Source organism: Cupressus sempervirens, chromosome 5 (genome assembly GCF_028749045.1).
Source record: "Cupressus sempervirens isolate cs-2001-9-10 chromosome 5, ASM2874904v1, whole genome shotgun sequence".
NCBI classification, from domain to species: domain Eukaryota; kingdom Viridiplantae; phylum Streptophyta; class Pinopsida; order Cupressales; family Cupressaceae; genus Cupressus; species Cupressus sempervirens.
The window spans coordinates 324026385-324170563 of record NC_143122.1 but is presented as its reverse complement, the minus strand read 5'-3'; the positions used below and the strand labels follow the sequence as shown (position 1 = coordinate 324170563).

At 35.9% G+C, this 144179-nt stretch overlaps 2 protein-coding genes across 3 annotated transcripts; both read left to right on the top strand.

The window, feature by feature from the left end:
• The first annotated feature begins 48461 nt into the window (after window positions 1–48461).
• LOC149555971 (lipase 1) lies at window positions 48462–115576 on the top strand. 2 transcript variants are annotated; one of them, XM_089830097.1, is made up of 9 exons: window positions 48462–48907; window positions 63475–63594; window positions 106686–106826; window positions 106956–107066; window positions 107193–107336; window positions 107437–107477; window positions 107592–107671; window positions 112147–112242; window positions 114644–115576. In XM_089830097.1, the coding sequence occupies exons 1-9, from the start codon at window positions 48755–48757 to the stop codon at window positions 114967–114969; spliced, it is 1212 nt and encodes a 403-aa protein (XP_089686223.1). In that variant the 5' UTR covers window positions 48462–48754; the 3' UTR covers window positions 114970–115576. The 2 variants fall into 2 exon arrangements, with proteins under 2 accessions (XP_089686223.1, XP_089686224.1); XM_089830098.1 differs by lacking the exon at window positions 112147–112242 and having other exon boundaries at window positions 114644–115192.
• Window positions 90054–91271, top strand: LOC149555972 (uncharacterized). The gene is made up of 3 exons (XM_089833711.1): window positions 90054–90309; window positions 90419–90852; window positions 90981–91271. The coding sequence occupies exons 1-3, from the start codon at window positions 90248–90250 to the stop codon at window positions 91001–91003; spliced, it is 519 nt and encodes a 172-aa protein (XP_089689837.1). The 5' UTR covers window positions 90054–90247; the 3' UTR covers window positions 91004–91271.
• Window positions 115577–144179: the final 28603 nt, after the last annotated feature.

Below are 144179 nucleotides of genomic sequence, written 5' to 3'. Positions count from 1 at the left end.
TTACCCTTAACAATTCCCTCACCCTTGCTCTTCCTAGAGTGGGTATCAGTGGAAGAACCATTCTTTTTATGAACCGAAGGAGAAGAAACAATGGCCATATTTTTACGATGACCTTCAATGAGAAGAATCAACCCTTCATGCAATATAGGACACGACTCCTTTTTCCTATGAGCTTGTAAGCTTTGAAGAAGAGAGAATCTCAAATAAAATGGAAAGGAAAGTCTATCCTTATGCCTAAAATGATTAAGGAAGACAAAATGAAACTTATGCACTTGTTTATTTCTACCATCCAGGATAAAATACTCATGCGTACATGAAAGCACATCCTGCCATATGGGCTTGATCTGGTCCAGTTCATAGAAATCCCCATTTTTCTCTAGGTTTTTCTCCTCTACTTCCATCTTAGGAAATTTCTTGAACATGACATTTGAGATGCTCATTTTTTTGCTAAACTTAATGCCTTCCATGGGTAAACCCGTGATCTCCGCAATGAAGTTCTCCATCAATTGCATAGTGACACCATGCAGAGTAACCCTGTCCTCTGTCCAATTTTTGAAGAAAGCCATGGTAACATGGGGATTAAACCCATGAAGGCACTCCAAAAAATTAGTCACTTTCCCCTTTTGCAAAATCTTCCAAACATCCTCTTTATCCTTCCGAGCTTTGCAATTTGGGGGTTCCTATTTTCGTGGCTCTCCTCCCATTTTCAAAGATTTCAAAATGCTATACCTAACCAAGTTCAACAGAAGGCAGAAAGCATATGGTTTAAGCATGCAAAGATTGTTCATTAAAACAAATAAAACCCACTTTACTCCAGATATGTGCAATGCCAGGATTGCAATCACATAAATGTACTTCCTCGGGGAAGGAATTCTAACAACTGTATGCCCATTTCCAAAAAATCATTAATTTGCTAATCTTGGCATATCTTTCCCACCATCACGTGAGTAGCGTCATAATTAATGAGGGCTTTAAGATCCATGTTTTTGCTAAGATCTTTGTTCCACATCATCTTCTGACCAATTTGAACTACATAGTTGGCAACCCAGTCTGCCACCCCATTGCCTTTGCGGTAAGTGTGGGTTATAATCACTTTTTCAAACTTATTTAATAAAGTTTTAATCTCCATCACACTTGCCTCAATTGACCAAGTGATTGAGTTCTTATTATTGAGCATATTTATAATGTTTAATGAATCACCTTCTAACAAGAGGTAAAGATAACCAGTTTTAGCTACTAGCCTTATAGTATATAGAGCAGCAGTAGCTTCTGCTATGTGGCTAGTAGAATTATCTATAGGAATAGCAATGACATCAATTATATTACCAGAATGGTCTCTTAAGACTCCTCCACACCCTGCTCTACCTGGATTACCCTTTGCAGCACCATCAAATTTTCCTTTGATCCAACCAATAGGAGGAGTCATCCATTTGGTAGTCAATCTTGGGTTATCTTTTTTCAAATGAGAGCTTTGTGATCACATCAGATTATCAATTTGGAAGGTTTGATTGCTTTTCCTCTGAGACTTGAAATTTTCCTTTATGGCTCTAACAATATTCTGTCCAAGCACCCATCCTGACAAATCTTTATTTCTAAAGATTCTGTTATTTCTTTCATTCCAGATGCCCCGCCAGAGATGGGGGAGAGTAATTTTCCAAAGAAAATCCACATCAAGATCCTTTGAAGGACACCTCCAAACTTTAAAACAAAGTTCAACATTACTTTGATGGACCCAAGTTATGTTCCAATAAGTGAGAACAATATTCCACACTTGTTGACTATAAGAGTAATTAAAGAATAAGTGATTTCTGTCTTTGAATCCATCTTTACATAGAATGCATCTATTCACTACATTAATACCTCTTTTTTGCAAATTATCTTGAGTGAGGATTTTATTTTGAAGTAAAGTCCAGTAGAAGATATTTATTTTAGGAATAAGACCCTTTATCCAGGCTTGAGACCATAGAGGTTGGATACCTTTCTCTTGTGAAGAAAACAAAGATGAGACTTTAAACTGACCACTAGGATCAGCTTTCCATATCATCTCATCCTCATGGTTAGGATATTGAAAAAAAAGCATTCAGACTGAGCTATATATTATTAAAAATTTGGTCAACATCAATCAAGTTCACCCAAGTATTATCATGCCAATAATGTCCCACTAAAATATCAAACCTTTGCTTACATCTGTCTACTTGAATGGTATCTTGAAAGTCATCAATCAGAGGATGATCCAGCAACCAAACATCTTCCCAAAATCTTACTTTTTGCCCATTTCCAATTTTCCAAGGACAACCCTTACCAAGAATATTCTTTGTTCCCTGAACACCTCCCCATATAGCAGATGGAGAAAGAACATCTGGAGTTGAAAGGAAATCAGCTAAAGAATTAGCATTAAAAAAGTATTTATGCTTCCATTTAGTGCTCCATTCCTTATCATCAAGATAAGTTCTCCAACCTTGTTTTGCTAGAAGAGCTCTCTTCATGCTTCTTATAGATCTTATCCCCAATCCACCATCTCTGATAGGTTTGCAAATTTAATCCCAAGCGATTAGAGCCATTCTCTTTTTTTCCTCAGTGCTAGTCCATAAGAAATTTCTCTGAATTTTATCAATAGTATCTGCAAATTTGACTGGGATTCTAAAAAGACTCAAAGCATAAGTAGGAATACTTTGAGGACATGCTTTAAGAAGAGTAATTTTACCTACTTGGCTCAAAAGATTTCCTTTCCAGCCCGCCAACTTCTTATTAAACTTCATAATGAGATCTTCCCAGAAGGAATCAGGAACCTTCAGACCAAGAGGAAGACCCCAAATAAATAGAGGGAAAAGATCCTATAGAGCATACAAGAATTTTGGTAATTTTGTATTGTCTGAGGATAGGAGTATTAATAAAAAAATGCAACACTTTTATTCCAGTTAATCAATTGACCCAAGGCTGAGGAGTACAAATTAAGGGCTTGTTTGAGGTTCCTTGCTTCAATAATTTCAGACTTACCCATAAAAATAGTATCATCTACAAATTGACCATGAGAACAAGTAAGGGGATGAGAGGAAGGCTAAAGGCCTTTAATAACTCCTTTATGAACCAAGTCCCCTATATATCTCCCTAGACAATCAGCCATAATAACAAAGAGAATGAGGGATAAAGGGTCACCCTATTTCAAACCTCTAGAAGGATTGAAAAAATGGGAAGAGCTACCAGTGACCAAGATAGCAATGGATGAAGTAGAGATCAATTGATAAATAGCTCCAACAACCTTATGATCAAAACTGAAGGCATGTAAAATTTTGGCAAGGAAGGCCCATTCAACTCTATCATATGCTTTCGCAATATCAACTTTCATAATAAACCCCTGATTATTAGAACAAGACAAAGAATGAATATTCTCATGGGCCACAATAACTGAATTTAGAATTTTCCTACCTAGGATGAAGCCATTTTGTTGGACAACAATAAGAGAAGGAAGCACCAAGAGTAGCCTAGAAGTAAGGAACTTAGAAATAATTTTGTAAAAGGAGTTACACAAACTAATCGGTCTAAACTGGTTTGGAGAGTCAACCCCAATCTTTTAGGGAATTAGACAGAGGAATGTGGAATTGATTTCCTTTAGCATTTGTTTTGCTCCAAAAAATTCCTTCATAGCATCACACACATCTTTTCCAACCAGTTTCCATGACCTCTGGAAAAAGAACATGAGAAAACCATCTGGACCAAGTGCTTTATCTCCTCCTAAAGAACACACAGCTTTAAGGATTTCTTCTTCCTTTGTAATAGAACATAACAATTTATTCTACTTGTTTGTAACTAAAGGTGGGATCACTTTTAAAAGCTCAGCCTAGTGAAGAGGATTAATATTAGGATCAGCAGTCATTAGGGAAGAGAAAAAGGAAACCATTTCTTCCATAATATTCTTACCCTTAGAAATCTTCAAATCACCCTTTTTAATGTATGAAATACGGGTTTTGGCTCTGTGCTTCAAAGTAGAAAGATGGAAAAATCTAGTATTTTTATCTCCTTCATTCACCCATGTCAATCTGGACCTTTGCGTCTAATAGATTTCTTCTTTAGTGATTATGTCATGATATTGGGCCAATTTCTCATTTTCCTTAATAACAAGTTCAGGGGTATATCTTTCCTTCTGTATATCATCTTGAATAGTTTGAAGTTCTTCCTTTATACCTATTTTATTCTTGAAAATGTTACCAAAATAATTTTTATTCCATATTTTAACCATCTTTTTAACATTTCTAAGCTTGGAGGCAACTTTGTAAAGAGATGTGCCTTCAAAATCTATGTTCCACCATTCAACTAGTTTACTTTCAAACTGTGGATGTTGCATCCACATTTTTTCAAATCTGAAAGGGAAATTTTTCTTAATATTAATCTTTGTAGCAGTAAAGATCAGAGGGAAATGATCTGATCCAATTTTTTGAAATGCTTCCAACTTACAAGTGAACTCTTTAGTCCAATCAGGTGAAATAAGAGCTCTATCAAGACGAGCCTAAGTACAATCAATTCTAATTTCATTATTGCTCCAGGTAAAGTAAATTCCATGAAGATCCATATCCATTAAACCCTCCTTATTAATAAAATCCATGAGATCCAATTGACCTTCCAACTGACTCGCATTACCTATAAAGAGGAACATTAAAATCTCCCATAATGATCCATTGCCCAAAATAGTCATTACTTTTAATATGTGAGAGAGTATCCCAAACCTTTTTCCTAAGGTTCTTAGTATTGGGAGCATACATATTAACAACATACCACTCCTTCTTGTGATCAATACTAGTAATTTTAACAACCATTAGATGTTTACTAGCATTCAAAAAAATTCCTGAGTAATAATTCTTTTTCCATAACATCAAGGTACCCCCTAAAGCTCCTTCTAAACTACTAGCTTTTAAATAGTAATCTTTGAAAGATTTAATTTGTTAAGCTTTCTCTTTTTCCATCTTTGTTTCTTGCAAAAGAAGAAAATCCGACTTCTACTCTCTAACAAAATTCCTAACAACATCAAGTTTGTGCATACTATTCAAACCCCTAATATTCTAAGTAATAATTTTCATTTCTATCTTCTAGAAGTAAAATCCAAAATAGTTGCTTGTCTACCATCAACAATATTTTGCATACTTTCCATTTCCCTAGTTTTCCTAGAGGATCTTCTTCTAGGTTTATCTAGAGTACCAACATTTGGTTTAACCTTATCTTGTTGGTCCACTTTACTGCTCCTTGTCTCCACTCCATTGGGGGTTGTATTAGTCTTATTTTCAACTTTTTTCCTTTGATTTGGTTTATGTTTCGGATCTTTCCCTTCATCCTTCATTTCTTCTATATCAAGATCATTCCTAAAGGGAACAATATTTTTACAATCAGACCTCTCCTGAGGCATTGAGTTTGGTTCCTAATAATCAGTCACATGGGTATTTTGGGGTTCTCCCTTCTCCATCAGATTTCCAGAGTCATATTGAATTTCCCGTTCCTCTAGAAAATCCATCTCAACTAGATCTTCCCATCTTTCATCCTTCTTTTGATAAATAACCAATTGTTTCTTTAAATCTGTCGTATCATCTATAATCTGCTCAGACATCACAGGATCCCCTTTTTTTTCCATATTCTCACTTTCTTTTATAGATACTTCATCTTGAGAAACCAACTCTAGTTTCCCCTATTTCTCTTTGTGAGCGACTTTAGGTTTCCACATTTTCTTCTAAACTTTAGTCTTCTTGACTTCCTTTTTAATGTTTGGATGGTTCTTACTTTTATAAGGACAATTTTTGACCAAGTGACCATACTTTTTACAGGCATAGCAGGAATTTGGAAGACCTGGGATAAAGATTTGAAACTCACCTTTCTCCCAGCATGATTTAGAAGTCACCGGTGGAAAGGAATATTTTCCACCAAGTTTTTTTCCAAACAAGGGAGACTATGTCCTTTGATTTGAAAACCCTAATTTTGACCCTTATGTATCCTTCTCAATATTAGCATCCATAGTAACCAAGGGATTCTTTTCCTTTTCAAATACCTGCCCATGCACGTGAAATGCAGAAGAAGAATCCAAGGAGGGGTCTCAGACCCCACAACTAGTGGTACTTGCTTCAGACAAAGTTTTTCCAGATTCTGCATTATCCAAAAAAATGCTTTCTATCCCATCAACTTTTTCCAGATTCTTCTCTAAACACTCTGTTGTTCCTCCAAGATTAGTACCTCCTGCCAAATTCTCTCCTACCAGTTTCCTGCCTAGCTGAGAACCAGCTAATTCAAAAACACTAAGAGCGCTCATCGCATTCTTAGAATTAGCTAAGAGGAATTTCTCAATGGAGAAGAGAAGTGTTGAAGAGGAAGAATTTGTTAGTTTTATGAAGTCTTTGCATGATGAAGTGAAGCTGAGATTGGAACAAAGTAATTAGTAATACAAGGAAAATATAGATAGGTCTATGACACATCATGTTTTTGAAGTTGGTGATGAGGTGATGGTTCATTTGAAGAAGGGCAGATTTCCTATTGGAACGCATAGTAAGTTGAGGATGAAGAAGTTTGGTCCTTGTAAGATCTTGAGGAAGTTTGACATTGGAAATGTTTATGAAGTTGAGTTACTTGATGACCTGGATATATCTTCTATATTCAATGTTGTTGATTTACATAAGTATCATGAGTCAAATGATGAAGTTCTTGTACTAGATGATTGCCCTAAGAATTAGATTGAAGAGGTTGAAAAAAAATTGGATTAGAGAGTTGATAAAAGCACAAGATGAAAATATTACTATGAATATTTGGTGAAGTGGAATAACATACTAGTTGAAGATGCTACATGGATTTCTCAATTTGATTTGGATTCATCTCAGGTTGTGACATCTCAATGATTCAAGAGAATCATTTCTTTCAACCTCGATTGTCTGATGTAGGAGCATCCTAGGCTGCCTTGTAATCCTACTCATCTTAGTTCATTATGCATGTTAGTGTCGAGTCCCAGTAGTTGCGAAGTTGCAGTTGTTGTTGAATTGTTCCATATTGGTTGAGTTCTTCAGTATTGGCCAAGTTGTCTAGTATTGATCGAGTGCTTTGGTGTCCAAGTGTTCCTTCATAGGCCAAGTGAACTTGATCTTTGCTTGTGCTCAATTCCTTCTTTGATTGAGTATGCTTGTGATTGGTCCCTAGTGTGAGAAAACTTTTGTATTTAATTTGGATCATGAATTTAATGTAAGGATCTTGTCTTGGGATGTGTGCAAACCATTTTAAGGTTAGCCCTTTTATCATGTAATAATATAGAATCTTGTGCAATTCATTTTGGAAAGTATAAATGGGGGTGTTTAAGTTTATGTTAGGAAGGACTTAGAGAATTTGGAGCAAATGATCCTATAATAGAGCTCATGGATCTTGTAGTTGAATCCATGTATTGGTCGTAAACTAGAAGGCCTATTATATGGGCATGTATGTAGATAATTGGATGAATCAATAATTATTTGTTGTTCCTTCTCCCCTTGGTGTTGTTTGCTTCTATTGTGTTTACTCGACAAGGTGATTAAATAGTTAGGTGTGACTGTGGCCCTAGCTTTTCTTCCAGCATTGTGTCACATCAGGATTCATGCTAACAAGAGCTTCTCCCCGTAAAGATTTGGTACCCACGACTCTCCCCTCTACTTCAAAGGACAAGGTTGCAAACATCCAAATTGATTCAAAAGTATAGAAGATTTTGGTTCAAACTCTAGGGATTTTTTCATGAAATGGGGAAGAGGTTGGCATGCTTTTCCCAAAATTTGGAAGTGGGTTGGAAATTCCTAGGGAGATCATGTGGTATCAAAAAACCCTACCAAATGACATTTATCTAATAATCATGGCGAACTCTTAGGAGAAAACTTGAGTTTTATTCAAAGGCCCTTATTTGATGGACAAAGTTGATTTCTACATAGAGGATTTGTTAGAAAGTAAAGTCCACCAAGATAATTGGGGGGGGAGGGGGGGGGGGGGGGGGGGGGGGGGGGGGCGGGGGTGGGTGGGGACCAGACATCTAATTAAAACAACTCTTGTTAACCTTATCAAATCTCAAACATGTAATCAACAAGTGAAATAACTACAAGAAGATAACCATACACAATAACACCATAGTTGTTAACTAGGGAAACCCTTCATTAGAGGGAAAACCCCTGTGGGGATGGTACCCACAAAATGATGTACTAATATATATATAAGTTCATTGTAAGAGGATGGACCCTGTTAAGAGTTAATGAAATACTTTCATTACATATTAGTCCCTATTAGGACACATTGAATCCCTATGAGGAGATTCCAACCTTGTTAGGAGTTGTGGGAGGTAGAAAGACCCACTATCCAAATAGCTTTAGGGGAAAGACCACCAAACTCACTATCCAATTGGCCTTAGTAGTATTCATTTCAGAATAATACCAACTAATCAACTATCCACTAACACTCTCTATCAAATATAATCACTTCGCTCTCACTGTGCCTTTGCTGCACCAAAATATTTCTTTGATCTCAATAGCATATTTGCATAATTGCATCACATAAAATCCCTTAGATCGCTTACTCACTTATAATTCATAATCCACACTTACAATCTCCAATTACTTACCACTTGTACTTATTTTAGTCACAAGGAAAACAAATTTCTTTTATACCAAGTCCTCAAACTAATTATTGAGTCATCCTTGAGGCTTTCTCAATTCACAATTACAATAGGACCTCATTAAGATAATATAATACATGTTACATTATATCTTTTCATAAGTACATAAAATTGTTGGCTTGTAGTCTTCAAAAATCTTTGCATGTGCAACCTCAAACTTAGCGCAATCAACCATGACATCATCATCATGTCTTCTACCTTTTTCTAATTGTGCTTAACTAAATTCTATCTATGTTAGGAGATATGATCCAATTACCAGAAATTGCTTCTCAGGAACTCTGCCATAACTCTGTCTTCAATAAATCTTGAATAACTATCAATTTCACGTCATCTTGACACTCTATAGAACATGTCCTCAAATGCACTCATCCTTATCTTTAATCCTCGAACCTCATGATATCAATCTATGTTTGCTGCTCTATTAGTCTTTACATATTAACTAGTACGTTGCCATCAATGACAAACACTGCCATGAATGCAACATATAATCATGCTAACAATCTCCTCAATGATCTAGCAATGCTATGATACTCTCCCATAAAAATATCATCATCATTCATGCTAACATGACTAGATTCCTAATTTCAACCCTAAATAAGCCAAAATTGATGAAGTCCTAATCTAGATTCATCTTTACAACCTTTCCCATGAATATTGGAATGAGAAAACTTTCAAGGCAATTGGAGATAAATTAGGCAAATTCATAGAATCAAATGAGGCAATTTCTAAGAAAGATTTCAACATTTATGTTTGTCTTTGCATTCTTTGAAATAATATACCCCTTTTTTCAAAGGTTATTGAGATCTTATCAACAAAGAGAATCTAGTGGTAGGACATTCAAGTTGAGGAAATCATAGAACATTGTAAAGGCTGCAAGCATTGGATTCATTCAAAGGATGAGTGTTTACTCTCAAAAAAGGGAAAGGAAAGGATGATACAACCCTGGAAGAAAAATTCATGTACACAACAACATAGAATAATCAAGATGGTTCTATATTCCCTGAAGCAAAAGATCCCCTTCCTCATCTGGTAGATGTAATGGAGAATTTGAGTGCTAGCCCAAATTCTAGTAAGCCCAATCCTAGCCACATGGTTTTCTGTGATGATGAGATTCTCCCTAAAATCGAGCCATGCAATACGAATCAAGCTATAGAGATTTATTATTAAAACCAAAGGGCTTGATTTGCATCCTTAACTATCAACAATAACAAGGACTTGTTGGATGCCACAAAGTCAAATCCAGGAGTGGATCCTATCAAGTTGATCCACACTCCTATCAACACTCAGGTTTAGGACACTAATGTGGGATTCCTATTTACCCCAACACATAATTTGGTATCATTGAAAAGGGAAAAAGGAAATTGCAATGATTTCAGTAGTGAGGAAGATCTGTTAAGGAGATCTAAAGAGGTTGGCATTGAGGAGATTCATACAGTTTTGTAATCAAAAGTCAAAACTAGAGGCCCAAAATCCAAAGGTAGAAAATCAATTCAAAAATTGTCGAAAGATGCAAGTAACATGAAGGGACAAAAGTAACATAAAAAATAATTTGAAAGCATGGAATAGGTTGCACTTGGGAGATATTTTTGAAGAAAAGGAGATAAATGGCTACCTAGAAATTTTGAACAAAAAAGTCCTTGAGGAAGGATTGAATGAGGTAGATTTTTAGACTAAGAAAGATCTCCTAAGTTAGTATGGAGAAATTATGCAGAGAGAAGAAATCCACTAGAAGTAGAAGTCAAGGGAGACCTGGTTAAGAGAGGGAAATTGTAACACAAAAAAATTTCACCGCTCACTGAAAATAGCAGAGGAGTATTAACCAAATTCTCTTGATTAATTATACATATGAGACTATAATTGATGACCATGAGGCTATCAATCAGGAGGCAATTTATTTCTTCTCTTCCCTTTGAAGCATTGATTTGGTTGACAGACAACTTGCAAATGCAAACATTTTAGGGGTCATCCCAAGATTAGTGACATAAGAGGCTAACCAGTCATTGATGAAGTCAGTCTCCTCAAGTGAAAAAAATGCCAGATTTGGTTTGGAAGGGGACCGAGCCCCAAAGCCAAATGGATGAGCTACTTGGTTTGGTAGAAGAATCCCAGATAAAATGCTTCATCTTGAAAGACTTTAATAACTCTTTAGTATCCCTGATACCAAAGTGGAGATAAGGCAGTCGAGCTTCAATCAAGCATTGAAGAAAAGAGTGATGAAGGAAAAGGAAAAGAAATTATACCCTCAGTAGCTACCAAGGTCAAAGTTAAGGGAAAGATTGTTGATGACACTGACCTAGATGAAGAGATTGTGATTCCAAATTGGGACCAATCTAATTTGTCTGCTGATCAAATGGACATTTTGGGAGAACTGTGGAAGAAAAGAGCCAAGTAGTAGATGCCAAGAGCATAAAGGGATAGAAGAAAATCTTTGGAGGACATCAACAAATATTTTTGGATGCACTATCTATAGAGGTAAAAGAAAAAGTTCCTATCATTGAAAAAATATTTGAAATTGTACATAACTTGAATGAAGATGTAGATGGACAAGACAAATTTCTAGAAAAGGTTGAAAGGAAGTTTGAAAGAAAAGTTTTGGAAAACGTAGCATAGAAAATTACTATTGACCAAGTAGAGCTATCTACTCTTGTGGCTACATTGGAAAATGTTGTAAATAATGTTGTATCTTTATTTGTAAATTTGAGTGATTCAACAATTTTCACCAAAGGAATCAAGGATAAATTAGCTAAGATTGATATGGACTTGAAGGCTAATGCTAATTAGTTAGCACTTAACTCGAGTTCTAGTTTAACTCATTTTGCAAAAATTAGATTTTTGATAGATCTTCAAGCAAAATTATTAAGAGAAGAAGCCAGAATAAGAGCAACTTTGATAGACATTCAGGGAATGGTTCTTCCCCATATGGATATTATGCAGAGAGAATGGAACATGCAAAAACATTAGCCAAAGACACAAACCTTTCAGTGGCAGAGCACATGATGGATTTATTAGCCGAGCTTCAAATTGATCTAGACATCTTGAAGGTACTACAAGATAACTAGGATAAGACCATGTCTTTAATTTTTAAGGTACATCATGATTTTCTCTCTCATTTTGACATAACCTTGTAAATTTTGGCATTCGTAACAAAAACAAGGGGGGAAGTATGCATATATGCATATAAAGGAAAACATGTAGATACGAGGAAATATGTATAGCAAAGGAACTATATATAAACATGTAAAAAGAAGATAAACAAAAACAAATTTTGGAAAATCAAAAATAAAGTTTTTAGTTCAAAACGAGTTGCAGAGTTCTCAGTACAAATCAAGCTATAGAACAAAGCACATACATAGGGGGAGTTTGAGTGAAAGATTTTGATTAACAATTTTGAGCATGACAAGTGTTTTTGTCAGTAATGCCAAAGGGGGAGATCGTTGACCCTATGGCAAGACATATTGCCAATTAGTGCCAAAACACTTAAGTCATCATGGAAGGCAAGCTAGGCTTAACCAGCACACACTAAGCTTTGATTGCTTAGGTGGTTGGTGTGTGCCCATCCAACATTATGTCCCTATTTTGTTTCCCGTTACAGATCTTTTTAACTCTCATGAGTGATAGGGATAGCTGCGGTTAGACGATGATAGGGACAGCTACAGTTAGATTTGAGTTTCATTTTTGAATTTGCACTCCCGCCTATGAGAAGGGGTTATTAATTTGCCCGCTCATTTCCACTCTAGTCAGACCATTTGGTAATGAATGGACAATGATCAAAAAATGGGGAGTTCTGAGTTACTCACTGGAGCTATAATTCTAAAATACTCACATATCTTAATTTCACTTTCCTTGCAGCCCACCGTTTCCTTTGATTATGCGTAGATATCCCGAAAAGAAGAATGTTTGTTTCAAGGCTATATTCTCTGTTTTCAAGCAAGATTACTTTACTTGAGACTTTGTTTCTAATGTAATTGATCGTTGGGTTCTTCAAGCACAAAATGGCTCACTTTTACAATCATGAACACCATAAGAGAGGGTTCCTTGAGCTTGTAAACATTAAAATTAACATGCTATCAGCCACATGCTTAATTCTTTATTTAACTATTCATATTCTTATTGTAATCATCCAAACACATTGCAATAAGAATAAGTGAAAACATTTGTAACAACATTAATTACTATATAACTATATATATATATAATATTTATAAAAAGTTGAGAGATATCAAAGCTTTAATTTTTCAATGTGGCATATTTTTTTAAGTAAATAAAAGCCTCGATAGCTGTAGTATTTTTCTGTAATATATATATATATATATATATATATATATATATATATATATATATATATATATATATATATATATATATATATATATATATATATATATATATATATATATATATATATATATATATATATACATACACATATATAGCTAGTGGGAGACAACGTTGTAAGTAATAATCCAATTAACTTTCAAAAATTTGATCAGATTGTATGTATGGAAGATTAGACTTATGTTTTAAAACTTCATTCTTGCCATTAGTAGAAGGTTTTAAATGTTAAACATAAAAAATATATATTCTTAAAAAAATTTTACTGAACTGATAATTTATGTCTACTAATGATTAAAAAAAATGAATTCAGTTTTTTAATTTATTACACATTTTAAAATTTGTTTTAGAAATATTATATATTATATCACATGTTTAGTTTAAAATTCAATAAGGTTTAATTTAAAGAAATATTAAAAATTTGTAATGGATCATAAAATGATGTATGGCCTGAAATGTTATTTATGATCATTTTAAATACATTTAAATAAATACACAAATTATGAATTTGGTCCGCAATCAAAGCTAACCTCCAACTAGCAACTTTAGGAAGCTACTTCTTTTAGGCATGCTTTGGATGTGTATCTTGCAGCTTCTGGACAAAAAGTTAATAATAAAAAATCCTCCATTTTTTTCTTCAATACTCTCTAGGCTATTCATAGGCGTATTGTTGATATTTTGAGGTTTCAGATTGGGTCTCTTCCCTTTGTTCATTTGGGTATTCCTCTTACTATTGGTAGACATCCTAGATATTCTTGATATGACAAAAGGTTAATCATTGGCCTCATCTATGACTATCAACTCCTGCTTGCACGACTCTATTAAAATCGGCTATTCAAACCCTTCCTATTTACAGGTGTTTTGTTCAAGCTGCTCCTATGTATTTTCTTCGAGAATTTGATGCTCTATCCTATCAATTCCTTTGGAGTGGGAACCTTTCAACTTATAATGGAGTCTGGTTAAATGGGAAACAATGTGTAGACCTCAGAAGAAAAGTGGCCTTGGCTTACGATCAACTATTTTAAATGGACAGGTTCTTGCTGCAAAACTTTATTAGCATTGGTGTACTAACCAACATCATCTTTGGGATCGTATTCTCACCCATAAGTATTTTCTAGATATCGATGTGGTTGAAGTTCACCACTTTCCTCTGGAAGGGAGAGATCCATGATTTGGAATACGCTAAAGTTTGGAGCTCAATTGGTTAAAGATGGTCTCTTTTGGATTTGTCAATCGGGATCACAAGCTTTATTTTGGCTTGGCTCTTGGGATGGGCACCCTCCTATTCTTACCACTCATCCTTAGTTACATGCCCTCTATCAAACTTTTAGTGCTGTTGGCTGGGACACAATTGATTTTTATAAGATAGGGTGTGTTAGGGGGTTGTCTCCTTCCTTTTGTTGGAAACACCCCTTTGAATGGCTTCTAAGAGGATTTGAGGAGGATAGGAAGGAGTTTTTTCATATTTTGTAGTCTTGTGAGTGTACTACTTTGGTTGGTAATGATGTTATTTCTTGGGATAGTGAAGATTTGTCTGGAAAATTTTCAGTGTCTGTAAGATATGTTGAGCTTCTTTGGCAGACATCAGGGGACATTCAGATGCATTAGTCGAAGCAAGTCTAGTACAAGTTTTCTTGGCCCAAATGTAATTTTTTTATGTGGTTGGTGGTCCATAGCCGATGTGTTACACAAGATAATTTATGCAAGCATGGCTTCCAAGAACCCTCAATGTGTATTCTATGCCGGACTAGTGAAGAAAATATCTCTCATCTCTTTTTCCAATGCTCTTTCACTAGACATATTTGGCACTCTTGGTGGAATGTGTGGAACCAATTCTATTAGCATGTTTCCTCACTGGTAGAATTCTTTGCTCACTGGGGTAAGGCTCTTGTCAAGACTTCATTTATTCAAGTTGTTTAGACTCTTGGACCCTCCTTTATTATTTGGCATATCTGGTTGGAAAGGAACTGTCATATCTTTAAGGATGAGTTTTTAGAGGTTCCTCACTTATGGTGGAAAATTCTCCATGCTTTGGGGGAAATTGTTTATGCAAAATGTGACACCTCTAAGGCCATGGAACTAGGAGAGCATATTTTCAATAATCATTTGAATATTCCCTCCTCACATGGAAAACTGCTAAGAAAGATGTGTAGACATCCCTTGCGAAAGATAAATAGGGTGTGGAAGTGGAGTACCCCTTCACAGGGTATTCTTTTAAAATCTACACAGATGGGTCTTCCAAGGGAAATCTAGGCCCTGCTAGCATTGGTGGTGTTGGTAGAGATAGTAAAGGGGATGTCTAGTTTGTGTTTTCTATTTATAAAGGTCATCACAATAACAACCTGATGGAGGGCATAGCTATTTTGTATGCTGTGAAGAATGCTTGTGACCTTGGTTGGAGAAGACTTATCCATGAATCTGACTCACAAGTGGTGATATGTTTATTGAATCAACAACAAAATGAAGTTGCTAGTTGGAGGTTATCTTTTATTGCAGACCAGATTCATAATTTGTGTACTTATTTGGAGTATGTTACTTTCACTCATATTCCTAGGGAATGGAATAATGTTGTTGATTGCTTGGCAAAGTGGGCTTTTGACCATATGTGTAATTGAAACATTGTTGATAAGACTCAACTTTTGATGGGCTTGTCCCATCAACTTGATCACTTGGTTGATCTCAATAGGGTTGTCTAATGTCCTTTCTCTATTTGTCCTTGTTTCTCTTTTAGCTTGAATAAATTTTCACCCCTCCTTTATTTCCATAAGTTTAATATAATCAATATTTTAAAATATAGAATAGTGATATATTACAATATTGTCCAAAATATAATAATCTCATTTTCATATAATTTGATGAACTTATAGTTTATTTCTTTGCAAAAACATAAATTTATTAAGAATTAGAAAAAATAACTCAAATTTTCATAAAAATAAATTAAAAAGTTAGATAACATTTTCTTGAATTTCTTACATAACTGTTGGATAAGAAAACTATAAAAAGTAATCTCTTAGATATTCAAATAGATTGAAACTATTAATTATTTATGTAATCAATAGATTAAACTAAAAAACTATTTTTTCTAACCCACCTTTTTAACCATTTGATTGCTTATTTGCCATAAGCATAAAATTAGTGAAAATTCATAGAAACAAATCTCAAAAATTGCTTTAGTTTAGTAAGAAAGTATAGGAATGTCAACTTGAAATTATTGATTCATCATAAAATAAACAATACTAGCAATTGCACATTTTTGTATGTGTAATGATAAGCCGATAGGATTGATATATTTGAAAAGGATGAAAATGTGACATAATGAATAATATGTGTTTGATCAAAGAATAGAGTTCAACATGACATTAAATATAATAGTTTGAATTTTAAATAATCAAAATAAAAAAATAATAAAACTTTGAGAATGCATGACTTAAATTGAATTATAATGTTAACCCAACACACATGTTTAGATCTTGTTTGGATATTATTTCTAAAGACATTTGTAAAAAATTTATTTTAGATTGATTGTTAAAAAATATCATGAAAATTTGAGAGAAATTTATTATTGAAAATTAACATATTATTGATAATCTAAAATTTGCATATCCGTGCAAATTCTCAGGTACTCTTATTGTCATTTTGTAAGATGATCTATATATGTATACATATGTAAATTTTGTTGAGTTTGACTCATTTTTAGATCCTTTGCCTCTTCCTACACACACATGAATTCAACATATTTAGCCCCAACTTACCGAATAAAGTATCTATAAAGTTGGTGGCTTATTTGATATATTTTATTAGCCAGGTTAAATTAATGGCAATGATCTTAGATGGTGGTAGAAGACATGTTCATAAGGTATGTTCATGATAGAAAGGCTTAGAGATCATTCTAGATTGGTCACTAGTGTGAAACATGTACTATGTTTTAGTAGCAGCCAACTAGGTTGAGGAAATGTATTGATTTTCATTATAAAATATATTAATTATATTGTAACATGTGGGAACCCTAATGTAATCATTGTAAGGATGCTGAGGAAGGCATGCATTCCTTAGTGTAGTCATATTTTATTCAATGTACATTAGGGAAGCTTTAATAGACTAACCTAATTAGTTATTTGTGAGGTTATAGAGAAAATATGTTTTCCTTGGTTGTAACATATCACAATCATCATTGATATTTTGATAGATATAAAACATATAATTGAAGAAATAAAAGTTATTGCCCACAATTTCATATATCGCATGACTTTAGAGAAAAAAACCCCATAATGGACAAATTAGCCCACATTGGAACTATAAGTAACGAAATGATTACTTCACATAGTATGAGTAATATGGATGGAGGAGTTTAGATTAAAACAAAAATAAGTTTGAAGGGACTTGAAACCCTTTGCAAAAGCTAAATATAAACAAGATACATCACTAGGTTTTACGAGGACCTGAAACTTGAAGTTTACCACAAAACATCAAAAAACTAGGTTTTACAAGGACCTAAAACCGCTAGCGTAAAAACAAACAACAACAAACCCAAGTTTTACAAGGACCTGGAACCTAAAGTTTAAAACAAAAAGTTGGAAACAAAAAAAAAAAGAACTAGCAAAACAACACAGACCAAAAACCAGCACACCATAACCCAATCAAAACCTAAAGAAGCTCTTTAATGATCTTCGCTACCTCCTTGCCTACCTGGTAGTACTCTGGATGATATCAACTGTAGCAGACCAAGGAACCTCAGGAGCCTCAATAACCTTTTTCTTCATGTTCTTCCTAGTTCTCTTACTTGGACCTCCTGGACTCTTAGCTTCAACAGTTTTAAGAGATAGAATCTCCTCATTGCTTTTCTTACCTAAACTAGCTGCAACAACACATAAACTGGAAGTAATATGGATGGAGGAGTTATCAATATTATAAATGAGAAATAGATTAATCTTTGAGCAGGGATTATTTTTAATACTGATGGAAATGACAACATATTGTGAAATTATTACATTTGATACAAATGCAACTAAAAAGACAATCCTCATGATTGGTGGGTTAATTACCCATGTTTTATGGGTTTTTTTATTCTAGGCCTCTACAAATTCATTCTATGATTTCTGGAAATTTGTTACATTTGTTAACATATGTGGAGTGTTGAACTACATGGAGTCGAGGAAGTGTAAATGGAAGAAAAATAAGAGAATCTGGGCTATCTTGGAGAAGGGTAGCATCATGAGTTTTCTTGAGAAAATGAAAGGAGCTACCAATGAAATTATCCAAAATTTTGTTGGCAATTGAAGCAATGGAAGAGTCATCCTACACAACAAAAAGGTACATAATGGTGGCCCTAAATGCTAAGGTGACTGAGATCAAGAACACGGGTAAGAAAGTCTTTAAAGACATCAAGTACTCTAAGGAGGTTGTTAAAATCTTCCCAAAAAGTAAGAGTGAAAAAGGAAAATTAGTGAAGAAAAATACCAATTTTTTTGAAATGGATCAAATTAATAAAAAAATGGAGAAAAGTGTTGAGATGTATTATGGAATATATCATTCTTGATGGTAGATTCACTAGGGTTAGGAGATACCTCTTTGTTCTTCTCAATCACTTTATGCATGACAAGAGAATCTCGATTCCTTTTTATTTACATAGCTCTCTAGTTGATAACCTCAACAAACATTGTAATGATCTAGCTAATCCTATCCTTCGTGAGTGTCTAAAGTGACTCATATCCAACTATTGTGGGAAGCATAAGGTAGGGAAAATCATGGACCCCAAAGATCAAGAGAAAGAAAATAAAGAAACCCAAAAGACAAAAAAAAAACGTGAAAATATTTAGCCCAATGAAATCGAAAAGAAAGTTAGAGATGAGGAAGAGATCGAGGATTCCTTCGATAATTATTTATAAGATTTGGAGGTAGGGAATTATAAATTTATGAAAAAAGACTGCAAAAGGATGAAGATTTCTGAGTCTAGAGAAAGCACAAAAAGTGATAATGAAAGTGAAAGTGAGGAAGCGATTAGCTCGGTGGAGGATAGAGATATGGAGGAAGGTGAGGACGATCAAGAGGAAACAAAGGAAAATGAAGAAGGGGAAGCTAAGGAAGAGGAGGATGAGAAGGAAGGTAGCGAAGGGGAACAAGAAAATGTCATTACTACCAAGGAAAAGATGATTGTTGCTATTCTTCGTGAGATTGGTGAAAACATGGCTCCTAAGATCAACGAGGAAAGAGAGATTCTTGAACCAAAGAAAAAAGATACCAACAAAATTTACGGGCAAGAATCTAATCCTACAGATATCCCTCTCTCTAGTGTCCTGGAAGAAAACCCCTTTCTTCATCCTGGAGAAAAAGGTAAAATGGAAACTTTTCAAAACTAGAACCTTAACAACGATAAAGTTGACCGTGATAACTCTATAGACATTGTTCAATATGTTAAGGCCATGTACATGTATTCCTACAAATTTGACAAATAGATGGTGGAAGAAATCAAGAAGCTTAGTAACAGAATGCAGAATCTTCACAAAAGAAGGGATGAAGAAGGGAAGAGCCATCCAACAAAGAGAATCAAACAGAGACAGATAATGAATATAAGACAATTATGGAGGTTCGGCTACAACATATCAATGAGAGAATTGAAAAAAAATGAAGCAATATTCAGAAGTATTCTCCTCCATAACCATGAAGCTCTCAAGCCTTCAATGATCAATCTCAAAGGCATGAATGCTTTTCTGCAAAGCTTGAAGGTTAAAGAGATCATTAATGTGGACAAGGATGAAGGGACTTACAACTAGGATTAAAGAATGACCTGGTAATAGAGCACAATAAGCACTAGAAAAGAAAAAAAAGATGGAGAGCAAGGAAAGGGAAACTACTAAAGAGCAGATTGATATTACTGAGTCCTTGCAAAATCTTAAGAAACTAGAAAAGAAAATAGAGACTCTCCTTATGTAGATGGTGTAGTTGAGAGGACATGGCCCTTGTTGTTTTGGTCTTAGGTTGGACTCTTTTCATTTTTTGTTGTTTTTTGTGTTGGGTCTACAACTCTATTTTGTCTACTAGTTGTTGTTGGTAATTGCTTTTGTCTGATGTTTTCATGTTATCTTTTTGTGGGTAACTATTGTTGAAAGTGTTCTCATTGAATATCCATCTTTAAGAGATTGTAAAGGGTTTTGGAATCCCTTCAAAACCTATGTTTACCATTAATTGAAAACATATCACAATCATTTTATGTAATGTATGTGGTCAGTTGATGCAAGCTTGAAGATTGGATTATCAAAGCATAATAGAGAAGGATTTGCTTGATTGTGTTGGGCTTCAAAGGTACTGTTTTGGCAAGTAAGTTGCATATCAATCAATTAACTTGATCTGGATATGGTATTCTAAAGTTTGATCTTTATAGTTGCTAAAGCAATTTAGATAGTGGGTCAAGTTGTTTCTCTAATAACCTCTTACAATGTTAGAACCTTTTAACAAGGATTCAAGGCCTCCTAAAAGGGGTATTTCCTCTAACAAGGACTGTGACTCCTAACAAAGTCACATCATTTCACAAGAAACATATATATTAGTACATTGTCTTGTCGGTGTTAACCTTCGAGGTTTTCCCTATGATCAAAGATTTCCCTAGTCAACAAATCATTGTATTATGGTGCATGGATTTCTCTTATTTTGCATCATTGTTTTAATTGTTGGAACTTAGATTTTTAAGTTTGAATTGCTCACAAGTGATTCACAAATTCATAAACATGAATTCGTGACTTGTTAATTGTGCCTTTTTTGTTACCCTACCTCAGAGGTTTTGGTCTTGATTTGGAAATGAGACCTAATTTATTTCTAATAATATTTTAAAACAATTTCAGGAATAAAAAATGAGCACACATAAATAAATTCCTAATCTATTTATTTAATGAATTAAAACTTTAAAACATTTAAATATATTTATTATTCATACAAATATATATAATTTAATATTTATACTTACAATAAAAAATAAATGTAAGAATTTAAATTATTTTTTAAAAATACAATATGTTATAATAGTAGAAATACATCCATCTCATAGAGGAACCGCCCAAAACAATGGAGGCAGCGTCTATCTAGCCCACTAGATTTGCTACTTTAATGATTTTATAATTAATTTAGAAATTACATTATCATACTTTTCCTTTCTTTCATTCAATTAAAAAATTTGAAAATAAATAATCCAGTCGGCTAGTTATAGCCACTAGCAATGGAACTATCGCAACAGTGTTATCACTGGGTTTTGACATTAATTTCTCAAAAATATCTAAAATATTAATACTAAGTCAGTGAAGCTCTCAATGTTAGCACTCGTATGAAATTTAATGCTCTTCGTTGGCACGCTTCTTTTGACTGGAGAATAATAATTGGACATTTATTTCGTCTATCGAAACTAGATAGGCAGTAATCTACATATTTTAAAACTTTGCCAGTCACTTTACCCCCTTCTAGATTTTGTTTATAAGGTTTCTAAATGTATCTATTGAATAAATTGAAGAAAGCACAATTAAAAGGCTGCATTTATCATCAGATCTAGGGACTTTATATAATGCTTCTAAATTTATCTGTAAAAATAAATAAAGAATGACAATTGAAAGTTGTGTAACACTTCTAAATTTATCTGTGCGATAAGGTAGAAAGACTATATTTATTATCAGATCAAAGTCCTCCTAAATTTATCTGTAAGAAGAAAATGCAGGGTTCAAGATTTCATTTACCATGCAATGGAAGACTCTGTATAATGCTTCTACTTTATAAGAAAAGGCGAAGTTAAAGGGCTCTAAACCACTTCTAAATTATCTCAAAAAAGAATTCACGGTTGAAGGCTAACTTTTAGCATAATCTGTATAATGCTTTAAATTTATCCTTTAAAAATGAAAGAATGCATCGTTCAAGGCTACCTTTAGCATCAAATCAAGTCCTCTGTATAACGGTTTAAAATCATCTTTTAAAATACAGAAGGAGGCACAATAGAAGGTTTCTTTAACAGATCAAGGATTTTGTATAACGCTTCAAATTATCTTTTGATAAACAAAGGATGCTCAGTAGAAGGATGCCATTGACATGATCAAATGAAATATTCTGTAGAATGCTTCTTAATTTATCTGTAAAAGATTAAAAAAGAGAATTCACAGTATAAAGCTGCCTTTAACAAAGTGCTTCTATATTTATGTAGGAACTTAAGGCGGATCTGTATAACATTCTGAGAATGAAAAAAAAGATTGAGCGCCACAGGCAGCAGGCAACCTCTTAAAATACGAGTACATGAGGAGATTATTTGTGTAAGCAAAAATTGAATGTATGGAAAGATGAGAAAATAGAAAAGATGGAGTGAATATTCATTCAGGCTTGTAAGATTTGAGCAGCGCTCTGCAGGAAGGGCAAACAATGGTGTGCCATGTCCTAGAATAGAGCGAAATGAGGAGAAACAGCCTGCACTGAGTGTGAACATCCACAACGCAGGCATGTCCTCCGCAGGTAGAACACATCCTGGCCGCTGCCTTCGCATTCTTCACCCTCCTCTTCTCTGACCACACCAAGGCCATCCCCATTTTGTTCTTCGCTCCCTCTCTGCTTCCCCCTTCTCTTCTCTACCTAGTTCTATGTTGGAAATGTGCAAGCAAAGTAATAATCCCTTTTCATAGGTGGGATTGCAAACTTAAAAATGAAATTCAAATTAACTGCAGCTATCAGTGTCACTCACTAACTGCAGCTGTCACTATCCTCGGGGAGAGTTAAAACAAGCAGAATAGAAAATGGAAAAGAGATAGAATGCTAGATGGGCCCACACCAACCACCTAAGCAGTCAAAGCTTAGTGTGTGATGGTTAAGCTAGGCTTGGAAGGCAGTATAGCCTAAGCTACCAAACAGAACAGTGTTAATTGAGCTCTAGTGTAAGCCAAGCTAACAGTGGTAATCGAGCTCTAGTGTTAACCAAGTTAGTTTTGCATTCTAGTTTCAGAATGAGAACCGAGCAGGCAGAGCAATATGAACCAAGCCAACTGAGTTTGTCGAGTGATCAATATGAATTGAGCATCCAGAGTTAGCCAAGTTGATAGTGTTGCCTGAGTATCTCCATATCACTCGAGTGAGCTACTAGACCCAAGTTTCAACATTGAGCCGACTTGGTAATTATTTTTGAAACTATTGTATTGATGCTCTAGCTGATCTAATGCAAAGCTACTATTTGGATTAATATATAAGGAAGACACTTTCTTTCATCTAAATATTAAATATAGAGTAACATTTTCTTATCATAAGAGAATGGATGGAAGAGTAGGTTGATTAAGAGGCTATCATACAATACAAGAAAGGTAGAGACTCATCTACCACAACTAGGTGATCAGATCACATCAAAGGATCTTATTCAACAAACCAAGTTGCACAAGAAAGATCAATCCACTGATTCATCCTAACAAGTGCATTAGTCAAATCCTCTAACTAGGTGGACCTAATGGTCCTTGCAAAATCTCTTAACCGAGTACATACTTTATTGTAATGTATAAATCCTTTCAAAAGGTGAACCTAACAATCCTTCTTACTCTTAACTAAGTAGATCACTAGAAGTGATCAATTGTAAGCCTTAACATGCCAAATTTATTACTACAACGGTGAAGCATTGTGGGTGTCATCCCTACCCCAATTTTACCTTCTACTTGGAGTGTTTCTAGGTTACCAATTATTGTGTCAAAATGTTATGATGTTATTAGTTTATTGCATTATGTTCCATGCATGCAATTAGATTATATAATCTAATAAAGTGGGATTAAGTGAAAGAAGTTTTAAAGTGGTTCCTAATTCACCCCCTTGCCCTCTTAGTCACCCGTTCATCATTACATTTCCAACAAACTCTACATTAAGATAGCTTTTATTGAAAATAAAAACTAGATAATATTTTTGAGTGATGCAAAATTTTCCTTGCAGCTAGGATGCTCCTAGATAATAAAAAGACTTGAGGGGAGAGAGAGAGAGAGAGAGAGAGAGAGAGAGAGAGAGAGAGAGAGAGAGAGAGAGAGAGAGAGAGAGAGAGAGAGAGAGAGAGGACCTATAGGGAATAATAAAAATAGAAAGGCCCTGAAATGCCTAAGTAGAGAGAGGGAGAGAGAAAGACCCTGAGAATATTTGAGGGGGGTAGTAAGAGAGGTTTTAGAAATTCTTAAGGGGAAAGAGAGAGAGAACCTAAAGAATTATAGTTTGAGAGATAGTTAATGATAGAAAGAAGACAATTGCGGACAGGAAGGAAAAATCTAGAGAGCAACTTGGAGAGAAAAAGTAAACATTCATACTTGTTTTATTTTTATGATATCTTGTCAATGCTTGTTCATGGTTTCTTTGTTCTATATTAGATGACCACTTTTGCAAATCTTATTTTCCCTTATCCTTGTCTTTCCCATCTCCTGTGAAAGCATGCCCTTGAAAATTTCACACCATCAAAATTTACTTCAAAATACATTCTTTATTAAAAAATGCAAACTATTTTCCTATTTTGTTTTTCTAAAAAATGTTAATATCCAAATGTTTATTGAAAAGAAAAGAAACCTGGTCAAGTAGGGGTTCTAGTGAATGTTGGCAATTTATAGGACATGGTTGTTACATTATTTTTTGTATCACATATGTTCAATAGATCCCTTACATGCTAGATCAAACTCTTTTTGATCAAACATATGCTTTATTAAACATTTTTCCTATCCATCTTTCTTCCAATCTCTTCAATTTTTCGTAAATTTCTAACCTTCAAAGCTTTAGTTGAAGGCTCAAATGGAACAAACTTGAAAAACATATATGTGGGAAAATAATACTTAGAGTGAGTTTTCTAATGACTATAATGTTAACATATATTGAGTTTATTATAAATTTATTTCTTAATTTAACCGAACATGAATTTTCCACCAAATATCAACTTGCTTGTTCAACACTTAATGAAAATAAGTATAATTGTTAAATAAATTCTAAAAATCATTCACACATTAGGTACTAATGTACTCTTTCCAACTAAGTAAATAAATAAATTTCAATACATGCATAATAAGTTATGAGTTCCTAAAGGATTTAAGCAATACAAATCCATAAAACTTGAAGAACAACTACATGCAAGTGTAGACACCTAAAAAACCTTTAGAAAATAAAGTATTTTTATTTTCTAAAAAATTCCTGATGACATCATCATTAATTAATTAATTAATTATTTAATTAATTAATTTATTTTTATGCCATTAAATCCCTTTATCTTAATTAAAAATATTTAATTAAGAAATCCCTCCCAAAAATGTTTAAATCTTATTTAACCATTATTTCCTTATTTATTAATTATTTAATTAATAAATTGACAAAAAATCTCAAAATAAATAATTTATTTATTTTTTTCCCAAAAGTTGGCCAATTTCCTTAAGACCAATAACCTCTTCCAAAATCTTCTAATCCTTCTTTAATTTCGATTAAAGGCTAATCTCGTCATTTTCTAACTCTAATCCCAACTCAAAATATTTAATCAAGATTAAATATTAATCCTCATGTTTATTAAAAATATTTTAATAAATATCTCCTCAACCCAAACCCTTGAAATAAATAAAACTTTATTTATTTCATAAAATCTTATCCTAGGAAGTTCTAGACTCTTCTAGAAAGTCTTCATCCTCATCCAAAGCCTAGACTCTTCTAGAAGATGTCTTTAACCCTAATCCTAATCCCCTCCTAACCTTGTCACATTCCCTAAACATGGGTTAAGACTTGCTAACTCAAGCCAAAGTTAACAAATATCTCCTCCTTCACCCACCCTCATTAATTGCAATCCACTTGCCATCCACTTGCCTAGTCCCAAGCCATCTCTAACCCTTCCTCTAATCATTTTTAGAACCCTAAGCAAGCTTAAAACCTCCCTAAACCCTCAAATTCGAATTTCATGGTATCTCTCACAAATATCTTCAACCACAAAACTTTATAAAGCCCACAAAGTCATAAATGTTCTTACAAAGCACTTATGAAGGGTCTTTATGAAGATTTTATCCCTTGAGCCTCCTTTGTTGACTCATCCTTCCCCTTTCCTCCATCCTCTCACCATGTGACATGTGTCACTCTTTGATTGGTTGTAAGGAAGCACAATCCATGTGCTCTCCTCTCATGCAATCTAAGCCCTCCATGAGCTTTTTCCCATCCTTGCATCTTAGCTCCCAATCCCTCAAGCCTCTTGCCTATAAATTGGATCCTTCCCCTTTGCAAAATAACACAATCCATGAAGTAAAGTTATAATGCTATTTTGAGAGCCAAATCCATACTAAAGCCATCTATCCACACCAAAAATCCACCATCATCCATTGAAGCCTTTGGAAGCATATTGAGCATACATCCTATCCATTTAGATAAAGCCACTCAACAAGAGAGCTTCTCATTGAGAGAGCCCATTAATGGCTCATATTTTCAATTGAGAGCTCATCTTAGTCTATCTTGAAGTTTATGAATTTTGTTTAGTTTGTAGAAGTTTTATTTAAATTTGGTTTATATTAGCATACTAACATTGCTCATATACATTTTGGCACGCCCAATGGGACCCCGCATGGGTCATCTTCATTAGCTTTTTTAGTCAAGTTTTGTATGTCATTTTCTGATTTTGGCTAATTTTGATTGTTTTTGTGATTGGTAGGATTGTATAAATTGGTTTTGTAGGTCCACATGAGCATGAAGAAGACAAAGGAACTCATAGTCTATCTCACAGTATTCACAGATTTTTCAAACTTATAGGTGGACAAAGCACTTGGAATTCTTCTCCCTCTTCTTGTTTATATTCTTCTTATTCCATCTTCTTCTTCTTCTTCTTCTTGTGGGAGATCTTGGCCATTTTTTTTTAAGGAAGCAAAATCATACACACTTCTTTTTAGTGCTTAAAATGAACCCCCAAATCATACTTAAATCCATTAAAAAATTAAAAATTTGCAAAAAAGAAAAAATCTTTTAACAAGTGAAACTAAACCAATCTAATCATTTGCATCCTTGCAACATCAAGGTTTTAGATGCATTCATGCAAAGTTAGGAACACTTCATTTTTGGGAATTTAAAAAGAACTTCAAGTTTCCATTTCAAAAGGTTCAAAATCAACACTAAGTGCACACTAAAATCTAAATCAAACTCAAAGCATCAATCAAGGATAAAATGAACCTCATTTGAAAATATTTTAAAGTTCTTTTAAAAAATCTCATGAAAACTAAGAGTCCTAAAACTTTTGTTATTTGTTCCAAACAAATGTCTTGTTGCAAAATCTTGAATGTTTCTTAGGTTTTTTATGCATCTAAACAATATAGGAATATCATTTTTGGGCTTAAAACATGCAAACTAGAACACAAAATCTTGAATGAAAAGCAAAGTCCAAAGAGTCATTTTCACTTTTGAGTCCAAAAACAATCTTGAATGATCTAAGGTTAAAACAAAGCACTTCAAAGTTCTTAAAACAACACACAAAATCTCAATCTTGAATGCTCAAAGGAAAAAACTTGAATGCTTAATCACTTGTCTTTGAATGCATGTTGCCAAAATCACTCTTGAGTGCCATGGATTAAAATCAAAGTTTGTTTTTTTATGAATGCATGATTAAAACAACAAATCCAATCTTGAATGCCATAGATCAAATAATCATCTTTTGGAGCATAAAAAGAATCTACATTTTTGTAATCTTTTAAGTTATAAAAACAAATAAAAATGCTTTGAGTGAGTTTGTTGTTGGACTCACCCTCTTTAATCACCCATCAATTTAACCATTGGTTGCAATCTCAGTGCCATCTATGGGGATGGGTCCACCTAAGAGGGTGTTAAGTGCTCCACACAAATCAAACTCCACTCACTTGGGTTTTTAGTGGTTTTTCTAAGTTAGAAAATTCCTTGAATGCGCATTAATTTGCTCACACTTCATTTGGGCATAAAAATTGGACAAATCTTGACGTGGAGGGCCTCCGGGCGCGCGCTTGAAATTGAATCTCACACACCTTTGTTTTGGGCTTAAAATAAACTCACACTCAATCTTGAATGCCTTAAATAAAAATCAATCGATACTTGATGTGGAGGGCATCCGGGCGTACGGGTTTACCTTCTTGTTGACCCTAACTCTTCTTCTTGTTCGCATTCTTCGATCAATTTTATTTTTGTCGATGCTTCAAAGTTGGAATAAACATTGTATCTTAAACATGAGTGCTTGCAAAGTCTAGATCATAAAACTTAAGCGTCAGTTGGTAAAAGAACAAGCGTGTTTTTTAGCCCAAAATCATCCAAGTCTTCTCTCCCCTTGTCGTCTTTCGAGGCTATCTTGGGTGTATAAGATTAGGATCCAAAATATTGTCTTAGCTTTTTAGGAGGCCTGCTTGGGGATTTCATCACCCCTTGGGACGACCTCAACTCCAGTGTTCCGGCGGAGTATAAAGATCGGGAGGTGAATCCAAAGACACCTCTCTTGGGATCAAAATTTTGTCACTCGGGCTAAGCCTCAAGGAACTTTATACCCTTGAGAAGTGAAAGAGGAGAAGTGGGTTACCGCTCCTCTCGGCTGTGTGACATCTTTTTGGTTTCATCTACAGATTTGGGCCTCACGTACCTTGTGTATATCGAGGACTCCCTAGATAAACCAAATTTCATCCTTGTAGAAAGCTTCCTAAGATGTTGGTGTGTTTGACATGCTTGCTCAAAAATTTTGTCTGCTTGTTTGTTCATAGCTTTTGAATGAATGTTTGCCAATTTTGGTCGAAATCCCAGAAAAGCAGAAATCTCCCAACTCAAGGCATACTTAGCGTAGTCACTGCCTTATCAGAAAATCATCCAAGCTCCCCCGCTGCAACCAAATCTATCTAGTTCCTTGCTTTAGAACAATCCCAAATCCAAAGTCTCTCCAAATCATCCCCCCCTAGCTAGCTAGAAACCCAATCCAAAATCACACCCAAGCCTTTAGAGAGTTGTTGTCATTCTGCTAGAATTTGTTATCCAATCAATCCGACCAATCCACCAGCCTCACCACGGTTATCCTTTTGACAGAGCTTTGTCTAGGGTAATCTAGCTTTGTCACCTGTTATCCCTCATCACCTTGAGCTAAAGGTTGGGATCCACAAGTGATCAATCTTGTGTCATGCCCATGGGATCATTAGTCTATTCTTAGGTTGACACAATCTCCACCAATCCAGTGCATAGGAAAGCAAAACTCTCACTTTTTGACAGCATGCCCTTGAAGTCTTCCTTCCACAGGAAAGCCAAAAATCTCCAGCCAATCCTCCTTAGGTCTGTCATGCAACTTTGACTCTCCCTAGGAAATCTTTCATCAGCCAATCCAAAATCTGTGCTTAACCCAAATCCAACCATGAGCTTTCGTGTTCATCCATACGCAAGACCCCATCCCCATCAAACTCATCATCAAAGCATTAAGTACCAATCCTATCATGATGTGTTTGGTCGCATTGTCCTTGCTCCCGCCACCTCCTATTCCAATGATGATGAAAATCTTGTTGACTATGACGGGTATATTGAAAGCCTTAGAAACATTCCCCCAAGCATCCCCCAAAATCCAAGAGTTATTCCAAACTATCTAGTCATGCCATCTGATATTCTAGCTTCCCCTCCATCACCCCATCAACCAAGCTTCCAATCTTCCACCCCCATCACACTAGCTATTCCTGTCAATCCACCTCCACCTTCGACACACGAGTCTCCAAGGAATCTCCTAGAGGAAATACAAGAAAAGTTGCCTCCAATAGTCGATAAGCCATGTCATCTAATCCAACCATGTGAAGTAGTCAGTGATGAAGCTTCCCCATCTATAATATCACCTCCATCTCCCATAGCTATCATCCCCATACCATCCATCAAATTGCTTAAAATCCTTCCACCACCCGCAAGCATCAAAATCCCACCACCTGTGGCCCTCCACGGTGGCCCTCTCTCAGCAGAAGAATTAAGAAAAGTATCTCCCCATTGCAATACACCTAATAAATCACTTCTACCATTTTTTGCAAGCAAAAATTTTCCTCAGCTTGTTCAAATGCTCAATCGATGGCATTATCAAGGTCAAGGTTTAGGACCACAAGAGAAAGGAATCAGAGAGCCTATTATTGCACAAAAAAATCTAGGATTTCATGGTCTTGGATATGTATCCAAAGGCTCACCATCTAAAGGTGTTGGTACACCACACCCCCAAACCAAGCCTATCTCCAAGCCTACCATGCCAACCTCCCATCACTCCTTCAAGAAATCTTATGTCATCCCCCCTCTACCATCTTTGCAACCCAAAACAACCTACCATATCCCCCCTTCATCCGCTAAATCCATTTTGGGTCCCTATGTCCCAAAATCTACCATCCTCCATCCTCCTATCAGCTATCATAAAAATCCTATTCCATCCATTTCTATGCAAGATCAACAAAGGCACATATCAGGGCACATCATCCATCATCATCCCCCTACATGCTCTTTCATATCCTCTCCATCTCACAAAGCTTCTCCTAACCATCTTCCCAAAGCTTACCACAACAATGTGAATGCCAACTTCAAAATGCATAAAGCTAAAAATCCACATCCTAGGCAATCATATGTCTATTCTAAAAGACATACTCCAAAAAGCCAAAATCCAATCAAAGAATGCAAAACAATGCAAAAGCCTATGAAAAGAAAATCCAAAACCATGTGGATCCCCAAGAAAAAAGTTGAAACCCAATGCATAATGGCATCCACCATTGCTAATCCCCCATCTAGTGACTCATGTCCCCCATCTCCTAACTCCATCTTGGGTGCCTATATCCCCAAGCACGCTTCCACAAATCCTCCATCACACCCGCATCTACCATCTATCCCCCATATGCTTTTTGCACACCTGTTCCAACATGTGCCAATGTTGCTCTTGCAAGCATCCCCATCTCATGCTCCTTTTCAGCATTTTCATCCCTCCATCTCCTACCATCAATCCCATCTAATCCGATCTATTGCATAAATCACACATCCGGTGTACCAACAGCTAGCAACAAAATTGAACATTCCAACAGCCAGTGAAAATTCCCAAAAAAGCCAAAATAACTGAAGAAAGCCAAAATCATTCTAGCTAAGTCCAAAGTTAAAAAGTCAAAAAAGAAAAGAAAAATAAAGCGTCCACTGGTGAAAACTTGGCAATTCAAGCGCCTTGGACAAGTACCATGATGAAAACTTGGCAAACAAGCGTCATGCGTAATCCCGCCATCCCCAGCTTAGCCTATCACCCTCATGCTTTTGGTCATCTCTTGACATCCAACTCCATCTTCCAATCTATCCACCTATCCTCCATCCTCCAGCTTCCATCTCACACCATCCACTAATCTTATGCAGCTTCAGCCAATCATCTCAGCTATCATCCATCTCCCTAGCCCCTTCAGCTTTTTCCATCCTAGCTTCAATCCTATCACATCCATCATAAGACCTCCTTCCGCATGTTATCTTCTGATTGGGGGCACTATATTCCTTGGAGATCTTGTCTTGTCCATCCTCCCTTGTCATTGGTATCTAGCTCTAGGCTATCCTCATGCAAACCCAATGTCATCTCTTTATATCCATCATAATCCTAGCTATCTACCATCCTATCCAGCCATCTCATCTTGCTCCTCTAGCTATCCTTGGTCACAAAATCTCTCATCATCATTGGATGCATCCTACCAAATCCATATCTTTCGCTATCACCCCACCCTTAGCTTTCGCATCTTGCACAACATCGAACCATCCCGCTATCCTATCATCCTGAGCTTTTGCCTGCTTGTAACTATCTTGGTCCGTTAGCTTGTACCATATCTTGATTAGCTCACTTGTAAATATCTTGGTCTGTCAGCTTGTACATCCTCTTTAGCTTAGTACCATTGCATCTATCCAGCGTTCGTGTCAGTTCGTCCTTGATCAACATCTTGCACCCATCGCACATCTTGGTTAGCTATTCCAATGCATCCTTTAGCTAGATTTCCTATCACCAAAGTGTTATCTTTCTTAGTTCAGCTTGCCAGACGCATCACTCATCCAAATCCACCAGCTTAGGTGCTCTCCGATAGGTCCTTGCAGGATATAGCTTTCCTCATGTCTGATCTTGGTCTGTTAGTACCTCGTCCTACCCATCTCATTGGCAAACGGTTCTCTTTTGGATTTTCGCTTTCTTTTGATTTGGACTCTTCCCTATTGGGTCTTGAAATATCTTTTCCAAGCAATCTCCTTGTTCCCTCCTCAAGGTTGCCACAATCTTCCATATCATGGTATACTGTGAATGGGGTAATCAGAGCGTAAGGTCTTGATCATGTCTTTTGCTTGTTTTTTTTTTCGCTTGTGGGTTACCCAGTGTCGTTTCCACACAGCTTCCTCTGGGATTCATGTGTGATACTGGGGCAATCCTTGCGTGTTTGTTTTGAGTCGGTTCATCAGTCCTCTGGATAGTTGGTGAAAAGGCCTTGATGTTCTTGGTAACCTTGGCAATTAACCAATAGTCCTATAGCAAATCTAGTGCGCAACTACATGGTGGTACTTCTCTTTGAAGTATCTCCCCGCTCAAAAAGCTTCAATAGTTTTCCTCCATCTCCATTATCCCCCATCCATATCCAGCATCCGTCTCTCCTACCCCAACTTATGCATCAGTATCTCTTTGAATCACTCCTCACATTTAGCTTTAGGGATCCACAATCCTAGTCTTAGGGATCCACCAATCCAAATCAATCCACCAAGCCTCATCTTTCGAGATCCACAATCCTAGTCCTAGGGATCTCCGAAACCCATCTTCCGCCAATCTGACTCTTTGAAATCCTGTTGCATCAGCTTTTTTAATCCTCTCATCCATCTCCCCATCCTAGATTCCTTTTATAGCGCTTCGCTCCTTCATCCTTTGCAATCCCTGAGATCTTAAGCTTGCTTCCTCTTGTGCCTCTGATTCTCCCTTTATCATTCTCCCGTAGTGAGAGTTTGAGCTAACCAAACCTCTTCTCTTAAGAAAATCTGAGTCTTCTTGCTCATCTCAGATTCTTGTACTTTTCAAGAAGTCGTCGAGCCTCGCTTTCTCTCCCCATCGCCTTCTTGAGGGAGCATCTCACAGTCCATTCTCTCCTCTTCTACTCTAGCCTTGGGCACCTTATTTTCTTATCTTTGATGTCATGCCACTTGCGGCATCACATCAAAGAGGGGCAAAATGTAGACACCTAAAAAACCTTTAGAAAATAAAGTATTTTTATTTTCTAAAAAATTCCTGATGACATCATCATTTATTAATTAATTAATTATTTAATTAATTAATTTATTTTTATGCCATTAAATCCCTTTATCTTAATTAAAAATATTTAATTAAGAAATCCCTCCCAAAAATGTTTAAATCTTATTTAAACATTATTTCCTTATTTATTAATTATTTAATTAATAAATTGACAAAAAATTCCAAAATAAATAATTTATTTTTATTTTTTCCAAAAGTTGGCCAATTTCCTTAAGACCAATAACCTCTTCCAAAATCTTCTAATCCTTCTTTAATTTCGATTAAAGGCTAATCTCATCATTTCCTACCCCTAATCCCAACTCAAAATATTTAATCAAGATTAAATATTAATCCTCATGTTTATTAAAAATATTTTAATAAATATCTCCTCAACCCAAACCCTTGAAATAAATAAAACTTTATTTATTTCATAAAATCTTATCCTAGGAAGTTCTAGACTCTTCTAGAAAGTCTTCATCCTCATCCAAAGCCTAGACTCTTCTAGAAGATGTCTTTAACCCTAATCCTAATCCCCTCCTAACCTTGTCACATTCCCTAAACATGGGTTTAAGACTTGCTAACTCAAGTCAAAGTTAACAAATATCTCCTCCTTCACCCACCCTCATTAATTGCAATCCACCTGCCATCCACTTGCCTAGTCCTAAGCCATCTCTAACCCTTCCTCTAATCATTTTTACAACCCTAAGCAAGCTTAAAACCTCCCTAAACCCTCAAATTCGAATTTCATGGTATCTCTCACAAATATCTTCAACCACAAAACTTTATAAAGCCCAAAAATTCATAAATGTTCTTACAAAGCACTTATGAAGGGTCTTTATGAAGATTTTATCCCTTGAGCCTCCTTTGTTGACTCATCCTTCCCCTTTCCTCCATCCTCTCACCATGTGACATGTGTCACTCTTTGATTGGTTGTAAGGAAGCACAATCCATGTGCTCTCCTCTCATGCAATCTAAGCCCTCCATGAGCTTTTTCCCATCCTTGCATCTTAGCCCTCAATCCCTCAAGCCTCTTACCTATAAATTGGATCCTTCCCCTTTGCAAAATAACACAATCCATGAAGTAAAGTTATAATGCTATTTTGAGAGCCAAATCCATACTAAAGCCATCTATCCACACCAAAAATCCACCATCATCCATTGAAGCCTTTGGAAGCATATTGAGCATACATCCTATCCATTTAGATAAAGCAACTCAACAAGAGAGCTTCTCATTGAGAGAGCCCATTAATGGCTCATATTTTCAATTGAGAGCTCATCTTAGTCTATCTTGAAGTTTATGAATTTTGTTTAGTTTGTAGAAGCTTTATTTAAATTTGGTTTCTATTAGCATACTAACATTGCTCATATACAGCAAGAACCTATCATAGAGAAGAAAAGACAAAGAAGAGCCAAGGGTTTTGTTTTGAGAATATGAAAAATTATGTTATCAGATTGAAAGAATGAATGAAATTTACAATTGATCAATCCTTATAGAAGCAGATCATAAAACCTAAATGGGAAACCCTAAGAGGTAAATGACATTTAATAATTAATATTTAATTATTAAATGGAAATGTAAGTGCATAAAGGGAAATCTTAGGAAGGGAGTAAAGATAATTTAATAAATGAAATGAAATTAACCCTTTACTCTAACACCCCCACTTAAGATGATACAGCTACAAACAATGCATGAAAAAGCAAGGAAACTACAATGTTGAAAGCAAACTTAGGTCCTGGCAAAAAGGCCTGATAAAGTACCCAATCACAAACAAATCTCTATGAAACATAGAAATAGGGAAAACCGTGTGGGAAAAATCCTACTCCAAAAAGATATAGAAGAAGCTAGAAAGCAAGAAAAGAAGGAAGGAATGACTCATCATTGAGACCCCCCAAGGATAACTTCCTTCACCCCAAGCATATAATGCAACTGAAGATATCACAGGGATGCAAGAGGTTCGGTGAAGATGTCTAAAACCTGCTTAGTAGTGGGAATGTACTACAAGCTAAGAGAGACATCTTGAATTAGATGTTTGGTGAAGTGCATGTGAAGCTCAATGTGCTTGGTCCTCTGATGCTCAACTAGGTTGCAATAAATGTGTATAGCACTATGATTGTCACACCAAAGAAAGGTAGAACTATCAAGAGGAAATCTAAACTCTTTCATCAACTATCGAAGCCATAAAACCTCCTGACTAGCTAGCACATTTGCCCTATACTCTAACTTTGTAGACAATAATGCATGAGCATGCTGCTTCTTGCAAGACCATGTGATAGGACCAGAACCAGGACAAAAAACAAATCCAAAAGTAGACTTGCGATCATCAATATTACCAACCCAATATGAGTTTGTGTAATCAACAATGTTAGGATCCCTTGATGTGTAATGAATGTTATAACATATAGTACCCTAGATGTACCTCAAGATATGCTTGGAAGCTTGCCAATGAATCTCATGTGAGAATGTAGAGACAAGTCCAAGCACGAAGGAAATATTAGGACATGTGTGTGTGTTAGGTACAACAAACTACCCACAAGCCATCTATATAAAGTGGAATCCACTATAGGAGTAGAGAAAGTGGTAGATAAAACAACACCCAACTGAAAAGGTGTGGGAGTAGGCTTGTAATCAAGCATTCTCTAAAGTATATCAAGAGCATACTTTTGTTAAAGTATGACTATCCCATCCGAAGATTGAATAACCTATAGACCCAAAAAATAATACAAAATTCCAAGGTCTGTCATCTCAAACTACTCTCTCAAAGCTTGTTGAACACTCTGAAGTAGGGAGGATAAGCTACCTGTAATTGAGATCATCTACATAAAGCACAACTATCAATAAGTCATCTTCATGATGTTGAATGTATACAACAGGATTGAAATGACACTGAGTGAATTGTGAAGCAAGCAAGAAGGAATCCATCTTCTCATACCAAACCCGAGGGGTACCAACTTTCTTCCTTTTAGAAGAGGACAAAGATCTCATGTTTGGTTCTTTAAGAAAGAAGAGTACTCCTCCTCCATATCCCTATCACACTCTATGTGTCCTATTGCATGTGAAAAAATATGTAGATCATCTGAAATGGCATGACTCAATAGTCCAGTACCAGAAGTCTAAGCATGAGTGCGACGAGAATTTGAAGGATCACTTGTCATAGGTCTTGCTCCATCAATAATATCATGAGCCCACTTAGGGACTCATTGAATAACTGGTGGAGGTGGTGAAGGGGGATCAATATCAAGATCTTCCTCAAAGGATGCATAATCCTGTGGAGGAGTAGAGGAAGTACTAAGTAGTGAGGGAAAAATTGGTGATGGAGGCTTTATCTGAGGATAATGCTCATCAAACTGGACATCTCTCCAAAACAAGACATCTCTAGAATTAGGATCAAACAACCTGTTTACTTTTACATCCTCACAGTAGCCAACAAAGATGAGTGATTGGCTCTTCTTCTCCATGGCTTTTTGTTGGGCATCTAGAATAAATGCTTAAGCCTCACTACCAAAAATGTGGAATGTAGAAACACCGGGCTTGACATGAGTCCAAGCCTCCTCAGGAGTCAAATGTGAGGCATCTGATTATGTATATAGTTGGCACAATTGATAGCCTCCACCAAAAATAAAGAACACATAGCTCGATATTGTATCATACAATTGGTCATCTCTTGTAATGTCCTATTCTTTCTCTCTACAACCCCATTCTACTAAGGGGTATGGGGAAAGAGTGATTCACATATTCCCTACCATTGTTAGTGCGTATACGCCTGATAGAAAGACCAGACTACTTCTCTAAAAATGTCTTAAAGATTCAAAATGAATCAAAAACATCAGACTTGTACTTCAAAAAGTACAACCATGTGTGTCTAGAGAAGTCATCTATGAAGGTAAGCACATATTGAGCACCTAAAAAGGATGGAGTGGGGAATGAGATAGAAACTATATATCAACTCCAAAGGTGCCTTAGCACATGTGGTTCTATGATGTAGGAGCATCTAGAGGTATAAGGGCAACCCTGTGTCACGCAAAAATATATACCTAGACTTAGTTTCTATTTCATGTGTTTTCATTTCTAGATACCCATTTGGTTCAAATAAAGGTTCCAACTCTCACAATTCCACTATTAGTGTTTTGGGTTAGAGTTTTAAAGCACTTTGGGATGTGTAAATGTCAAAAAAATAGGACTATGTAATTGAGCCATAATTATGGTGAGTTAGAAGTTTTAAATTGGAGGGATGATTAAAATTGTAATTTAGAACATTCCAGAAAAAGAATCAGGTCAAAAGGCTACACGGTTTGAAAGTTATCATAGTTTTTCAATTTTTGGAGACCTCCTAAGAATGCTTCAAAGTTAGGTTCGAGGCACAAAATGACCTCATATAGGCTTGGAAAATGGGGGATGAGTGAAGCTGGTCCATAAGGCTATTCAACACTCTGAGAGATTTTCAAAGATGTAAACGATTTGTCAATCGGAGCTACGGTTCAAAAGTTATGCCTCCCGAGAGTTCGACTACTATTTCTAGATTCTTCTAATTTTGCACCGACTTCTAAAGCGACTTCTGGAGCCTTCCATTTTGGCAGCAGATGCCAACTAGCACTTTCTAGAATGTATTCCTAATCCTTAACCCTTTGGGGTCTATTTAAGAACATTTATGGCATTGTAAAAGGCAGTTCAGAGTGGAGTTTGAGAGAAGGTACTGGGAGAAGAAATTATCTCCAGATTTATACTATTGTAAGCCCATAGGGCATGTTTTGGAGTCTGTTTTCTCTGCACTAAGTGTATTGGCATATTTTCATAGTTAATAAATTTTTCCCTTTCTTGTTGTGTCCATTCTATACTTGGGTTGTGTCTCCATCAAGTGGTATCAATGCAGGTTTTCCTGAGTGTGTAGACAGAGCGTTGACTATGAGGCAGTTTGCACCAGGACTGTGTGGTTGTGGGTTTGAGTTAAGAAGATGCCTCTACGAAGAGAGCGTGGTGGAAGGGTTAGAGCCATTAATCTTAAGGAGGTTAGGGCCCTCCAAAGGTAGGTTCAAGCGCTACAGGAGGAGCTCCGTAGAGGAACAAATGTTGCCGCAGGCGATGAAAGTGAGGACGACAATGAAGAAGAAGACATTGGACACAAAGGGGAAGTTGAAGGGGAAGTTCTGAATCAGGCATAAGAGAGGCTTTTTAGGGCCATTACTAAATTTTGAAAAAGACCTACAATTGATGTGGGTGTATTTTCAGGAAATCTGAAACCAGATGAGTTGATCGACTGGATCAATGAACTAGAGGAGTACTTTGAGTATGAGGATATCAAGGACCCAAATAGGGTTAAGTTTGCAAAGGCCAAACTGAAAGGCCATGCCAAAATCTAGTGGCAAGAGGTTCAATTGGAAAGAAATAGAAGAGGAAAGGAGAAGATCACAAGGTGGGATCGCATGGTGGACAAACTAAAGAAGCAATTCATTCCTGTTGACTACGAGCTTGATTTGTTTAAGAAGATGCATGGGTTAAAGCAAGCAGGAAAATCAGTCCAGGAATATATGGAGGAGTTTTACTGACTTCTGATTAGAGTAGGGCATGCAGAAGAAAATAAGGAGAAGGTTGCTCGTTATATCAGTGAGTTGCGACCTAGCATCTAGGAGGAATTAAGTCTGGTAAGAATGACCAGTGTTGAAGAGGCATACCCGTTTGCCGTATGAGTTGAAGAGAAGCTAAATAAAAGGTTTGAAGGGAGACAAAGAGGGCATAGTCAAGGAGGAAGGGGTAGTGGTAGGTCATCTGGAGGCCGAAATGAGACCCAAAAGAAAAATGAAGATGTGGGTACTAGCAGGAACTAGAGGAACGAGGATTTCAACCGCTCCCATGATCAAAACTTTGGAGATTAGAGAGGAAGAGGTAGAGGACATGGACAAGGTTCAGGAAGAGTAGGTTTTTGTGGTACCTATTTCCATTGCAATGAAGAAGGTCATCATGCCTTTGAATGCCCTCAACAACAAGGAAGGACAGATAGGAGAGTTGAGGGCCAAGCTAGGGTTGCTCATGTGGATGAGGATGCATAGTCATCACATTCAGAGGATGTAGAAAGAGGAGAGACTTTAGTAAATGAAATGGTCCTAATAAGTGGTGAGATTGAACTAGGACAAAGGAGGAGTCTATTTCGTACCAGGTGCAAGTGTGAGGATAAATGTTGCGATGTGATTATTGATGGTGGTAGCACTGACAACTTGGTGTCAGAGGAGATGGTCTCTAAGCTGAAGCTCAAGAGGGAGAAACACCCCCAACCCTATCGGATCACTCGAGTGAAGGATGATCATAAGGTCCTGGTAAGTGAACAATTTTTAGTGAAGTTCAAAATTGGGAGTTACCATGATGAAGCTCGCTGTGATATTATTCTAATGGATGTCTGCCATCTATTGTTGGGAAGACCGTGGCAGTTTGATAGGCATGCAATACATGATGGTCATGCAAACACATACTCTCTAACAAAGGATGGAGTTCGCCACAAACTAAAGTCCATGACAAAGGAAGGCAAAAAGGTATGCAACAGTGCTAGGATCTGTCTTGTTGATGGAAGAAAGTTTTTGGATGGCATGAAACATCAGCGTATGTGTTATGCTTTGATTCCTAGAAAAGATAAGGAAGGTAGTAATGAAATACCACTTGAAGTTTTAGATTTATTAAGTGAGTTTAGAGATATCATCTCTGATAATGTTCCAGAAGGATTGCCACCAGTAAGGCAAATCAGTCATCAGATAGATTTAATCCCTAGAGCTAGTTTGCCTAACAAGGCTACCCATAGGATGACTCCTACTGAAACTGAGGAGCTAAACAAACAGGTTTAGGAGCTATTGAGGAAGGGTTTGATTTGAGAGAGCCTGAGTCCATGTGCAGTACCCACAATACTGGCACCAAAGAAGGATGGGGAGTGGAGAATGTGTACAGACTCTCGAGCTATAAACAAGATAACCATCAAGTATTAGTTTCCTTTTCCAAGAATGGATGATCTTATGGACTGCTTGAGTGGAGCTCAGTACTTCAGAAAGATAGATCTCAAGAGTGGCTATCACCAGATATGGATATGAGAAGGAGATGAGTGGAAAACTGCCTTCAAGACCAAGGATGGTCTTTATGAGTGGCTAGTCATGCCCTTTGGATTGACAAATGCCCCAAGCACCTTCATGTGGCTTATGAATGAGGTACTTAAGAAGTTCTTGGGAAAATTTGTTATTGTCTATTTGGATGATATCTTAATTTTCAGCAAGACCTTGGAAGAACATTTATTGCATATTCGTAGTGTCCTTGAAAGGTTGAGGGCAGAGAAACTATTGTAGCTTTGCTAAAAAAGAGTTAGTCTACCTAGGGTTTGTTGTATCACCTGAAGGTCTCAAAATGGATCCAGAGAAGGTAAAAGACATCTTGGAATGGCCTACTCCAAGGTCTGCTACTGAGGTGAGATCATTTCATAGTCTGGTTAGTTTTTATAGGAAGTTCATTAAGAATTTCAGTGGCATATGTACACCCTTGACTGACACAATAAGAGGGGATAGAAAAAAGTTCAAATGGACTGCAGCAGCTGTGAGAAGTTTTGAATTGCTAAAAAAGAAGGTGACAGAACAACTTGTGTTGGCACTTCCTGATTTTAGTAAGGTGTTCCAGGTGGATTGTGATGCTAGTGGCAGTGCTATTGGGGCTATATTGAGCCAAGAAGGTAAGCCTATTGCATATTTTAGTGAAAAATTAAATGATGCGAAGAAGAAGTATTCTGTTTATGATCAAGAGTTCTATGCAATAGTTCAGGCCTTAAAGAAATGGAGGCATTAGTTATTGCCAAAGGAATTTGTTTTATATACTGATCACCAGGCATTACAGTACCTAAATAGTCAAGGTAAATTGAACCAGAGGCATATGAAGTGGGTAGAGTTCTTGCAGAGCTATACATTTGTGTTGAAACATAGAAGTGGAAAGTCTAATAGGGTTGCAGATGCATTGAGTAGGAGGCAATTGTTGCTTACAGTAATGCAAGTTGAAGTAGTTGGGTTTGATGAACTCAAGAATCTATACCATGAGGATCCTGATTTTGTTGAAGCGTGGAAAGCTTGTAAATAACTTGTTGTTGTAGATAGAACCAAGTGGCTAGAATATTTGATTCAGGATGGTATGTTGTTTAAGGGCAGTCAATTGTGCATTCCAAGGAGTTCCATGAGGGAAAATTTGATCAAGAAGAAACACAGTGGAGGGAGTGCAGGACATTTTGGTCTAGATAAGACCATTTCCATTCTTAGAGAACATTATTTTTGGCCTCAAATGTCATAGGAAGTGAAGAAGTTTGTACAAAGTTGTCAAGTTTGTCAAGTGGCCAAGGGATTTAGTCACAATATTGGACTATATCAACTATTGCCCGTTCCATCAAATCCATGGGAGGACATAAGTATGGATTTTGTTCTTGGATTGCCAAGGACACAAAGGGGTAACGACTCATCATTTTTTGTGGTTGATAGGTTCTCCAAAATGGCACATTTCATTCCATGCCACAAAACTCATGATGTCGTCCATATTGCAGACTTGTTTTTTAGAGAGGTGGTGAGACTACATGGTCTCCCAAGGAGTATAGTTTCTGACAGAGATACTAAATTTGTGGGGTATTTCTAGAGAACATTGTGGAAGAAGTTGAGAATGGATTTGAAGTTCAGTTCTACACATCACCTGCAGACTGACGGATAGACAAAAGTGGTAAATAGAAGTCTAGGCAATTTGCTGAGATGTTTAGTTGGGGATAAGCCTAAGGGATGGGATTTGATTCTACCACAAGCGAAATTTGCTTATAATAACTCTATAAATAGGAGTACTGGTAGATCACCATTCCAAATTGTATATGGAAGTAGCCCAAGGATTGCACCAGAATTGAGGAAGATGGAGCAAGGGGAGAGGACAAGTGCTGAAGCAGAAGAATTTGCTGAACATATCAAGCACCTACATGAGGAGGTCTAGGCACACATTATCAAGATGAATCAACAATATAAATCTAGGGCTGATCAAAGGAGAAGACATAAGGAGTTCTAAGTAGGGGATCTAGTCATGGTACACTTAAGAAAGGAAAGATTTCTAGTAGGTACTTACAATAAGCTGAAGATGAAGAAATTTGGACCCTGCAAAATTCTGAAGAAACATGACTCATGAAATGCATATGAGGTGGAGTTGCCAGATGGAATTCACATTTCTCCTATCTTCAACATTACAGACTTAATAGAGTATCATGATGATGGTGTAGATGAGGAGTTGATGCTGGAGCCATGTGCAATTCCTACTTCTAAGAAGGAGGAGATAGAAGAGATTTTGGACAGTCATGTGGGTAGGAGTACTAGAAATAGGAAGTATGAAGAGTACCTGGTTAAGTGGAAAGGACGATCGATAGAGGACTCAACTTGGATATCAGCCGTTGAGGTTTCCCATTTGGGATTTCCTCTACCATCCATAAAGTGACAGGGTCACTTTTCAATCTACCTTGGGTGTCTGATGCAGGGGCATCCAAAGGTATAAGGGCAATCCTGTGTCACCCAAAAAAAAAAAACCTAGACTTAGTTTCTGTTTCATGTGTTTTCATTTTTGGATACCCATTTGGTTCAAATAAAGGTTCCAACTCTCATAGTTCCACTATTAGTGTTTTGGGTTAGAGGTGTAAAGCACCTTGGGATACGTGTAAATGTCAAAAAAATAGGACTATGTAATTGAGCAATAATTATGGTGAGTTATAAGGTGTAAATTGGAGGGATGATTAAAATTGTAATTTAGAACATTCCAGAAAAAGAATCAGGTCAAAAGGCAGCATGGTTTGAAAGTTATCACAATTTTTCAGTTTCTGGAGACCTCTTAAGAATGCTTCAAAGTTAGGTTTGAGGCACAAAATGACCTCATACAGGCCTAAAAAATGGGGGACAAGAAAAGCTGGTCCATGGGGCTATAGAACACTCTGAGAGCTTTTTGAAAATGTAAACAGTTTGTCAATCAGAGCTACAGTTCAAAAGTTATGCCTCCCGGGAGTTTAGCTACCATTTCTGGATTCTTCTAATTTTGCATTGACTTCTAAAGTGACTTCTGGAGCCTTCCATTTTGGTGGTGGATGCCAACTAGCACTTTCTAGAATGTATTCCTAATCTTTAACCATTTGGGGTCTATTTAAGAACATTTCTAGCATTGTAAAAGGTAGTTCAGAGTGGAGTTTGAGAGAAGGTACTGGGAGAAGAAATTATCTCCAGATTTATACCATTGTAAGCCCATAGGGCATGTTTTGGAGTTTTTTTTCTCTGCACTAAGTGTATTGGCATATTTTCATAGTTAATAAAGTTTTCCCTTTCTTGTTGTGTCCATTCTGTACTTGGGTTGTGTCTCCATCATTCTACCTGCCAAAAATGGATCTTTGTGATGTTTTCCAAGTGCACAACCTTGACAAACACCATTAATACAAGATATATGAGTAGCCCAATCACTAGCTCCTATGTAGTCATTTGTTGTAGATATCTATAGTTGACATGGCTAAAAAGCTCATGCCAAAGCTTGCTCACTGTGTCTACATGAGCAATAAGAGAAATACTTGTAGAATTAGAGCTCTCAAAGCCATCAAACTGATATAAATGAGATTGAAGATCAACACTCCTAGTAGAAACAACCAAGTCAAGATCATGAAGGTTTTGAATAACCACATCATGTGGTGAGAACTCAACTATCTTATGAAAATGACAAATTTGAAAGACAAACAAGAGGTTCACAAAAATGGCAAGAACTAAGAGAACATCCTTTAGTGAACTACCCTCTAAAGAGATAGTGCCTGAACCTGAAACTAAAAGCTGTATAGAGTCACCAACTATAATTTGTGTAGTAACATTCTGAGTAAGTGAGGTAACCAAATCAGGTGAATGTGTCATATGGTGAGAAGCACTTGGATCAAGAATCCAAGTAGCTATAGAAGACAATGCTCATGCATAAAGAGCATGTCCTTTTCTTGAAGGAGGATGTGGTGGCTTTAGAGAAGTAATACTATGTTGTTGCATGGCCTCCTCTAAAGATTCAAGATGTTTCCAACACCTAGAAACTAGATGTCCTTCCTTGCCACAAAAATTGCAAGGATCACTTGTAAACTTCTTAGTCTCAGAGGAAGACTACTAGACTTAGAAGATTTACCCTTCAGAGTTGATTTTTGAGCATTTGATTTAGGAGTAGGCTTGAAGGAAATTTCATTGCCTGTTGAGCTATCTTGGGCTTTGGCTTCCCTATAGATGTCTTAGCAACCAATGCATGTGTCTTTGAACTTGTGATAATATCCAACTATGTAAGCTTGGACTGCTCTCTAGTCAATCGATCACAAAAAACCTCAAAAGTGGGCATGGTAAATCCAGGACCCAAAGCATCCATAGTGGAATGGAAGGTAGAAGAGAAAATCTGAAAATTCCCTTGAAGTTTTGATAGAATCATATAGATGCACTCCTTATCTATCTTCTCCTTTCTGCACCCTCGTAACAAGGTTATCTGCTTTTTGAACCTCATAAGAAAGTCCTCAATAGAGAGAAAAAAATCTGGTATAAGTGAAGTAAGCTCTACCTCAATCTGAAGTGCTCTAAACTCATTGATGATACCAAACAAGTCCTTGAACTTGTCCCACATTTCTTGAGGAGTGGAACACTCATCAAGATGAAATTGCAAGATGTTTGAAACACTCAAAGAAATTAGACCCATGGTTTCATCCATCTTATTCCTATGCTGCAAAGTTTGATATTGACTCTAAAAAATTGGTTGCATTGTATCTAAACAAGACCACAAACCCTTTGAACTAAGAAGTCATTGCATATCTATTTTCCATGTGTGATAGCTATGTAGGTTTAGAAGAACTAGAAAATAAGAGGTCTCAATAATTGTTTTAAGAAAGTGTTTTGAAGTTTTCTGATATACTTGTATTATAACAAAAAATAATGGAAAAAATACCACCTATAATGCGAAAAATTGAACCCCAGATGCTAGAAGGAATGTGTGTACAAGAAAAGAGAAATAAAGCTTCAATTGAGTATAAAAAATACATGCTAAAAAATACTGGTGAAATGATAGAGAATCTGAAAAGTGCTCAAGAAGAGCTTTCCAATGCTTTTTTCAGATTGGAAAACAAAGCTAAAACAAGCAAGTTATGCCCTCAAAAGATAGAAAGCATCATCTGATTTCAAGTGAAAAAATTAGTACCAATGTGTACAAAATTCCAAAAATACCTTCTCCATCATTTCCATCTCAGAATCAATTTTTCGATGATATTTTGTTTTCCAAAAAATGCCCATGTATGCTCAAGTTAGAGTCAAAAAACCGAAAGGTACCCTTTATTTGCAACAAAAAAAAAAAATTGAGCCCAAAAATTACCTAGGGGATAAAATTCAAGCCCCTCGAGCCTTTCCATATGACCATAGGCTAGCAAAGGAAGGTGAGCGACTTCACAATGGTGCTTCCAGACGGAGTGTAGCAACGAGGTTGAGTGATGCCGCAGTGGCATTCCAGCGACACATTTTATTAAAATACAAATTTTTATCAAAAAATTCCACCTTAGAATGTATGCTGAGGGTCATACAACGGTAGCAGGCAAATTGTTTTACCTCAAATTTTCCCAATGTCCAAAATCGACAAATTTTAAATGAACATAGAGGTTTTGACGTCTTCTGAACCCAACCATGAGGTCTGTTTGGCCTCAAAGTGCTCCAAAATTTAGAGACCCCACTATTTTCACAAAAAATACCCAAAAACAATCAGATCTTTTTTGTCAAACCCTCATTCCTCCTTTTCTACAAATAAGAACAAGCTACAATAGGTCAAACTCTAATACCATGAAAGATTTGAGCAATATACATCCACAAAACCCAAAGAACACCTGGATGCAAGAACTTGTCAATTATAAAAGACAAAGAAGAGGCAAGGGTTTTGCTTTGAGAATATGAAAAATTATATTATCAGTTTGAAAGAATGAATGGAATTTATAATTTACAATCCTTATAGAAGGAGATCGTAAAACCTAAAAGGGAAACCCTAAGAGGTAAATGACATTTAATAATTAATATTTAATTATTAAATAGAAATGCAAGTGCATAAAGGGAAATCTTAAGAAGGGAGTAAAGGTAATTTAATAAATGAAATTAAATTAACCCTTTACTCTAATAGTTCTAAATTAAACTTGTGTCTAAATTATAATTAACTCGCCTTTAGAACGTAATAACATAAATAAATATTCAATATAATGATATGAAACTAATTGCAATCACTAGATATGAATCTTACAAACCTAATTTCAAAAGAATCACATTTTCATTCCTTTTAGAAAAAAAGTCATGGATCATGAAAATAATATCACTCTTTAAAAATGAACTTTACGGTTAAAAACTAGTTTTTGAAGGAGGTGCAAACAATGGATACAATATTTTTTTCAAAAATTTCAAAAATAATATTTAAATTTTATAGAGAAAATGTCACAATTCACTAGTCAACATCAACTTCAAATTATTAATAATTTAGCAACAATAGGTATTCGAATGTGAAATTATTTTTCCCAAAATGTTTATTTTAGGGATAAAGTTGGCTAACAAGTTTAATGAATTGAAGAGCTATTCCATAATGGAATTGAATGGATAGATTTACATGATGACATTAACCAAGCTACACTAGATGTGCACAAATTTCAAATTTACTTCTATTATTCAACAACATTAATAATGGAAATGAAAACATTTCACGGAGAGAAGAATCCATGACCCCACTTTGAATTGAACTAGTAATTTATTATTTTTCATATCTAATTCAACACAGATATAAAATGATATATAGTTAAAAGTTCAGGACAAATATAAAATAGTAGAATAAATCTACCACGAGAAGATCCATATGATAATCTAAATTACCCATTGTTGTTCTTTGGTCTATACACTAGTTTTTGATTGATTTTTAAAAAAGTTTTATTGTATTGATTAACTATAATCTAATTTTTTTAGATGGCTTGCATGTTACATAACATTCTTTATAATACCTTTTGATCGATTTGTTCTTTGATTTTTTTGGGATTAATTAACAAAAATATAAATGATTTAAATGACTGACAAATGATTAGGAAAATACTTAAGTTGATCATTTTTTTTTGAAGTCGATAATTGAAGATTGAAAACCCACTCTTAATATGACTCAAAATCTTTACATTAGAAAATACATATTCTTGATAAGTTAGAGATTTTTTTCACAAGTAGTCAAATTAAGATATTGTTATCACGATTCAATAGTGTAGTTTATGAGTCAAACTCACTGACCCATCAATGATATCAAATTTCCACAATCCATAAGATTATTGCACAAGATTTTAGGGTAGATTGTGTTGAATTATTTTCATTAGCATTTTGGATTGCAATTTGTAATCCATCATCAAGTTGATACCAAAGAGCAAAAGGAACCGACGTCTCATTAAAATGAATGGTAAACTTAGCACTCATTGCATTTAGGTGATGTTCATAGAGGTAAATCATTGAGCCTTCCTAAAGGGTCACCCATCCTTGCACTACTCCAACTCAAACATGCTTAACCATAAAGTTTTCCCCAAGGTTAAATTCTATAAGTTTGCTACACCATTTGCAAAACCTTCAACAAGTCTTGTATCTTATGAACAATTCATAATATAGCCCCTTTAGCTAATCAATTCTTCAATAGGAGGTCTTTCCCACATCTTTTTTCATGAGAATTGGTTCAATAGAATCTGTCTCCCATGAGAATGAATAATACAAGTAACACATGTTGCATATAGGTAATGTCACAAAGGGGAAAAACATTGGACCCTGAAAGGATACTTATTCCATTACTACAACTCAAATACAATTAGAGTGTTTCCTCTAAAATTAAGATCACTTAACTTACTACCCATTCACAAAAACTTAACAAATATTATTAATAGTTTAATAACTATTTTCATTTATTTGAATGGTTTTTCCTAATAATCAAGTAAGCTTTTGCAATACCTAGTAGTGGTTATAGCTAACTTCGTGTGCATACTTCAAAATTTATTTATTTATTTTGTCATTATTAATTTATTATTCTTGATTTTCTTATTGTTATTGGTTTAATATACAACTTCAATATTTAAAACTAAGATTTCAACTTGTCACTGATAATGATAACAATGCATTCGACATAAGACACTATTCACAAAAGAATCAAAAAGTAGTTCACCAATCACTTATAATGATGTGCAGATGAACCAATCAATAAAAAATATTTCTTAAGTAGGATCCGCAAGTAACCCAACAACCTTAACATCCAAGCGCGTAATACATTTTCGCTCAGGTGGCCGCCTCCTGAGGCAATGTCTATAAATTTTTTTTTAGTCTCTCTCGTTTTCAGAGTACATTCGGAACGAAATTAGTTCAATGCAACTGTAATATCTGGAGATCATCCTCTCTCTTCTACTTGTATGACATATTACACTAATTTCTTGTATGACTATTGTAATCCGTTAAAATTTAAGCTCATCTCTTAAGCATGGTCTGACGAGAATATAAACAGAGGCTCCGCGGTTCAATTAAAATAGGAGGGCCTGAAAATGGAGAAATGGGCTAAAAAATATTCAGCCCTTTTAATATTCGTACGCCTCATTCAGACACTGAGTTGGGTTCAGGCACTTCTTAAAGATGATGACGTGGGCCTGTGTTACCACTTGATCCAACCATTGGGTTACCCCTGCATCGAACACACGGTACAACTGATACTCTTTCCTTTATTTGTTTCTTTTTAAGCTAGTTAATCTGTAAATTACAATGTAAATAAAATTATTTCTGAAAACTGGGAATCATGAGTCTGGATTTTAGTTTGGAGATGGATGCCTTCTGTTTTCTGGCGTGATCAGGTTTTTATAGAAAAATCTCAATTGTTGGTTTAATTTTAATGTACAATTCATCTGCAATTGGATTTTTGTTGGTTCCCACTAAATTCCTAACTCGAGATCTGTTATTGAATTGTCTTTGTAGTTTTCGGCCGGGAAATTTTAGGTGAGATTATGGACGTGTCATTCTTAAGCTACCCTCTAATTATTTCACAGTAACCTCGCCACAATTAAAAGCTACAGCCTATACTCGTTGCTCCAGAAATAACAATATTGTCACGTCTGTTGGAATTAGAAACTGCCCTATTTATAGTGAGGAGATGTGAACCCGGGTCGTGCCTGAGCACCACTAGCTTACCACATGTTCCAATGTACCATATAATTATTATATTGCAACCTCATCATATGTCCGCTGGTGCCGTGTACTTCCCAATTTTACTGAGTGGGATTCGAACATATCACGCTCTCGACATGCTGGTGCCGTGTGCTTCCCTGTTTTAGAGAGTGGTCACGCTGATACACCACAATCTCGACATGTCTTTTCAAGCAATGGGTTGATTTATTTGAGCAAGGGATTCGAGCCCATGGCACGCTCTTGCCACTGCCTCCGAATTGGCATTAATATCTATTGACCATTGGGTTGCCAATAAAATGAAATGATTTTAATAAGTCCAACAAGCCAAATAGTCTGTCACTTGCAAAGTTTGGTCAATTCCATTGCCTCGGAGCAACGGTTATTCTTTTCTTCATGGTTAGGCCATCTTGGACAGGTTGCTTTTCCATTACACTCTATATAATTTTCACTATACTACAGGACTCATAATACCAGTCCATTAATAGAGAGATCAATAAACGTCGACAGGGCTTCTGGGCTTGAACCTGGGTTATGATCGCAAACTGTAATAACTACTCCATATTACTGTTAGAAACATAGATCACAGCTTATCAGACTCAAGTTACTTGATATTGACTATTGAGAGTTTTGGATTGCGTTTTGAGATTGTTAGCCTTGGTTGAGGTTATGTGTTGTCTTATCCAGCACCAAAGACATTCTTAAGATTTGTAAACTTGGCCATGCTGGCTTCTATCCGATAGTACATTGCAGCCTTGCCACACGCTGAGGAGACTTTTGGGCCGCCTTATTGTGGATAGTGGGATTTGCCTGGGCCATGTATCATTATGAACAAATTCATCATCAGTGCACTATCACTCTCTGGACTATGAGAACTCGGATTCTTAAAATTAATTTTTATCTAAAAAGAAGGAACACACAATCTTATTCCAGCACCAAAACTACTACTACTATGGATTGTGGAAACACACTTACAATTAAAAATGTTATTGTTCAAATAGAATACTCGGGATCCTTGATTACTAACCTAGATGTGTAAAAATTTGTGTGAATCTTCATTGTGGGTTGGCACTGTTGCTTTTAGAATGTTTGAGTACAACTGGTTAAAAGGGCCATTGGGTTAAAATGTTGAAAGAAAGTATTTGGAAGGAATATTACATGTCATAGGCATTGTGTTCTCAATTTGTTTTAGACAACACCCATCTTTGAGCCAAATCCAATGAATAACTGCCATATAGAGTTTAGACTTTTGGGATTTTACTGTATATAGCATTGGATTAGTTCCTCTTGTTAATAGGCGTAACCTCCACATCACCACAATCACCTTGCCTGTGATGATTATGATGAATCATACTGGAGAGTTTATCTGCAGCCGACCTTGGAGCTCGGGTGACCTCATAAGTGTGGGTTACTATTTGAGTTGATATTCTACCAGATTTGAAAAAAATGACCATTAGATGAAAGAAATGGAGGGTCTCTTACAATGCGTAGTGATTACAATTCATTTTGGATTAAGTGAAAATGTCAAATTTTCAAGTCTCGCTCTTGAAAAGTAGATTAATGTCACAGAAGCTCTCATAAAGGTCTGTTCAGAGTTTCTGCTCTGCATATTGTCAGTAATTCACTAATTCATTAATGTGAAATTGCTTAAGGTCAAGCAATTAGGGGATGGGAGGACTGTGATGAACCTGTGAAATGGGGCTATCTGGCCTGTATGGCAGTGTTGGCTGCCAACTGTGTACTCTTGTCCTTTAGAAGAAATATTAGATTTTGCTGAGATGCTTCTGGGAATGATTGTGTATAAGTTTTTAACCATCAATGTTTCGGATCATACTCCATGATCCATCATTAGGATGAAAGAAGCATTTTGGTATTGTAATGGATTGTGGAAACTTGCTATCATTGAGATTAGATTTTGTTTTGTGCTGACAACTGATCAGATTTTGTTTCGTAGAGAAAACCAACTTCTTGAAGATTCTTGAAGAAAATCGGATTTTGTTTTGTGTCTTCTACCAACTTCTATGAAGAGGATGCATTAGACTGTTTACTTGTTTTTCACTGCAAGTTAATGAACTGCCCCAGGTGGGTGTAACATAAGGATTTTTCTAAACAAGTTTTAATCTTGAATCAAACTGGTTTCCTATTTCATTTCACATGACTATGATTTCCATCACCTGTTTAATCTGAAATAAAAACTCCTTTCAATATATACATTACATATTCTACCGATTTCCATCAACTGTTTAATCTGAAATAAAAACTCCTTTCAATATATACATTACATATTCTACCGAGTTTCTGAGAATACAAAATGAGATATTAATGTTTTGTTAACATATAACTTCATTTTCAGCTGAAAGTAAATAACAGAAATATCTAAAACACAAAATGAGATATTATGTATTGCAATCATTTAACTACTACTAAAAATTCAACTGAAAGATGTTCTTGAAATGAAATATCTATCAAATTACAAATTGAAATAATTGCGAACATTTAACTTCTTCTTCTAATTAAAATAATAGCTATTTGTAAATAAACGACTTTCATCTTGAAATGAAATAACTAAACATTCAGAGGTTTAAAGAACATATAGTATAATTTGAGGAACTTCTTTTATTTGTTGTCCAAGCCCTGGCATTAGTGAGAGGAGAAGCATTGACATAGGCTTAACCTCCCAACCGCGAACCATTATTTATCCCCACTTATTTTAATTTAATAGAACGGCCCTCCCTACCTCAGGATCGGGCTTGGGATGTTCTTAAATGCAGCCATCAGAGTATTCAGGTGGGTTGAAGTCCCAACAGTTATTCGCCAAAATAACTGAAGTGTCTGGACAATCAACAAAGATCACTTGTTCGACAAATCTGCCTAATTCCACCCTGGCCAAGGATTTCAAAATTTGGGTCGACAAACCCGATCTCCACCAACTCGACTTGGCAACATCTTACATAAGTGGAACATGCATGAGCTAAAGTAATGTTTAATATGTTATTTTTATTAATATTGATGTCAACCTTATTTTGTAGATTGTCTCCAAGCCGGTGATTCCCAGGTGCTATCATACTATAATTGCAGTAGAACATTTTACCTACTTCACCATATTCTGGCATCATTGCCTGGTGAATTCATTGGTGTTCTGATTTTGAGATATTCTATTCACCATTATGAAATATGATTGGAAGTATTTGGATTTAAACATATTTGTCAGACTACATGGCAAGATTTCCATTATATCAAGCATAAAACAAATGTATGTATGTATATATATATATATATATATATTTCTACCAATAATCCTTTGCATTCGAATGGAACTATCAGATATCTTGACATGGAATTGGTATTACAATCTCCTTACTACTGTTGTTACAATATGAAAAGGAAAACTGTGAACCTGCGAGACTTAGAGCATATAAATAAACTTGGTTTGCTGTGCATTGAACTTGACAATTAAAGAAAGCAAAACAAGATGTGACAGGTGCCTTATGTGACTCCTCTAAATGATTTTGAAAGGCTTGCGCTTGGTTGAATCCTTGATTTCTGATCTGTGATCTGCGGCAAGTGTGATAAGGAAAGTTCAGGCAAAAATGAATTCAATTTCTGAGCTCTGTAACTTTCGGGTTACTGGCGGCAATGGGCTTGAAAGGCTGAATGAAAATAATCGAATGCCTGATGTGATTATGGGAATCAAAGAAATAAACAAGAGCTTGACTCTACGACTTCCATCTGTTACAAGAAATCACTCAAAACCATTCAAATTGACTTTAAAGATAAAAAGAGAGGAGGAGGGAAAAGAAAGAAAGAAAGAAAGAAGATGAAAAGTTTTAAGAGTTATTATTATTTTATTATTATTATATTTTATCATGTACACTTATGTGTACGTAATGATAAGGTGGCATCATTGGATTATTATTTATAATGTATTGGTGTCATCTTATTATTATTTACATATGTTCGTATTTGAGAATGTAAAATAATAGTTAAATAATAATATTTGATAAGTCTTTTAAAGGTAAGAATTTATGTTTATTTTACTTTATTTATTATAATGTTCTTCTTATAGCTCATGTAGTTCCACCATGAAATATGTTGCCAAGTCCTAGTAACCTTGCCAAGATAGTTTTAGGTCAAACCTATCGATTCTGATCACTGAACTATTCGACCATCCCCTTCCGATGACCCCGTTTAGCAATGCTTCCCCTCTCTCTTCAGTCTTCTTCTTGTAATCATTCAAAACAACATTCTCGCCAAGACATCAATTCAAGATTTTATAAATTGCTAATTCAAAATCATCAAGTGACCATTAGGGATTTCATCAATGTCAAAATAACTAACTCTACATGTTCATCGTATATACAACGACTATTGTTGGTGTAAATAAGTATTTTACTATTTACACTTACTTAAGTTTACTTAGGTTAATGCATTATTTAATTATTTTGCATTATTTTATTATTTATTTAGGTGAGACACTTAGGAGTTTGTGTACTCTCACAGAAGTACGCAACTCTAATTATGCACATGGTGTCTACAACACTGGAGTTTGCATCATTCACTGAGTTGTCATGTTGACAACACAGTTATTCGCACTCCTAATTTAGCACATGTTGTCTACACCACTAATTTGCGTGCTACACCATTGTAAGCTTATCCTCACATCATTGCACTTAATTCCATGCTTAATGGAGGATAACCCATATCTGATGGACATATGCCTGGTTGTATGACTTATCATGGTGCCGACTTCTATGCATTCTAGAAGTTCTCCAGAGGCCTTTATATACAGGCACTCCTAGTGTACTTGCATATGGCTGATATGGCGTATTGAATGAATATCGTCATTCTGATCATACTCTCTCTCTTTGGTCTATTGTTGTGCTTGTGTTTGAGTTCCTTGGTCTTAGGTGAATTCTGGCCTAAGCCAAATTCTTATAGAATGATCATGAATAAATTGATACAACGGCTATAACTAACTAACTCATTTTCATATGATAAATAAATCGATACAACCGCTATAATTAACTAACTCAATTTCACACGATCATGAAGAAATAAACAACTATAATTAACTCAATTTCACATGATATGAAGAAATGAACAACGACTATAATTAACTAACTCAATTTCACATGATATTGTTTCGTTAAATCAATGGCTATGTTCAACTTAAAATATAGGGCAAAATTTGGGATGTAACATACCCACCCCCTTAGATTTTTCATCGTCCTTGATGAAAATAATAACATATTGTACTTAATCAGTTAAAATAAAAGAAATAAAGTATTTAGTTTTCAACTTCAGAGAAAAGATAGGGATATCTTTGAAAAATATCATGATAATCTTCCCAGGTGGCATTATCTTCCGTATACTGGTCCCACTAGACCTTGCACTGTGTTACTTCTCGATTTCATAAGCGTAGCTTACATACCTCGGGTATTTTGAGTGGTTTTACCTCTACCACTCCTGGCTCTCGCACCTGCAATAATTTCCACTCAATCATATGCTCATGGTGGGTAATATACTTTTTAAGGTAAGACACATGGAAGACGTTATGCATCCTGGCAAGGGCTGGTGGTAAAGCAATCCTGTAAGCTACTGGGTTGACAATCTCCAAAACCTCAAAAGGTCCTACATATCTAGGGGCTAACTTCGCATTCTTGCCAAACTTGATAGTACTCTTTTGAAGTTTAACTCTTAGTAACACCTTGTCCCCTATTGAGAATTCTTTGGGTGTTCTTTGAGCATCAGCATAACTCTTTTGTCTGTCGTTCGCATCCTTCAACCTCTGACGAATCTGGAGTACTTGTTTTTCCATCTCCTGTAGCATTTCAGACCCAACAATAACCCTGTCCTCCAATCGATTCCAACTTATTGGAGTTCTGCACTTACGACCATACAAAGCCTCAAAAGGAGCCATTTTAATTGAAGACTGATAAGAGTTATTAAATGCAAATTCAACCAGAGGTAAGTATGTTTCCCATTGATATTGTCGATCCATACAATATACCCTTAGGAGATCCTCTAATACTTGATTTACTCGCTCGATCTGACCATTTGTCTCAGGATGATAGGCTGAACTTATATTCAATTTGGTGCCCAAGGTTGTAAATAATGTTTGACAAAATCTGGAAGTTATCCTAGCATCCCTATCTGAAATAATCTTCTTTGGAATCTCGTGTAACTTGAAATTTTCTTTTATGAACTTATGAGCAATTTCAGGTGATCCATCAGATAAATTTCCTAGTATGAAACGAGTAACTTTAGTCAATCTATCAACCACGACCAAGATAGTGTTGTGTCGATTTCGAGTCATAGGTAATCCTTGTTCAAAATCCATAGAGAGTACTTGCCACTTTCACTCGGGTACCTCGTTTGGATGCAACAAACCTGCTAGGTACCGATGTTCTGCCTTCACTCTCTGACATTCTAAACAACTTGTTACAAATTTGATTATTTCCCTGTTCATTCCCTTCCAGAAATATAAAGGTTTTATATTAGATAACATTTTCATTACTCCTAGATGTCTTGAGTACGGAGCTGAGTGATGTTCACCTAAAATCAATCTTTGGAGTTCAGGGTTATTTGGCACATAGATTCTGTGGCGATACCTTAACAATCCATCTTCTTCTAGGCTAAACTCTGAATACTTGGGATCTTGCGGGTCTCTAATAAGTGCCATGTTAATTTCTGTATAAAACTCATCATGTTCCAAATGTCGTATAATTTGGTCTCTCAACCTGAAATTTACCATAGTCATTTCTGCGATGTGTCTTCTCCGGCTTAAGGCATCAACCACCTTCTTTTCCTTTCCCTTAATGTAGTTTATGTAGAACTCATAATCTGCTAAAAATTCCAATCATCTCCTTTGTCTAGCATTAAGATTCTGTTGGGTGAAAATATATTTTAAACTTTGGTGATCGGATCTAAGCTCAAAAGGTTTTCCAATTAAATAATGTCTTCACATTTGCAAGGCATGCACTATTGTTGCTAATTCAAGATCATGGGGTGCATAATTTTGTTCGTAATTTTTCAGTTTCCTAGACTCATAAGCAATGACTTGTTCTTCCTGCATTAATACACCCCCTAAACCTTCACCTGATGCATCAGTGATAACTACAAACTGTTTTTGTGGATCGGGTACCCTCAAAATAGGTGCAGTAGTCAATTTTTCTTTCAAAAACTCGAAAGCTGATCGACACTTTTCCATTTCTTTCCCTTTCTCTAGAGTGAAGTGATTGGATAGGCTATTCTTGAGAAATCTCTGACAAATTTTCTGTAGAGTCCAGCTAAACCCATGAAGCTCTTGACTTCAGATACGTTTCTAGGTATGGGCCACTCTTTAATTGCTTTAATCTTAGATGGATCTATTGCTATACCCTGTGTTGAAATAATATGCCCTAGGTACTGAATTTCCTTCTGGTAAAAAGCACACTTAGATAATTTCCCATATAACTTTTGTTCTCTTAGTCTTTGCAGAACTATCTCTAAGTGTCTCTGATGTTCCTCTTCATTTTTGGAGTATATTGAAATGTCATCTATAAAGACCAATACAAATTTGTCCAAACAATCCTAAAATGTACTATTCATTAAATTCATGAAAGCTGCGGGGGCATTAGTCAATCCAAATGACAATACTGTAAACTCATAATGTCCATACCTAGTTCTGAAAGCAGTTTTATGTATACCTCATCCTTAATTCACAGTTGATGGTATCCTGATCTTAGATCAATTTTTGAAAATATAGTCGCCCCCTTCATTTGGTCAAGAAGATCGTCTATCCTTGGCAATGGGTACCGATTTTTGATGGTGACTTTATTAAGTATCCTGTAATCTATACATAGTCTCATGGTTCCATCCTTCTTTCTTACAAATAACACTGGGGCTCCCCATGGTGAGACACTAGGTTGGATCATCTTCTTATTCAACATATCCTGTAGTTGAATTTGTAACTCCATTAACTCTGTGGTGGTCATTCTATATAAGGCCCTGGATATGGGTTCTGCTCCTGGTATCAAGTCTATGGTAAAATCAAATGCCCGGGAAGGGGGTAATCTAGGAAGTTCCTCAGGAAACACATCTTGATAATTCTTCAAATAGGGGTATTTTTCTTCAAAGGATTCTTTTAATTTTTGCCTGATTTCCCCATCTTCATAAATGTAGTCATCCCCATACATAGTTGTTTTAGGCTCTCTTGTATCTTCAATCTTAATTGCAAAAATTTCACAGCCTTTTCTCCCATATCTCTTAAGTTGCATTGCAGAAATCTGTTTTGGTCTAATTTCATGTTTAATCCCTAAAACGCTTGTGGGTTTGCCTTGATCATCCACACAGTTTACAGTTTTGGCAAGACAATCTACCTTAGCCTTATGTTCATTGAGCCAATTAATTTCAATGATAATGTCATATGACCCTAGCGGAGCTACATATAAGTTCAATTTTGTAGAAAAATTCGAAAAATCAACCTGAGCTTCAAACAGGCATTGCTCTACCTTGGCCCTTAACTGGTTTGCATACTTGACTGTCCATGGTTTTGCCATAAAACTAGATCTTTTCGGAAATCTATTTAACAACCTAGGTGATATAAAACATTCAATTGCTCCAGTATCAATTAATATGGATACAGGGTTTCCGTAATTCTTACTTGGGGTTTCAATGGGGCCTATCTGCTGCTCTGCTTGCCTATTATCCAAGGCTGCATGAATCCTCTACTGAAAGACTTGTTGCTGTTGCGGCAAAGGTGGACGCTGTGACTGACTAATGTTAGGGCATTGCTTCTTATAATGATTTCCTCTGCAGATAAAACATCCTCCCGGTGGTCCCTTCTTCTCATTATTTCTGTTGTTTTTGTTCATATAAAAATTACCTTTGATAGCTCTTGTTCCACCGCTTTTAATTTCAGGTTTGTTATTCTTATAATCCTTAAATTGTTTTTTCAGTGGTCCAAAATCAGCGCCTTCTAAATTCCAAGTAGTCTTTCTTTTGTTGTCTCAGATGGAGTCATCCTTTCTAATCTTATGCTCTTGTCGGACAACCTTTTCTAGAGCCTCTTCCATGGTCCGAGGTGCAAGAACATCAACAACTCCAATCTTGTTATTGAATCCCATGATAAACTTTCTCACCTTCAGGTTGGTGTCTTGCTGGTAAGGTGGTACATATTTAAGCAACCGTGTGAACTTCTCCCAGTACATATGCACTGACAAGTCTCCTTGTTTTAAGTTCTGAAAATCCAAGAGTTTCTAATCATAAAAGGTCTGAGGTAGCCAACGTCTCCGAAATATGCCCACAAATTTCTCCCAGGTGATATCAGTAGTTCTAATGTTTTGCTCGACTTTAGTGTTTCCCCACCAAGTTGCAGTTTCCCCAGTGAAATGATATATACCCCATACAGCCTTTGAGGTCTCAGAGAAGTTCCTAATCTCGAAATACTGCTCCATTTCGGTCAACCATGCTTCTACTTCTTCTCTGACTCAGAACCAGAAAACTTAGGTGGTTTTATTTTCTCTGTCTGCTAATAAATCAGCCACTATTTCTTTCTTTTTTTGCATTTCTGATCGTTTGGGAGAGGGGGTTTTGTTATGTTCAAAGACTTCTATCTCTGCTCTAAAAGTGGGTGTGGTTTGCACTTTCTCATGGTCTGGCCCCATTCGGGCTGCCATTTCACTCATCCTTCTTTCCATGGTTTCTAGTTTTAATTGCGTTTCTTGCAAAATTTGGAGTAGTAGTTCATTGGAAGATGGAGGATTTTTGCATATTATATCTTGATTTTTTGCATTCCCGTTGTTATTCATTTTTATATTTTAGATTTCCCACCTGTTAATTTACCATTTTTTTATTACGCGGAAAGAAGAATTTCAAAGAAAAAAAATATAGATAGAGTCTAATAACACATATTTCCAATAACTTAATTTTATTTCCATTGCTCAACTAAGCAATTTTATTTACAAAATTTTCCTCTACTAAGGACGTTTACATAACATTTTAATCTTGCTTTACAACATTACATTTTGGTTCAGACTGGTACATATCTCGTACCATCCAGGATCTATGAAACTGTAATAGGGGGCTGCTCTACTGAGCATTCCAACTTTGTATCAGCTTGTTTCTATAAGCAGCCTTTTTGGCAAGAGTCCACTTGACTCTTTCCTTCTTCATCCGCTGAATTGCTTGATTTAGGGTTTTATTATCTCGAGGTTCAGAACAACAAGAGTAGTCATACTTAGTCATGTTTCTAATAAGACAGGGAAAGATTGGATACCGAGTTTTCTTGCGAGGTGTTTTACGTACTAACATCCTGTAGTCATTTCAGATCTCCATTAAGTTTTTAAGAAGGTAGTGTGCCCTAAGTTCAGTGTCGAACCCAATGCTCTAATACCATATGTAACATAAGGATTTTCCTAAACAAGTTTTAATCTTGAATCAAACTGGTTTCCTATTTCATTTCACATGACTATGATTTCCATCAACTGTTTAATCTGAAATAAAAAAACTCCTTTCAATATATACATTACATATTCTACTGAGTTTCTGAGAATACAAAATGAGATATTAATGTTTTGTTAACATATAACTTCATTTTCAGCTGAAAGTAAATAACAGAAATATCTAAAACACAAAATGAGATATTATGTATTGCAATCATTTAACTACTACTAAATATTCAACTGAAAGATGTTCTTGAAATGAAATATCTATCAAATTACAAATTGAAATAATTGCGAACATTTAACTTCTTCTAATTAAAGTAATAGCTATTTGTAAATAAATGACTTTCATCTTGAAATGAAATAACTAAACATTTAGAGGTTTAAAGAACGTATAGTATAATTTGAGAAACTTCTTTTATTTGTTGTCCAAGCCCCGACATTAGTAAGAGGAGAAGCATTGACATAGGCTTAACCTCCCAACCGTGGACTATTACTTATCCCCACTTATTCTAATTTAATAGAACGACCCTCCCTACCTCGGGATCGGGCTTGGGATGTTCATAAGTCCAGCCATCAGATTATTCAAGTGGGTTCAAGTCCCAATAGTTATTCGCGAAAATAACTAAAGCGTTTGGACAATCAACAAAGATCACTTGTTCGGCAAATCTGCCTAATTCCACCCTAGCCAAGGATTTCAAAATTTGGGTCGACAAACCCAATCTCCACCAACTCGACTTGGTAACATCTTACATGAGTGGAACATGCATGAGCTAAAGTAATGTTTAATATGTTATTTTTATTAATACTAATGACAACCTTATTTTGCAGATTCTCTACACCTGCTCACCTTGTTCAGGTCTCCAAGCCAGTGATTCCTAGGTGCTATCATACTATAATTGTAGCAGAACGTTTCACCTTTTTCACCATATTCTGGCATCCTTGTCTGGTGAATTCATTGGTGTTTTGATTTTGAGATATTCTATTCACCATTATGAAATATGATTGGAAGTATTTGGATTTAAACATATTTGTCAGATTACATGGCAAGGTTTCCATTATATGAAGCAGAAAACAAATGTATATATATATATATATATATATATATATATATATATATATATATATATATATATATATATATATATCTATTTCTACCTATCATCCTTTGCATTCGAATGGAACTATCAGATATCATGACATGGAATCGGTATTACAATCTCCTTACTACTGTTGTTACAATATGAAAAGGAAAACTGTGAACCGGCGGGACTTAGAGCATATAAATAAACTTGGTTTGCTGTGCATTGAACTTGACAATTAAAGAAAGCAAAACAAGATGCGACAGGTGCCTTACGTGACTCCTCTAAATGATTTTGAAAGGCTTGCGCTTGGTTGAATCCTTGATTTTTGATCTATGATCCGCGGCAAGTGTGATAAGGAAAGTTCAGGCAAAAATGAATTCAATTTCTGAGCTTTGTTACTTTTGGGTTACCAGTGGCAATGGGCTCGAAAGGCTGAAGGAAAATAATTGAATGCTTGATACTATTATGGGAATCAAAGAAATAAACAAGAGCCTGACTCTGCGGCTTCCATCTGTTAAAAGAAATCATTCGAAACCATTCAAATCGACTTAAAGGATAAAAAGAAACGAGGGAGAAGAAAGAAAGAAGATGAAAAGTTTTAAAAGTTATTATTATTTTATCATTATTATGTTTTCTCATCTACGCTTATGTGTATGTAATGATAAGGTGGCATCATTGGATTATTATTTATAATGTATTGGTGTCATCTTATTATTTACATATGTTCGTATTTGAGAATGTAAAATAATAGTTAAATAATAATATTTGATAAGTCTTTTAAAAGTAAAAATTTATGTTTATTTTACTTTATTTATTATAATGTTCTTCTTATAGCTCATGCGGTTCCACCATGAAATATGTTGCCAAGTCCTAGTAACCTTGCCAAGATAGTTTTAGGTCGAACTTGTCGATTCTGATGACTAAACTATTCGACCATCCCCTTCCGATGACCCTGGTTAGCAATGCTTCCCCTCTCTCTTCAGTCTTCTTCCTGTAATCATTCAAAACAACATTCTCACCAAGACATCAATTCAAGATTTTATAAATTGCTAATTCAAAATCATCAAGTGACCGTTAGGGATTTCATCAATGTCAGAATAACTAACTCTACATGTTCATCGTATATACAACGGCTATAATTAACTTACCTTCACATGATCATGAATAAATTGATACAACGGCTATAATTAACTAACTCACTTTCATATGATAAATAAATCGATACAACGGCTATAATTAACCAACTCAATTTCACACGATCATGAAGAAATAAACAACGGCTATAATTAACTAACTCAATTTCACATGATATTATTTCGTTAAATCAACGGCTATGTTCAACTTAAAATTTAGGGCAAAATTTGGGATGTAACAGTGGGTATATATAGAAGACTGCTATGTTTTCTGGTATGCTGAATAATTTAGTTTGCCTTTGTGCATGATTCGAGTCTCGGGACAGAACCCCCAAGAGTTCACCTCTGCTCCTGTGTGTTGTTGTTTGAGCTCTATATGATCTTGGGGCGAAACCCTCAAGAGTTATCCTCTGCTGTGTGTCACTGTTCAAACTCTATGTCAAGTTGTGTATCTGAAAGCTTAAATTGCTGTTGTGAAGAAATTCTAAATTGGTTTCAATAACATATATATTCCCGAATTTGCAGATACTGGGTAAAACTCTTTATTTGATGCTCTGAATCTGCATAACCATTATCAAATATTTCTTTTTATGGATCAATATTTAGTAATCAGTCTTTGTTATTCTGGGTTTAAATAGTTCAGAAAAACAAAGTCTAGATCATACAGACCTTAAGGTCTTTATAATATCATATCTATAATCTAAAGACCATATTAAATCCAGTATACACTATGCCCTTAACATCAAACTTCCATAACTAAATACGAATATGATGAAACAATATTAGCCGTTTGGCTTGGTTTATCCTTTACCTTTCACAAGAGTTGAATTGGGCCATAATCCATACAAGGAAATCGGCAATAAGGAAATTATCACATGCATCAAAGTTCATTTATAAACCAAACTGTCATTAGAATGTGGAACTGCCCACATTAGAGAAGATAATTGTCAGGATAAACTTACTAAAAGATTGATTTACAAAGTTCCACTTTCAAGTGGACTTACAAAGTTGTCACTTTATGGCCTATATTCAGAGCATGGGCACATATTTATATGAGAAAGCTCACATTCTCAGATAATACGAGTCTTTCCATTGTAATTCAGTGAATTTTCTTATGGGTCAATGTTGATACACGCTTGAAAAATAGAGGCTTAGCTAGTAAAGCAACAATATAATTCTTTAAGTGCGCAAGTAGTGATCATTGCACTATCATTAAGTTCTACTTGAAAATATGATGTGCAATGTTCGAAATCTTATATATTCATTTTGTCACCTTGTGAGTTTGCAGTAAAGTACATTATCTGACCTTATGCTTTGTTTCTTGTGTATCGATATAGGAGATGGAAAGTATGTTAAATATATAGTTGTTCCAGGGCATGCAGTGGCAAAATGCTAAATTTTTACAATGTTTCCTAATGTCAATTGTTTGATTTTATGATTTTTGTAGGTAGTTACAGAGGATGGTTTTGTATTAGGAATTCAAAATATTCCATATGGGATACATGATGAGGGCACTTTAGCAATTGATTCACGGCCTCCTGTGTTTTTACAACACGGACTATTTCAGGTGATTCCTCAAGATTCAAATCATTGTATATATTCCAATTTACTTTGCTTTCTCTTTCTTCCTTGTTGAATTTTTTTTTATACAGCTAAAAAGCTTAATCAACTAGGTCTGGGTAGCTGAATTTTTAAGTCAAAGTAATTGCGAACTTTAAAGAACAAACTATATGGAAATCTCAATCGTTATTTCAAGATGAGTTTTCAATCCAAAGTGCTACCAAGGTTCCAAGAGAATTATGGCTATGAGATACAGGAGGGGAGTTATTTCCATATCAAGTAGAATCATGGGATCTGAAGTCACTGAAGTGTGGAGTCAAGAATTTGAACTGTGAGAAGTCTGATTTTATATTGTGAGACATCACTTATCTAATTTAGTTGTATTTTGCATAGTACATTGTATACTTGATTTCTTTATACTTCAACGTAATTCTTTTATATGATCAAGAAGATGCCAATGTGGCTGCTAAAAAAATAAATAATAAGGTCAATGTCCTTCATGATATATCAAGCTATTGAATTTGGATCCTAATGCATGTGGGCATAAAAAATGTTATTTGTTTCTAAATGAAAATGATTTGTTCTAATCCCAATTGTATCATTTTTGATAAATCATAAACTATCCATAAGTCAATTGAACGGCAGTGTTCTTAGTTTTAACCATGTTATCAAAATCTTAAATAACAACTTACAATCTATCTGAAAAGCTTAATTGGAAAATTTAAAAGAAAACTTGGATATTCTGTTTTACATAAAAAGAAACGAATACTGGATTATTACAAAGGTTTTGAATAACTTGAAGATTTGTGATTAATTAGATTTTTTTGTAAGTCTGGGTTTGATAAGTACGCACATCTTAAATTGTCAGGGTTATGCAAAAACTATATTATCAACTTCATTGCACAAGTATAAGGTAATAATTCAACCATGCATGTTAGGCACCCCTTAAAAAGTGATACATGTTAAAGTAAATAGGAAAGAGGTAAAGTGAGAACCCCCACTGCAAATTGCTATAAGGTTAACTGTGATGGGGTATCTTGTGGCAATTGTGGATAGCTGAAGTATGATGTCTGTTGAGGGATGCAAAGTGAGCATTTCTGAGGCCCTTCCTTACCATTGATGCTATAAGGTATGGATAACGAGGTAGAGGCAATTTCTCTCATGTAGGATTTGAAGCAAGCCATCTCATTTGGTAAGAAATATATTGTTGTGGAAATTGACTCAGATGATAATTAATGCTGTAGCTGAAGGGGCAATAATCAGCTAGAAATTCGAGACCATTCTTAAAGAAACTTGGATCATGGTGCCTTATTTTCAAGATATAAACTGCAAATTTGGGTTCAGAGAAGATAACAAATGAATAAGCTTGTTTTCTGATGTTGGAATGAAGTAGATGGGTTGGCAGAATCTACTCGCCAAAGAGAGCTGCTGAACGTGATGAACCTTTTCAAGGTATCCATGTGAACAAATCATGTGTACTGTTGTTTAAAAAAACTACCTTCTCTCATATGCTATATTAGATAGTTGTTATGTACCCTTGGATTACAACGACTATTATACACCTAAAATAGAAACAGAATTGATATGACATTTCAAGCCCAAACAGCTGTCCAGCCTTGCATAATAACTGTCAGATGACTCTGCTTCTCTCATGTAGATTATATACACATGCCATTTCAACAGAGTTGTCTCAATAGGAGATTGAGGAATTGCTTTTGGTTAAGGTAAATGGGTATTTTGAAAGTGGCTTGACCCTTGTTTAGAAAGTAGGGTTAAGCATTCAAGCTCATTTAAACTACAAAGAAAAACCACAAGAAACCAGTAAAGAAACAGCAACAACACAACTAAAAACAATTGAACAATGGGGCATCATGATTCCCAATAGATGAGCAGTCTAGAGCTATGATTATTTGGAGCCAAATTGGTCCAATAGTTTTTGCTTAGCTACGACCTTCTTATACATACTCTTATTGCTAAAATCATTCTGCAATCTGCACTAATCTCCTTTTTTTGGAACAAGAAAGATCCACATAGTCACAAATAGTTCCGTTATTTGAAATTTTAATCTCAATTCTCTACTTAGAAAAGTGGGTATCCATTATAGTATAGTCTATAGGAGCTTTTCTTCCACTCTCTTCCTTTTGTGCAATGGTGGTATTGCAATCCTCAAGAACTGATGCTTGCTCCCTTTTCCTGCAAATGGAATGCTATTTCTTGTTGCTTAGGCAAGTAGCAACAACATTGCTCACTTTGGAGCGACGATGGAAAATAACCAAAGGTTTGGATTTCAATTGTTGCACCCAATCACCTAGTTTAGATGATAAGATAAGCTTTTAAGGGAAGACCTTTGATTCTTTTGCAAGAACACAAACTCTAGCAAATAGCTAACGCTTCTTGAATTTCATGACTGCATTTGCTGCAATGTATTGCTCAAGTGTCCACAAAATATCTTAATCCTAGTATTCTAATGGAATCCTTTGTGATCTAACCCAAACTAGAAACTTGATGATGCTACCTTTCATTGGATTAAAGCCCAAAGACCAATTTTCAAGAAGCCATTTTACCCTTGAAACCAAGAACCTTTTAAAAGCATCTTTGAACAATCATTTGGATTAATAATTGAACATAAGAAATTCAATAGAGAAACCACCTTAACCTAACCTCTTAGTTTTCATTCCCAATCTCTGACAACATCAATGTTACGACAATTATCGTACTCGCCCAATAAGTGATTTTCGAGCCAATCAACAACCTATCAATGAGCGAGTCAAGAATTACAATTTTTTGTAGTTGTCCCTTGACCACGACCTATGTAGGAGCATCTATACTAGACAATAACATGGTGGGGGTGCTTTAAGGAGAAACATATTTTGGCAAAGAGGAAGAGAGATACTCCATCATAACCTAAGCAATAGGTCCACATATATTAGACAATGGACAAGCCCTTGGGGATTGGCCCTTGATTACACTTCCTGTTTGGATAACTGCCTAGAAATTAAGATTAACAGTAATAAGGAATAGCCAAAATAGATACAAGAGACACATGAAATTACCTTGGGAAAACCCTTCCAAAATTGAAGGGAAAAACCCAGCAACACAACAAAATATCACTTTATTGATCATAAAATGTTCTAGTGTACAATGCTTTTCGCTTGATGGGATTTATATAACAAGTTAGATAGACCCTTCACATTACAACCAAAGGCCTTTTGAAGATTCCCATGACTTCATTTTCAAATGTGCAACTCTTCGAATTTCCATGCCTTAATGCATGTCAAATGACAAATGTCTTTATATTTAACATTACACTTATTACCATAAAGGTCCTCTTCAGCTGAAGGTGACCATAACGATAATAATGTCCATATTTCTAGAGATAAAGATCTCTATCGCAACTATAATTTCCAACACTTCCTAGATCCACTTTGTAGGCATTAGAATTTTGAAAACTCGAACCTTTTGCATCTTTGAACATCCTAGCCACTAGATTAGTTAGACATCATTCCTTCATCTCACAAAGATTAATTACAACCTGTTTCAAAGCCTCTACACCTGGAATAAAGTAGTTTCTGAGAGAAGGCAGCAAAATGTCCATCAAAAGAGCACTCTCACAATCAGTAGACATTAAACTAGATGAATCTAGCAACTTGTTGGACGATCATGCTTGGACGCAAACCTTTGTACTCTCAACTAGAAAAAAATTGTATCATCTTTTTTAAAGAGAAACACCACTCATCCATGTTTGGCTCATCATCAACATCTTAATTGGCATCTTCATCCTCTCCAAATTTTCTCCTCTGCATCTAGTTCAACACGTTTTTCCTACTTCCACTTTTCACCAATGCAATGTTTGTTCCATTTTTCTCAATTTTGAGGAGTTGTTTGCATTGAGGCTATGATTTGTTTAGTGCTTAACAAGAATGGAACTAGTGACAATGGTGGGATATGCAGTGGAGTAGGTAAATAGAAGATGAGTTTTTGAAGTAGGTGGTGGGTCTTAGACTTAAAGATTTTTTTTAATGTGTTCTAGTGAGTGTTATGAGGATTAAGGAAATTTTGATCTTGGTTGATGATGTTGGAGAGTATGAGGCAAGAAAAGAGAATGGTTGGGTTAAAGAATATGATTCGAGTCATCTTACAAGAAAAACAATGCAAGGATGGATTAGTAGAAAGGAAGGCTATATCTTGAGGAAGAAGTGAATAAGAAGTAACATAAGGTTTTTCCACTGAAGGAGGTGGAGGAATGGTAGACAAATAAATATGAAGAGAATACTCATTGTTTAATGTAGTGGGAATGTTCAATGCTATATATTCATGCTCATTATGCTCCTTAGAACTAGGTTTTTATATTAATGAAAGAAAGCCATAAAAGGATAAAAATGTAGAATATCATGAAAGGCATTGTTAGTGGTGGGAAGCTCATGGATAAATAGTCATTAGAAGGAATTTGAGTCGCATCATCACTAGATGCTAGATAGTTAAAGGTTTTAAAAGAGAGACTATCAATGTAAGTACACGAGTCATATGGAAAGGAAGCATCGTGAATTGTGAGAAGGGGATTGTTAGGGGTAGGAAGGGAAGAGGATAATGCCCCACCATCTCTTGAGATATCTATAGGTTGTAAACACGCTCTAAGAGAATTAAGAGAAAATACCATCCTCATATGGTAGAATTGGTGGTACTGGGAGAAGGATAAGGTAGGGAGGAGGAGTATGGAAAATGGGAAAGATAATTAAGAAGAGAAATATCCATAGTTTTATTCTCAAATAAAGAGGTATGATGAATATTAATAGAAAATAGAATAAAGGAGAAGCATTGTAGTTTTTATGTATAAAGTGAATAAGGGAAGAAAATGGAGGAATATCAAGAAAAACATGCCTAATTCCATCATTAATTAGATCACTGCGATGAACAATGAAGGTAGAAAGAGGTGAAACAAAGGGGGATGAAGAAGTGTAGGGACTAGCAATGGGAGCTATGGTAATGACATGAGGATGTTTGAACAATGAGGATAAATGCTAGGAAAGTGGACAAATGTAAGGTAGTAAGTGAGGTGGTTCATGAGAGTGTTAAGTGAAAAGGAAAATTCTCATAAGCCAAGAAGCACATGTTGAAGGAACTCTATGTGGTTGTGGAAGAGTTTGCAACAAACACAAAGATCAAGAAATAGGCACCAAGAGAGTTGAGAAGCCATGGGGAAGAAAAAGAAATTCCAAGGATGGGTGGTAGGGAAAAGTAGGAAAGAAAAGTCTGTATAAACCTAGGAAAAGTGAATAGGTGTTGAGTGGTCTAAGTAAGTGTTGGTTAGATGAAAGAGGTTTGGAAAAATGTTTTGTTTAGGTTGAACAAAAGTGAGAGGAGAAAAAGTTAGATGAAGGTAATTGAGTAATAGATAAAGGTCAATGTGTTTCTTTATAATTGATGTAAGATGGGGTTTGGGGTAGTACCTTGAAAAAAATATTTTTGGAAGTCTTTTTTTTGAACTTGTCTAAAGAAGAAAGAAGAGAGGGAGTGGTTATAAGAACTTGGTGTAGTGAGATGGTCAATTTGACCAAAATGTAGGTTAGCATTTTGGTACCTTAAGAAAAGAAAAGATAATTTAACCTACTCACTATGCATTCTCTTAGAAAACTAAGTTCATTTCATCTATTGTAATCATTGATGCAAATAAGAGTAAACAATACTTAACAATACAACATAGATAGGAATGCAAAGTGCTATTGCTATTGCATAAGGAAAATGGTTAGAAAAGGCATCATTGATTCAATGGCCAAAGAAAGCATTGAGGGGTGAGAAGCCATGAGGAATGCCAAGGATGTGTGGTTGGGAAAAGTAAGTTAGGAAAGGTGGTATGAACTTAGGAAGATTGAATATGTATTGAGGGGTCTAGAGTAAGTGTTGGTTAGAGGAATAAGGTATATAAAAATGTGATGAATTTTGGATCAAGTATTTGAAGTGTTCTCATTTTTGGGTTGAACCAAAGGGAAAGGAGAATAAGCTAGTTGAAGGTTGCCAAATACTAGCCAAAGGTTGATATTTTTCTTTGTAGTTGACTTGAGGTCTGGTTTAGTATAGTGCCTTGCAAAAGAAAGAACTAGGAAGGCTTTTGTTTTCGACTGGTCTTGGGAAGAAAGAAGTTAAGAAAGGTAGCGGTGTTACAATATTTGTAGTGTAAGAGGGTTCACCAAAATGTAGGTTAACATTTTGGTACCTTTATAAAAAATGTTTTACATACTTATTGTGTATTTTATTAGAGAACTAAGTTCATTTCATGTATTGCATTTATTGATGCAAATAATAGTAAAGAATATTCAACAAATATGAAAGAGATAGGAGTGTAAAGTGCTATTGCTATTACATAAGTAAAAGAGTGTGAAAAGGCCTCCTTGGTTCAATAGTTGAAGAAAGCATGATTAGCGGTGATAATTGATTAGAAAGGAAAGGAAATACCAAGGATGGGTGGTATGAACTTAGGAAGATTGATTAGGTGTTGAGGCGTCTAGAGTAAGTGTTGCTTAAATAAAAGAGGTATAGGAAAATGTTGTGAAGTTTGGATAAATTGTTTAGAATGTTGTTTTCTTTTAGGTTTAACCAAAGGGAGAGGAGAATAAATTAGATGAAGGCTGCCAAATATTAGCCAAAGGTCAACGTATTTCTTTGAAATTGACATTAAGAAAAAATTCGGAAGGTTTTTGTTTTTGAGTTTTTGTGAAGAAAGAAAAAAGAAAAGGGAGTTGTTTCAGAAGAATAGTAGTGTAAGAGGATCAAGTTCATCAAAATGTAGGTAATCGTTTTGGTTCCTTTAGCAAAAAAGAATGTTTTGCATACGTTTTATGTATTTTCTTATAAAACTAAGTTCATTTCATCTATTGCATTTATTGATGCAAATAATAGTAAACGGTACTTAAAAAATACATAATAGATAGGAACGTAAAGTGCTATTGCTATTCCATAAGGAAAAAAGTGGGGAACAACCTCCATGATTCAATAGTTGAAGAAAGAAAATGCTGAAGAAATTTGAGAAAGTGGATTAAGAAAGAGTTCATTTAATTGGTTTCAGGAAACTAACCCTTCCTTTCTAAACTTGAATTAATAACTTTGAGAAATGCGATAGAGACCCCTTTGGGTCTTGTGGATGTGAATCTTGTTCCACAGCATGCAGAATCAAACACTCAATTTTCGAGATGAAACACCAAATATCCAATCCTCTCTTCAATAAAGTCACTTATTATGTTAAGATTCCAAAAAAAGATCACAAGGTGACGTCAAGGTTCCTTCTATTGTGGACACTTGCTTAGTTGAAATGAAGTGATTTGCTAGATCACCAAGAGGACTTAAACTTAAAATTGATAACTTCTACTACTATTACTTCTAACTATGGATGTAAGGAAGTATGAATCAACTTGGACTCCAGTAGATGCAATCTTGTTAGTGACTCCACCCACCGAGTGCAAGCTTCTAAGGTATATACAAATGATTTTTGAATCAATACCTCCTCTCTAATCCCATCAATGGATGCAAACTAAAGATAGAGTATCAATTAAAGTCGAGTACATTCAACTACTAGCTATCTAGGCACGACATGCAATCAACAAGAGGCTACTGGCCTAGTCTATATTCGAGTCTAGCAAGTAAATATTCACAATTTCTCTTATCCACCCAAGTTACTTAAAGAAAACTCTATTCTATCTTAACAACTTGAGATTAAATTTATTATAAGTGAGGATGCAGATCACCATGCAATAATTCAAACTTGATCACAACAAATTACCATGTGAAACACAACAATAAAGTGGTAGAGAGAACTTGGCATTATTTTAGGCTTTAGCAATGACTCTCCAATATATCTTTGCAAATGAGGAGAACAAGCCTTATATAGGGAGTTCAAGTTCAATGATCAACAAAGATTAAATCAAAATCAATTAACTCCTATAATCCTTAATTGGCGTTTTAACCCTAACAACCAATGGGATTCAAGCACCCAAAAATGGACTGATAGCAAAATTACAGAATAGTGACAACCAACCAAATGGGACCAAAATGTGGGCCAATCAGAATTAACCACCTAATCTAACAATCAATGAGAAAATTGTTTGCCACATAGGCTTACATCAAACTATCCTTCAGAATATGTTTTCCTTTGTTTCTCTCTTTTTGCCACTTCAATGAGCCTGGACAAGATATTGTTGAGCTCATTTATTAGAAACATGAGTGCCTTCAGCATTTTCCAATCTGGTAAGTCCATCTCAGTTTTGCTTGCAAAAATAATCTTCTCCCATTGGTGTGTTGTCCTTAACTGAAGTCATGAGAACTATGAGGGATGCAAATCTTCTCAAATGCTCTCTTCTGATTGTGCCATTATCCTCAATGTTATAAGTTCTCAACCTTTCCTTAAAAATTTCCAAGTTCATGTTTTCTTCTTTTCTCTCACAAAGCTAAAATGTCACTGCCATTGCTTCCTTAGTTTCTTCACTCATATTTTGGATGTAGGAACCAAGATAACAACTATTGTTTCTTATTTTCCCTATGTATCTTGCCTATGGATCAAGGCAAAATACCATTCAATTACATCTTTCATTCCACCTGTTTCAATCACTTTGCTTTTTTCTAATAAGAGCTTAGCAAACTTCGTTATTGCTTGCAATTGAAGCATGGTTCTATCTTTAATTGGCTGAAACTCTTCCTAAAGTGTATCCAAGGCTTGAAATATTGCTCTAAGCTCTGTGAGTGCTTGATATTGCTAAAAGAATATCAGAAGAAAGGCAATTCCCTTTTGTGAAACTTCCTCAATGCAACCCATGTCTTTGGGACTGATATCCTTGAACTCTCAACATCATCTATTGATTCCCTCTCCAGGGTGAGAGGTGGTGCAAATGTTTGGTCTCTCTGCTGGATTGGGTTGAAGACATGCTTGAAGTATTCTCTATATCTTTGTGTTTCCTCCTTGTACTTCTTTGCAACGTCCTTGTTCACTTCATCTTGGAAGACTCAAAGAGCATCTTGGGCTTCTTCAAATTCTTTCTTCTTTTTAGTAGCCCTCATTTCATGTTTAAGTATTTGCAATCTTGAGGCTGAGTGTTGTTTCTTGTCTTATCCGCCTTAGGATTGGCAATTTGGACTTTGCCAGTCCCTGAATCATCTCTAATTACCTTGACCAATCTTCTTGCAGGCCGACTCTCTTTTTCCTCTCCAAGATTTTGCACAAAATCCTCAACGTTCTCATTTGGTTCTGGTTCCACAATCTTTTTTTCTTTTATTATATCTCTCAATCACGCAAGTGTTGTACATTCCCCTAATCCAAAGTTGGGTTCCTCCCTGTTTTGCTCTTCAGTTGGAATGATGGTTGTGTCTTCACTTTGGCCTTTATTTGGAGTTGGGATTTGACCAGCCTTAGGAGAATCTTCAATATCAATCATCTCATCCTTATTTTCCTTTTGTGGAGGAAGATTTGCTGCTATCTCACTTGGACTCAAGGGAGAATATTTTGAAGAACTTTGGTTAACACTATCTTCTGATTCAGAGAAAACCTTTTGATTCATCTCCATTCCTTTGGGTTGCATGGTCTTTCCTTACTTTGAAGTGACACTTTCCTTGGACGGAGGAGCAACTTGTTTTTTACTTTTTGAGTTGCAGCTCCTCAATCCTTATCCCTTATACTTGGAATTCTTATTTGGTTGAGCTTTACCAATACTCTTCCTCTTCTTGCTAACCTTATTTTGTTGTCCACTTGGTGTTTGAAGCTGCTCAGATGACTTTTTCTCAACTTGTTCTAGCTCTTTCATCTTCTCATATGTCAAAGGGATTCCTCTTATCACCAAACTTGCCATCTTCCTATCTAGCCACTCTCGAGTGAAAAAAGCAACTGTAGTCGCTAAAATTTCCAGGTTAACCTCCTTATCATCATGCCAATCTATCATCTCCAACTCATGATTTGTAGTGATTTTGAAATCTCCTCTAGTGATATTATTGTCATCTTCTAACTGATCAGGAACTTGGATTTGCTTCCATTTGTATTTTCTAATCCTATCTACTGTTAGCTTTGAGAACATCCTTCTCGTGATTTTCAAATCATCCTCCACATCTCGAAAATAATATTCTATGTGTGGAATGTGGAGATATCTATTTTGAAATGCTGTCTTGGTCTGCTTCTCAGGATTGAAGATTTCTCTTGCTTCGTAATATCCTAGCCCATAAATTTCAAATTCTTCCTCTGCTGTTTCAGCTGCTATTTGTGACAGACAAGTTTCACTTCCAAGATTGAAGTGAAATCCAACTCCTAACTTTTGTTTTGTGCTATAGAATCTTGTCATAGGCAATTAGTCGTCTCCATCTCCATGATCACCATCTTGTTTGAAGGATAAGTTGGGAGATTCCTAGGATAAACTATGCTTCCCAATACTCAAATGTATATGAATTTGGGGTATTGGATGTACCATGACCCATGCTTCTTGATCAAATTCTTAGCCTCTTTGGATAGTCTCACATGTGGAGCCTCTTATAGCTCTCCCACAACCATTATGACAAATGCATCATTGAAAATCTTGAAGTTCTTGTTGTTGTGAAGGTGTAGTTGTGGGTTGCATTAATGTTATGTTATGTTAGTTGTTTAAGGCTTGCTCCTTTGTGAGATAGGCTCCGACCTTGTGATATGGTATGTTGAAAGTCTATAGAAATTCCTTTTCTGATAGGAGAGTCAAAATCTTCTTGTCCTTCGCATATTGGATTGCCTTTGTTTGGGGATTGTGATGCATTGCACACTCGAGGACTAACATAGCGTGCTGCATGGTAGGAGGAAAAGAAGCTGCTTGCACTATTCCATTTTGACCATTCTCCTAGCCATCTATCTTAGAAGGATTGTCTCTATACAACCTGTTTCTCACTTGAAACATATTGACAGGACCATGATTGGTATCCCCAATCTTCTTGTTCTTCGTAGTGAATCTAGACTTTGGCATCATATCTTGGGTGTATTTTTTCACTTGGACTTGTTTATCCCTCTTCAAATTTCCAGCTTTAGCTCCTGACATGCTTACCCCTGCCATCACAATTTCACTACTTATCTTGAATTTTAATCTTGGATCAGTAGATTAGGTTTTAGATTTTGAAGTTTGATTAAATTTCTCTCACTTTAAAAATCTTCTATCTTAAGTAATTCAATCAAGTCTAAATCAATTAGAATTTCACCTTATGCATTCCTAACTTTCTTTCCTTATGATATTTTGATTAGTTTTTGGGTATGCGAAAATCAGGAATCTAATTGCTTATAATTCATGTTTTATTTCATTAACCTTGAACTTTGAAATGAACTTGAAATGAAGTCTTGTCGAAACCTGGAAAAAAAACAATTTTCTAATATATCATTTCCAGGTTTTTTTTCCTACCACCTTCTAACCTTTGATTTTTGAAAGAAATCTTATATAATGTTCAAATTGCTGCTCCTTCAAGTTTCAGAGTTGTTGAAATTACTGCTCCCTCAAGATGATTTAGCTCTCCTTCAATGTAATCTGCTTCCTTGATGATGAAGTCGCTGCTCTTCCAAGATGATTTTGCTGCCTTATATTAGGAGAAATTGCTGTTTTTGGCAGAGATATATCTGCTCTGGTTTGGTGTCAAAATAATTTCTCATCACCCCCTTTATATAGATGATCCACATCTTGAAAGGATATGTATCATGCAAGGGCCAACTTGACTGTTTTGACGAATCAAATATTTTTATATAATCATTTTTTACCTCCTTAAGATGACGGCTTGATCTGATAGTGGATTGAAGGCATGTTATTCATGACTAATTAAGTCTTCACCCTTTCCTCTTTTCATTGTGTAAGTTCAATTAGGGTGTGAAATTTAGATGTTATAGAGGATAAATGATTCCTTGGAGGGTGGCAGAATCTGTCACCCTTAAAGGAATTTTCCTTGATTTTTGGTCAATCTCAAACTCAATTCCCATGTTTATATGCTTTTTCTCGTTGTTTCTCTTGCCATCCACAAGGAGGAATTTAAAGGGTCAAGAGGATATTTAATTCTTTGCTCTAGACTCAATCTTTACTTTGTACAATTTTCCACCTTGGTAAGGCTGAATTCAAGGCTCTTTGAGGATTATCTATCCTTTTATCTATTCTCTAATTCCAATTTCGGCCTTCTAATTCCTATGATTCATTTCCATTTACTCATTGTTCACAATGAGGACACATCAATCCAAGGTGGAAATTAAAGTCAAGGGAGGGTTTTAGAATCCTGAAGGGTAGGTGGATTCTGCCCTGCCTTGAGGATTTTCCTCCTTGCTTTGCAATTATTCAAACACATAGCTTTCCTCATTGAACTTGGCTTAATTGGCCTCAATTCTCCATATTCGGATTTGCTGTCATCGTGCTTTCATGTTATGCAAGCCAGTCTACAGTTCCAACTTCCTTATATAAGGGCAGAATTTGGGGCATGGAGAGGATTTTGGAATCCTCAAGGGCAGGTGTATCCTGCCCTGCATTGATGATTTTTTCCTTCATTTATTACCTTCGCTTCATCAAATTCTCCTTTAAGACTCTCCATTTTAGAACTTCTTTTCCCCAATGCAGATTGGGGGGAGGGGGAGGGCTTAATTGAGTTTTCCTCCTCTTCTACAAGGCGGAAATTCAACTCTACAGAGGATTTTGGAATTCTGTAAGGCAGGCAGATTCTCCACCCTGCCTAGAGGATTTTCCTCTTTCACATGCCATCTTCTTTGCTTCACCTTAAAATATCAATTTTGTTTTCTTGACTCCTTAAAATCCCTTTGCATAGCAATTTCTCACTTTGCTTAAATACAAACAAGCCTTCAATCTGTTTTGGGCTTAATCAGGTCTGATTTCATACTCATCCTCCATCTTTTAGTTCTGATTGTAAAACGTCTCTTTGAGATTTTACCTCCAAACATGTCTTATTTGTTCATCCAATTACCTTAATGACTTGCCCATAGGTGGAGATGAAGGGAGTGCAAGATTTTAGGCCACAAGGAGAGGACACAAATTAAGGTTGGAGAGGATTTTTGAATCCTCAGAGGCGGGCGGAATCCGCCATACCTAGAGGGGTTTCCTCTTTGTAGCTGTTGTCCACACTTAACTTATTTTTTCCCTTTCTCCCAAGCCTTTCAAGTTAAATTTGGAAAGGGTGGGTTGTCCAATAGTTATACTTGGTTGACTTGAGTGGTAATGCCCCCATCTATCCATCCTAATTATGCACTTGCTGAAATTCGAACTTAAGGGACTTACTGATTTCAATCTTTCACTCCCTGACTTTACCTTTAAAATTCTCCTCACTTGACCAAGAAAGACCTGCCAAACTAGCTCCCTACACCCAAGCTACAAGAGCAAAAGCAAAAATAGGGGGTCCCAACTTGTAATGGGATGGTGTGAAATTCCCAAAACATCTAGCAACTCCACTGAAGAAATGTTCCTTAATGTTTCAATTGTAAAATTCACTTAGAATCAAGAACCTTTTTTTAATTCCCTTTTCACCCATTGAATGATCGCGAATTTCATCACAAATGGGAGGAATCAGAAATTGAGCTAATAATTTTAATCCTTAATTTGTACACGTGTGCAAATGTATTTATTCCTTGCTCAACAGGTACCTGGAAAGCTTCTTAGCTCCATTGGACTTAGCTATTTTGTTATCCTTACTCCAAAAAATTATGGATGGAGCCTCATTGCTAGTTAGGTGCCCATAGTCTTGACAAATTTATCAATATGGCTCACCACAAAAATGGTTATGGTAAATCAATATTGTTGTAGACGTATTAAACAAAGGAGATGAAAGCTCCTTATATAGATTTACATAGACGATGTTTCTTTTCTAAAAGAAACAATCGTGAACCAAAGATAGAAATGGAAACTACCTGATAAACTAAAGCTAACTAAGATGACCATTAAAGAAATATTATAATACCCTCCCTTAATGGTCATTGTCTAACTGTTGTCTTTTGGTCACAAATTCTTCAAAACATTTTACTGTTGCTGGAAACCCTCCCTAGATCCGCAAAATGCCAATAACCAAGAATCCAAAATTATCCCTTTCTTGAGAATGCTTTGCAACAAGAGACAAGAGCCTGCTACTGACTCTGCCACCGAGATAAGTCTACCACTAACCCTCCCAAAATCAGCAAAACATTTGACTAGAAATCATCACAAAACATCCAACCAGATGTTGGATAATGAAGCTGCCTTACCTGGAGATAGAGACAAACACTGGAAATAGCTAGCATGATTTTGAGGAAAACTTGGCAAACCCTCCAATCTTTACAAATGAGCATGATGCTCCAAAACAAATTGCAAAAAACTACGATTTTTGAGGAGAAAAACTGACAAAAACCCAACACAATTTTTGAGGTGAAGAATTGATCAAAACCCAACATGATTTTTGAGGCGAAAAATCAATCAAAATCAAACAGAATCTGAGACATGGATAAGAGAACACAAAACTTCATTTTTAGGAAATACAATAAAACCCAATAGATAATTTTTGAAGAAAAAAATATTAACCCACAAAGGAATCCCATGCAGCTTTGCAAAGTACAAAATCATAATTTTTTTGAGGGAACAAATTATGGAAACCCCTCGGAAATTTTTTAAGGGAAAAATTTATGAAAACCCATCAACTTCTTCAATCCTTCCAATGTGAGTGGTGCCAATGAACTTGCTGCTTGAGCTAAGGCATTTGCTACTTTATTACAAGATCTATATCCAAACTTGTTACCAAATGCATCAAAGCTCTCTATCAAATCTAATACCTTGTTTCGATATCTCTTTAATCTCTTATAGTGGCATGCATATCTCTTTTGAATTCAGCACACTGCTCTGTTTATTGTGCATAATAGGCTCAAGAGTAGAGCTTCATATTCAACCTTTTTTATTTATGCAAGGAAATTATAGTCTATGTTCTACCAAATATGTTTATCTCATTGGATTGGTCAATCCATATCCAACCCTTGATCCTTTCTTTGTTTTGGAACCATTAAATCTCTGAGTCCAAACATGGCTTTGGAACCATTAAATCTCTTAGTCCAAACATGGCTATTTTCTTGGTGTCCTTTTGGGGTTCTTTTGTTCCCTTTGAAGGTTGTTCAACAAGACATTATAGAAGTCTTAGATCCTTTGTATAATCGAGATAAGATATACGATCGATCATGAATGCAAAATTGATAGAGAAGAAAATGTGGATATTAATTACAGGGCAAGGCATATCATCCAGTTGACCAAGAAATGGATCAAGAAGCCATTCAAGTTGGATCCGGTTCTTGAAACAGTAGTCTTACAGGCCACAACCCACCCAGTAAAGGGAAGAGGGGCGAAAGTTACAGTACCAACATTCACAACCCAATCTCCAATTAGGCCGGAAACGGTGTATCAACATGATAGGGAAGTTGGATACTTCAAGGCACAGAAAGGCAAGGATAAAAGGAAAAGAGTTTCTTTGCAGTGAGCTAAGCCCGATGTTGAAGGGACTCAAGCCTAGGAGGCAACTCAAGCTCAAGAAGCCACTTGAGCTCAAGATAATCCACAAGTACCACCACCGCAACAAGGGCAAGGACCTGAAGAGGAAGCACAAGAAGTGTCCCTATAGGTTCAAGAGGAAGAAGCCTCTTCATCAACTCCTAAGTTATTTTTAAAATGTCAGATTTTGACTTCATGCTTGTAGGTATTGAACTCATAGGCGACAAGATAAGGGATACACCAACGAATCGGCCTTTGGGAGAAGATTGGAGTCAATCGCCACCTTCTCCACAAGGACCTCTAGGTGCCCCGCTATCCCTAGGTCAAAATTTATCTTTCTTGGATAAAGGTTTAGCCACTCCTCTCCCTCTTGTTAATGAAGAGCAAGTACAAACTGTGCAGGAAGAGGAGCCACAACAAAGACCCGCCGATGAAGTATCATAAGAGGGGCAAATATATGAAGAACCTCAACAAACTTCTCAAGATACAGAGGTAAGGATTGTGGTCTCAGCAGACATAGGGATGCCTAATTTAGATCCCTCATAGAAAGAAAAGATTCTAGAGAGGAGCGATAAGGGAAAGGGTCTAGCAAAACAAACCCCCTCTTCATCTAAGTATATGTCTCTGATGGAAACTACTCCAAGATGGTTGAATAAAGAGGTGATGGTTAGGCATAAAAGACAGTTGTATTGTAGTGAGGATGAGGGAATGAAAGAATTAGTTGAAGCCCTCAAGAAACCTGAGTTACCTAAGGGTGATGCGCGTACATTGGCCTTTATTATGAAGAACTAAAATCAGGACTTGTTCTCTCATATTGTCATCCCTCCTCTACATGCAGATACTGAAGAGCTAACCTTGAAAGATTATCAGATTAAAGAGGTCTTGTTGGGAAAGCCCACTATGGACACTGATAAATCAATGGTTACTACAGGAATTAAAGAAGTGTTTAACTACTTGGAACAAGATGAGGCCAAATTGCTAAGGCTCCGGAAACAAAATGAGCTTCTAAGAGGCTATTTGCATGAAGTGGTTGGTCCTTTGGACCTTTATCATCCTAAGGCAACTCTAGGTGAGGCACTTGATGGAAGGGAGAATGCAGGTGTACAAGTGGATCCATTTTTGAAGGCGTGACAACAATGGTGAGAAAGTTTTGAGGAAAAAGGTGTGTAGATAATACAGGGAAACCTTAAACTATTGCACTATATGTAGATAGGCTGGTTGCTATACTGAACCAGGATTTTGGATTGATGGATGAAGTACATACATGGGGTAAAGACCTGCAAGCATTACGGTCAATAAAGGATCAGAGGTATTGTATGCTTGTGGATGTATATACAGGGGATGAATTAGATAAAATAGATGATTGGATTGAGAAGATTGCTACTAGTAATAAAGTGATGGAGACATTACATGCGGATATTTATAAGCTCAAGGATCAAACCCAAGAGCAGATTTTGGAAGCTGAGAAGTATTACAGCGATGCTTGCCTTGATATTTTTGAAAATGAGTCAAGAGATAAATTCATGTCTATGCAAGCAGTTGTTGAACAGTTTCGGAAGACTTTTGAAGAAGCTTCGACTAATGAGGACATTAGACAAGCATTTAAGACAGAGGAGGCGTTGCTAGAATTGGATGTAAAACTGAGAGACTTTACGGAGACTCGCATAGAAGTGGACAACTATCGACAAATAGTAAAGGATAAGTATGATGCTTTGGATTTGCCAAATGCAACCCAAGTGATGGAGATCATAGAGAAATTCAAGAGCAAACATCCAGACATAGCTTTGGTATGAAGGGGAAGAAAACCTAGAAGCTAGATTTTCAGTTTTGACACTTGGAAATTTTTCCATTTTTTAAATCTACAATTAAGGTGCGCTTCTTCAAAGGTGTGCAAGGTGCGCTTCTCCAAAGGTGCGCCGAATTTTTTTGAAGAAGTCGGAGGTGCGCCAACAGTTAACTGCCAATTCTAAATTTAGAGCTTTCCATGCATCAGAAACACATTTTGACAACAACTTAATTCTTACAAACATCCAAAGAAGATTGAGCTTCTATTTTTGGCATCTCCAGAGACTCCTACATCTTCTGATGACTTCCTTCTCTTTTTCTCATGCTTTCAGTGTTTTAAAGTCATGTAAAGGCTCATACACCCATTAATTGATATAAACAAGGGTGGAGTCCTACTTAGCACCATTTAGAGAGTCAGTTTGTATATAATTAGACTTGTTTTATTAAGTTTTAAGCATATATTTGCATGAAGGAATCTCTCGCTCTCAACACATTGAGGAGACAATTTCTTATAAATTTAGGAATGTAACATGTATTCCAGGCCGATAATATATGTTTTTGGTGCTCTCATTCTGAGTGTAGTTATTCTTGCTGGAATGTGTTATTTTTGTGGATTCTTGTTCATGATAATAATGGAGCCAATAGTTTTGTTGTGTTGATTTGATTGTGCGATATTTTAGTTCTGGTGTTTGTCGCGTGTTGACGAATTCCGTTGATGTATAGAGTTGGAGAAGAGATCACCCTTTTTTTGTTCCTACATAGCTTCTCGTCTCGCTTGAGCGCACTTTCCGTGGCCTTGCGATTTGGTAAGAAGTGAAACATCTTTTGGTTTTACTAAGTTTCCATCGACAATTGCATCAGTGGATTTGAGGAAGTGCTGCTCCTACTTTCATTGGTTTCCTACCCGATCTTTTCAACGATTTAACTCGCAGACTTGTTGTTATCGTGGTTTATGTCCGTTAGGAATTTCCCATTATGTTATTTACTTTCATCTCTCGTTACCTTATCTTTGTTATTTGCTTTGCTAACCCTTGGTTAAATTAGGAATTCATATAGTTGCATTGTTAGATTGCATTCATTAAAAAACAAAAAATACCAAAAACATCTCTTTTTGTGTGGTTAATTTTGAAATAGCAAGCAGATTTATCATCTTATCCGAAATTGGTACTAACCAGCAAAGGCCTCTTTGTGAACAAATACATTTATCTTCAATTGAGCGGATTCTAGTAGGTTGCAAGATCGCCCAGAACCTTGGAGTTGATCCCAGATCAGCTTTTCAAGAGAGGAGTTCGAAAGGATTCTTGTCGTTAAGCATCGTGCAAAACGACAACTCAATAGCTCCATCTCATGGATTTGCAAGAAGTCCTTGAGTGCTTCTTGACTGATTTGCCTCCACCTTGCACTCTTCCTTCTTGCTTAATGCACTCCACACCAATCCCCTAACTTCCTCCTATTTTCTTACTGGGTATGAGGTGTGCGCCAAGTTTTTCCATTTCCAACATTGGTTTCATCTGGAAGCACCACTCCTTGCAAACAAATTCTTGCATCACCCACATGGTTTCCTCTTTGGTACCCAACTCCAATGCACATACCACAGAGGCCAAGGTGATATTGATTTTTCTCGGTATTGAGGCTTAGGGTGCACAAATTCTTTTGCTAGGATGATATCAATAATTTTCCAAAAATTTGGCTCATCAACCTTAAGACCCTTTTTAAATGTTTCTTAGAAATGCAACCAAGGAAGCATAGTTGTTGCTTCTAGGTAAGGAGGGTGGAATTGACTTCCATGAGGGTCACCACACTATCTCATTCCCCTATAAACGTTTCTCATAAATGCAACCAAGGAAGCATAGTTGTTGCTTCTAGGTAAGGAGGGTGAAATTGGCCTCCATGAGGCTCACCTCACTACCACTTTCCTTGCACGTAGTGTAACATAAATAGAAACCAACATTAATACTAACCAATTTGATGGTATTTTAAACTCCTATCACACAACCGCCACATACACCATCCATTACATTTTATTATTGCTCCGTCCCCGCAGTGCTGTACAGGGTGTCTAAAGAATCGATCCCAAGGCCTGAATAATCCTTTGCTAGCTCCCCATTTGGATTTGCAATTGTTCATTACATTTTATTATTGTCCCACCCCCAAAGGGTGTCTAAGACTAAAGAATCAAGCCCAAGATCTCAATAATCCTTTTCTAGCTCCCCATTTGCATTTGCAATCAACAAATCAACAACTCTTGAAAGTACATCTGCCATTGTGTTGTCACCTCGTTTGATATGTGTAACTGTGTAATTATCAAATGTGAAGAGTAGGATTTTGACTTTTTTAGTCCCCACCTGTATAGGCGAGGACTAATGTTTTTGTCTTCATTAAAGCCAATTAATCATACTTCAAGAATCGTGCCAACCGATATATGCAACTTATATTCTAAAGTTTGAGTATGTTCAAAAAATTTAATCTAATTTTTGTTATTTTCCTAATTTATTTGATTGGTCAATATGTATTTTTATGGGGTTTTTAACTCTTTATATTACAAAATTTAGAAAAGAAAAATTTAAACCAATGAAAAAAGCGCTAGTGAATTATTTTTCTAATGTTTAATCCTTTTGGGAAAGTACGCGGGCATGTGCCGTAGGAACACGACCTAGTTTTGCACACCCAATATTTAGGTACCTTGACTCTAATCATATTATTATTTAAATAGATTTTATTTCTTTTCTATAATTTTCTAAACTTTTTCTTCTATTTTAATAATTTAATTATTTATTTGTTTTAAATAAATACATATTTTAATAATTTATTTTTAATGCTTATAAAAAATTTAATTATTAATATGTTTAAATATTTAATAATTTAAAATTAATTCATGTAAATCACAAATAATTGTCATTAATAAATCTAGTTCTTACATTTTGTGATTTTTGTATTCTCAATGATATTATTCAATTTGTATTTTAATATAAGCATAGCCTTTTGATGTAGGAGCATTCTGGGTGTAAGAGCAATCTTGCATCAACCAAAAATATTTCATTTCAATTCTTTGAGTAAGGGTTGTCTTAATTTACAGTTGTTGTCTATGGAGGCTTACTACATAGAAAGTCAGTCATATGAGCTCAGAATGTCTTAATTTCAGAGGTGGATATTCATCTTGGATATATCAGCCTACCGGTTGAGACTTAGTGCCATATCATGCATATTTGTGGATTTATTACGGATTTTTGGTTTGCAATTTTGGTATATAAAATTTAGGCTCACCGTTGAAGGCCTAAAAGTGCTCAGATGAGGCCCGAAAACTCGATGGATGGGTGCTTATGCAAATTTGAGCTTGTAGATTAGAAAGTGAGGTTCCTGAAAAGTGGTTATAATAGCCAATCAGAGCAACGGTTTGAGACTTATGGCCTTCCAAAGTTGGGACAACCAAAATTTTCAAAATAAATGTCAAAAGTGTATTTGGCTAACTCTATACGTATTGTTAGGGTCTCTCAGCCCTAGGTATTAAGTTTGAGTATCTAGAACCTTCCCGGGCAGCATAAACTTGCTTATTTAAGAAATGCCTGAACATGTCTATGACAGCTTTGGGTGATAGTTTGTAGTTTTGTCCTCCAGATTATTGTAATGAAGGCACCCCTATGGGTTAGCATTTTGCAATTTTGAATTCTGTAATTCCACATTTGTGGCGATAATAAGAAGCCCATATTTTGTTCTCGCAAATTGTTGTTGTTTCTTTGTTTTTGTTATGTGTTTATGGTATCAAGGGGAGCACCCGTCATCAAGTGGTATTCGAGCTAGAGTTCTTGAGTGTGTGGACAGATTGCCGATTGTGAGGCAATTCACACCAGGATCATGGTTTGCGCTGTGTGTAGACATATCGTCGATTGTGAGGCAATTTGCACTAGGGTTTCAGCAAAAGCGCGAAAATGCCTCCACGAAGAGCGTGGTGGAAGAGTCGAAGGTGTTACACGTGAGGATTTTAGAACCCTCCAGAGGCAAATGCAAGCATTGCAAGAACAAATGCGCAGAGGAATGAATCTTGTCATAGGAGATGATGAAAGCGAGGATGAAAGAGAAGGAAATGCAGACCAAGCTGTAGTAGAGGAAGTTCTTTACCTAGAGGCGAAGCTTTTTAAGGCCATTTCCAGTATTGGAAAAAGACCTAAGTTTGATGTTCCCACATTTTTTGGAAATCTTAACCCAGAGGAGCTGATCAATTGGATCAATGAATTGGAGGAATACTTTGAGTATGAGGCTATTAAGGATCCTGATAGGGTCAAGTTTGTGAAGGCAAAACTGAAGGGACATGCGAAGATCTGGTGGCAAAAGATTCAATTGGAGCGAAATAAAAGAGGAAAGGACAAAATCTCTAGATGAAATCAGATGGTAGCTAAAATGAAGCGACAGTTCATTCCCATGGATTATGAGCTTGATCTGTTGAAGAAAATGCAAAGGTTGAAGGAAGGGTTGAAATAAGTTTGATGTTCCCACATTTTTGGGAAATCTTAACTTAGAGGAGTTGGTCGATTGGATCAATGAATTGGAGGAATACTTTGAGTATGAGGATATTGAGGATCCTGATAGGATCAAGTTTGTGAAGGCAAAACTGAAGGGACATGCGAAGATCTGGTGGCAGAAGATTCAATTGGAGCGAAATAAAGAGGAAAGGACAAAATCACCAGATGGAATCGAATGGGAGTTAAAATGAAGCGACAATTCATTCCCGTGGATTATTAGCTTGATTTCTTGAAGAAAATGCAAGGGTTGAAGCAAGCGGGAAAATCTGTTCAAGAGTATACCGAAGAGTTCTACCGATTTCTCATTAGAACCAGCCATGCAAATGCTGATAAGGAGAAAGTGGCCCGTTATCTTAATGGGTTAAGGCCAAGCAATCAAGAGGAGCCTTGTCTTGTTCGAGTGACCAGTATTGAGGAGGCATACCAATTTTCCCTGAGAGTTGAGAAGCTAAGCAAAAAGTTTGATAACAAAAATAGTGGTAGAGGTTGTGGTGGAAGATCTAGCGGACAATCTTATGGAGGCTGAAATGATGATCAGAAAAATAGAGATGAGGCTGGAAGTAGCAGTCAGAATCAAAGGAAATAATTCCAATCGTTTCCATGACCAAAATAATAGATATCAAAGAGGAAGAGGAAGAGGGCAAGGATCTGGAAGAGGAGGTTTTTGTGGAAAATGCTTCACTACGGAGAAGAAGGGCATAGAGCATTTGAACGTTTCCAACGTCAAGGAATGACCGATCGAAGAACGGAGGGCCAGGCCAACGTTGCGCATGTTGATGAAGATGCTAGATCATCGCATTTTGAAGATGTTGAAAGAGAAGTCCTAGTTAACAGAAGAGTTCTGCTAAGTGGCGAGAATGAACTTGATCAAAGAAGGAGCTTGTTTCACACAAGGTGCAAATGTGAAGATAAGTGTTGTGAAGTGATCATTGAAGGTGGAAGTACTGGCAATCTGGTGTCAGAAATATAATGACCACAAAATTGAAGTTGAAGAGGTAGAAACACGCACGCCCATATCGTATTGCTTGGGTGCAAGATGACCACAAGCTCATAGTCAATGAGCAATGCTTAGCGAAGTTCAAGATTAGAAGCTACCAAGTTGAGGTGCTTTGTGATATCATACCTATGGACATGTCATATGTTGCTGGGTAGGCCGTGGTAGTTTGACAGGCATGCTGTACATGATGGGTGAGCAAATACCTACACTCTAACAAAGGATGAAGTGAAACATAAGTTGAAGCCATTGAAGGAGAAAGAAGAAAAAATATGTAGTGTTGCCAGAATATGTTTCATTGATGGAAAGGAGTTTCTCCAAGGTATAAAGCATGAGCATAGGTGTTTTGCTATAATTCCAAAAGATGGTGAAGAAGAAGTAGAGGAGGTACCTGCAAGTTGTAGATATGTTGGGAGATTTTTTTGATATTGTGTTAGATAATGTACCTGATGGATTACCTCCAGTGAGGAAAATCAATCACCAGATGGATTTGATTCCACGAGCCAGTTTGCCAAGCAAGGCAGCGCATAAAATGACACCAGCAAAAAGTGAAGAGTTGACCAAACAAGTTCATAAGTTGTTGCAGAAGGGATTGATTCGAGAGAGTCTGAGTCCATGTGTTGTACCAATAGTATTAGCACCAAATAAGAATGGAGAATGGAGGATGTGCACAGATTCTCGTGCTATTAACAAGATTACAATCAAGTACATATTTCCATTGCCAAGGATGGATGATATTATGGATTGTTTGAGTGGAGCTATGTATTTCACAAAGATAGATATGAAGAGTGGATACCATTAAATTTGCATCAAAGAAGGTGATGAGTGGAAGGCTGCCTTCAAGACAAGGGAAAGACAGTATGAGTGGTTAGTCATGCCTTTTGGGCTAACCAATGCACCGAGCACTTCATGAGGCTCATGAATGAGTTACTGAAGGAGTTTCTGGGTAAATTTGTCATTGTTTACCTAGATGATATTTTGATCTTTAGTAAGACATTGGAGGAGCATTTGATGCATATCCAAAAGGTGTTTGATAAGTTGAGGGAAAAAAAGTTGCTAATAAACCCGAAGAAGTGCAGTTTTGTGAAGGAGTTGGTGTACCTGGGATTTGTAGTCTCAGCAAAAGGTCTGAAAATGGACCTGGAAAAAGTGAAGGCTATCCTAAAATGGTCTACTCCAAAGAGTGCTACAGAGGTAAGATCTATTCATGGATTGGCTAGTTTTTACAGAAAGTTCATAAGAGGTTTAGCTATATTTGTGGACCCTTGACTGAAACAATGAGAGGGGATATGAAAGAACTTAAGTGGACTGTAGGAGCAGATAAGAGTTTTAATATGTTGAAATAGAAAGTTACAGAGCATCTTGTTTTATCACGCCTAGATTTTAACAAGGTGTTTCAAGTAGATTGTGATGCTAGTGGTACTGCAATAGGAGCTGTTTTGAGCCAAGAAGGTAGACCTTTTGCTTATTTTAGTGAGAAGCTGAATGAAGCCAAAAGAAATTTTTTTGTTTATGATCAGGAATTTTATGCTATAGTTTATGCATTGAAGAAGTGGAGACACTATCTTCTTCCTAAGGAGTTTGTTTTGTATACTAATCATCAAGCTTTGCAATATTTGAATAGTCAAGGAAAATTAAACCAAAGGCATTTGAAGTGGGTCGAGTTTTTACAGAGTTATAAATTTGTTTTGAAACACACGAGTGGGAAGTCTATTGAGTTGTAGATGCTCTTAGTAGAAGACAACTGTTGCTGACAGAAATGCAGACTGAGGTGGTTGGGTTCAAAGAACTTAGTAATTTGTATCCAGAGGATCCTAATTTTGGTGAAGCATGGAAGGCTTGTATAGAACCTGTTACCTTAGTTACCAGATTCATGTATTGGATCTTGGATCCGGATTTGCGCGTGGATCAGGGCAGGATCTATAATCCGACCTGTGGATCCATCAGGATCCGCAACCCACAGATCCACAGGCAGGAATTACGGATCCTGCCTGGATCCTCAAGGATCCACCACAAATCCGCGCGAATTTGTGCCAAATCAGGCAAGAAAAGTTGTAAAAAGTGAGTCCATTCAATTTTTTGCCCGTGGATCCTGAGGGACCCACAGGCAGGATTATGGATCCTACTTGGATCTGCAGCCCATTCAATTTTTTTAATGTTTTTTTTTGCCTAAACCCTAAAAACGACCCTCTAAGTCATAATGCAAGTTGATTTACTCTCTATTTTGCTCTCTCATACTTGCTAGTTTGAAGTAAAGTGCTTGGATTCGAAGGAGATCGGTTGTGGAGCTCCAAATACCTAGCAAAAAGTGTTTAAGGTATGCATTTCAACCATATTCTTGAGTTCTTTCATAGATTATTGATTTATATTTAATTTTCCAAATTTTCAAATTTTTGTGAAGCATGGTTTTCTTTCATTTTTTTTTCTAGATTGCAAGAATAGATCAATGAGTAGTCAAGGCTCAATGGGTGGGGGTGGGGCTGCATCACCAAGCTTCAAAATTGATAAGGGGTCTCCTTTATGGAGATACACAACAAGAGTCACACAATGTCTTGTGGGTGGGGCATACATATGAAAATGTAATTATTGCAATATACAACATAGAAGCTCCTATTCCCAAGTGAAACTACATTTTTTGGGCCTTGCGGGTGAAGGAATTAACATGTGTCAGTGTAGTGATAAGAAGGGATTACCAACTGCACAAATAGCAGTGTTAGCAAAAGAGCAAGATGATGTTGATAGAGTAGTTGCAAAAGAAAAACGTAGTGCTTCCAAAAGAACAAATACACCAACACCATCATCCAATCAAACAAGCACAAGAACACATCTTTTTTTGCCTATGCCAACTACAAATGATGAAGATGAAGACGCATCTCCACTCACCCGCAAGAGAGGCCCACTAGATAGGGCATTCCAAAATGAAAAGAGAGACATTGCTGATCACAAAATTGGACGTTGTTTAACTGCAAATGGTGTTTCATTTAATTTTGTGAGATCACCTTATTTTAGGGAGATGGTGGAAGCAATAAATGAAGCACCCGTGGTTACAAACTACTTGGTTATGAGAAGTTGCACACTACCATATACATGATGAGAGGAAATCTATAGAGGTTGATCTCCAACCAATAAGAGATTTTTGGGTTCAATCGGGTGTGTTTATTATTTCGGATGGGTGGAAAGATTGTAAAAATTGTCCATTGATCAATGTTATTGCTGTATGCCCTAAGGGGGCAATGTTCTTGAACGCAGTTGATTGTGAAGGGCAAGTGAAAAATTCAGAATTTATTTCACACATTCTCATTGATGCCATAGAGTTAGTGAGTCTTGATAATGTTGTCCAAGTGGTCACGAACAATGCAAAAGTTTGCAGGGCTATAGGGATAATTGTAGAGTCTAGATATGATCATATCTTTTGGACAGCATGCACCATCCACTCTCTCAATTTGGTGATGAAAGCAATTGGCACCGAAATAGATTGGGTAAAAAAGATATATGAGGAAGCTGAAGAGATTCAAATGTTTGTGACAAATCACCACATGTCACAAGCAATTTTTAGGAGTTTCTCGGACTTGGAATTATTGAAGGTAAATTTGTATATTTAATATATAATTGAATATTATTGGATTCCATATAATTTTTCGTTGTTTACATTAACATGTTTTAATTTTTAAATGTATTACTAACTTGAGTTTAACATGTTCTTAGGTTGCTAAAACCCGCTTTGCCTCTCACACATTGAAACATATGGTCATTAGCCCCCAGTAGGGCATTTGGAAGAATTCCAATACAGCAAGGGCCTTAATGTGAGAAGAATGATACTAGATGAGGATTGGTGGGGTCTTGTGACTTATGTGTTGGAAGTCACCGATCCAATAATGACAATGCTTCGCTTTGCAAACAGTGATGAGCCATGCCTTGGGGATATTTATGATTCCATGGACACTGTGCTGGAAAAAATTAAAATGGTAAGTTCTACGCTCTTTTACAACAAATTTTTATTTGAGAGATCTAGATTCTAAAGTTTAAATTGACATATTCATTAATTATAATTATTATTCATATCTCGTATCCTAGGTCATACAGAGGAGGGAGAATGAAGGAGGAAAAAAATGTGCATCATCGATGGAACAAGATGACTACATCTTTGTACCTCCTTGCAGTTCTTATCAAATGCTTGTGCTTATTTTATCCAATGTTTGTGCTATTGATATTTGATAGTGTTCAATTGTCTTTTGTTATCCCTAGGTACGATAGTGCAGATGTACATCGCCTTCTAGGTAGAGTGCCACCATTTAGAGATGCAGAGGTTGCAAATGGGTATAAGAGGGCACTAGCTAAAATATTCCAAGATCCAAAGATTGGGGCAATTGTGAGGAGTGAATTTGCTGCCTTCATCTTAGATGAAAATTTGCACCCTATTGCCATAGCCGACCAAAGCAGGATGGATGCCATCAAATGGTGGTACCTTCATGTACCTCCAACCTCTTGCCATAAAGGTCCTATCCCAAGTAAGTTTGTAAAATTTATCACCTAAAGTTGATTTTTTAAGCTAAGGTTAACACTCTCAATTCCTTGAATTTATTATTTAATTTATTTATCTTGATTGTTGTATTGATAATTTTTAATTTCTCTTTAGGTTGCCAGCTCTTCTGCAGCTGAGTGGAATTGGAGTACTTACTCCTTTATCCACTCAATCAAACACAACCGGTTGGTTCCAAAAAAACAGAAGACCTTGTGTTCATTCACAACAGTTTGCGGTTGTTGTTAGAGAAGGATCCAATGTACAAGAAGGGGCCTGAAAGGCTTTGGGATGTAGCACCTGAGACTCCTGATTTAGATATGACCATCCGAGATCTTGCTAGATCCACTTTGATTGATGTGGATGATGAGGAGGATTATGAGTTCATAATTCCCTCTACTACTAGTGGTTTGGGTTCCTCTACTAATACAGATGCAACACTTGCAGCTCATCAGTACCCCTCTGATGCAAATTTTCTTGAAAATTCATTTGATGATTAAATCAAAAACTTTAGTCTCGACTCTTGACTCTTTTATGAGTAAATCATGTTACAAACTTTAAGTTTAATGATCTATATTTTTAATGTTACAAACTTTCACTTTTAGTAATTCAATGTGAATGTGTTGATTTTCTTTATAATCGTGAAAATAGATTAATTATCATTGATTAAGTATACTAGATTCATAGAGGCATACTATAAAATGATTTAGTTTTAGAATTATGTATATTTCTCTTCTTTTTTTTTTTTTTGTGTGTGTGTGTGTATATATATATAGAATCATAATTGGGAAAAAAAAATCCTGAATCCATGGATTCGATTCACGTGCTCGAATTGGATTCGTGTCATGAATTGGCAACTAAACATGTTACACTTGACAGGACAAAATGGTTGGATTTCATAATCCAAGATGATATGTTGTTCAAAGGAAGCCAATTGTGCATTCCCAGAAGTTCAATGAGAGAGAATCTCATCAAGGAGAAGCATAGTGGAGGATTGGCTGGACACTTTGGGAGAGATAAGACCATTGCTTTGGTTGCTGAGAATTATTACTGGCCACAGTTGAAACAAGATGTGAAAAAGTTTGTATAGAGTTGCAGAGTATGTTAGATGGCAAAAGGAGTGAAGCAAAATACTAGATTTTATCAGCCATTCCTTGTACCAGAGAAGTTGTGGGAGGATGTTAGCATGGATTTTGTTCTTGGATTACCAAGGACTCAGCGAGGCATGATTCTATTTTTGTGGTGGTTGACAGGTTTTCAAAGATGGCACATTTCATTCCCTATAAGAAGACTAGTGATGTTCATGTGGCAGATTTGTTTTTCAAAGAAGTGGTAAGACTACATGGTCTGCCAAAGAGTATAGTTTCAGATCGAGATACCAAATTTGCTGGGTATTTCTGGCATACATTGTGGAAGAAATTGAAGACAAATTTAAAGCTCAATTCATCACATCATCCACAGACTGATGGATAGACAGTTGGGAAACTTGCTGAGATGTTTGGTTGGCAATAAACCAAATGGACGGGATCTAATTTTACCACAAGCAGAATGTGCATATAATAATTTTGTTAACATGAGTACTGGTAAATCACCATTCCAGATTCTATATGGGAGCAGTCCCAGACATGCTTTTGAATTGAAGCAATTGGATAAAGGAGAGATAAGTAGTGCTGAAGCAGAAGAATTTGTTGAACATTTAAAGAATATCCATGAGGAGGTGAGGAAGCACATCATAAAGATGAATGCACAGTACAAGGCTAAGCCAGATGTGAAAAGGAGGTATAAGGAATTTCAGATTAGAGAGGAAGTCATAGTTCATTTGAGAAAAGAGCTTTTTCCAATGGGTACATACTATAAGCTGAAGATGAAGTTTGGACTGTGTAAGATAGTGAAAAGGCATGATTCTGGAAATGCCTATGAAGTGGAGTTGCCTGCTGAATTGAATATTTCACTAGTATTTAATATTTTAGATTTGACAGAATATTATGAAGGAGGTGATGGAGCTAAAGTTGGAGAAGTGCAATGGAGAATTCCAGCAACAAGTTTGGCTACAAAGGAGATGAGGAGATACTTGACAGTCGTGTTGGGAAAAGTACAAGGAACAAAACTTATGAAGAATACTTGGTCAAATGGAAAGGAAGGCCAGTAGAAGATTCATCATGGCTAGCAAGGGAGGAGGTTAACTATCTTGGTTTTCCTTTAAATATTTGAGACGTGACGAGTTCACTTCTCAAATTACCCAGGTGTCTGATGCAAGAGCATCCTGGGTGTAAGAGCAATCTTGCATCAACCAAAAATATTTCATTTCAATTCTTTGAATAAGGGTTGTCTTAAATGCAGAGTTGTTGTCTATGGAGGCTTGCTACTCAGTAAGTCAGTCATATGAGCTCGGAATGTCTTAATTTCAGAGTTGGATATCCATCTTGGATATATCAGCCTACCAGTTGAGGCTCAGTGCCATATCATGCGTATTCGTAGATTTATTTCGAATTTTTGGTTTGCAATTTTGGTACATAAACTTCAGGCTCATCGTTGAAGGCCTAAAAAGTGCTTAGATGAGGCCCGAAAAATCGATGGATGAGCGTTGGTGCGGATCTAAGCTTGTAGATCAGAAGTTGAGGTTTCTGAAAAGTAGTTATAATAGCCAATCGGAGCAACGGTTCAAGACTTATGGCCTTTCGAAGTTGGGCTGACCAAAACTCTCAAAATAAATGTCAAAAGTGTATTTGGCCGACTCTATATGTATTGTTAGGGTTTGTTAGCCCTAGGTATTAAGTTTGAGTATCTAAAACCTTTGTGGGCGGCATAAAATTGCCTATTTAAGAAATGCCCGAACATTGTCTAGGACAGCTCTGGGTGATAGTTCGCAGCTTTGTCGTACAAATTACTGTAATGAAGGTGCCCATGTGGGTTAGCATATTGTAATTCTGAATTTTGTAATTTGCATTTGTGGTGATTAGAAGAAGCCCATATTTTGTTCTCGCAAATTGTTGTTGTTTCTTTATTTTTTTATGTGTTTATGGTATTAAGTGGAGCACCCTTCATCAAGTGGTTTGTGTATTCTCAATGATATTATTCAATTTGTATTTTAATATAAGCATAACCTTTCCACCATCTTTTGGTACAAAAGCTAGTTAAACTTTGTCATAAATTTTTGTTGTTTATTTAAGTTTATTATTTGTTGATTTAATAATAATTTGTTTCAATAATTTAATCTTAGATAGTTAGTGGATGAATTTTAAATGGTGAATCTATTATAGATGAAGCAAGAGCCAAACTATCTCTAACTTCTTCTAGCCTAAAAGAAAATGAGTAATTCCACTATTCTTAACATGTAAAATTTTGTTGGAAAAAGTATCAAGATCTTCTTACTTTCAAGAAACAAAAGAAAACTCAAGTGGTTTGCTTTCTCTTCCTCTGGCTACTAAGATGTTTCAGTTTGCTAGGTTGTCCCTTGTCTGCCTATGGATTCAACAGATAGTATTGTAATGAACCTATCAACAAACGATATCAAAGAAATAGCAAATTTAATAAATTTATGCCACTAATTAATAATTAGATCCTTCAAGGAAGCGATTTCAAGATTGGGCAAAAATTTTACTAAAAAAATGGTCTTCCTTTATTTAGTTGCAAGCCATTGGAGGAGTCCAAATTTTCTAAGAGAGACCCTGATTTATTTTACAATTTCTAATTTGGGTAGCCCATGTATACTGACTAGCATTAAGTATAACCATAAATTTCCCTTCAAGGAAGAGGTTTTTTTGTAATGTCTCAAGTCAAAATAATGATGCAAATCCAATTTTTAACCCTACAAAAATACTTGTTATTTACATAACATTATCCTTCCTAACATTAACATAGATCTTAGCCTTATGCAATGAACTTTTCAAGTCTTTATTTATAGAATTTGAATACAAATCCCTAAGAAGTGAAAAAAAAGAATGTGAGCAAACATTTTGAGAGTTGAGTCACGATTTATTTTCCATTATTTCATTCATGGTCTTAGATTCATTCATATTTCTCCTAGTCTTCATTAGAGATCTAATCCTTTAATTGAGCATACAACGAACAGTTTTTCAAATTATAATTGATTAATACAATTGCCATTAGGAAAGCAAACTTGAATACAATGAACCATAATTTTGGCATTAGCTTATACACATGCTTCTATAGAATAATTGATCCACCTTAATAGACATATTTTCAACATTTGTGAGTCTCCCATTTTTGCATATGGCAGGGACTCTAGCTGTAACACAGCTCTTTTTTATATATACGTTTAAATTCCAAGCCAACACTTCTCCTTTAATTATGATCTAATTATTGTTAATGAGTCACCTTCCAAGTGGATTGAGATATTGATACTGTTTTCTCCAATTTGACTGCATACAAAGTGGCTTGTATTTCCCATTAGTTTTATAATTTTATTCATATTTTATTATATATTAAAACTCTTAATATTAATATTATATTATTAATATTGCTATAAACTTATTTGTATGACATTTATTAATAGTAAATTTTAGTACATGCACGCACACATACATACATACACATGGTTTTGTATGGATGAACCCAACCCCCAAATTAGTTTTTGATCAAACCTGTGAATCAAAACGTCAAACCTGAACCCAAGCCTGAGCCTGAATCAGCAATAAAAATATGCTCTTAAAAATTTGTTGTCTGACTAATTATAACAGTCTGTTTTATCTACCTTATTTCATGATTGGGAATGTGTTTGAAGCGATCTTGGAGTGTTACAAGAGAAGCTGCATACATGGGCGTGAAATAGGTGTATAATAGTAAGTTTGCTAGGCATTATCCTTTCTGTTCTGACTACTATAACGTGATTTTCGGACCATTCCCAGGCCTTCCAAGGTTAATTTCATTGTATTTTAATGTGTTTGGATGAAGTTCATGGTGTTTGAACCTGATATTTTCAATGTTGGCAGTGCATTTGTTGTCATTTCTGAGTAGATGACTTGCTGATCAGAGTTTCCGGTCTGATATTCTTCTGTGCCAGCATTTTTCTGTGAAGTTCTGAGCATATTTGGTTAGATATTGCCCATTATCATGTTGGGTATCTAGGGATGTGTCAGTGATTATCCTAAGTTGCTTCCCTCGCTGTTCTGATTGTAACAATGTGCCTTCAAACCCTTACCAGACCTCCAAATCAGTTTTCCAGCCATCCATTGTCATGACCCCATCTAAGGAGTACAAGAAATAAGGTAAAATCTTGCCGGCAATCATCAGAAATCACCAATAGATAGCATCCGATGTATCATAAATAAAGGGCAGTGATTCTAGTTTAATGAGGAACAAGGGTTAATATGCCTTGTCTATGCATAATGATGATGCTTAGTGGTAACATCGAAGATGAACAGGAATCCAATTAACAACAGTTAGAGTATAATAATGCAGCAATCCAAAACTCTATTATGAACAATGGCTGGGTTAAGACTAAACAACAATGATGAGAATCAGTGATTAACAGTTAAGCTTTTTTAACCAGAGGTCCATGACTCACCGCGAGTTGTGCGGGTGGTCCGGGTCGCCAAGCTGAGCAGACCTTGCTGAGTTTTTATGACTCGGGTTATGGAATCTGATATCTATATATATATATATAAAATTCATTTTTAAATTTATTTATTTTTACCATTTTGCTGAGTTGTAGATGAGTCACAAGTGAAGCCGGCCTTGCTGAGTCCGAGTCTGGGAACTCTGCTCTTAACCAAGAAAATGCACTAATAATTAGTTATGACACGTGATCCTTCAAGGGGTGCATCTGAATTAATTAGGCTAACTAACAATAATGGAGGGACATTATTGAAGAGACCTGGTGCCTCAACTCCAAAGATTTTATCTCTTGAGGGAAACAAGAGGATATAAAGTCCAATAGGAAGAAGGCAGATTTTTGAAGAAGATCAATCGTATTCAATCTAATGCAATTTGCAAACTCAGAAGTTAATATATATCGCAGCAGATTCCATACTGGTCAGAAATTGTGATAGGAATATAATGCATTTTCATTTGATTTATAGGTAAGCCATTATATGTCTTCACTTGATAAGAAGTATGGAATTATGCAGATTTATATTGCTTCTAACATATGATTAGTAATATAGGAATGTATGATTAATCTGGATGAAGATTCCTTTAAGTTTATAGCCAATCCACTGTACATACAGGAGTGCCCCAATGGCAGCTAGAAGGCCAAATGGCAGGTGTCATAGCTGTGCTCCTGGGCTTGATGGATAAGTTCAATGCGCCTTGAATGATCTCCATAATGAGGATTGACTCTTGAAAAGAGCCTTAAAGGAATCTTATGTAGATTAGGAGTATTAAAATAACAATTATAATTCTCTTTGGAACATTGTTGAAATATATTTTTATTTATCTATTAGTAACTAACCTGGTTGCAGGCTCTAAATCAAGGTGTTAATCCAGACCTCATGTAGGAATTCTAGAATAATTTAAGTCCTAATAGGGAATGTTACATCCATTAAGATATTCTGTTGTAATTTCCAGTTGGGGTGTCAGGTTATGCATTTTGGGAAGCTTTGGGAAATGATTTTTTCTGTTTATCAGTGCCATTTTGTATCAGCACTTTATGAAAGTGGTATATCATTGTTTGACATGATCAAGTTGTGTTAACAATTAACGTATGTTTTCAAAAAAATAAAATTGTTGAGATTCATTAGTTAGAATATTAAACTGTGGATATTTGATAATGTAATCCCAAAATTTAAATTATATTCTGCAGTACCAGTCTCACAATTTTAGCAGCCTCATCTAGAAAAGCAACAGCTCTGCACTAGAATTTGTGACTCATATACCCAACACTCCAGAATGTTTCAACTTAATACCATGCAAACTGAGCTTTTCCAATCAGACTATATACATATTGTTGCGTACTCGGACCTGGAGAGTACTTGGTAAGCCCAGAATTTTCAACTTGAAAAAACCTCAGCAAATACTCAACAAAAACTCTGCAACTCAGAAAGTGCTAATAATAATAATTTTTTGTTTTGAAATTCAATTACAATATGTATTAAATTAAAAATTGACCTCTTGAAAGAGAGAATGCATGGTTTTATAGAAAAGATATGTGAAAAATGGGTTTTAGCCAGCATTTTACCCACATTGGCATTTTTACTCATGTTTTTCATACCTGTAAAAAATCACTAGTTAAATTTGTAAAATGTCATGTCCCCAATTTTTTGGTGACAGTTCGATTAAATTAATTAAATTAATACTGGTTGTCCAAGGACGACTAATTAATTATTTTAATTAAATACATAATATTAAAAGATAACCTTGTATTTAATAAAGTGACTTGGAAAATATTTAATAAAGTCACTTATGAGATAAGATCAAATTGTTCTAGAAGTCTCTGGAGAAGGTGGAGAGAAAAGAATAAATAGGCACCCCGGGACTCCATTCGAATCAGGCAGTTGATTATCTCTCTTTGATTTTCAGGTTGTGATTCAATCACAGGTGCATTGTGAAACCTAGGGTTTCTACAATTGTCACAGTTGGCCATTGAGAACGATAACTCTCAATTGGTACGCAATTTTGAGGGTGTGAAATATCATCTGAATTATTGCAGATTGGAGGTGACATTCAGTCATTTCATCAGGGCAGAATTTGTGGCTTAAGGCCAAAATTTTGGTGGATCATTCTGGGAATTGATATTCGAAGATTTAAGCTCATCAATTCTACCAGGATCTGTTGGCAGAAAGGTAAGGAGATTCCGTCAGCATTCTAGCCAAACCAAGCAGGATATATAACATTCAAAAATTTACTAAACGCGTGGGTCCGAGGGTTCAATTTAGAGGTGACTGCAAACAACGAATTAATCCCAAATAATCAAATCTGCAGGCGCTTTCTTCTCATGCATTTCAGTCACTGTTCGAAGATCATTAATATCGCAGGATTGAAGGGTTGGTATTGTAGTCGAGTCAGAATCTACCGCACTCAAAGTGTATATAATGGTCGATCTTTTACTGAGGACGCGTTATCTCCGGAACAAGGCTGTAGGAGCTATCGGGTTTAGTGAATTATGAGCCGGCAGAAATCCAATTTCGAATAAGTCTGGAATCAATTACTCCCGGTAAATATCTAAGGGGAAATAGCGTATCCGCCAGCGCTTTCTATGACCCAATTTGGGAACTCAGCTACAACAGAAATTCAAGAAAGTGGATTTAAACTTTCCGCAGCTGGGCGTCATCCAAGGGCAAAGCGATTATAAGTGCCGAAACCAACTTTCAGTGGAAGATTGAGATATTAAAGCCATCTACTTCATGGGTGAGGAACCGTGAGGGTTACTCATTAAAAAACGCGAGCCGACGTGAGTTGCAGAGTTTCGCGTGAAGATTGGAACAGCTACGGCTCATATTGTCTCACCATTGGAGTCGGGACTGAGGGTTTTTTCGCAGAATATGGGAGCCATCTAGGTCTTGGTCACCAACAAGAAATTATGAGCTAAACTGTTGCAGATGGCGAGAGAAATTGCGACCTCCTTGAAGACGGGGAAATAACCAGCAACCGACCCATATCTTGCGCAAGAAAACTCATATTGGATTGGGGGGTGCAAAGGAATTTCTAAATCGCGTCAGCATGGTGGCAGACGGGTAAATCTGCAGTGCGGCACTACAAACGGCGGTCAGCACGAATTGCGTCCATTCCGGTAGGCGGGATTGGGAATCTTCAAATCACGAAGGGTCATTCCAGGGGCCGCATCCATTAGCGGTGTTACAAGACGAATCCGTGGAGGAAGAGTTTGGTATCAATATGCAGAATACACACACGTAATGCTGGTGTACTGGATCCCCCGAAGGTCCTCGCGCACTTTCCGTTGATCCTTCTCAACAAGTGGAGGAATTTCACAAGTGCTACTGGTCGGGCATTTCAGGCACCTGTTGGAAAGTGCAATGAAGGATTATCACTTGCTCTCGTTCACGGAGTCAAGGAATTTCAGGTTCTTAAAGGTTGCTTCTATCCTTTGAAAGGAACATTCAGTCATTGTTATATGCTCGGTAACATAATTAACCTGAATACAGATTGTATTACCATTACGTTTGGTAAATTTGTAGAACATTGTCTTGTAGTGCGGTTTCAGATTTCAAACAAATGTTTTTATGAATTGTCTCAGTTTAGGCATTTGGTTCTTTGGTGATTACTTGCAAATTATTTGACGAATTGCCACAGTACAATATTGGGATTTAGTGACCTTTATAGCTAGGGTCATTACAGTGGTATCAGAGCTCGATTGCTAATTGTTTGACGAAATGTCAAACCTTTGAAGTATAAAGAGTTTTTTTGGTGCTGGAGTAAGCAATAACCTGTCAGGGTTATTTCAGTGGTATTAGAGCGGTTTTCTTGCCATCCTGTGGGGTGAGAACCGACTTACAGGAGTGATCAGCACTCTACTTCAACCAAGATGGACAGGTACAGCACAAAGTCTCCAAGGACACAATCTCGGACAAGTAATAGACACAGTATTCAGAGTCGGAATTGTGGAAAGGAGGACTATTCAGGCATTCAGGATGAGCTCAGAAAAATCAAACATAACATGTCTGAACTGTTGGTTAAGCACCACCGTATGCTTGACAGGCTGTCCGTCCCAGCTAAGGTAAATAAATCAACTGGATTTCATTTTGGCACATCTTCTCACAAAGCGTTGACTGATACAAAGAGAGATGTTACGAGGAACCTTAATGAGGAGTTCGAGAAACAGGTGTGCAATCAGCTAGAGGTTTTAGTTCAGCCTCAGGAAGAAGCGGTGAAGGATACTACGCTGATGGATAGTAACTGTCAACTTGACACTCAAGTTGAGACAGTTGAATACGAGCTTTCCAAGGGTGATGTCTCATGTACTCTTCCGACAAGCAATGATTTCAGTAAAGTGAGTTCAGATGATGATGAAGATGTCATTGTGCATGATGATGAGATACCTGGTGAAAATGAGTAGACATCAAGCATTTATTTTGCTGACAGAGAGTACCAGGCTCAGTTAGATGCTTCGTCACATGAGGATGAAATTGGCGGTATTTCACATGATTTGTCCAGCCAGCTGAAGGAAAGCAAAGATAGTATTGTGGCTTCTTTATCTCATCATGACAGGATGCGGGAGATGTTAGAAGAGCACATCCAGATGATTCAGTTACAAGGAAGACATAAGGGAGTTCAGGCAAATTCTTCTTGCTGTGACTTACACGCAATTGGTGAAGGGATGGGGACGACGAAGCTGAGCTATTTACATCTTCTATCAGATCGTGACCATCTTCTAAGCCTTGCCAAAGACTATTCAGATGCCTTGAGGAGGAAGGAGGAGGAAGTTGTCAAGCTTTCTTGCGAGCTTGAGGACACTCGAGCAACTTTGGCATTACAGGACTGGGAGAGGCATAGAAATGAGCATGGCGTGGAGCTGGGCTTAGTTTCATCTTACATGCCTGACATTCAGCTCCCTGCAGCAGACGGATCATATATGGTAGCTGATAATGTTACGAGTTCATCTTGCATTCACATCCAGGATACAAGGACAATGGCAGACAGGTATGTGAAGTTAGCTGGTATTGGTCACATTACTCAGGTAAGTCGTTTGCTTGAGTTACCAGTTGTTTCTTGCATATGGATTCGGGAATGTTTCAGCAGCATTTGGGATTCAGTCAACCGAAGATCTTTAGCACTTTATGATAGCCAAGATGGTTTGAGTACTATCATGGATTTGATTAGCAGAATATACGGTGTTATCTTTCCTTGTGCCAGCAGAACATCCGATGTTGGTATTAGTTTTTATGCACCGTTGTTGGGTTTGGTTCATATTTCCAGTCGACCATCCTTGCTGAAAGGTGTTGAAGGGTTTTCATATTTGGAAGCATGTACAGATGAGTCCCAGGATCGTTTTGACCTTGATGACATCCGGGAGAATGAAGTGAACAGTTTTGAAGATTCGGCTTCCTTGACAGTTTCTTTAGGTACAGAAGAGCTTGATAGCAGGACTACAGATTTTGACACTCTGGATGTGGATATGAGTTCCGAAGTTGATTCGAAAAATATAGATGGTAATAATCCAGAGACCAGTATCTTTGAAGACATTCCTCCAGACAATGTGTCAGAGGGAGTTTATAGAAGACAATCTAGCCAGAGCCATCATGTGGTTAGCCAGTTGAAAGTTAGTGAGCGAGACATTGCTATCGCTTGCGAGCATTTTGATACTGCTCGTCAGTTGTTGGCTGTTACTGGTTGGGGTTCTTCTATGACAGATGAGTCCAGCGGTGGTTACTTTTCTTTGGCAGAGATTCATGCCTTGCGTGAAGCTGTTCGGATTTTAAAGCAGGATTATTTACGATTGGTAGCCGACCGTGATCACTTGGTTGAGTGGGGAAGCATAGCCTATGAGGCACTCTTGGATCGTGAAGAGGAGGTGAGTGAGCTTTCCCAAGAGCTCATAGCGACTACTGAGGCATTAGAGGACACACAGCGAGATCTATAGAAGTCGCAGTTTCAGTTGAAGGAGGTGACCGTGGAGTTGGAGCATTTGCGGTCAAAACCAGCCCCAGACCCAGTTCATTTGATTACTGAGGTGGATGATGGTAAGTACACTTCCGCAGTTACTACTAAGGAGCATATTGTTGAGGCTGACACACATATTCAGGATTTGGTAGTAGCTGGTCCTAATGAGTTTGGGGTACTAGTAGAGTCAAGTCTCCAGATTGATTCTTCTCTGATAAACGACAGTGTGGTACAGCTGAGTATGCCACCCTTTCAGGAGGACCAGATGTGGTGTAAAGGGGAGTATGTAAATATTTCCTCATATAATTTTTACTGCACTGAATCGTTTATGGAGTATTTGCTGGACAGTGCACGTGTTCATTTGGACTCGCATGAAGTGACAGAAGGTGTTCTCATCCATGATACTAGTGTTATTTGCAGATTGGTTGAGAAGATTATAGGGGTCCTTTCTACTATGCTACCTCACAGGGATCTCGAGAAGGGGTTTGTTGAGCAGAGTGCACAAGGACCTATCCAACCTACAGTCACTCGGAGTCAGAAAATGGAGCCATATGTTGATTACCAGTTCAGTGATGATGAGCTAGCAGCAGAATTTGGAGGTTCTTACCGGCATTATACGGTAGGGTACGCTCATCATTTCTCTTTTGACACAGAGATAGAAGATTTTATTTCACGCAGATGTAGATCGGCTCCAGTTTCTTACCATCCATTAGGGGATAGATTGGCACCTTCTTTCGAAAAAAGAAGTGGTAGTAGCAAGTTATTCAGCCTGCAGCATCGACACACTCGGAGTAGTTTTTCAGAAATTGGATTTGATGGCAGTAATTCAGGTACCTATGGCTGTTGTCATATCTACAATGCAGTTGGGTGCAGGTGTCTTTTTGACAGGGGCTTGAGTTTTGATGGAGTTGATGTTTCAGTTGGCTTGAGTTCCGCAGAATGGCTTCTTCTACTGACATCTACAGTTGGTTTTCAGATGATTTCATCAGAATTGTCAGTTGTTTGGATGTTGAGTACAGTTTCTCAGATACTGGTATTGATGATTTCTCCACGGGAGTATGATGAGGATTGGGATGATACACAGATTTACATTTGGGATCCAGGAAGACTGATTGGTTCATGGTTCAGCCATTGCTTGGGGACAAGCAATTTCAGGAAGGGCGGACTGTCATGTCCCCAATTTTTTGGTGACAGTTCGATTTAATTAATTTAATTAATACTGGTTGTCCAAGGACAACTAATTAATTATTTTAATTAAATACATAATATTAAAAGATAACCTTGTATTTAATAAAGTGACTTGGAAAATATTTAATAAAGTCACTTATGAGATAAGATCAAATTGTTCTAGAAGTCTCTGGAGAAGGTGGAGAGAAAAGAATAAATAGGCACCCCGGGGCTCCATTCGAATCAAGCAGTTGATTATCTCTCTTTGATTTTCAGGTTGTGATTCAATCACAGGTGCATTGTGAAACCTAGGGTTTCTACAATTGTCACAGTTGGCCATTGAGAACGATAACTCTCAATTGGTACGCAATTTTGAGGGTGTGAAATATCATCTGAATTATTGCAGATTGGAGGTGACATTCAGTCATTTCATCAGGGCAGAATTTGTGGCTTAAGGCCAAAATTTTGGTGGATCATTCTGGGAATTGATATTCGAAGATTTAAGCTCATCAATTCTACCAGGATCTGTTGGCAGAAAGGTAAGGAGATTCCGTCAGCATTCTAGCCAAACCAAGCAGGATATATAACATTCAAAAATTTACTAAACGCGTGGGTCCGAGGGTTCAATTTAGAGGTGACTGCAAACAACGAATTAATCCCAAATAATCAAATCTGCAGGCGCTTTCTTCTCATGCATTTCAGTCACTGTTCGAAGATCATTAATATCGCAGGATTGAAGGGTTGGTATTGTAGTCGAGTCAGAATCTACCGCACTCAAAGTGTATATAATGGTCGATCTTTTACTGAGGACGCGTTATCTCCGGAACAAGGCTGTAGGAGCTATCGGGTTTAGTGAATTATGAGCCGGCAGAAATCCAATTTCGAATAAGTCTGGAATCAATTACTCCCGGTAAATATCTAAGGGGAAATAGCGTATCCGCCAGCGCTTTCTATGACCCAATTTGGGAACTCAGCTACAACAAAAATTCAAGAAAGTGGATTTAAACTTTCCGCAGCTGGGCGTCATCCAAGGGCAAAGCGATTATAAGTGCCGAAACCAACTTTCAGTGGAAGATTGAGATATTAAAGCCATCTACTTCATGGGTGAGGAACCGTGAGGGTTACTCATTAAAAAACGCGAGCCGACGTGAGTTGCAGAGTTTCGCGTGAAGATTGGAACAACTACGGCTCATATTGTCTCACCATTGGAGTCGGAACTGAGGGTTTTTTCGCAGAATATGGGAGCCATCTAGGTCTTGGTCACCAACAAGAAATTATGAGCTAAACTGTTGCAGACGGCGAGAGAAATTGCGACCTCCTTGAAGACGGGGAAATAACCAGCAACCGACCCATATCTTGCGCAAGAAAACTCATATTGGATTGGGGGGTGCAAAGGAATTTCTAAATCGCGTCAGCATGGTGGCAGACGGGTAAATCTGCAGTGCGGCACTACAAACGGCGGTCAGCACGAATTGCGTCCATTCCGGTAGGCGGGATTGGGAATCTTCAAATCACGAAGGGTCATTCCAGGGGCCGCATCCATTAGCGGTGTTACAAGACGAATCCGTGGAGGAAGAGTTTGGTATCAATATGCAGAATACACACACGTAATGCTGGTGTACTGGATCCCCCGAAGGTCCTCGCGCACTTTCCGTTGATCCTTCTCAACAAGTGGAGGAATTTCACAAGTGCTACTGGTCGAGCATTTCAGGCACCTGTTGGAAAGTGCAATGAAGGATTATCACTTGCTCTTGTTCACGGAGTCAAGGAATTTCAGGTTCTTAAAGGTTGCTTCTATCCTTTGAAAGGAACATTCAGTCATTGTTATATGCTCGGTAACATAATTAACCTGAATACAGATTGTATTACCATTACGTTTGGTAAATTTGTAGAACATTGTCTTGTAGTGCGGTTTCAGATTTCAAACAAATGTTTTTATGAATTGTCTCAGTTTAGGCATTTGGTTCTTTGGTGATTACTTGCAAATTATTTGACGAATTGCCACAGTACAATATTGGGATTTAGTGACCTTTATAGCTAGGGTCATTACAGTGGTATCAGAGCTCGATTGCTAATTGTTTGACGAAATGTCAAACCTTTGAAGTATAAAGAGTTTTTTTGGTGCTGGAGTAAGCAATAACCTGTCAGGGTTATTTCATAAAAATTGACCAACAAAAGAAATAGAGTCCTACTCAGCGCTTGGAGAATACTCATAGAATTTGCAATCTATCTTTCTATCTATAAATAACAGCATTGTAATCTTCATCAACTCTTTCAGACAGTGCTATATCATCATTTAACATGTTCATATATATATATAGAATGAGAGTAGTTATTACAAATGATGATGGTAAATCCATCTCGAGATTCCCTAGTTTGAATATCAGAACTGTGAGTAACTGATAATGTTATCCCAAAATTGCATTCTGATTTTGCTAGTTTCACATATTCAACAACTAGATTTAGAATTGCAATATCATCTGCTATAGAATTTGTTACTTGTATAAAACCCAACATTCCGGAATATTTCAACTTTATCCCATGATTGAGACCAAACTGAGTTTATATGTATGTATGCATGTATCTTTAAACATTTACAATAGAATTTTTGTGATTCATATGTTATCTACTACTATTGAATGTTTATTAACTAGTCAGAACTTCAATGCTTGTTTTCTCCTCATTAAAACCTACTTTGCTTTTGTGTTGTTAAGTTATGAAAGATTGTGGCTAAGGATTTCATTATATTGAGCTGAAGACTTAAACTCAGTTACTAAATAGTACGACATTGCAAGCTCAATATTTTTGTGTTTAAAACTTCTGTGTTGCGTGGAATAAATGTCTTAAGCTGGAAGTGTAGACATAGACCCCAATAGGGTTGGAAACTCTTCATCTCCATTGGGAACTCCAAAAACTGCTGTCTGTAAACAGATTATTTTTGCATCTAGTTGAAGTCTATTTTTTCCTTTTTCCCTTATGAGGGAAAGCAGGTGGCCATGGAGAATAGAGTGAAGCAACTGAATTTGTCTTGATTCCTACCTAGATGGGGTTTGCCTGTGTCACTAGATCTTTTGTTACCTTCACAGCTAAAGTGGAACTGTTGCTTATGCATTAAGTGGACTTCTGATGCATAATCAGGGTGGAGACACTTGGTTTCAGAATTCAAAAGAACAATCCTTGGGATTCATATTAGCAGACTCTGGGTTTGATGTTTGGGTTGGAAATGTACGCGGTACACGGTGGAGTTATGGTCACGTCTCTTTCTCAGAAGGCAGCAAGGTAAATGTTCTATGTTCTGATATAAGCTTTAGGGAGTGCTGCTGCTTCAATTGTGCATTTTTAAACTAAATAAAGTGGATGAAGTTCATATTTTCCTTTCTCTCTTTCATTCTACCTTTCCTGTTGTAGGCCTTCTGGGATTGGAGTTGGGATGAATTGGCAGCTTATGATCTTCCAGCTATGATTGAATTTGTATATTCTTTAACAGGGTCCAAAGTTTATTATGTGGCCCACTCACAGGTTTGTGTGCTTGTAGTGCCATATTCTCATTGACATTTACATGTTTACTGATTTTGTACTGCTAAGTTGCTAACCTTCTCATGGAAAGTGTACGTAACAATGTGTTTATTGCATTTATTATGGTAGGGTACTATTATGGGACTTGCCGCTTTTACTCAGTCCAAGGTTTTGAACATGATTGCTGCCGCCGCTCTTTTAAGCCCCATATCTTACTTAGATCACATAACTTCCAGTTTTGCCCGCACAGCTGTAAATATACACCTTGACCAGGTATATTACACGAATAATTCACATATAGATAGAAGAATTGTTTTAACTTTTGCTAAGTGCAAAAGAGACTGAAAGTGAAACTTGGATGGTTCTAATGTAGATGATGATTTCAATGGGACTTCATCAAATCAATTTTAGAACGTAAGAGTATTTGCTTTCCTCATCTCCTATAAAAAATATTTGTATGGACTTCCTTCCCAAATTAAGTTTTCTTTATTTACTGTGAACTGATGTTGAGATTATTATATACCACAGTAAAGTTGGCCTTCAGCTAGTGGATTATGTATGTGCATTGGAAGACACAAAGTGTGGAAACCTGCTTACATCTATAACTGGTCTCTCTCTCTCTCTCTCTCCCTCTGAATGATAAACTTGTTCTGCAACTATAGAAATTCACTCAATGATTGATATTAATGCAATGATAGTTTGTTGCTATTTGATGCTGAGACCACTGTCCTAAAAAAATACATGCCAGAAATAGTAGAAATTAATGATATCAACTTTTCACACTGTTTCTTGCTTTGGTTTTTCGATACAATTGTGTGTGAATATTTTTGCATCAACATTTTGGGTCTTTGTGATAACCTGAAGAAATAGAAATTGCAAGACTTCTGCATTTTTATAATATTTCTATCTTTCATAGATATATAATTGGTTGGTGAAGTTTATAGTTTGACCCTTTTGCTTGTAGTCAACCTGATAAAAAGGAATAAACCATAACAGCATATGATAATTATCTTTTGCCATAGAAATATAGTTATTTAAGGGGATGTTTAGTAGTGTTATGCCATTCAAAATCATCCATTAACCAGCAACAAACTAAAAGGTGAATCAAATTTCAGTTTTAGTGGAGCTGAATTAGTAAATGTGAAGTGTATCTGTCTCAATGGAATCAGCTCCAAGTTTTAAGCCAACAAGCGTCGAAGACCATTTAAATTGTTTTTGTCACAGACAAGCTTGACAATCTCACATTGTAACATCCCGTTTTCTTGGGTCTAAATTGACAACTAACATCTCCAAGAAATATAGTTATTGCTTCAATTTCATAGGAAGACAGTTATAATGGTCATGTTCATGTGAAAGAGATTTACTGTTAAAGACAGTTAAACATTATTTCTTAAGACATCATCAATGAATTTACTATAGAAAATAAAATCCACATACCATGGAATTCGAACCAATAAATCATTGTAGGGATGCTTCTGCAACCACCCAAGTTAGTCCACATATACCACTATAACAATATCAAATATCAACTACAATCCAATATCGCTAAATTGAAATTAAATGACAACTACTATTAAATACCACTATATAAAATTAGGACATCACAAACCACTGTATCAATTAAGGCATCAATTACCGTTGGATCATTTAGGGCTTTCAGTTACCACGGTATCACTTAGGGCTTCCGATACCACTGTATCATTTAGGGTTCCAGTTACCACTGAATCAATTAGGGCTTCAGATTCCTTTCCTTCCTAACCATGGCAATAACTCAAGATTAGAAAATATGCTCATATTCGATATTCACATAAATGAAAAACAATCCATAAATCTATCTCTCGCATCTAGGTGTAAAATATCTATAACGATGAAATAACTCAATTAATCGTACCTTTTTATATATAAAAGTGATAATACATGTTCCGATAAAACATTTGAATTCATAGCTTATCTTGTCCGATGCATGTCCGGCAACATATGGAGAGAGAACATTGTCAGGGGCTTAACTACCCAACCTTGGACCATAATTTTATCCCCACACAATTTCTAACGAGAAAGGCCCTCCCTATCCGGAATAGACAGGGGTCATCTTGTCATCAACCGAACATCTTGGTATTTAGACACACCTTTCGACTTGAAAGCAAAAAATTACAATGTACAAGAACATGCATGAGTTATTAAATAATCACTATTCTAGATTTAATGTATCATATCTAACTTTCATTTTATATGTCACTGCAGACTCCATCTCACCTCTTCACCCTTTTCCATGGCTATACAGTTGATGAATCCTAGGTGTTTGGATCTTAGAGCATTTGGCTTTGTCTGTTGGTTACCAACAAATTAATGGATAACATATATCTTCTAGCTTATAACAATTTGTAATTTGAAAAAGATATTCTTAAAGATTTCATAATTTATTGTTTAATTAATTTAATCATATCTGATCTCTTCTGCGTTCTTGCAGATTCATTCTACCTCTTCACCTTTTCGTGGCTTCATCACCGGTGAATCCAAGGTGTTAGAGAATCTATAAGTATTCTGATCTAGTTCGAAGATTATGATTGCATGGTTTTTGATGCTATTCATATAATCGTTGAAGTTGCTACAGCTACCATTCGAATTCGTAAATGATATAACAATTCACAAAGTTAATAATGAGAAGATCCCAATGACTCTATGTGATTGCAAGAGATTAACAGCAAGGTATTTATCTTAAATCAAAGTATAGCCAGCTGTATTTTTGACCTCTACTCAGAAAAGAAGATTTATGATTTACAAAGGCATGTGTTATCTTATTCACAGTCCTAGCAATGCATATCCGGCTATGGTCAGGCATTCAAATTAGGAAAAGATGTCATGCATATGAAAAACATATTTGCATTATTCTCAGCTCTATCCAAACGTAGCCGACAACAATCAAGAAATGGAAATTTATGAAATACAAACACATAGGTCATATTCTCATAGCCGACTACAGTTGGATATAGGCTCAGCAAAAAGGAATACCTATGAGTTATATTGGCGTTAAATCATGACCTGTGTTTGTGATTGCAAACAGTATGGACATGGCTCCTCCCATCCTTGGCTGGAACCCCTGTTGGCAAGTTGTTTCTCCCGCTAGCTCTAAGACTTGGTTTGCGGTATGCAAAGCTTTGGGGAAGCAAGAAAGAGATAGTAAGATGTAGGGTGCAGACAGAATGAAAGTTTCGACTAAGAAGAGTCTCATGGCTTAGAAGGAAACAAAGCAAGCATGGAAAAGGTTGATGGTAACACTCCCTCATAAGGCAAAGCAGACGAACAATATATATAAAAGTGCCGGATTCCATTCACGGCTAAAATAAAAGGAAGGCTGAGCCTTCTTGGCTTCCACTGGTTATGAAAACATAAACCATTTCGATTTACCAAATAAATCGATTATGAAAGAGAGGGAAGAAGGAATTAAATAAAGAGGAGTTGAAAAGATTATAGTCGATTCAAATTTCCGAGTATTAAATCGATTATAAACAAGGAAAGAATAAAAGAATGGAAAGAAAATTCGATTATTATTATAACTCAAATATTATTATAAGTCAAACGTTATTATATCTTGAATATTATTATTTATATAAGCACATGTAAATATATTAATCAATGACAACACTTAATCAAATTATTATAATATAATGGTGCAATTCCATTTTTATATCTATATGCACGTATATAGATGTCTATTATAATAATTAAATAATATGATGAAAGATTATTTAACTTCTTCTGAGGTATGTTTTATAATTCAATTATTTTAATTAAATTATTTATTTAAATAACTCATGCGGGTCCCACAGATGTATCCTGTTTATCGAGTTGCTAGGTCCTCAACCCATTTGCCTAGTGATGGTGATGCTCCTGCCTAATTCTTTTCTAACAATGCTTCCACCCCTTCAACATGTTTCCTGCAATTAAATTATATTATCATAATAAATTATTTAATTATAAATAATCACAACGGTTAACCATCTTCCCAATGCCATGAATTCGTGATTAACGATCAACTAGCATGTTATGTTCACTTGAAATCATAACGACTAACTATCTTACCATTTCACCAGATTATAACAAATTAAACTGCCAACTGACTTCATGTGAACCTCAACGGCTATATTTCAAATTAGGTAAAAAATTGGGATGTAACACACATGCAACAATTGATAAGCAATATTGGAACACACAGGATGATCATTACGTTAATACTGTTTCAGATCTTGGTATAAAAGAAAATGTCTCTTCCAGTTTTTTATAATGATAATACAACATGCTTGATACCTAAATAGCTGCAACCAACCAACCATGAACCAAACTTTTCTAAGTTATATATTGATTTTTTTCCAGCACGTCCCATGTTGTTGTCCCATGTTGTTTACTTTATTTGTTTAAATCAGAAGCTTGGTGAATTTCGCTTATGTTTTGCTCGACAGCTGGGTCAATGTCACTGTTTCTCTTTGATACCTTGCTCTGCTATTCTTCTTGTTTGCAATGTGATGAACACCTGGCTAGTTGAGTCACTCTTATTATCATAGAGCAATGTTGTTGATTCCTAGTGTTGCAACTGAATAAATGCTCACATCATCCAAATTGCTTGGCCAATTGCCTTGTACTCAATATCTATAGGTGATATGTGATTATTGCTTTTCTGAGCTCAACTACAGATTTTCTCTTTCTGTTGTGGTTTCCCTATCATCGACTTGTCTGACCCAACTAGTAGTAGTAAATCATGTTAACATAAAACACTTGTTCTTCACAAATTCAAGTCTAAAGCTAATAGTTTTCTTCACACTTCAATTTTCTTAGAAGCCTTCAAATGGACAACAGATGTTATACACAAATTTTGACAGACGTACGAAAGAATAATTAATAGTAGTTTGTATTGTTTCCAGATATATCTTGTATGCCTTCTCTTAAGGATCTAGAGCTCCTAGAGGACCTAAAAGCCCTAGAACCCTATACTACATATCTGTGACTTTCCTTTTTACCAAATTCTGTAGTCTGTTAAAAACTAGTATTTAAAAATCATTTGATTTGTCAATTTTTTTGTATTTTGCAGGTCCAAATTGTTGTTTCAACAACTCAAGAGTTGATTTCTATCTACAGTATGAGCCTCATCCATCATCAACAAAAAATCTAAAACATCTTTTCCAAAGTATGCTTCTGATTCCCTTTACCTTTTTAATTTTCTAAATTTTAGTTCATTTTGTGTGACAAAGTATGTGCACAACTTGGTCACTTATATTCTTTAATGAGACTAGTGGAACTTGCATGTTGCATCTTTATAGTAATACCAAATAGGAATGACCTCAATGTATGTCTTCAATGTCAGCTTATTGCCATCTGCAGCTCCACCAATACCAAATTTGAAACAAGTCTGTAGTCTAAGGTTATTAATATACATGGCTAATGTTCTCTTCTTCAGTGCTGTTTAAATCAACCTCATTTAGAACAAAAAATTATGGAGCATCTATTGTAGATAAGCATTGGTTGACACATATGAACTATAGAAGGTACAAGAGCCTGTTGGTATTTTATTGAAGTCAAAGTCAGATTTCAACCATGGAATCAGGATATAAAAATAAAAAGGAAACCCCATTATATCATCAAATTTGAGATTATTCTGCATCTGCCAACGAATTTGAAGTTTTGGTATATTGTAATTTAACATGGCTAGAGTACACTTCCCTAAATCACGCATCTTAATGCTGTCTCTCACTTTAATTAATGATGCTGGACATAAGAATGCATGATGACTTCCGGCCAAAAAAGAGGCCCCCGACAAGGCAGTCATCATCACCAAAGGAAGAAGCAAACAAACTGGCCTCTCCCAGAGAAGAAATATTGTTGCCATCTACCTCTTCTGGTTCAGCAGCATCTCCATCACTGCTACAAACCCTAACCCCTCCGCTATAACTGCTCCCGCTCGTCCTACTGTTCATATACTGTACTCTCCTTTTGTTGATGGTAAAGTAACACATTATGTAATGCTCAGGAATTTTAATTTCATTCTTATAGAAGTCTGAGAGTTTTCAAGTTTGAGCTTTTCTTACAGGACTAGTTTATCCAAATACATTTGAGAATCTTAGATTTTTGTTTTTTTGTGTATCGCTTTGTTGAGTCATTTTCACAAGTACAGCCTATTGGGCCTAAATCCTAGATCTCTTTTCAGAGTAAAGGATGCTTTTTTTCTTCTTTATATTATCAATGTTATAACTTCTAGTATTCTGTTCAGGATATGCATATCGGATGCTTTCTTCTGTATGATCTATTAGTTCTAATGTTTGCATTTTAAGTACAAGAACAAGGGGTATCTACAGCTTAATTTTTACATGGTCAGAATCGCTTATTGTTGCTCACCTTCAATAGAAACATATAATTCTTTCTCAAGGGAGTTCTATTCTTTGTCTTCACTTACTTCCTCTGAACTTTTAGCTAAATTTGTGCATCAGCTTGACTTTAATTTGCTGTATTTATGCATTTCCTTTTTTGAGAACAACCCCATTACTTGATGACTAATATGTTCCACAAGGGTGATTTCAATATGTGTCCTAATGTGAAGCTAGAAATCACTAGGAATTTTATAGTTTATGATCCTATTGTTTCTTAGTATCAAACTGAAGTCTGAAGTTCGTTAGCTTCCTAGACATATACTAAGTTTATAATTGAAGCAAAAAATGAGAAAATCAAGCCATGGGGAAGGAATGAGTTTATATTTGAAGCAAAAAATGAGAAAATCGAGCCATGGGGAAGGAGTGCTCAACAATTCCTGATATGTGAATGACTATTACATCTCAAAATAGAATATTTTTAATTCTTTGTAGGATGGATAATTTCTTGTGCTCAGCAATTCCTGATATGTGAATGACTCACATCTCAAAATAGAAGATTTTTAATTCTTTGTAGGACGGATAATTTCTTTCTTTCATTTATCAATTTTCTTTTATCCAGAGACATTTTCTTCTGTTCATGGATAAGTGCCTCAAGCTTAAATCAGTCTTATTCAGCTTAATCAACCACCAACTCCATGAAAATGCTTCCATATGAGATCCATCTTTTTGTTAAAACATTTATCTCTGTCCTGTGGAACCAATTTCGGGGGTGTAATTTTTCTGAATGTCTTAAAACCCTCCCAAGGTGTTTCATTTCAGCAACAGGGTGTTTCATTTCTTTGTTGCTGAAATGATATACACCTGGGCTGAGGAAGCCATGTCAGATGAGGTTGTAAATATTAAAGCTCATAATTACCTAGTAGGCATTTGATTCGTTAAAAATCAGAAGTTATTAAGTTAATGCAACGGTGCAACCACATTTGCATCTTATTTTCCAGGCACTACTGCATTTTTAATGCCTATGGACCTCCGCTCTGAATTTCTGGTAGTCTGACTATGGTTTGTTCTCAAATATGAATTTCAGTGCAACTTGAATTTTTTTTTGTTTTAGAACCTAAATCTAACTGATTATGGAACAAAAATAGCCTTTAAATTCCCTTTCTTTGCTTTCAGTTTTACTTGGTACATTGCAGATGATCTCTTGAAAATTATTTTTGGCTGTAGTGATTCGAAAGGGAACATTTGAGAAGTATGACTATGGACTCTGGGGCAATATCAAGCACTATGGAAGCTTTACCCCAATACCTTATTATCTATCTCATATCCCTAAATCATTTCCTTTGTGGATGGCATATGGAGGAAATGATGCTTTAGCAGATGCGGTGGATTGTAACCGCACGCTCTCTGAGTTGAAAAGTATCCCAGAGTTGGTCTATTTGGAGTCCTATGGTCATCTTGATTTTATTCTCAGTGTGAATGCCAAAGAAGATTTGTATGATAGCATGGTGAAGTTCTTTAGATCCCAGTCAAGAACTTCATACACAGTCTGAACACAAAGGAACAAAGATTCAGTCCATGTACATATCCCTGAACAAGATTGCAAGGAAGATTGGGGGCAGATGAATTGTCTCATTGAATAACAGAATAACTTTGTAGCATAAAATCTTTGGAATATTTACTGTATGTAAGTATGCTGTGTATGTATATTGAATTTAAGGACTGTTTTCAAATGGTAAATAAATTGTAATTGTAGATTGGGATAGATGAAAAGAATGCTCAATATGTACTATTTGTTATTCCATTTCTCGTCGGATGTCCCTAGCAACATACATAGATTAATTCAGCTGTGACAGGCATGAATGTTCTGTTTGGGTTTGAAGAATGTAATCTTGAACTTGATCTAATGACCACTTGTTCTTTAGATCCCAGTCAAGAATTTCATACACAAAATCTGAACACAAAGGAACAAAGATTCAGTCCTCACACATATGCCTGAACAATATTGCAATTTGCAAGGAAGATTGGAAGCATATGAATTGTTTCATTGAATACCAGAATAACTTTGGAGTATTTACTGTATGAAGTATGTCGCGTATGTATATTGAACTTAAGGACTGTTTCCAAATGGTAAATAAATTGTAATTGTATATTGGGATAGACGAACAAATGCTCAGTATGTGCTATGTGTTATTCCTTTCTCTTCAGATGTTCCATTTGGGTTTGAAGAATGTAATCTTGAATTAAATCTAATGACCACTTGTATCTGCTTATGTTTGACTAAAAAGTGTCATATTTAATCTAGCCTTATTGCAAAACAATAATACCAATGTAAATTAAACCTCTACGAATGTGTGCAAGTAGCATATGTACACATGTTTTCAAATATGCTTACTTTTGGTCTAGGTCTATTGCTTCTTGCTTTTCTTATGATTATTTACTTTTGATATTTATTTGCCTCTGTGTTAGCTTGTAGGTATATGTGTTTATAGGGCTTGGGTTCTTCAGCTTGCTCCTCTCTTGCTTGTTATTTTCCTTCTATTTTTATTTTTATTTTATTATATTATTATTTTATTTCACTTTTGTTTTTGCCTTGTTTTGGTCATGAGTTTTTCAGATTTGGTCATATGTGTTGTCTTTTTCCCCTTGTTGGTCGGGCCTTTTTATTTTTATTTTTCAATTTTTGGCTTATTTGTCCTTAATGGTGTGGGCTAAGCTCCCAACCAAATGCACCATAAGTAAAAAATGCAGTGATTTTTTTGCAAATTTATTGCTGTTTTCTACTAAAAATCATGTAAATCATGAAGAATTCATGCTGAAAATTGGTCAATGATGCATTTTGTCGTCCCTTCCTAATTTGTCTTCTCCGCCCTCTCCCTATCCTGTAATGTGTCTCTTGAGTTAGTCATTGTCCGCTTCTTACATTTCTGCATCTCTTGCACTCTCGTACATCTTGATGATAGAGCTTATAGTGTAATCCAAAATGTTGATGCTAAAAATACAAAGAATCAAAACCAAAAGCTTCTTGATAGCATTTAATAATATAGTTAGATAGAATGAGCTATTATTCGCATGCTGTACTCAATTCTTGATATTATTGCATATTAATGAAAAATATCAAAGGTACAACTTGACACTAAAATCAATTTTGTTGGTGTCAATTTGTTAATCATCAAAATATTTGTAGTGTAGAAATGTGATCAAAACAACTTCCAATATGTGCTCAAATTTCTAGGCAACTTCCATATCTAATTTTGGTTACTTTTGATGAATTTGATGGAAGAAATTATGTTGGCATAATTGTGGTGCATTAACTATTTATGACAAGTATATTAACTTTTAATTATATTGATCCATTGTTTATATCTCACGGCATGTGCAAGATTAGATACGTTTTGACATAAAGTAATCATCCCTTTGCAGTGAACATGAAAGTAAAGTATGGAGAAGTCGTAATCAGTCCATACCTACACCACAAGACAGATTATGACCCACAAGACAGTTCGTACATGATTTGTTTGACAGAATGTCCGGTACCATTTTTGCTTTGTTTTATTCAAATACGACTTAGTATTGTTTATTCATATATTGTTTAGTATTGTTTTGAATCATGGACCCCCCACCCAATCCAACAACATTACAACAGATAGTTGACCGCTTGGCAGTATTAGAGAAGGATAATGCAGCTTTGAAAGTCACAGCTCTTTCTCTCTCAACAGTTTCCCAAGGTCTCTTAGTGCAGCTCCAGAAGTTCGAATCAGCGAATCAAACTCTCCATAATACTATTCAGTGCCTATCTCAATCATTAAATGACTTGAACCAACAAGTTGTAGCTAATTCTTCACGCATCTAGGACCTTTTTGAAACTTTTACCACACAAACGGTAGGCATTACAAAAGATATCAGCTCCATTATTGAAGACTTCAGAGACATTGGAAACCTCAAGGATAAGCAGACCGAGCTTGTTAAAAAACAATCATCTCTTTTGACTGAAACATAGCAGCAAATTAAAATTTGGGCCTCTACTTGCAAAAACTCCAGCACTACGCCTCTGCCAGTGGTTGAAAAATTTGTCCAAGAGAAGTTGGCAAAAGACCGACTTAGGCACTTCAGGGAACTCAACCTTCGGGTTAGAGGTCTTCCTTCATCCTCCATTGATCCTCTCCCCACAGGCTACTCATTTCTCAACGAGCAACTGGGTATTTCAGATATTACGTCAGACAGAGCATGGTTTGGACACAATAGCACCCTTTTTCTTAGTTTTCTCTCACTGGTTGATCGACTACAAGCTCTCAGGGCAAAGAAGAAGCTCTTCCTTCTTTCCTCAAAGATATTTCTTGATGAGGACCTCACAAAATCACAGGGAGCGGAACTAAAGCACTCTAGGAGTCTTGTGGTAGAAGCAAGGAGTAACGAGAAATGGGCAATTATAAGGAATCTAAAGGCAGTTATTCGTGACTCACCTCCCAAGGGTTGGGATGAGAGACATACCCAAGCCAAATGACAGTCTGAGCACCAACAGTTTGGCAAGTCTAAAACCTCCATTGGCTCTTTGCTTGTCAACTATTGGAATGGCAATGGTTCCCTGTGGTCTTTGCCAGGCTTACTTCATGATGCAGTTGGGGATGCTAATTTGTTAGCTATTACCGAGACTCATGAGAGTCCTGCTCGGCCCCTTCCAGGTTACATAGGGTATCAGTGGCTTTTAGTTTGCAGAGAGGAGGTCCGAGCTTCGGGTGGTGTGGGTGGTTCCGGTGGAGTTGCTTGTTTGATTAGAGATGATCTGTTCAGTAATACCACATTGGTTCTTTCTGACACTTATGCCAGATTTATGTGGATCCGAGTTGGAGGTACCAGTCATCGTCAGAAAGATATCTTCATTGTTGTTTGTTACTTCCCGCCGACTACCTCACCTTACGTCATTCATAGTGTTGAGGATGGGAACCCTTTTTTAGACCTTTTCGAGAGCATCTCCAAGTTTGGGGCTATGGGTGACATCATCATCTTAGGAGATTTTAATGCACAAACTAAAGATCTCCAGACCCCCCAATATGACCATGGGTCCGATTTGATTTGTACTACTGAGAGGGATCTTACTAGTATGGCGCTTCAGCGTTTATCCGAGGATCATAGTGGACCTCTAACTTGTTATGGTCGCCACCTTCTCCAGTTCTGTGAGTCCTCCAACTTGGTAATTCTGAATGGCCTCTCTTGTTTCCCGGGTTTTGAGCTTTTTACGTGTTGGCCTCATAGTGGGGGTGCGAGCGTGGTGGATTACATCCTCGTTGTTGCTTCCTTCCTCCCCTCCATCCAAAATTTTACAATCTCTCGTCTTCCCTTGGTTGATCATGCCCTTCTTAGCCTTTCAGTTTGTGTTTCTTCCCACCCTTTATCACCCATCTCTACTCACCCTGCCTGGTTTCGCCCCCACACTTGTTTATGTTTTGAGGATAGTGATCAAGACCTCTTCATTTCTCATTGAGAAGATTCCTCTGCCCAGCTAGCTTCACGGATCATAATCAGGTGTCCACCATGTTTCACTCACTAGCTACCGCGATTTGGGAGTCGGCTCTCCTCTCTATCCCTCACCGCTCCATTTCCAGCACTCACAGATCGGCTCGATGTAATACTTGTCCCATGAATCAGTGGTTTGATGATGACTATAAAACTTTCCACCGCTCCTTGCACTTGGCTTTTGATACTCATTCCCCCGCTTTCACCAATTTACGACTCTCTTACAAACGCTTTCTTCGCCATAAGAAGCGATTATTTATTGCTTCACAGGGCAGATCCCTTCGAGACATGCTTATTCAGAATCCCAAGTTTTTTTGGCGCATCATGTTCCCCAGGTGTAGCCAACCCCAGTCCACCCCTGACCTTCATCTCCTTGCTTCCCATATCTCCACGTTGTATGACATCCCGGGTCAGCTCGGCCCCCTTCCCAGCCCGCTCCCCCATTGTCACTTATTCTCCACCTCCAACATTTATGAGGCCATTAGACTTATGAGATGCAGCAGGGCGGCTGATGAGGAGGGTTTTTAGGCGGAGCTCTTCAAACTTGGTACCACGATCTTGGGTCCTTATCTCTCTACGCTCTTTAATAGAGTGGTTTGTTTTGGTTTTTCAGACTCTTGGTCGAGACACATTATTCATCCGATCCATAAGTCTGGGCTAACCTCTGATCTCAGAAACTATAGGACCATCATGATTGGGCATACATTTGCCAAACTTTATGCTACAGCTTTGAATACTATTTTTTTCAGTGAGCTTGATAGGAGGAATTGCAGGGCTAAGGGTCAAGCAGGATTCAGGACAAACTACTAGACCATAGATCATATCTTTACACTACGAGCTATTATCGAGGAGGCTCGACATCACTCGAAGAAAGTCTACTGTTGTTTTGTGAATTTTCGTAAGGCTTTTGATTCCATCCCCAAAGCAACCCTTTTTCAAAGACTGAGAGATATTGGTATTTCTGAGATCTTATTGACAACTATTATGAGGTTATATGAGATTGTGATTGGTAGACTTAGGACCACAGAGGGCCTCTCTGATCCTATCCAGAGCACCATTGGGGTGAAGCAGGGCTGCCCTCTCTCACCCACCTTGTTCGAGATCTACATTGATGAACTTGAGGCTTTTCTTAGTGACTCCTCGATTCTAGGTGATGGTTGTCATCTACACCAGGTATCCATCTTTCTCTTTGCTGATGATGCGGTTCTTCTTGCTTCCTCTCTTGAGGGTCTTCAGAGGCTTTTAAATAGACTTGCATCTTTTTGTGATATGAGACAACTGATTGTGAACCTTGAGAAGACTCGGGTTATGGTCTTCAACGGTCTGAAGACTTCACATCTCCATTTTCACTTCCAAGGTCAGGAAGTTGAGATTACATCATCTTACACAGACTTTGGGGTTAAGTTTTTTTAAACTCGTTTCAGCTTGAGATCAGCTATTCAGCCTCGGATTAGTAAAGGGTTGGGTTCCCTTGCCATGCTCGAGAGACAGTGCTTCAAACACCACTTTCAGGATACATCGTCTAAGCTATCCCTCCTGGATTCCTTAGTAAGACCCACAGTGCTTTATGGTTCGGTGGTTTGGGGTCCTTCTCTTTTAGACTCGGATTGGGCCATGATCGAGTGTACCCAGATTATGCTCCTCTGTCGGATTATCAGATGTCACGGTTCTACCCCCCACAGTATTATTTTGGCCGAGTTCGGTGCTCACCCATTCAGACTTGTAGCCATTGTTGACTTGATCTGGTTTCTCCATCATCTTCGTGGCTTTGCTAACTCAGAGGAAGGCCAACACAAATACCCTTATTTAGCCTATTGCTCCTCAGTTGCTATTGCTGACGTCGATCCTGCCACTAGAGCCTGCGGTTGGTATGCTCAGGCTACTATCCTATTGAGTTCAGTGGGGATCGACATTGATCATCTTCCTCCCTACCAGTTCTCATTGGATGCCCCTGCTCATCTACTCCCTTCTCGGCAGGAGTTGAACGGGCATGTCAGACTTGACATTTACAGGAAGTATATCACACGAACCTGGGTGGATCCTCCAGGGGGACTACGTCCAAGGATGGCTTTCTACGCTGAGCACTTCTTAGTTATCCGAGATGGGATTATTGTACACCCTGAGTACTTACATAGATATTGGACTCACGCCTTGCGTATCTCCCTTGGCTCCTTTAGGGCGAGCTCGCACAAACTTCGGATTCAGGTCAATCACCATATTGCTAGAGAGGATCGGGTGTGTACACTTTGTACCTTAGCAGAGGCAGAATCTGAGATTCATTTTCTTTTCAGATGCCCCATATACTACGAGATTAGAGGGAGATTTTATTGTCTGTTTAGAGATTACAGATCCCTCTCGAATTTTTTCAGGTACACGGATCAGCATTGCATTGCACTCTATCTCCGTGAGTCCTTACAGCTTCGTGACCATACTTTACAGCTTTCATTTCCCAGGAGTTAGACCCAGGCATAGCTTATTACGACCTTCTCGCCCTTAACTCAAGCTCGGGGTGTGAAGCGACCGTATAGTTTCCCTAACACGGGCTGTTCCAAATCGGTGAGACCTCGCAGGGGACCTTTTTGCCAGCAACACTCCTCTCGTGGCACTAAGTTTCATCACAAGGCTTCTAGTAGCCACACAGATTAGTCACTGTTGGACTTTTTCCCTGTGAAGACGGATACCTAATCTTTTCCGTGATGTTTCCTGCTTTCTTCTTCTTTTGTTGTGCTTGTTCTTTCTTTTTTGGACTCCGTTTGTCTGCTTTTTCCTTGTTGTAAGCTTCCAGTCCCATAGACCCACGTTGTGGTCTTTTGTTGGACATTAATAAATTTATCTTATCTTATCTTATCTTTGCATTGATCACTAATATAACAAGTCTTTACCATTCTATCATATGATATCAGAGCCAGAGAGTGAGTGCATGAGATATGGACATAAACTTGTAATGGCAGCTATTGCTCTCGTATTTGACATCACAAAATTAGGGCAACCCTACACAATTCTCTCATGGATTTGTTGGTATATCCTCTATGTTCTTGATGCATTTATTACGTGTCATGAAGGCAATTCATCATCCTTCAATTGTAATTTACGTAACATTAGTTGTGCATATATATATATATATATATATATATATATATATATATATATATATATATATATATATATATATATATATATATATATATATATATATATATATATATATATATATAGATTTTTTTAATATTTTTGTTAAGATTAATTATTATTACGTGTTAATCTCGAGTATAGTTGAACCCAAGACCTCTCTGATGTTGTAGGCTCTTGCCTTACATAAAAATATAATTACATAAGACACTTTGAAAGCAATTAAGTTGGGTTTTTATTTAACATTGCATATCATCATGATGCAAATCACTTTAAAACTCCACAATCAATAAATTGCAAGTCCCAAATGCATAAGGGCTTGTTTGGTTGTCGGAGTTAGATAGGAATTGACAATTGTAATTTTGAGATTTTCTTAATCCACTGTTTGGGTGCACAAAATCAGAATTGGAATTAGAAAAAAATAGAATTTGGTATCCTCAAATCTAAAATTTGGCCTTCCATCTAAACTAGTGGAATTGCTCCAATTCCCATTCTAATTCCAAATTGACAAAAATGAGAACTAGATATTAATTGAAATTTTAAAAAAAATTGAGATTCGTTTCACTTAATTGAAAATGTTGTTTTTCCATCAAATCAGAAGTCAAAGAAAATTCTATCTCATTTCACTGACAATAATTTCCTACTCTGTAAATAATTTCGCCATATCTCAGCATAAAAACTGGATAGCCACTGATATTTTGCAAAGGAGAAAATAAGGAGCATGCACGCCTATTGTGCTCATGTTTCCTCAATAGAAAAACCTCATAGATACATCCACTTTCTCTTTACCCTCATGTGCAAGGTTATTCATTGCTTTAGCTACACATGAATCGGCTTTCAAATGAAAAATTCTCTTGGGTGGAAGATCCCCTTTCTTCACTTCATCTTGTAGTTCAAGAAATAATGTATTAGCGGCCTCAACAAGGAGTCTGACATCTTCCAAGACTTCAACAACATCTAGTACCTTGCATACTTGAGAAATATGCCTTTACGTGAATTAGTCACAATCTTGGGAGGAAAATTGTGTGAATTTTGAGAGAAATTTGAACTATCTCAAATTGGAGAGAACTTGACAATAATCCTATTCAAGCAAATTATTATCAATTTCTAAGATGTTTTTGTGGAAGCGTTAAATTATTTCTTCACCTCAAAAGTTTCACATGCTTCATCTTGTTGCATTGGATTGAAAGTCAAATTGATTGCGACTTTAAAAGCTTCAATAATTTTTTGCATCGAATTGAAAGTTGGATTGATTGAGACTCTGGTTCTAGAAGAATGTAGTGAAAAAATTGTAGGTCTATCATAGATTCACTTGTTCTAGAAATGGAATGTCATATTTTTGGGTTTGAACCAAATAGATCCGAAATAACAAATTCAAAATATAAAATATTATTGAGTTTGAACCAAATAGTTCCAAACTAAATTCTAAAAATCATAATCAAGATTTCAAGTTCCAAAACTCCAAATTCTAAATTCTAGATTCTAAATCATATTCCAGCAATCGTACAAGCCCTAAAAGTGTCCAACGGCTATGAAACACCTTATATGCACAGTAGCAATGTTAAATAGTCTTATGTCCATTATAAACAAGTGAAATATATTGAAAAAAAAATGCATATAAGTTGTAGTGTAGATGGCGCCCTAAAAGTGGGCTTTTAAAATATAAATGCATATTTTAAGTTAAAAATGTATTACTTGCAAGTGTAATTGGGGTTTTTAGATATGTTTGCATATAAGAAGCTCATTATTATAAACATTTTTAACTTAAAGGTTTTATAATATTAGAAATAATAACATCGAAATGAATTAAAATAAAAGAATTAACAATTAATCCAAGAGAGTTTGTGAAAATAGTTACCATAAACTCAGATCCAAGAGAGAGTGAAAGAATGAACAACCACCAATGAATCAACAAGAGGAGACAAAGATTTGTAAGGAGAAAGCAAAGAAAACCCCTTGTGAATAATATGAATGAGGCAAATGCCTAAAGAATGAAAGAAGGAGAGAGAAGAGAGAAAATGGAGCCACTGGCTCATTACAAGAACTACAGAGTGATTGTGTGTCAAGAATGAGAGAGAAGCATCTCTTATAAAGAGATGAGAAGAGGAGTTATTTGTAACTCCCAAGTGAATGATTGCCACATTCATAAGTGTGTGCATAACAAGTATCATAATCCTCTTAAGGAGGAAAAACTATTTTCCTTAATAAAGGAATTACAAAATAGACTTGTCCTCACATGTGGACTAGAGGACAAACAACATAAGGGATACCTTGGTTTATCCCATTTAATAAATACAACCAAGGAAAGATTACCAATTCTAACACCCCCCTTTAATCTTTACTTGGGGAAATTACATCAAAGGGTATTAAACCTAGATTTTTACAATGAAACTCTAAGTAGCAGCAACTTGAATTTTGATAATGTCTTCATTTATGCAAAAGGTCTCTTGTGAGTGTAGGTAGATCTTCATAGAGCCAAGAGAGAGAAGTGGATAGGTTATTTGGATGTACACCAAATAAGACTGTCTTGTATGTGCTTGGATGGATTCCTTGAAAAACATAGACACAAGAAACAAGACAACTATCCACAAGAAGTATTTCATCTTATATACAAATTAGAAATCCTTTTGAATAAGGATAATAAAACTTTGATAGAGAAACAATGAGGAAAATAAAACATGTTACCATAAAGCAATGGAGATAACCTGATATCAAGATAAATTATATGCTCAAAAAATTGTCAACAAGGACAAATTGAGTGAAAAGCTTGATCAATGCTCTCATGAAAAGAATATTATACTAATGCACAAATGACCACAGACAAGGCCAACTAATGATACGTGCATCAACATTGCATCAATCATGTGGATATGGACAGTCCACTTAATGAATCATCCCACTGCAAGTTAATGGGTGATCAATCCATAACATGCATGACTCATGATCTAAGCAATAAAGTATGCAGATCATTATCACATTAATATATGAAAATAAAGTAAAAAGAGAGACATGTTGATCAAATTAGAATTATCATGATTTGTTAGGATACTCAAACGAATGGATTATGAGGGTGTAACAACATATTGCCTTCAAATTGGAAATCCATCATGGACAAGCAACTTCATTGCCACAAGGAGAAAAAAAATCATCATGGGTCAAAACATCTTTCTCAAATAGAGTCTCCAATATTGGAGTGCTCCAAGATATGGTAGCCTCGTCACCTATACACTCAAATATGAGCAAAGTGTAGGAAGTCATACCATGAATAAATCACAACTAGGAGCATACACCAAGGAGATAAAGAGATTGAAATGGGAAATCCCCATAAAATATCATCCTCACATTGAGGAACAAAAATGGAACAACATGGAGAGAAACTCCATAAATATCAACCTTTCAAAGTAGAGCATATAGAATCAAATGGAGGGAAACTCCATATAAATATTAATCTTTCAAAGTGGAATCAATAAAACCAAATGGAGGGAAACTCCATATAAAGTGAGTGCACACTAATATAGGATGAAGGTATACTCCATGGGCTGGATAAGGAAACTATGTATCAATTATACTGAGGGGACCTACATCGTTATCCTTGAAAAAATTGGCTCCCTATGCAACTCAAAACAAAATATCATATAAATCATGTATATCAATGGCATAAAACCATAAAGTGCCAACATGAGCATAGAATGATGCTATAAACGCATAATAGTGCAACTATGTGCACATCAAAATATCACAATAAGGTCGAAGGCAAATGTGAAAGATAACTCATAATCCAATCAAAATGAATTAAACTTTATTTTCAAAATGCAGAGATCCAAGGATGATCAAAATAAACAAAATATGTATATCAGGTATAAAACTCCATTGAAGGTAAACATGAGTACTTAATTCATTTTGTGAAGGTATAAATCAAATTCTGAATTATTATAGTCATAAAATTATATATTTATCTGGGTATATATGTGTGCACCCATATATACTTAAATAAATATATGATAAGTCACAATATTGAAAGGATCCTTAATATATATATATATATATATATATATATATATATTTATCAAGTAGAATGAACATTTTGAATAAAGACAAAATCTTCTTAAATAGTACTTTTATATAACAGAATCTAATCACAATTATTAGGAATGATTGCCAAAATAGAGTGCTTTTTTGTAAAAGAAATTAAATTTTCAGAATGATAAAAGCCGAAAAAGCATCTTACATTAACAGATAATGTGGTTAATTAGCAACAACCCTTTTTTTTAAGCAATGATTTCTCTTTATCAGGAAATGCTTCAAACTAAAGTTTTGGTTATGATAATTATTCTTCCCTTATGAGACTTTGAATAATATTTCAAAAATTTAATCAAGAGTTATAAAAAACTTTTCGGAGAATAACATCTTAGAATAGTTGTTGTAACAGGCGAATAATAATGCAATCCTGCAAGAAAACGTTAGAGGAATAATAATCCTGCAACATGCAAAACCGTTACTAAGGAATTTGCATATATCCTTAAAATAGAAAGTTAAAAAATAGATTTTTCAGATGTATCTAACTAATACAAATTATAATTATTAAATTCAAACGTACAAGTAATAATTTATAACTTTAAAGAAATTAAACTACAGTAGATAACCAAACTTATAAATTAGAACTTTAAATGTGATCAAAAGCCGTATAGAGGTTATAAATTAGTTTTATAACCTACAATATGACCATTTGAAACGTATAAATGCTTAATGAAAGAAATAAAATAAAATAAAATTACTACATAACTTGGTTAATAAATGAATTGCTCAAAGTTTGTTATTAAAGAAAATAAAAAACTTTAGATTAAAGTTAGCTTAAGAAAGAAAAAAAATATACTGAGGGTACCTACATAGTTATCCTTGAAAAAATTGGCTCCCTATGCAACTCAAAACAAAATATCATATAAATCATGTATATCAATGGTATAAAACCATAAAGTGCCAACATGAGCATAGAATGATGCTATAAACGCATAATAGTGCAACTATGTGCACATCAAAATATCACAATAAGGTCGAAGGAAAATGTGAAAGATAACTCATAATCCAATCAAAATGAATTAAACTTTATTTTCAAAATGCAGAGATCCAAGGATGATCAAAATAAACAAAATATGTATATCAAGTATAAAACTCCATTGAAGGTAAACATGAGTACTTAATTCATTGGTGAAGGGAAGAGTAACAGGATTAAAATAGGTGAGGAAAAATCAAAGACAGAGGGAGTAAAAAGGAAACTACTAAAAATAGACTTATGATATGAAAATAAAAGGAAGTTCTAAAAGAACAGTAAGAGCAATAAGGAAACTTTCAAATAGGAATGTCTAGACTTTTTTTATAAAAAAAATTAGGATTAAATATTATCATTTAAATAAAGAATATCTTCAAAGATAGAATGAAAGAGAAATAAGAATTTTGATCATAAATAATTTTAAAAAAAGAGAATTTCTAATATATATATATATGAAAGGAAAATATTTTTTTAAAAAAAAATTCAAAATGAGAGAAAATAATAATAATATGAATAGAAGTAAATTTAATTGACTATAATGTAAGTATTAACTAATATTATTTAAGTGTTCCCTACAATCAAATGTTAGGGAAATAATAATGTAAAAAAAAATTAAACTCAAATTAATAAATGGTACTAAGAGTAGAAAAAAAATATTTTTTAAATAGAGTTACCTAGGTCGAAATAAGGTGAGCTCCAATCCAACATCACAAAACTCAAAACAAGGATTAGTTTGCTCTGATACCATGTTAGAAATAATAACATCAAAATGAATTAAAATAAAATAATTAACAATTAATCCAAGAGAGTTTGTGAAAATAGTTACCATAAACTCAGATCCAAGAGAGAGTGAAAGAATGAACAACCACCAATGAATCAACAAGAGGAGACAAAGATTTGTAAGGGGAAAGCAAAGAAAACCCCTTGTGAATAATATGAATGAGGCAAATGCCTAAAGAATGAAAGGAGAGAGAAGAGAGAAAATGGAGCCACTGGTTCATTACAAGAACTACATAGTGATTGTGTGTCAAGAATGAGAGAGAAGCATCTCTTATAAAGAGATGAGAAGAGGAGTTATTTGTAACTCCCAAGTGAATGATTGCCACATTCATAAGTGTGTGCATAACAAGTGTCATAATCCTCTTAAGGAGGAAAAGCTATTTTCCTTAATAAAGGAATTACAAAATAGACTTGTCCTCACATGTGGACTAGAGGACAAACAACATAAGGGATACCTTGGTTTATCCCATTTAATAAATACAACCAAGGAAAGATTACCAATTCTAACATATAATGAGAAATCCCAACCAAAAAACATGTGTTTTTAGCATTAAAAAGCCCAGTTTTAATAAGTGAAATGGCATTTAGGCTTTTTTGAGTAAAAAGTATGTGTTCTTTTGCATTAAAAAGCCTATTATTATGCTTGCATTCGATTAAAAGAACTTAAGTTACCTTTTTGGACCAAAATGCGTGTGTTTTTGCCCCTCAAAAGCACGTCATTATTCATAAAAGCGCAAGGGTGGCAATTTAACCATGAAAAGCATGTGCTTTTACTTCTAAAAAGTATGGTATTATGTTTTGACTTAAGCTTTCACTTAAAAGCACAAAAGTGACAATTTTGAGCCTAAAAGCATCTTGATTTTGTCTCTCAAAAGAACGTTCTTGTTGGTTTAAGGAGAAAGTGGCAATTTGGAACTCAAAAAAATGTGTTATTGCTATTAAAAAAACCCGTCTTTACTTTCCATAAGCTGCATTTTCCATAAAAAAAGCTGGGCGAGATTCGAGAGTTGAAAAAATATGCTTTTACACTTGACAAACACATTTTTTGATCTTATTCCTTGGCATTTGAGTTGGGCGAGTTGTTTGGGAGTTCAAAACATGTGTTTTTGCATTCAAAAATCACATTAAAAATATTTTTGCAATCTCTTCAAACATTTTTAGGTTTGAATGCTTCAAAAGGGTTGCTATTTTTATGCATTTTATTTTTCTATTATGCACATTTGTGTAGCAATGAATCTTGAATCTAAAATGCATTCATTTCAAGAGGAATGAGTCTCAAGATTCGAAATCTAAATAATCTTTTCTAAATTCGAAAATCTCTTGGGTTTACTTTAGAGTTTTCTCAAATATTTGAAAATTTATTTTCTTATTTTTGGTGAAGAGAGGTAAGATTTCTTTTGTTTTTCATAGGGCTTTGTTGTGTGTTTTTTTTTTCTTGTTGTTGTTGCAAATCATTTCATTTTTTCAGATTTGCAATGTTTTAGATTGTGTTGTCTCTTCTATCTTTTGCTCCCATTTCACTAATTTGTATTTGCAAGTGCCTCATCTTGGTTGCATATGCAGTCGGGATTAAAAATGGACACGACTATGCTCCAAACAAAATGCACCTTTGATCAAAATTGATAAAATAAAAAACACAATAAATTTTGCTGAAATTTTCAGCATTTGTTCTTCATGATCTATATGTTTTCTAATCGAAAACAACAAGTTTTTTTGAGATAAAATCACTGAATTTTTGGAAATCTAAAGAAAAAATAAATTTGACTTTTGGTGCATTCAGTCTAGAGCATAGCCAATGCAATTAAAAACCATGTTCTATGATTGGAGTATAGAAGAAAAGAAATCTCGTTATCACACCACGTAAATGCATCTCAAAAACTCTCTTTCACACATTTCATGTTTCCTATCTGTACTTATTCTACCACTGCCATAAGACTTAAACTTTATTTTGGTAGTTGCTTGCTAGTTCATTTATAATGGAAAGTCAAAGCTCCATTATAAGTAGATGCCACACCATACATCTTTCACACATTCTTCCATTTATAAAGCTTGTTGTCGATATATGCAATCTCCCTTGGAAAGCTCGCTTTTGAATTTTCTCACCATATAAATAACCATTTTTGACCTGAATCCATTCACTTTTTCCTTGTCCTAAAAGTTTTCCAACCATTCTTCTTGTTCGCAAGATTTCAAAATCCATACTTGTACATCAAAAAGTGTGCAATGGAACCATTCATGCTTCATGTTCTCACCTAAAGTTTGATATCATTTATAAGCAATGCTCCTAGTAAACCCCATTTTAAAGATTTTCACCCACTCAAACAGCTAAATTTATCTTAATTCATTCATCCTTCATTGCTTAAAATTCTTCTAATAATATCCAAAATGCATAATTACAGACATGCAAAGAAGAAAGAGGGGCATGAGACAATAATGATCACGTAATGGAGCCTACAAGGAGGTGAAAGAATGGTTACAAGCATATGATGCTTTGAAGACAAAAAAGGTCGATGAACACTCAATAGCACCATGAAGGTTGCATATTATATTTATATTTCAATTCAAGATGCTTTTGTTGAACACAAATACTTCAAACTCAGAGCATCTTGTAGCAACATGAAGATCGACAAAAGGTGATGTAGTAGGGGTTGTGTCTTGTTAGACACTTGAAAATTATTCATCGTGTATTTGTAATTTGTATTTGACAAATTGCATTTGATAGTATCACATGCAAAGTTGTAATATGTAATCATGTTGCAAATGTTTTAATACTTGTAGCATTGAATAAGTCAAAGTTAGTTAGAGAACAATTCGAGCTGTTAAGGATTTTTCCCTTCCTTCTCCACCTCTCTCCATTCTTTTTTCATATAAAGGAGGGAGATCATTGTAAATAATCATCTTTTGACAATGCAAGGAAAAATTGCCAATTTTTATTTGCACTCTAAGACTTTGAAGTTTGAACTTAGATGTAAATTGAATTGCTTTCAATATGAAGGGCAAATTGCTTTAAAACTATGTGTTAATTCAATGTGTTATGGGACGACATTTTTTGGATATTGATTGTGAGTTTTGGAGATTTGCTGAAGAGAAATGTGAATTCAATTGTGCACACTTTGAGTTGCCTATTGCATTTAGAGTCAATTTGAACTTTTGAAGACTTTATGCTACATGAGGAAAAATTATTATAGTTGGTAGTGGTAGTAATTACTTAGAACTAAAGGCTTTGGCCTTCAGTTGTAGGTATTTTTAATAAGTGTGAGAATATCCAATGAGAGATTTTGTGCTTAACTAGTTATTCTTGTTGAATCTTATTGAAACAAGCGCAAAAAACTTTGAGCTCTTGTATTTGTTTCGCGACATACGTAAGTAAACTGTTGCCTTTGGTGTTGTTCTTATGTCAACCCCAGAGCCACCAGTATTATCGTAGCAAATAGTATTACCATAGCAATAGATACCTTTTGCTAAGTTGAAAGTTGTAGTCATGTATGAATCATTCTTGAAAAAAGGGAAAGTGATTAAGAAGAACCGCCCTTTTGTTAATTTCATTTAGGTCTTTGTTGAAGCCACCTATAGTGAAAAGGGAACCTCCTCTATTGCTGAGAGGAGAGAGAAATCTCATGAGACTTTGCCTAAAGTAACAATTGTGTAAGTTGTGATATCAGTGACTTAGAAAGTTTTTAACCAACAACGACATAAACTAGTTTGAAAGAAGAGGCATTAGGATGTGAAAATGCACTGATCTTTATGGATCTGATCGCCCTTATTGGAAAATGTTCAGTTGCAGCAGTCTGATCAAGTTGATGGTAAAGAAAGTGAGCAGTGCCTTTTATCATTATATTATGCTCTGTATGAGTCATATTGGAGTTTAGCATTTGTTGTTGCCTATATGAGCTGTTTTGAGACTTTGGTGTGCATGTCACCCTATGGATAACTTAAACATCACATACTAAGACTTGATTCCTAAGCTAAAAGTGTTAAATAGTCAAGGTTAAGTGTTAAATAGTCAAGGTTGACTTATTTTTCTAAGCTTAATTTCTCCCTTAGTGTATGATGTTTAAGAATGATCATCACTCTATTGTCATATTAATTATGTGATATTCATCTGAAGATATCTCTACTGTGTTCATTTTTTTATGTGAAACAAAAAGTCTCAATGCCGGGTGTAATTTCTGAACTGAAGAATTTGATGTATTTTGTTCTAAAGGATAGAGATATTATATACTGCTGGATGTATTACCAGCAACCAGTTCTTGATCGTCTAGATTTTGTGACAAACTTTTATGAGATGCCTTCAAATTGTAATCACATTATGTTTATGAACTGTGAACAAGGCTTATTGTTCAATTGTTAAGAGTTAACAGTCACAAGTCTGATATCAATGTATTTTGTGAGGAACAATATTCAATAAAGAACGTTTGGCATGACTGGATTTTTCTGGGTTTTTCTCTCTCGTAGGATTGTTTTTTCAAGGTACAGGAAAATTTCGTTCTTGTGTCTCTTATTTATATTACTGTGATTCAAAAACTTAACAACTTTCTCTTCAAGACATTTATATTACTGTGATTCTAAAACTTAACAACTTTCTCTTCAAGACTATTAATCTGTAGAAATATTCGCACATTTTAAGCAAATAAATAAAGGAGTTCTCTAGATGAGCACGAGCATCTGAGTTGGGATAGAAAGTTCAGCTAATAGAGCAAAGTCCAGCAATACACCTAGCCATGTGGTATAAAACTTGCTTGATAAGTGTCTAATATTTATTAATTCTGTTTGTGCAGCAGCAAAGGCAGATCGTGTGGTTTATATGCTGAGTCCATAGTTGATGGAGGCTCAATTTATTATGTAATGATCTTCAAAATAAATATTTGTTTTGGGTGCTTTGTTATTGAATGCAATGCGTTCTATGGAGTTTAGTAGGGTGCGGTTGAATTCAATCTGCTACAGAAAATTTGAAATCCATGCATGTGAAGCAAAATAATGGTATATATGAAATGCAAAATCTCTATTAAATTTTGTACTATATCAAAAGAGTTGTTTGAGAGGGTGTTGAACTATGTTTTGTGGATGTTGTTGAGTAATGGATTAACTAGGTGTTGAATTGTTTACTACTAGCAATCGCACCTTAGTGTGCAATGGGTACACCGTAAGTTATGTAAAGTCAATTTAGTTTTTGTCTTATGCTTTGTCTCTCACTCTCTTCCTCTTTTTATCTATCCATCTCTCTGTTGGTCTATCTCACCATTTGTATCGAGCTTTCTATATCTTCTTCTTCTCTATCTCCCTAGATTTGTTTCTGCCTTTACCTCTTGATCTATCTCTATCTATATATCTAATTTTCTCTCATCCTCTCACTCTAAATTCATCCCTCCTTCACCCCCTTCCCAGACCTTTAAATATTTACATCTCCGCCCCGCACCCCCCACTTTCTCTCTATCTCTATCTATATGTATATCTTGTTATCTCTCCATGCCTATATATCTCCCCATCTCTACTTCTTTATATATTTATATCGTCCATCCCCCCTCTCTCCCTCTATATCTCCTTCTCATCTCTATATCCCTTTGCTTCTCAATCCTCCTTACTCATTTTACCTTCTTTATATATGTATATCTTCCATTCTCACTCTCTCCCTCTGTACACTCTCCATCTACATATACCCATGTCTCTTCTTCTTCCCTATAAACATCTCCCTCTTTCTATCCCTATCTCTTCACATCTCTCCCTTTCTCTCCCCTTATCTCTTCTTTGCAATATCTCTTTGTTTGCCCATCTCTCTCTCTCCCTGTCTGTTGCTCCCTCCCTCTCTCCCATCTCTCTCTCTCTCTCTCCTCCCTATTTTCTTTACTTTTTCCATACATATATCTATCACTTTCCATCTCTCACCAGGAAGGAATTTAGAAACCCAAGATTGTTAAAAACAAAACAATTATTTTATACTATATATAGATGTAAGGTCCCTAACTGTTTTCTAGTGTGCCCTTACCATCTCTCTTTTTAAAAGTATTGAATAAGACTATGGTAATAAAGATATGGAGAGAGAGCTAAAGGTAGAGAAAGATAAGGATAAAGAGATAAAGGTAGAGAAAGATAAGGATAGTGAGAGTAGGGGAATGAAGGGAGACAAAAAGGAAAGTCAAAGTATAGAATAATTAACAAGAGAGAGGCAAAATTTATTCGTATTTTTAATAATTTATTTAGATCTTTTAAACCTACGAAAAAGAATTGATTATATTTATGTTCAATTTAAGTGTTTTTAATCTCTGAGAAATCATATGGTCAAAAGATTGCAATGAACTAATGTTAAAAAATTCAACCATTTAGGACTTAAATTGGATTTTATGTCTAAGCATTACCCTCCAAACTCTAGTAGAGAGAATCTTTGGAAAACTACTTGATGGAAACAACACAAAATCTCAAGATACACATTTATAAAAAAATTGGGAAAGCAAAGAACTTTGCATTTGGGCTTGGAAAACATATGCCCCAATGTTGTTACAACTATGGATTGCAGACATCAGAAGAACTAACCCAAGAATTTCTTGAAACCAAACTAACTAAAAGTACCAAAATTGATCTATTGAATAAATTCCATCTTCAATAAATGCTATCTGGAAAAACAATTTCATAGTGGATAATGCTCTCATTGCAATTACTTAATCAATCCAATTGTGACTGACAGTTTTCAACAAGAAACAAAACCAATACAAAGTCTTTGCTAAAATCAGATTAAATGAAATAACAAGAACTAGTTTAATTATTTGTTAAAATCAAAATAAGTAGAAACAACAATTTTTTTCACTCTAATATCTTCTACCATCAATCAATATTATTATTAGATAAAGCTACTTCAAATAATTGTATTGATATGAAGAATGATATTTTAATTATAGAAGATGAAATAACAAGAAAGGTACAAAATTTTGTCCAATCATTCTAAGTGAAACTGCCACAACTTTGTATCTATTTAATGTCATCTAATCTCCTCTCGATTGTCCAAATTGGACGACCCTCGCTCACGTTTGCACATAGGACACAATCTTTTCCTGTCAGCAAATTTGGTGTATTATGACAGCACAAAAAATAAATTTGTTTATTAAAATTTGGAAAGATAGCTCCACTGAAAGTCTATAATGTACATGCAACCAACTTCGAGAAGGAAAAAAAGATAAAAAGTGACGGTCAGTGATGACAGAAAACTTGGGAAAAATCCAATGGCCACAGACGTCAGACGACATTGTTTCCTTGGTCATCCATTTATTTTCATGCTATTTGATCCAATATCTCCAATATCTGTACTAAACTTTATAACAAATGGATTTCCGAATTTGAAATAGCCACAAACCTTACCCAATATAAGCAAGGACGTGTCTGGCAAAGCTGTGATCAGAACTGGAAGAAATAAGCCAGCCATGATTTCAGGGCCCGTGACATTCAACAGAAGGGAGGCCGCCTTGTACACGAAGAATCCACAACACCAGTAAAAATATATTTATGGAAAAAAAATTCGTACATGGCCTCTATAGTCAGAAAGCCCACATTGCAAAACAAATAGAGCAATCAACAAAAATTTCTTCAGCAGATTGGATTATGGAACAAACAGATTCAACTACAACCACAAGAATCAGATGAAAGTTCGTATGCCTCCAATTTTCTGTCGACGATCATTATTTTCAAATCTTCTTAATCATTTAAAAAAAGCACCGACCAAATTTGGCAATACAGTGTTGATTTTATCGGAGTATTAATTTCACTTATTTCACAGCTAATTTTTAATAGAACACCTGACCATTTCAACAAGAGCTCTGTTTGATCTGGAGTCCCTGCTTTCTTAAGATTGACCAGCAAGGTTGAAAACATAAGAGTTATTATTTAGATAGTGTTCAAAACTAGTTTAGTTTTCATAGCTCTTCATTATTTCTTGCCTTAACTTTTAGGTAATTTAATTAGTTTCTTAAATATCTATTTCTTTATTAGCAATATATCATTTTGTTATAATTTAAAGTGAACTTGCCTATAATTAAATATCTTCTTCTTTTATATGAGCATGTTGTGAACGTGATATTCTATCCTAAATGAAATATTAATTGTTGATACAATCAATAATCTAGATGTTCTTTGGGCCATGCATTATAGACAAACATTTTTAATATAGATATTTTGATATCTTATATAAATTATATTAGAATTTTTTAAAATTTATTCATAAATATTTATCAATAGAAATTCTAAATTACAATCAATATTTTAAATCAAAATAAATAATCCATCATAATAAAAATAGAATGATAGATTAAACTTAATTAAATATATTTTTAATCTATATCCAATCAATTTTAAAAACAATCATTACATTCAATATTCTTAATTTATCTTTAACAAAAATATAGTATATATTTAATTACTAAAATTTAAACTCTTAAAAAAGTACAATTACCATTCAACCATTAGATGTTTGAGCTTTTTTCCACATTATATGCAGCGCCTACAAAAAACAACAGATATTGAAAATAGAGAATAAAACTTTGAAAATAGAGAATAAAAGTCTATGTTGCAGGATGATTTAGACGTGTAAAATACCTTTTGTACAAGTGTCTACCATATGATTTTATCACATCAAAATAACTCCATCACATCCACTGACTAAACGAAGAGTAAATCCTTTTAAAGTCGTTGCCATAGGGGAGAGGATCCAGTACTTGAACGCGTTCTAATAGTTGTGAATGAAGTTGTTCACTTGATACCTACATTTATTGACTTAATGTCCAATTTTTTTGACAACATCATACCAATACTTGTGAGTTTAAAGTTGTTAGTACAATGCTAACTACCCAAAATTGAATAAAATGTACCTTTCGTTATAAAAATTAACCAATGATGTGATGCCACATTAGCTATTCAACAATGGGTACCTTTTATGCACGACCATTGGTTTCACTTTTTTTTTAGGTTGTTTTGGACAACTTGGCAAAAAGCATGTTGATGTGGCATCATAACGGGTGATGTGGACTTGAAACCTTAGTTATAAGTAAGTGACTCGCCAAGTAAGCTGCTATAAAAAACTAGGAGTGATTTGAAATTTTTACGTAGGGTTTTGATAAGCGCAAAGTTAGGGTGTTCAAGTACTGGGTCCTCTCCCCTAAATGCATTTATGTCCATTGCACAGTTGTCCTCTATTTCATTTTTCTCTATTAATTAATTTTATTAAAATACCTTTAACCCTAGCAAAATTCTCATTGTTCAATCGAAAAATTAGAATTTGTAGATAGAAATGATTTTTTAAATAAACAATCCTCAAACTTTAGAGATGTACAGTTTTTAGGTTTCAAAAATAAATGAGCACGAAATCTGGGAACATTAGTTCCCTCCCTTATAAATAAGGCAGGGACTAATAAGAAGCGAGGGGACAAAAAAATTGATATCCAGAATTAGGCCTACCACAAACGTTTAAAATCCATAGGGCAAAGGAGTCTTTCAGAACAATGTTTCCTCACTTGTGGATTTGGGAAGAGTTTTGTCTTTTTGTTGATTGGTTTGCACTATCGTTAGATGGAAAATTTAGTTCATCTTCTCCATATAGGAAATGCCTAGGGCATAAAAATGCCTCAAAGAAATAGAAAGCCTAGCGAGGGGACTTTTACGGTCTTTAATGTCATCCCAAAATGACATGCAATAAATGGGATGAAGACATTATAATATTTCTTTACTAGTGTTTGTGGCATTAATGTTGGTTGGAAACTACAGGATGAATCAAAACAATTAAAGTTATGATTGGACCAAATGACCGTGTAGTATAGAAGGGGGTGTTAGTTTTGGTAGCTTGGATAGTTGTTCATCCATATGTAGTTAATTAGCAAATAATTGTTTTGCTAACTAATTGGTTAGATTAAGGACAAATATTTGTTAATTAATTGACCACTTTTGGAAGCATCTAGAAATCGACTTAGTTAGGGTTGTTAAATTGTTTTAATCTCGATTGTTAATTGAGAGTCAATCTCAGCCATTAGTTTTCCAATAGGAGTAGTATAAAAGGGGGTCAAGGGGGGCATTTGGAGAACAAGAAGTTTGTAGAAGCATTTACAGTGTTAGCAAATGAGTTTGCAGTGATAGAAAACTATCTTGCAATGTTAGCAAGAGCACAGTGATAGCGTTGGGGATAACAACGAAGGAATATCAGTAGGAGAAATTAGGAGGTTGTCTAAGTTTTTCCAGTAAGAGGCGAGGAATTTTGTATCTCTTGATTTGCTGAAGTTAATATAATTTCTTCATCTATATAACTGGTTTTCCCTTAGGGGTTTTCTAGGGACAATTTGTTCGAAAATATTGTGTTCTTTGTGTTGTGAATTTTTTTCCATATTTTATTGGTGAAGTTGTAGTTGTGTTATTTTTCAATATTAGCTGTGAATTAATTTATGACAATTTAATAATCATTTACGATAGGAGATTAACAATCAGTGACTACAATAGAAATTTTCACATGGTATTAGAGCGGTGTTGAGGCTAGAAGAGTTTTTCCCTAAGAAAGAAATTAAGGGTTTATAAAACCTAGATTGATCTCTTTAGATTTATTATTGCTTTAATCCCTTGAGATGGCTTCAGCTGGTTTGAGAGATCGAAACAGATTGGATGGTGCCTCGAATTTTGGTTTTGGAAGGCCTGACTTTCTTTATTGTTGGAAGAGAATGGTATTAAGGATTATGTTACCACTATTGTAGCTATACCTACAGATGCTACACAACTTGTAGCATACAAGAAGGATGATGCCAAGGTGAGGAGGATAATCCTTGATGGTATCAAGGATCATATTGTTCCACATATCTTGGAGCTAGATACAATGAAGAAGATGTGGGATGCCATTATGAATCTGTACTAGAATGCTACCACCAATAGGAAGATGATTCTCAGAGAGAAGTTGAAGAATACCCAAATGAACCAGGGAGAAGACACTACAAGTTACCTCACCAAGCTTAGACTTGTCAAGGACTAGTTAGCAGTTGTTGGAGATAGCCCTAATGATGACGAGTTAGTGAGAATAGCCCTAAATGGGTTTACTAAACAATGGAGTGTCTTTGTTCAAGTTGTTAGTGGACGAGATACGTTATCGAGTTGGGATCGACTATGGACTAATTTCACTCAGGAGGAGTTTAGACTAAGTCTTGTCAATGGGGCCAAAAAGAGTAAAAAAAGTGAGGTGGAATAGGAAAACATTGCCCTAGCAGGGAAAGGGAAAGCAAAGAAGGGGTCTAGCAAAGGATCAAATTCACAAAGTGAGAAGAAGAAGGACCTTTCTAAGGTCAAGTGCTTTGGTTGTCACAAGTATGGTCACTATGTCAGTGATTGCCCAGAAAGGAAGAAGGCAAAGAAGTAGCTGGCAGCTTCAGCAAATACAAAAGAACTCTCCAGTAGAATGAAAGATGAGTTTTCACTTATAGCTTTTATGGTGAGATCAACCTCACAGACTATCTAGTATATAGATAGTGAGGCCTCATTTCATATGATAGGAGTTAGACAGTACTTCTCTAGCTATAAGGAGGAGAACACCAATATCCAGATTTCTATGGGAAACTTGTCCAAACTCAACTCAGTTGGGAAAGGGACTGTTTAGTTTCAAAGGGAGAATGGAAATATAATTCCACTTCATGATGTGTTTCATGTACCAAGCTTAGGTATGAATTTGATTTATGTATCTGTTCTTCAGGATAGAGGGTATAATGTACTCTTTAGAGGGACACATGTTTATTAAGCACAAAGATCAGAAGTCACCCATAGCTATTGGAGTTAGGAGTGGTTGTCTTTATAGGTTGTAATTTGATACTCTTAAGGCACTCATGAGCAGCAATAATCCTAGAGATCTTGGAGAGCTATAGCATAGGAGGATGAGCCATATTCATCATGGAACACTCAAATTGCTTCATGAGATGATGACAGGTGTTCCAGAGGTGAGCACAGAGCATGATGATGTATATAAGGGATGTGTGTTGGGGAAGTTTGTGAAAGCATCTTTTCCAAGGTGTGACACCAAATCTGAGGGTGTTCTTGATCTAGTACATTCAAATGTATGTGGACCGATGCCGACAAAGTCTCTTAGATGATATAAGTACTATGTTACTTTTATTGATGATTTCTCTAGAAAGACTTGGATATACTTCTTGAAGACCAAGGATGAGGTTTTCAATCAGTTCCAAGAGTTTAAGGCTCTTGTGGAGAACTCGACAAGAAGGAAGATAAAGGTTGTTTGGTCAGACAATGAAGGTGAGTACAAAGGAAATAACTTCTAGGAGTTTCTGTACTAGAGAAGGAATCAAGAGAGTGTGGATCGTTCCTTACAATCCACAACAAAATGAAGTTGCTGAGAGGAAGAACCGTTCTATATCAGAGGCAGCAAGAGCTATGCTACATGACCAGGACATGCCCTGCTATTTATGGGTAGAGGTGTGTAGTACAATAGTCTACATTTAGAATAGGGTTTCACACAAGGTGCTAGGGAGGATGACCCCAGAGGAAGCTTTCAAAGGTAAGAAGCCTGATGTTAGTCACTTCAACATATTTGGGAGTTTGGCATATTGTCATATTCTAGGAGATACACATACCAAGTTAGATCAAACTATAGAGAGAGGGTACTTTGTTGAATACGATGACACCTCAACAGCATATAGGATTTTTATCCTTGGGACCAGAAGAATTATTGTTAGATGTGATGTTAAGTTCATGGAGGACAAGGCATTTAGAAGGTCCATAGATTTGCTAACATATGATTAGAGTGAGCATCCAATAGAAGCTCCAAGGCCTATTCAAGGGTATCAAAGCACAAGTGTAGGCTTAGGTGGTGAATTTTCACAGAGCATGGAGCAACAGGTGCAACAAGAAATGCATCTAGAAGACTTAGAGGTTGATATTTCATCCTCTACAATTAGCAACAAGAATCGTGAGGTTCAAGAGACACAAAGGGATACTCAGGAGTTTGTGGGAGCTCCTAGAAGGAGTACTAGAGAGTGGAGACAATCAACCAAGTTCAATGACTATGTGACATTAGTTAGTTAATTGATAGATAGTGAACCTTCCAACTATCAGGAGGTTGCATGACATCAAGTATGGCAGGATGTTATGGTTGAGGAGTATAACTCAATTATGCAGAATGATGTGTGGGAGGTGGTGCCTAGACCAACAGATAAGACAGTAGTTGGATCATGCTGGATCTATAAGATAAAGCATGGTACAGATGGTAGCATCAAGAAATACAAGGCAAGGTTCATGGCCAAGGGGTTCTCTCAGAAGGAGGAAATAGACTATGAGGAGACATTTGCTCCAGTGGCCAGGTATGCTTCTATAAAAGCTATGATCTCATTTGCAACACATATCGGATGGAAAATCCATCAAATGGATGTCAAGACAACATTCTTGAATGGTGAATTAAAGGAGGAGGTATACATAGAGCAACCAGAAGGCTTTGTAGCACACAACAAAGAGACCCACGTGTGCAGATTGAAGAAAGCCTTATATAAACTCAAGCAGGCTCCTAGAGCGTGGTATGAACGCATTGATACATACTTGTAGGAAATGGACTTTGTGAAGAGTGAAGCGGGTGCTAACCTCTACTACTTGGTGGTTGGGGGTGAAGTTCTCATTCTTGTTCTTTATGTGGACAACTTGTTTCTTACAAGTGTACTACGGCTCATAGAAGAGGGCAAGAGGGACCTTGTAGAAGAGTTTGAGATGAAGGATTTAGGACTTATGCACTACTTTCTAGTCATGGAAGTGTGGCAAAAAGATGGAGAGATTTTTCATGGTCAAGGGAAATATTGCATTGAGATCTTGAAAAGATTTGGGATGGAGGATTGCAAAGCCATGTCTAGACCCATGATCACAAATCATAGGAAGGTAGATACATCTAAGGAGAAGGATGTAGATCCCACTTTATATAGGCAGTTGATTGGTTCACTGATGTAGTTGGTCAATAGCAGGCTAGATATTGCATTTGTAGTGAACTCTCTTAGTCGGGTCATGGTTGAACCAAAGAGAATGCATTGGACAATGGCCAAGCATGTGTTGTGTTACTTGCATAGTATAGTTGAGTATGGGATCATAAATGTTTGAGGTGAAGGTATCAGATTGATAGGCTATAATGATGTAGATTAGGCTGGATGTACAACAGACAAAAGGAGCACTTCAGGGTGTTGTTTCAGTTTGGGATTAGGAGTTGTATCTTGGTTTAGCAAGAAGCAAAAGTTTGTAGCTTTGAGTTTAGAGGAAGCAGAATACATAGCAGCTAGCATGGCAACATGTGAAGCTAGATGGCTTCGAAAGTTGTTAGTAGTCTTGTTTGATTAGAAGGTTGAGACTACTATGATACACTCTGATAATCAGAGTTGCATCAAGTTGTCTAAGAATCCAGTATTTCATGATAGGTCTAAACATATAGGCATAAGATATCATTTCATTAGAGATTATGTATAACAGGGGGTTGTCCAGCTACAGTACATGCCTAGAGAGGAACAGGTAGTAGACATTCTGACTAAAGCATTAGGGAAGGCAAAATTCATCTTCTCTAGAGATAAGTTAGGTGTCATGCAGAACAACTTCCTCGCTAAGATGGAGTGTTAGTTTTGGTAGCTTGGACAATTGTTCGTCCATATGTAGTTAATTAGAAAATAATTATTTTGCTAACAAACTAGTTAGATTAGGGACAAATATTGTTAATTAATTGATCACTTTTGGAAGCAATTAGAAACTGACTTGGTTAGGGTTGTTGTTTTAATCTCAACCGTCGATTGAGAGTCAATCTCAGCGATTGGTTTTCCAACAAGAGTAGTATAAAAGGGGGTCAAGGGGGGTGTTTGGAGAACAAGAAGTTTGTAGAAGCCGTTGTAGTGTTATCAAATGAGTTTGCAATGTTAGTAAGGGCGCAGTGATAGCGTTGAGGATAACAGTGGAGGAATATCAGTAGGAGAAATTAGGAGGTTGTCTGAGTTTTGCCAATGAGAGGCAAGGAATTTTGTATCTCTTGATTTGTTGAAGTCAATATAATTTCCTCATCTATAGAACTGGTTTTCCCTTAGGGGTTTTTCCAAGGACAATTTGTCCAAAAATATTGTGTTCTTTGTGTTGTGAATTTCTTTCCATATTTTATTGGTGAAGTTGCAGTTGTGTTATTTTTTGATATTAGCTATGAATTAATTTACGAAAGTTTAATAATCATTTACAATATGAGACTAATAATCAGTGACTGCAATAGGAATTTTCACAGGGGGATGGGGGATGCTGGCATAATTATTGTACATGAGTTGTTTATGACAATTATGTTAAATGTTAATTGCATTGTTCCCTTATTCATTGTCTACATTAATCTATAATATAACAAGTTTTTACAATTCTATCAATAAGCTCTTAGTCCTACCATTTAAGTGGAAGGACACCCTACAAGGAGAATTCATCATGCAAAAATAAATTAACATTTAAAAGTATGATGTTGAAGGTTTTAGCCCTCATCCAACTTTTGAACCTCATCTTGTCAAATCACGAGAGAGCCATATTTGTTTGTTTCCTATAAATATAACACATTAAATTCATTACCTTAAATAATACCTTAAGATGATGTAGGCACAAATTTATTAGCTCAACATACCATAACTGAAAATTCTTAATTTAACAAAGTAAAACACTCTTTAAGCATTGGGATTAGTAAATTGGCAGATAGAACGACAAACTAGAGCTCCTTTGCATGCAAAACAATAATAAAAGTAAAATTAGTCATTACTTGTCACAATACTTTCAAATTTATAACCCACTAGTCTAAGAATATGAAATGCACTCCTAGTTTGCCTAATATTTTCAATATCTGTCGAGTCCTACAAACAACATTTTACATAGAGATTCTTTAAGTCATTCACCTTTGGCATCCTAGATGTGAGTTGACCGTTTCATTTGATTTGCTAAAATTTGGTTTTATTTCTTCTTATGATAGGTGTTTGGCATTGTTTTGCTATTGATATTTCACCATTTTAGTGAACCTACAAGCATTCAATTCAGTGAACACCACTTTTTACTTGGTGTTATGGTTTTTTTGGGGTTAATTTTAAAGCTTTTTTATAATTTAATTTTTGGTAGCATGGATTTTGTAACTATCACAAGAAAAATCTATTAAAAGTTACCTTTTCCTTTTGTAACTTAAAGAAAAATTATCCCAGCAAAAGATATTAGCTAATAAGTTTAATTTAGAAGATTGTTAATGGAACTAGAACTACGATCCATGAAGTTATATAATTTGGTGTAACATGGATATTTTTGAATATTTAGTGT

What these genes read in the sequence shown, in the direction of transcription:
- LOC149555971 (XM_089830097.1), top strand. Translation starts at nt 48,755, where the DNA reads ATGGAGAAATGGGCTAAAAAATATTCAGCCCTTTTAATATTCGTACGC. An exon ending in CTTTCTCAGAAGGCAGCAAG is followed by an intron (nt 106,827 to 106,955) that starts GTAAATGTTCTA and finishes TTCCTGTTGTAG; the next exon opens with GCCTTCTGGGATTGGAGTTG. An exon ending in TAAATATACACCTTGACCAG is followed by an intron (nt 107,337 to 107,436) that starts GTATATTACACG and finishes GTTCTAATGTAG; the next exon opens with ATGATGATTTCAATGGGACT.
- LOC149555972 (XM_089833711.1), top strand. Translation starts at nt 90,248, where the DNA reads ATGAGCCATGCCTTGGGGATATTTATGATTCCATGGACACTGTGCTGG. An exon ending in TGCTGGAAAAAATTAAAATG is followed by an intron (nt 90,310 to 90,418) that starts GTAAGTTCTACG and finishes CTCGTATCCTAG; the next exon opens with GTCATACAGAGGAGGGAGAA. An exon ending in CCATAAAGGTCCTATCCCAA is followed by an intron (nt 90,853 to 90,980) that starts GTAAGTTTGTAA and finishes ATTTCTCTTTAG; the next exon opens with GTTGCCAGCTCTTCTGCAGC.